The following is a 131,188-nucleotide window of genomic DNA, read 5'->3' on the forward strand; positions in this document are numbered from 1 at the left end:
CTGGAGTGCAGTGGCGCAATCTGTGCTCACTGCAAGCTCCGCCTCCCAGGTTCAGGCCATTCTTCTGCCTCAGCCTGCCTAGTAGCTGGGACTACAGGCGCCCGCCACCACGCCCAGCTAATTTTTTGTATTTTTTTTAAGCAGAGACGGGGTTTCACCGTGTTAGCCAGGATGGTCGTGATCTCCTGACCTCGTGATCCTCCCACCTCGGCCTCCCACAGTGCTGGGATTACAGGCGTGAGCCACCGCGCCTGGCCCCCCCTGGAGTTTTTTGATTCGCTACCCTCCTAGATTTGGCCCCTGGGGCCTGCGGGGATTTGACTTGTTACTTAATTCTGGAGAAAATGAGGGGTAGGGCTTATAAGGAGACTCCTTCGGGGCAGAGTCCTTACAGGATGTTACACAGGGAAGTGCTAGCGGCTGGCTAGCTCCTGCTCTTGAAAGGTTCTCCCTCCCTCAAGTGAAGTGGGGAAGGGGGAACCCCGGCCGACTGAGGTCCTGACATCTTTAGCACATGGCTTCTTAGGTCACCCAGGGCATCCAGGTGACCAGCTTGGGAAACAAGAGGTGTAGGTTGGAGGAAGAGGCTACAGCCCACCCTGGAATTAACTGCCATCTCTCCCACTGATATGGTTAGGCTTTATGTCCCCACCCAGATCTCATCTTGAATTATAATCCCCACGTGTTGAGGAATGGACCAGGTGGAGGTACTTGCATCATGGGGGCAGTTTCCCCCGTGCTGTTCTCACAAGATCTGATGGTTTTAAAGCATGGCAGTTCCTCTTTCTTGCGCTCACGTCCTCCTGACTGTCCTGTGGAGAAGGTGTCTGCTTCCCTTTCCTCCATGGTTGTAAGTTTCCTGAAGCCTCTCCAGCCGTGTGAAACTGTGAGTCAATTAAACATCTTTACTTTATAAGTTACTCAATCTCGGGTTTGTTTTTTTTTGAGATGGAGATTTGTTCTTGTTGCCCAGGTTGGAGTGCAATGGCGTGATCTTGGCTCTTTGCAACCTCTGCCTCTCGGGTTCAAGCGATTCTCCTGCCTCAGCCTCCCAAGTAACTGGGATTACAGGCGTGCACCACCACACCCAGCTAATTTTGTATTTTTAGTAGAGAGGGGGTTTTATTATGTTGGTCAGGCTGGTCTCAAACTCCCAACCTCAGGTGATCTACCCGCCTTGGCCTCCCAAAGTGTTGGGATTACAGGCATGAGCCACCACGCCCAACCTTGGATGTTTCTTTATAGCAGTGTGGAAACAGACTCACCTATTGCTGCAGGTCCTACCTCAGCTACATAGAACACCTAACTGCCCACAAGGGAGTTCCTGCCACTAGGATCTTCAGAGTGACAAAGAGGAAGCTTTGGCTGGCAAGGGTGGTTGGGAGGGGAGGGGAGGGGCTAGGTACCTAAGGCTTCCCTATCTTTCCACACAGCCTAATTTTCATAGCCTCTGGTGTCCACACTTCACTCTTTCACAAATAAAGACCTTTTAAGGTGTGGGTCCCCTTGGTCATTCTGTAACCATTGGATCAAGTTTTCAGTGTGTTTTTTCTGCTCTCTCAGCTGCAAAATAACACATTTGAGGGTTGGTTTTTTTTGTTTGTTTGTTTGTTTGTTTTTTCCGAGACAAAGTCTCACTCTGTCGCCCAAGCTGGAGTGCAGTGGTGCGATCTCGGCTCACTGTAATCTCCGCCTCCTGGATACAAGCGATTCTCCTGCCTCAGCCTCCTGAGTACCTGGGATTACAGGCACCCACCACCACACCTGGCTAATTTATGTATTTTTAGTGGAGATGGGGTTTCGCCATTTTGGCCAGGCACACTCAGGTTTTCTAACCATACCTTGAGCCAAGAATTTGGATTCTGAGCTTGTCTTTTCATTTAAGCTATGTGGCACTGTTAACATGACCACCCTGCCCAAGCAGATCTTGACTTCAGTGTAATCTTTATCCTCTTCTGTGGCAGGAGCTATTAGGTCCCCCAAAGCCTTGCCTTTGATGGGTACTTTGTTCCAGGGGATGATGGGATTAGCTGTCTTGCCAGGGCATGCCATGGGGCTGCTGTTGTCCTGTCCCTTAATACCGGCTGGATTTTCACTGTCCTCTGGCCACTTTCCCCCCTTCAATTCCTCCTATTTCCTTCAGGGCTTCTTGCTCTGTCCAGTCCTGGTCCTATTTTTGTGAGAATCAAGGCTCTTAGTTTTAAGCAACAGAAACTATTTCTGGCAACTCTAAGCAGAAAGGGAGTTTGTCAGAGGTACTGGCTAGTTCCCAGGAGCTCTGAAACAGTCAGAAAATCAAATAGAGAAGAGGCCATTGGGCAAAGCTGGCCGGGTGAAGACCCCACAGCCTCTGCTTGTACAGAAGCTACAATTGGCACCACCGAAGTGGGACAGAAGCTGCAACCTGTCAAAGCTGGATGTAGTTGCTGCCACTGTCACCATCAATTTTTGAGATGATGCTTCTTCCGGCCTGCCACTTTAATTCAAAGTGAAGGCCATGTGCAGTGGCTCATGCCTGTAATCCCAGCACTTTGGGAGGCCAAGGCAAGAGGATCGCTTGAGGATGGGAGTTTGAGATCAGCCTGGGCAACCGGGTGAGACCCCGTCTAGCCAAAAAATAAGAAAAAAATAGCTGGGCAGAAAGAAAGTGGCTTATGCCTGTAATTCCAGCACTTCGGGAGGCCGAGGCGGGTGGATCACCTGAGGTCAGAAGTTTGAGATTAGCCTGGCCAACACGGTGAAACCCTGTCTCTATTAAAACAAAAAATTAGTCGGGTGTGGTGGCACACGCCTGTAATCCCAGCTACTCAGGAGACTGAGGTAGGAGAATCGCTTGAACCTAGGAGGTGGAGGTTGCAGTGAGCCGAGATCGCACCACTGAACTCCCGCCTGGGCGACAGAGCAAGATTAGTCTCAAAAAAAAAAAAAAAAAAAAGGGGGGGGCCACGTCGATGGAAGGACAAGAATAAAGAAATTGAGGCCGGGCGTGGTGGCTCACGCCTGTAATCCCAGCACTTTGGGAGTCCGAGGTGGGTGGATCACCTGAGGTCGTCGGGAGTACGAGACCAGCCTGACCCACATAGAGAAACCCTGTCTCAGCCGGGCGCGGTGGCTCAAGCCTGTAATCCCAGCACTTTGGGAGGCTGAGGCGGGCGGATCACGAAGTCAGGAGATCGAGACCATCCTGGCTAACACGGTGAAACCCCGTCTCTACTAAAAACACAAAAAATTAGCCGGGCGTGTTGGCGGGCGCCTGTATTCCCAGCTACTCGGGAGGCTGAGGCAGGAGAATGGCGTGAACCCAGGAGGTGGAGGCTGCGGTGAGCCAAGATCGCACCACTGCACTCCAGCCTGGGGGACAGAGAGAGACTCCGTCTCAAAAAAAAAAAAAAAAAAAAAAAAAAAAGAGAGAGAAACCCTGTCTCTACTAAAAATACAAAAATTAGCCAGGCATGGTGGCACATGCCTGTAATCCCAGCTATTGGGGAGGCTGAGGCATGAGAATCACTTAAACCTGGGAGGAGGAGGTTGTGGTGAGCCGAGATCGCGCCATTGCACTCTAGTCTGGGCAACAAGAGTGAAACTGTCTCAAAAAAAAAAAAAAAAAAAAAGAATAAAGAAATTGGGCCAGGCACAGTGGCTCATACCTGTAATCCCAGCTCTTTGGAAGAATGAGGTGGTAGGATTGCTTGAGCCCAGGAGTCCGAGGGTGAAGTGAGCATGCCATTAAACTCCCACCTGGGTGACAGAATGAGGAGCTGTCTCCCCACCCCCACCCCCCAAAAAAGAAGGTAACTGGGCAAAGAAGTTATTTTTAGTAGAGACTGGCTTTCATCATATTGGCCAGGCTAGTCTTGAATTCCTGACCTCAGGTGATCCACCCACCTTGGCCTTCCAAAGCGTTGGGGATTACAGGTGTGAGCCACAGTGCCCAACCTCCTCTTGTCATTTAATCCTCAAAATCATCTCACAAAGCAGGTGCTATTAATACCTGAGTCTTACAGAACAGTTAACAGATGTGTCCAGGGCTGCGTGGAGAACGTGAGAGAGCAATGAGATCTCGTTCTCCTGCCTGGTGACCGATAATACTGTTCCAGGAAGTTAGATGACATCACAGATACTTAGGGAACCCAGCTGCAGGCACGCCCTGGTCCTGCCAGCTCCGGGCCTTGCTGCCTTCGCACAAGGCCGCTCTCTACCCATTTCACCCTGCATGGGTTGCAATGGTCAGTGAGGCCCTTGTCAGGACATGGGGCTGACAAAGCCAGCACTGTAGGCCGGGTCTCGGATCAGGTGGCCTTTTTTTTTTTTTTTTTTTTTTTTTTTTTTTTTTTTTTTTTTTGAGACGGAGTTTCACTCGTTTCCCAGGCTGGAGTGCAATGGCACCTTCTTGGCTCACTGCAACCTCCACTTCCTTGTTCAAGCAGTTCTCCTGTCTCAGCCTCCTGAGTAGCTGGTACTACAGGTGCCAGCCACCATGCCTGGCTAGTTTTTGTATTTTTAGTAGAGATGGGGTTTCATCACATTGGTCAGGCTGGTTTCGACCTCCTGACCTCAGGTGATCCACCCACCTTCACCTCCAAAAGTGCTGGGATTACAGGCATGAGCCACTGTGCCTGGCTGGCGTTTTTTGTTGTTGTTGTTGTTGTTGTTGTTGTTGAGGAGTGGCACTCTGTCATCCAAGCTGGAGTGCAATGATGTGATCTCCCACCATGCTAGTTTTTTGTTTGTTTAAAGTAGAGACGGGTTTTCACCATGTTGGTGAGGCTGGTCTTGAACTCCTGACCTCAGGTGATCCACCCACCTCGGCCTCCCAAAGTGCTGGGATTACAGGCGTGAGCCACCGTGCCTGGCCTCAATTTCTTGAAAGAAAGAAAAAAAAAAAAGACAGAGAAAAAGAAAAAGAAAATGAAAAAAGACAGAAAAAGAAAGAAAGAAAGCTCCATGGGTTTAAAGGCAAGAGTCAGCTTCAAGGAGGGCTGGGAAGTCAGGTGACGCTACCCCTGTGCTTCCCATGGCCAGATCACCTGGTGGAGGTACCATTGGTTTTGGGCCCCTCTCTCAGCATTCTCTACCAAAGAGGACAGCTCTACACGAGAGAGTGAGGGTGGGAACCTGCTCACTGCTGTCTGCTCAGGGCTGGGCATGAGGCAGGTGCTCAGTAAGGGTCTGGGGAATAAATGAATGAACCATCACGAGGCCAAGTGCCTGGAAGCGGGCTGGAGATGCTTACTCTGGACTCCTGGCTCAAGAGTGGACTCCCCAGGTGGACTTCCTCCTGCACTGCTACAGCTGAGTGCGTGGAGCACAGGTAGGGCAGCTATGAGCAGGGTCATCATGAATGACAGCAGATGACACCAGGACAGGGGAGGTCAGTAGCCAGATGGGAAGAAAGCAGAATGAAACAGAGGTCGGCAGTGGCTCATGCCTGTAATCCCAGCACTTTGGGAGGCCGAAGCGGGCGGATTACGAGGTCAGGAGATCAAGACCATCCTGGCTAACACAGTGAAACCCTCTCTACTAAAAATACAAAAAATTAGCCGGGCGTAGTGGCATGCACCTGTAGTCCCAGCTACTTGGGAGGCTGAGGCAGGAGAATGGCATGAACCCAGGAGGTGGAGCTTGCAGTGAGCCGAGATCACACCACTGCACTCCAGCCTGGGTGACAGAGCGAGACTGTCTCAAAAAGAAAAAAGAAAAAAGAAACTGGCGGAGAGTGCGGGTGAGCACTAGGGTATTGGAAAGATTCCATGCCTAGGAATCAAGCGTAGATTGATTACATTCCCACTTCTGGTAAAATGCTTCATGGCCTTGTGCAAGTTAACTTTGTTTCCCTGGTCCTCTGTTTACTCATCTGAGAAACGGGGTAAAGATATTTGTTCTTCTCAGGTCACAGGGTTCCTGTACAAAATGTGAAAGGACTTTGGAAAGTATCCTCTGATGTGCAAATTTCTCCGAGAAGTGCTGCAGATGTTTATCCTTAGACTGGAATGAGAAGGGGGAGATGTGACTTTCAGGGTGGGCCAGGTGTTGTAGGCAACAGAAAGGACAATCTCAGGCTGGTAGCAGTGGCTCATGCCTGTAATCCCAGTGCTTTGGGAGGCCGAGGTGGGTGAATCACTTGAGGTCAGGACTTTGAGACCAGCCTGGATAACATGTTAAACCCCGTCTCTACTAAAAATACAAAAATTAGCTGAGTGTGGTGGTGCGCGCCTGGAGTCCCAGCTACTCAGGAGGCTGAGGCAGGAGAATCCTTGAACCTGGGAGGCGGAGGTTGCAGTGAGCCAAGATTGCTCCACTGTACCCCAGCCTCAGCAACAGAGTGAAACTCCATCTCAAAAACAAAGACAATCTCAGATGTGGTGCAGTTCACACCCTGGGGCTCCCCGTGGGATCAGGCTGAGGGTCGCATTTCACTGAAATCCTCAGGAGTTCAGTGTTGGGGTGGATGTTCCCTGAGAAGCAGAGCAGCTGAGAGGTGAAGCTTCCTCCGGAAAGTACTCACTTGCTCCTCGTTGATTTCATGGGGTCCCAGGTTTCAGGAGGAAAGGAAAGATGAAAAGCCCTTGCTCTGGCATCTTGGAGGACTTCTGGGTGAGAGTCAGGAAGGGGAAAGCGTTTGGACTCATTGCCCTCCCAGTCCTGGAGTCTGATTTTCCTGCTCTGTCTGGTTTTGGAGGTGGAGGCTGCCCAGCTGAAGCAGCACTGGTCCTGCCAGCTCCTCCCTCACCCTCTGCTGCCCTGGCCTTGCACAGGGACAAGGATATCCAAAGAGCAGCTCTGTCCTGTCTCAGCCTGGGAGGGAAGAGGCAGATGGCCTGGTGGCACAGATGGTTCTGCAAACAGTTCAGTATGTGCCAAAGGAGGGCCTGGGAAGCCCCAGGTCAGGAGAGGGTGCCTGCCCTTCCAGTGAAGGCCAGGGCTGAGCTGCTTCCTGCCAGTGTCCAGTTTTGCTCAGAGCACCCAGAATGCCGTCTTGGAGGAACGGGGGAAGGTGCTGCCACAGAACCCTGGGGCTGTGTCTCCTGCCTCCAGGGCTGGCCGCAGCTGCAAAGACCAGGTGGCAGGAGGAGGACTCAGGAATACTCTCTCCCTGTGTTGGCCCTGCAGCCCCATGTCCCCTTCTCTGCTTCTCGGGAACAGGAGGCCTGCGTCCGCCTGTCCTGAGCATCTCAAAAGGAAAAGCTATTCTAGGGATGATGAGAGGGAATCGGGGCCTGAGGCGCTTGGAGGAACATTTGCTGAGCTCCACGTGCAACAGCCCATTCCAGGGCCGAGGTTGCAAAGGTGGCTTAGATGCTGTCCCTAAATGGCCATTGAGGTTTGGAGTCTGGCAGGAAGGGCTCAAGTGGTGGGGCCACAGCAGAGACAAGGCCAAGCAGCCTGATTCTTGGGGGTGGAGGTTAATGAGCAGCGTTTGCACTTGGCTTTCTATAGGGTCAGGCTGCAGCGCAGCATCCTGAGGTGCGTGGCTGCCCACAGGCGGTCAGCCAGCCCAGCCTCGGCCAAGGCAGACAGCGCCTGGGCTGGAAAGCGGGAGATCCCACTGCTTGGGGAGTCCCTTTTTCCTCCGCACAGTGGGGATGCCAGGAGCAGTGGACAAGCTCAGCAAAGAGTTCTCCAGCCCTACCCGAGGTTTCCTTCCTCCTGACTTTGTCACCTCACTGGGAGAATATACCCGTCTATCTGAAACAAGTTTCCTGTGGGGTGCCCTGAGCAGGGGAAGCTCGGGCAGCCCAACCTACCAGATAGAAGGGAAAGAGAGAGGCTGTGAGGTTCTTCTGGGTCTGTCCCCAGCCTCTTCTACCTGGCTGCCCTTTGTTCAGAGTAAAGGCTGCAGTTCCCAAGACATAAGCACTGCGGGCTTCAGAGCATGAAGGATCCTTCCAGGTCAGCCGCTTTGGGCAACTGGTGAGCAAGGTGGGTGTGCGGGGCCGGCTACATCATTTGTGGGGCCTGGTACAGAATAAAAATGTGGGGCCCTTATTCAGAAGTTACTAAGAATTTTTTTGAGATGGAGTCTCACTCTGTCACCCAGGCTGGAATGCAGTGGCACAATCTTGGCTCACTGCAACCTCTGCCTCCCAGGTTCAAGTGATTCTCCTGCCTCAGCCTCCCGAGTAGGTGGGATTCCAGGTGCCCGCCACCATGTCTGGGTAATTTTTGTATTTCTAGTAGAGACAGAGTTTTTCCACCTGGCTGGTCTCGAACTCCTGACCTCAGGTGATCTACCTGCCTCGGCCCCCCAAAGTGGTAGGATTACAGGCATGCGCTAAAAATTTCAAGATGAGGACAGCAGAGCATAAATGAAGCGCAGGGCCGTTGCAAGCGGGCCCATCTGGATGTGACTGCATTTGGGGAGAAGGGGATGGGGTCCTGCCTGTCCCTGCAGTCACAGCATACCATGAGTCCTGGGGCAGAGGAGCCTGGATTTGGGCCCTTGGTGCCCAGCGGTCCTGGCTCATGGACACCCCTCGTTCAGCAGCCAGGGGGTTCCTCACTCTGTCGCAGATGTGACTCTAAAGATTGCTGCAGAGACTCCTTCCCCAAATCATTCGAGGGACTCTGCCAGTTCCAATGACCAGCCAGCTGCCTTCAGGTCACAAAAGAATCCGGGGCTGGTCTGAGACCAGGTGTATCCCCAGACCCCATCTCTGTCCAGATCATGAGAGGGAGTCCAGGGTCCCCCACCTCCCACAGTTGGGCTTCACTGCACAGCTGGAACTCAGCCAGGCCTATTCCGGGAAGCAGGTCTGTGAGTGTGAGCTGTCCAGGTCCTTGGCATTTTGAACAAAGAATTGAACAAAACCCACAAAGTAACATGGGAATGAAGCACGGGAAGGAAGCAGTGAAAGCAGGAATTTATGAAACAGGGCAAGAGAGTGGGCCTGAGCTAGCAGCTCAAGAGCCTGGTTACAAAGTTTCCTGGGTGTTTTGTTTTTGTATTTTATTTTATTTTTTATTTTTTATTTTTGAGAAGTCTCTCACCCAGGCTGGAGCGCAGTGGCATGATCTTGGCTCACTGCAACCTCCGCCTCCTGAGTTCAAGTGATTCTCCGGGCTCAGCCTCCCAAGTAGCTGGGATTACAGGTAAGCACCCACCATGCCCGGCTAATTTTCATATTTTTTGTAGAGATGGGGTTTCACCGTGTTGGACAGGCTGGTCTTGAACTCCTGAGCTCGTTATCGGCCCACCTCAGCCCCCCAGAGTGCTGGGATTACAGGCACGAGCCATGGCACCTGGCCTCCTGGGTTTTAAGTACTCCTTTTGAGGTTCTATTGGCTACCCCTTATCTGGATGAAGGATTTGGTCTGTGGCTCATAAAAGGCTAATGTGAACTGGCGCCCTATGCAGATGAAGGGATGACCCATGCTTGGCCTGCGGCTAATCCAGGACACTCTCCCTTCCCATCTGAGACGTGGTGGAGACAGGAGGGTGATAGGGAGAGAAGCCTTTGATCCTTCGCTACTTGGGCATGCGGAGATGGGGTTTTCCTTTTTGATTTAGCTTTTGGAAATTGGTGTTAATTGGCCTCAGGTTCCCTAACCCCAGGCCCAGGCATTTTCTCTTTGATTTAACTTTAGGAGATTATGGATTGGCCTTAGATTCCCTGCCCCCAGACCTTGCTGTTTTCCCTTGATTCAGCTTTAAGAAGTCAGCACGGATTGGCCTTAAATTCTCTGCCTCCAGACCCTGTTCTCCTGCCTCAGCCCCACACATGTGCCTGGAAGCCTCCACCTGCCCTTCTAGATGCAGATGGGGCCTTTCAGGCAGTGAGGTAGGATTTTTCTTGGTCACTTGTCAGCCGGAGACTCCGGCCAGTGACGCCCTTGCCCCAGGCCTTGTGTGGGCCTGGGGTTGTTGGAGGAGATGACCTGTCCATTTGGCCCACTGGGCCACGCCTGGTCTGCTGTCCGGTGAGGATCTCGTGGCCACCGTAACTGTCCAGCCCCTGGTGGGAGGGGGTGTGTGAGTGAGTGAGTGTGGGGTCCAGCTGGCCATTCCAAGTGCTGGCACAGAAGCAGGCTTTGTGTGGTGCTTGTGGCTGGAGCCACAGGAGTGTCACAAGCCACTTCCACAGTGGACTCTGGCATCCAGACAAGGGGAACTTGATGGTGTCCAGGCAGGGGTGTCCATGACCCCAAAGCCCCAAAGGGGTGTTATAGCTAATTACTTTTTTTTGTTTTGGTTTGGTTTTTTTGTTTTTTTTGGTTTTTTTTGAGACAGTTTTGCTCTTGTTGCCCAGGCTGGAGTGCAATGGCGTGATCTTGCCTCACTGCAACCTCTGCCTCCTGGGTTTAAGTGATTCTTGTGCCTCAGCCTCCCGAGTAGCTGGGATTGCAGGTGCCTGCCACCACGCCCAGCTAATTTTTGTATTTTCAGTAGAGATGGGGTTTCACCACGTTGGCCAGGCTGGTCTGAAACTCCTGACCTCAGGTGATCTGCCGACTCGGCCTCCCAAAGTGTTGGGATTACAGGCGTGAGCCACTGTGCCCAGCCAGCTAATTAGCTCTTTTAGTCCCACTTTCCACAGCCTGATGGAACGCAGCATGTTAACAGCTCAGTCAGCCCCTTGCCCTGCTCTGGCCCATGGCTCTGGAGCTGGTTCTGCCCTGCTGCTGCTACTGTTGTGTGGGCGGCTGCCCTCAGCTGGTGGAGGACAGGGCCATGATGTTACAGCCTTCCCTGTACCCACATTTGGTGGGTCCTGAGTTCCTGTGCCATGTCCAAGAAGAACGAGGTCACACTGACAAAGAGTGAGGAAGGCAGAGAAGAATGTTATTGAGCAACAAAACAGCTCTCAGTGGAGAGGGGATGCGAGGGTGGTCAACCACCTGAAGTTAGGTGATTTCTTTTTTTTTTTTTTTTTTTTTTTTTTTTTTTTTGAGACGGAGTCTCGCTCTGTCACCAGGCTGGAGTGCAGTGGCGCGATCTCGGCTCACTGCAGGCTCCGCCCCCCGGGGTTCACGCCATTCTCCTGCCTCAGCCTCCCGCGTAGCTGGGACTACAGGCGCCTGCCACCTCGCCCGGCTAATTTTTTGTATTTTTAGTAGAGACGGGGTCTCACCGTGTTAGCCAGGATGGTCTCGATCTCCTGACCTTGTGATCCGCCCGCCTCGGCCTCCCAAAGTGCTGGGATTACAGGCGTGAGCCACCGCGCCCGGCCTGAAGTTAGGTGATTTCTATCATTGTGGCTGGGTCTGGAACTTTTATGGTCACAGAATGTGGCAGGGCAGGCAGTAGGTAGCATTGGAAAAGGTAACCTTTGATTGGTTCTTTCTGAATAGTGCTTTTTAACCAATCAGGAAAGAGTGGGCAAACAAGAATGGAAGTTCTCACTCTGGGTGCTGGGTTTCAGGCTCTTTTTTGCTTCATGGTGAGGTTTCACTGGGGACTCACCCCTATCTGCCTGGGATCTGTCTGCCTCGGATCTGTCTGCCTCCTGTCACTATCAGCAGCAGCACACAGAGCCAGTGTCATCAAAGCAGCAACTGTGGGACGATGGCCCTTGAGCCCTGCTTTGTGCTTCCTGGGGCCTGAGGAGTCCATTAAGAGCTGGATACAAGACCCCTTTGTTTTTTGGTTTTTATTTTTATTTATTTTTATCTACCCATGTACACACTGATAGAACTCCTTTGTATTTTCTTCTTAAAAATGCCTCCTGCTAACACTTAGCTGGCATGTTTCCTTGACAGCTATAATATTCCACCATACATGTTTTTTTTTTTTTTTTTTTTAATGGAGTTTTGCTCTTGTTGCCTAGGCTACAGTGCAATGGCACTATCTTGGTTTGCTGCAACCTCTGCCTCCCAGGTTCAAGAGGTTCTCCTGCCCCAGCCTCCCGAGTAGCTGGGATTACAGGCATGTGCCGCCACGCCTGCCTAATTTTGTATTTTTAGTAGAGATGGGGTTTCTCCATGTTAGGCTGGTCTCGAACTCCTGACCTCAAATGACCCTCCCACCTCAGCCTCCCAAAGTGCTGGGATTATAGATGTGAGCCAGCGTGCCTGGCCTACATTCCACCATAAATTTTTTAAAAAGTGAATCTGAGGCCGGGCACGGTGGCTCACGCCTTGTAATCCCAGCACTTTGGGAGGCCATGGCGGGCGGATCACGAGGTCAGGAGATCGAGACCATCCTGGCTAACGTGGTGAAACCCCGTCTCTACTAAAAATACAAAAAATTAGCCGGGCAAGGTGGCGGGCGCCTGTAGTCCCAGCTACGCGGGAGGCTGAGGCAGGAGAATGGCATGAACCCCCGGGACGTGGAGTCTGCAGTGAGCCGAGATCGTGCCACTGCACTCCAGCCTGGGTGAAAGAGAGAGACTCCTTCTCAAAAAAAAAAAAAAAAAAAAAAAGAATCTGAGTATGGTGACTAATGCCTATAATACCAGCACTTTGAGAGGCCGAGGCCAGAGGATTGCTTGAGGCCAGGAGTTCAAGACTAGTCTGGACAATATAGTGAGATCCCATCTCTACAGAGAAAATAATAGCCGGGCATGATGGTGCACACTTGTAGTCCCAGTTACAGATGTGAATCAGAAGGCTGATGTTAGAGAATTGTTTGAGCCTGGAAGGTCAAGGTTGCAATGAGCCATGATTGTGCCACTGCCCTCCAGCCTTGGCAACAGAGGGAGATTCTGTCTTCAAAAAAACGTGGGTGAGGCTGGGCATGGTGGCTCACACCTGTAATCCCAGCACTTTGGGAGGCCCAGGCGGGCAGATCTCGAGGTCAGGAGATCATGACCATCCTAGCTAACATGGTGAAACCCCGTCTCTATTTAAAAAAAAAAAAAAAAATACAAAAAATTAGCTGGGTATAGTGGCAGGCGCCTGTAGTCCCAGCTGCTCGGGAGGCTGAGGCAGGAAAATGGCGTGAACCTGTGAGGCACAGCTTGCAGTGAGCCAAGATTGCGCCAGCCTGGGCAACAGAGCGAGACTCTGTCTCAAAAAAAAAAAAAAAAAAAAAAAAAGTGGGTGAGAATTTTTTTTTTTTTTTCTTTGAGACAGTCTCACTCTATCCAGAGTAGATTGCAGTGGCGTGATCTCAGCTCATTGGAACTTCTGCCTCCCAGGTTCAAGCAATTCTCCTGTCTCAGCCTCCCAAGTAACTGGGGACTGCAGGCACACACCATTGTGCCTGGCTAATTTTTGTGTTTTTGTAGAGACAGGGTTTCACCATGTTGGCCAGGCTGGTCTCGAGCTCCTGAGCTCAAGCCATTTACCTGCCTTGGGCTCCCAAAGTGCTGGGGTTACAGGCTGTGCAAAGTGGGACCCCATGCCTGGCTCAGGGGTCATTTAATTTGCATTTCAAATCTGTTAAATTTAATAGGATTTCATAAAGCATTACTGACCTTTTTTTAAGCTGGGGTCTCACTCTGTTGCACAGACTGGAGTGCAGTGGTACAATTGCTGCTCATTGCAGCCTCGAGCTCCTGGGCTCATGTGATCCTCCCACCCCAGCCTCTCAGATAGCTAAGACTACAGGTGCACGATACCTACCACGCCTGGTTAATTTTTGTCTTTTTTTTTATTTTTAAATAGAGATGGGCATCTGTCTATGTTGCCCAGACTTGTCTTGAACTTCTGGGCTCAAATGATCCTCCTGCTTCGGCCTCCCAAAGTGCTGGGGTTACAGGCATGAGCCACCATCACTGGCCTTACTGGCCTCTCTAACCTGCCAACAATCGGGGCCACCTCTGCCAGGAGCACTTTCATATGAGTTCAGTCCAGAAGGAAAGCCCAGTGTCGCTCCTGCATCTTGTTGTGGGCACCTTGACTTCCTGTGATGCTTCTCTTTTGACTTCAAGGTAAATAATCCGGGTCTTGGATCTGGGAGGTTACCTGTCTGAGGGCAATGATTTGGTGAACTTTAAACTCTTTTTAAAACATTTTATGGGTGGGCGCAGTGGCTCATGCCTGTAGTCTCAGCACTTTGGGAGGCCGAGGCAGGCGGATCACCTGAGGTCAGGAGTTTGAGACCAGCCTGGCCAACATGGCAAAACCTCATCTAAACTAAAAGTACAAAAATTAGCTGGGCGTGGTGGCACACGCCTATAATCCCAGCTACTTGGGAGTCTGAGGTAGGAGAATCACTTGAACCTGGAAGGTGGAGGCTGCAGTGAGCCAAGATCATGCCACTGCACTCCAGCCTAGACAACAAGCGTGAAACTCCATCTCAGGAAAAAAAAAAAATTATATAATGTTTTTTCTTTTTGTATAGGGATGGGGGTCTCACTATGTTGGCCAGGTTGGTCTTGAACTCCTGGCCTCAAGCAGTCCTCTCACCTTGGCCTCCCGAAGTGCTGGGATTACAGGTGTGACTCACTGCACCCGGCTGAATGTTAAACTATTTTGTACAAAGTAGGCTGTGTGCAGTGACTCATGCCTGTATTCCCAACACTTTGGGAGGCTGAAGCAGGAGGACCACTTGAGGCCAGGAATTCTAGACTAGCTTTGGCAACATAATGAGACCCTCGTCTCTATTTAAATAATAAAAAAAGAAAAATAAGTGAAGAAAAAGTGCTGCTTTGCTTCTTCCTTGGAGCCTCGCTGGCCATGGCGGCAGCAGCCAGAGCCACCAGGGCTTAGCCTGGGCAGGTGTGGGACGGGGGCGGGCAGCTGGCGGGCTGCAGGGCAGAGGCTCTCTGCCCTGGGCGGGCAGCAGAGGACATTTGTGAACTAACCCAGATGAGGGCTGGGTATCTCCTCAGAGGACCCGAGGATCCCAGGCTTCCCCCTCCTGCCTTTGGACGGTAGCACCTGAAATTTCAGGGCCTGGGTGATGGGGTGGATCAGAGGGTCGGTTCGGGTCTGAAGGAAACAGTCGGGCACCCTCCCCCATCCTTGGGGCGGTTTTGTGTTGAAGCCATTTGTCTCTTTGTCTTGGGGAACCTCCTAGGATGACCCCTAAGCTCTGACCCCAGCTCTGGGTGGGGGGCCTGGGGCTGTGAGAGGCCAGGCTGCCTGTGTCCCTGGTGGGGAGGTGGCAGGGGGCACATGCTTTGCTGCTTTGCAGGGAAGACCCAGGCAGAAGCAAGAGGGGGCCCTGTGTGCTTTTGTAGCCCAGTCCTCCTGCACCCCGACCCCCTGTGCCCCTTCCCTTGCCTCTCACACCCTGCCCTGCTCTCTTGCTCCCGGTAGATCTAGACATGGCTCGGGATCCCAAGGCTGGCCCTGCCTGGCCAGGCCAGAAGAAGCAGTGCGGCACAGGTGTTTTCTGGTGAGTCTGTCGGGGTGGGCTGCTGGGGAGCGGGCTGATCACTGTTGAGCTTGTGTGGGGCTCTGGGTTCCCCTGGGACAGAACAGGGACCCCAGAAGCCCCAAGTGTGCGGCACACCCAGCGGCTCCGGGTGCTTGGGGCCTCCTCCCTGGGCCTTAGGTCTTCTCTGTCAACTGAGGGAGTTGACCCAGTGCGTTCCAAAGCCCCTTCTAGCTGGTCCACCAACTCCCCCATCCTGACCGAGGCAGCGCCCCTCCTTCTGCCTGGAGGAGCCTGAATCCCCCCAGGTGAGGGTCCCTAGGGGGCAGTGTCTGGGGGTAATTTCTGGGTCTAGACCTTTGGGAAGTAGAAAATGGGAAACTTTTAGTTGACATTGTCCCCCAAACTTGGGAAACTTAATTGTAAGGAAATCCTTTTTTTTTTTTTTTTTTTTTTAAAGACAAGGTCTTGCTCTGTCACCCAGGCTAGAGTACAGTGGTGTGGTCTCAGCTCACTGCAACCTCCTGCTGGGCTCAAGCAATCCTCCCACCTTAGCCTCCCAAGTAGCTGGGATCACAGGCTCGTGGCACCACGCTCGGCTAATTTTTGTTTTGTTTTGAGATGGACTCTCGCTCCCTTTTCACTCAGCTCCAGGTGCGATCTTGGCTCATTGCAACCTCTGCCTCCCTGGTTCAAGTGATTCTGCTGCCTCAGCCTCCCAAGTAGCTGGGATTACAGAGGCCTGTCACCACAACCAGCTAATTTTTATATTTTAGTAGAGACGGGGTTTCACCATATTGGCTGGGCTGGTCTCAAACTCCTCGCCTCAAGGGATCCTCTCACCTTGGCCACCCAAAGTGCTGGGATTAGGCCAGGCGCGATGGCTCACGCCTGTAATCTTAGCACTTCGGGAGGCCCAGGTGGGTGGATCACTTGAGGTCAGGAGTTTGAGACCAGCCTGGTCAACATGGTAAAACCCTATCTCTACTAAAAATACAAAAATTAGCCGGGCATGGTGATGGGTGCCTAGGATCCCAGCTACTTAGGAGGCTGAGACAGGAGAATTGCTTGAGCCCAGAGGCAGAGGTTGCAGTGAACCTACATTGTGCCCCTGCACTCCAGCCTGGGCAACAGAGTGAGACTTCTTTTTTTTTTTTTTTTTTTTTTTTTTTTTTTTTTAAGACGAAGTGCTGGGAATTATAAGTGTGAGCCACCACATCCAGCCAGGAAATCTTTAAACATGTTTGGAAAGGAGCTCACCAACTTCTGTGAGCAAACAAGTCCTCTTCACAGGCGTGGGTGTGAACCACATTGGCCTGTGTCTGCTCAGCTGGGCATGTGTAATGGCTGCATTAGCTCTTTTTTTTTTTTTTTTTTTTTTTTGAGACGGAGTCTCGCTCTGTCACCCAGGCTGGAGTGCAGTGGCGCGATCTCGGCTCACTGCAAGCTCCGCCTCCTGGGTTCACGCCATTCTCCTGCCTCAGCCTCTCCGAGTAGCTGGGACTACAGGCGCCCGCCACCACGCCCGGCTAATTTTTTTTGTATTTTTAGTAGAGACGGGGTTTCACTGTGGTCTCGATCTCCTGACCTCGTGATCCGCCCGCCTCGGCCTCCCAAAGTGCTGGGATTACAAGCGTGAGCCACCGCGCCCGGCCTGAATTAGCTCATTTGTAATGGCTTCTGCGCATCCGGGTGGTGGCGGGGGAAGTGGGAGGCAGGCAGAGAGGTGGCTGCTGTTAGGAGCAGTGCTGGAGTCAGTGCCCTGGTACCCGCAGCTCCAGTTTCTTTTGGTTTTTCCCCTCGTCTCCTCTCCCCGGAAGTGGGAGGCAGAGCTTGGGTGTGGGCTGCTCTGAGATGTCTCTGTGCCTCCACACTGACTTCTAGAGAGATTAGGCCAAGCTGCTTCCTGCCAGCAGCAGCCTGGGTCACTGCCACCCTGCAGTGTGCCAGTGTGGGTGGCTTCCGCACTGCTTTGATTTTGGACTGTTGAGCAGATGTGTCTTCATGGGTAATGCGTAGTGTTCTGTTGTTTGGTTTTAGAGACAGGACCTTGCTCTGTCACCCAGGCTGGAGTGCAGTGGTGCCATCGTGGCTCACTGCAGCCCTGAACTCCCGGGCTCAAGTGATCCTCTGACCTCAGCCTCCCGAGTAACTGGGACTACAGGCACATGCCACCATGCCTGGCTATTTTTTTTTTTTTTTTTTTTTAAAGAGAAGGGGGGGTTCTCACTGTGTTGCCCAGGTTGGTCTTGAACTCCTGGGCTCAAGTGATCCTCTTGCCTTGGCCTCCCAAAGTGCTGGAAGCCATTTTGCCCAACCCACATTTTTTTTAACATGGTCATTTCTGAGGCTAATCCTTCATTGGATTTCATATTTTCCATCCACCTCCTTACCCAGCAGGCTTGGATCCAGTCATCCAGCCCCCGCTGGGGAGTTTTGGGGCAGGGTTGATGTAGGGCGACCCAGAGGCAATGGGGAGTGATGCCGCCTGCCCCACAGGGACTGAAAGACAATTCAGAGGGGCCTGGCATTTGAGACCTGGGGCAGAGCTAGGCAGAGATGGCCTCCTTGAGACCCGATTGTCTTCAGGCGGCTCCAGTGAGGGAGGCCAAATGCTTCCCCAGCAGCACAGGTAGCAGTGGGTAGGGGGCTGTGGTGGTGGCTCTTTGCCCCCTTGGGGATGGTCCCCAGAGGAGGGACTGCTCAGGGCTGGGGCTGTGGCGGGCAGTGAGCTGCTGAATGACCTCTCCCTGAGGGCTGCTCAAGTCCAGCCATGTGATTTGGGTCTCAAAATGGAATGTGCGCCCACCGAGGTGGCTCATGCCTGTTATTCCGGCACTCTGGGAGGTTGAGGCGGCGGATAGCTTGAGCCCAGGGTTTAAGAAAAGTCTGGGCAAGACAGTGAGACTTCCATGTCTACAAGACATAAAATAAAAATAGGCCGGGCGCAGTGGCTCACGCCTGTAATCCCAGCACTTTGGGAGGTCGAGGTGGGTGGATCACCTGAGGTTAGGAGTTCAAGACCAGCCTGGCCAACATGGTGAAACCTTGTCTCTACTAAAAATACAAAAACTAGCTGGGTGTGGTGGCAGGAGGTGCCTGTAATCCCAGCTACTTGGAGGCTGAGGCAGGAGAATCACTTGAACCCATGAGGCAAAGGTTGCAGTGAGCTGAGATTGTGCCACTGCACTCCAGCTTGGGTGACAGAGCAAGACTCTCTCAAAAAAAAAAAAAAAAAAGAATAAAAAATTAGCTGGGTGTGGTGATGCGTGCCTGTAGTCCCAGCTACTCAAGAGGCTGACGTGGGAGGATCACTTAAACGCAGGAGGTTACGGTGGCAGTGAGCTAAGATCGTGCCACTTCCTGGGTGACAGAGTAAGACTCTGACACACACACACACACACGGAATTTGGCAACATGGAGGGAAAGGCATAGCAGAAGCATTGCCCACCCAGGTCCCCACCTCCTGCCCCACAATCCAGCCCTGAGGACACTTGAGGAGGTGGCTTGGCCTCTGCCCACAGAGCCATATTCGGAAGGTGCATTTTGTTTCTCTTTCTGTGGGAAGTTCCCAGATTGCAGGCTGTAACCATTACAGAGCAGGGAGCAGCTGCAGCCACTGCCCTGGTGCAACTAGGCCCTTCCCCTTGGGGAGAGAAGGGCAAGGCTGCCAACCCACCTGGACACAGGCCCTGGCCTCAGTGCTGGCAAAGGCAGGCCAGGGCAGGGAGGCCCCGTGAGGAAGACCCCCCGCCTGTAACAGGTGGCTGCAGGTGGGCATGCACCCTAGTGCAATCTCTCCCCGTTTATCTCAGCTTGGGTGGCGGTCAGCAGAATCCCCTTCCAGTACATGGTTCGTCTCTGGCTACTCACAAAAATACACTTAGGCCCAGGTTTGAGACCAGCCTGGACAAGATAGAGAACCTGTCTCTACAAAAAATAATTAGCTGGGCACACTAATTATTTTATTTTTGGCCTGTGGTCCCAGCTACTCGGGAGGCTGAGGCAGGAGGATCTCTTGAGCCCGGGAGGTTGAAGCTGCAGTGAGGATCATACCACTGCACTCCAGCCTGGGCGACAGTGCAAGATCTTCTTTTATTTATTTATTTTTTTTGAGACAGTTTCACTCTTGTTGCCCAGGCTAGAGTAGGGTGATGTGATCTCCGCTCACTGTAACTTCTACCTCCCGGGTTCAAGTCATTCTCCTGCTTCAGCCTCCTGAGGAGCTGGGATTACAAGCATCCACCACCATGCCTGGCTAGTTTTTTGCATTTTTAGTAGAGATAGGGTTTCACCATTTTGGCAAGGCTGGTCCCAAACTCCTGTCCTCAGGTAATTCACCCTCCTCAGCCTCCCAAAGTGCCAGGAGCACAGGTGTGAGCCACGGCGTCCAGCCAAAATCCTTTTTAAAAAAAAAAAAAAAAAAAAAATCTCACTCTGTTGCCCAGGTTGGAGTGTAATGGCATGATCTTGGCTCACTGCAACCTCCATTTCCCGGGTTCAAGCAATTCTCCTGCCTCAGCCTCCTGAGTAGCTGGGATTACAGGCGTGAGGCACTGTACCCGGTCCCAAGATCCTGTCTTTAAAAAACAACAACAACAAAAAACACTGAAAAATGGGCATTTTGGGGAACAGGAATGAGGTAAAGAACATGGGGAAGAAATAAAAAGCTCCCCCTGCATTGGCCAGGAATCAAACCCTGGCCTCCCGCGTGGCAGGCGAGAATTCTACCACTGAACCACCAATGCCTCAGTAAAGATGGTTTTGCCACCACTGCCCAGGTGGTCACAGGCCTGGACCTGCCTGCCCAGCCTGGTCTGGCCGCAGGGAAAGGGGCTGTCAGGCTGGGTCAAGGACACTTTCCAGGGTGGCCCTGCTCCTCAGAGGCCTTCACCTCCAATGCCGTCTTGGCCCCAGCCCTCACTGCTCAGTCCTTCCTGGCCATTGGGGGGTCCCTGTCCACCTACCCCCGCGGCTGGACCCGCCTTGCTGTGGAGAGCTGGCTCTCCTCCCTCTCCTTCCTGCTCCTCTGACCTGAATAGGAAGCTTCCTGGGCCACCCACCCAGACCTCCTGAAGCCAGAAAGCAGGGGTGGGAGTCGGGGGTGGCAGGAGATGGAGGGGATGGGCAGGCACACAGGATGTCCTCCATTCTGCCCCTCATGTGCTGGCCCTGAGCTGGGGGCAAGGGCAACAGGACTGGAAAGTTGTTTCAGAACCTTATACCACCCCCATCCATCACCACGCATCCCCTCCTTTTCCCCAACTCAGGGCCCTCCCCAGGCACAGGAAGGACCTGAAGCTCCTGCTGCAGGGCCCCCAGAGCTTCCCGCCCAGGTCGGGACCCAGCTGTCTCTTTGCATGCTCCCCGACCCCTCCCGACACAGGTGCCATGGGGTGCTTGGTGTGTGGTAAGTGGGGAGCCCCACTTCTGTGAGCCTGGGCCGTTGGGGCCCATCTTGTCTCTCAGGGCCTGGAGCAAAGGCCAAGGTGACCTGGCCGCTGCCCTGTCCCTAGTCCTGCCTGCTGGCCCTGGTGATTCTCAGGCAAGGATTGAAGGATCTCTCACGCCCTGCCGGAGCTTTGGCTCTGACACACCTCTTCCCTTTTATCCTTTGCCAGACGAAGGCTCAGGACATCAACAGTGCCTGGTTTCACAGAGCAGCCTTGGGGGCGGGGGCGGGCTCTGGCTGCCAGATGCCTGTGGGTGACTGTGTCTCCCCTGTCACCTGGAGGTGTCCCTTTTCAGAGGCCAAGTGGGGAGGCTGGTTTGCTGTGGTCTCCCAAAGTGACCTTGGGCAAGTCCCTAGGGTCTCTTCACTGAGGAAGGCTGGCATTCTAAGGAAGAGCTGTGAACTTCAGTTTTCCAAGTTCAACTGGGCACCGGGCAGAGCCCCTGGCTGTGTGCAGTGACCCCTTCTGTTTGTGTCCTTTGCAGCAGCAGTAGCTATGACCTAAACTACAAGCTATACAGAGATCATGTTCCCTACAGGTGGGCAGGGCCTCCCCGTGTCCTCCGAGTGAGCAGGTGGGGCTGGCTGGCCTGACTCCCTCTCTGTCCTGTCCCCAGGGACTATGAATACCAGAGGATCCCCCTGCTCATCAACCACATGCCTGTCAAGATCCGGAGGGCCCACATGGGCATGGGTGTCAGGAGTGGCTTCAGTCCCCAACGGGCCTCCAGGAACAGCTACCAGCCCTCTGGGCAGAAAAAGTGTGAATGGGGGCCACAGTGACACCTGCATTGCTAGGGAGGAGCTGGGTGGCCACACCAGCTGTCAGGGCAGGCCCCAGAGCTCAGCGTGGGCACCAACCCTGGTCCCTCTCCCCGCAGTCCCCACCGAGGAGCTACATGACATCCAGGGGGAGCTGCAGCAGATCAAAGCCCAGGTGGACAGCCTGCTGCAAAGTCTGGAGTGCATGGACCAGCAGCAGGTCCCACCCGCAGGTCTGATCACCACACTTCTGTGCAAGCCCAGCTTTCCCCACTCCTGAAGATGCCCAGTGCCTGGGGCCCTGCCTGTGCCTTTCCCCATCTTCAGGTTCCCCTCCCTGGAGTACATTCCCCACTCCCCATCCCTGGGCTGTTCTTGAGGCTCAAGAACTCTTGTGGCTTCTGGGTTGCCCCCACCCACTGAGCAACCACCTGGAGACAGAGCCCCATGTCCCAGCCCATCTGCTTCCTGCCCTCTTGAGTCTTATGGGCCCTAGGTCATCGCTGGGCATCAAGTGGCCTCTCTGGGGTCAGCTGTGGCCTCCAAACCCAGCCATTGACTGATGACTCTCTCTACACAACCACAAAGGACAGTGGCAAGAACAGGGGCCCTGGTAGCAAGGGCTCCTCATGCAGCTCTGAGCCCCTGCAGAAGCCCTAGAGTGAGGGGGCTGGTCCAGAGGCAGATGGCTACGAGGGTGGCACAGACACGGAGCGGACAGTGAGTGGCCTGGCCCTGCTTCCCTATCTCCACCCTCCCTGGGTTTGGTTCCTTGTGGCCTCCCTGTGAGCAAGGGAGGGCCTCTGGTCAGTCCAGGAGCCCGAGGTGGTGTGGAGGGGGAGGTGTATGCCCCCTGCCTAGGAGGCTGGGCCCTGCCCTGTGTTTTCTGCCTCCCAACCCTGGGCTTGGAGAGCTCAGCAGTGCCAGGGTCAGTTCTGGGCTGAAATACCTTCTCCCAGAAGGCAGTGGGGGGACGTGGTTGGAGCATTGTAGCGGGAATGTCACAGGTGTGCCCCATGGCCCCAGACCCCTTGCCCTGAGACCCAGCTGGTAAGCTTGTTAAAACCCAGGTTTTGGCTGGGCGCAGTGGCTCAGACCTGTAATCCCAGCACTCTGGGAGGCCGAGGCAGGTGGATCACCTGAGGTTGGGAGTTTGAGACCAACCTGACCAACATGGAAAAACCCTGTCTCTACTAAAAATACATAAAATTGGCTGGGCACGGTGGCAGGCGCCTATAATCCCAGCTACTTGGGAGGCTGAGGCAGGAGAATCGCTTGAACCCATAAGGCAGAGGTTGCAGTGAGCCGAGACCATGCTGCTGTGCCCTAGCCTGGGTGACAGAGTGAGACTCCATCTCAAAAAATAATAAATTAGCCGGGCGTGGTGGCGCATGCCTGTACTCCCAGCTACTCCGGAGGCTGGGACAGGAGAATTGCTTGTACCCGGGAGGTGGAGGTTGTGGTGAGCTGAGATCGCACCATTGCACTCCAGCCTGGGCAACGAGCAAAATTCCGTCTCCAAAAAAAAAAAAAACACCCAGGTTTCTGCCATCTTCCTGCTGCTGCAGGGTCTCTGGCTGTCACATGGGCTATGCCCCCACCGGGGAAGCTGTGGTACACTGACCTTCCTGGAATTGCTAACATGCCCTATGTGTGGCATTAGAGGGCCTGAATATTCCGTCCTACCACCACCACCACTGCTTCCACTCTCGGTGGTCTGAGGCAGGCCGTGCCCAGTCCACACTGGGGCTGGAGCCCTCAGCTATCTACCTACCCAGCTCTGCTGGCCTGCTGGGCTCGGGAGGGCTCTCACTGCTGCCTAGGGCCTGAGTCACACCTGTAACATCTGGAAAAGGAATGGCTACATGTAGACGAATGCTTTCTTTTGCCTGGTGGTTCTGGGATTCTAGGTCTTAGGTAGAATCCAGAGAAGCCCTGAGCTGCCAAAGCTCTGGGGAGGAAATGGAAAGTGGGATGTGGCGGAGACTAGATGTTGTGAGCAGGTGGTCTCCCTTTCCTAGCCTCCCATGCCTCCAGCCCCTCCCACACTGCCCTGCTTCTGTTTTCCTTACAGGTGGAGAACCACGCAGACGACCAGGACAGCCAGGAAGCAGCAGGAACCCCTCCAGGCTCATCAGCTCCAGGCATTCTGGGATAGATGGCTCCTTGTCTGGCGTAGTAGGTTTTGAAGGCCACCTTAGCACCCATGCAAACTGACATGCCTCACCTGGAGCTGGGGCAATGGAAGTAGATGCGGGGCTTGGCCAGACAAGCAGAAGGCCAACCTGTAGTGGTGGGTTTAGCTTCTTTAGAGGTTGCATTTCGAGATGATGGTCCTGGGACCGACAGGGTTAGGGAGGTGGCCTGGGACTGCACCAGGTTGCCATCCTCATGAAGCTGAGGTTGTCTTGCAAAGGGGCAGATGACAGCCCATTCCAACCCCACCCCAGGGCTCAGAGGGCACCCTCAGCCTTGTTTGAATGCAGACAGGGCTGCTCTTCACTCCCCTCCCGATGCACCACCAGCCAACAGCTGGCCAACATATCTCCCTGAGTTCCCATTCTCCCTGAAACTGCTGGAGTACTCTCAGTCTGCACGCCCCCCACAGCCCTCTTTGGGCTCCAGACTCCCCATCTACTCTACAAAGCCATCCTTCAGAATTACATTCTGTCTTATTTCCACTGGTGTGATACTATTATCAGACCTGCTCTAGAAAGACATGTCAGAAGGGAAAAAATAAAATTTGTATTTCTTTTTCCTGGTCAGGGGTTCTCGGTGTGGCCCCAAAAGCTCATTCTTGTCCTTAGACTGCCCCAGGCTGGCACTTCCTACAGAAGCTGAGCCCACCCTTGAACACACCAAGGCGAGTGCAGAGAGGGGACCTGGCTGCCCTGCCTTCCAAACGGCAGTTCACCTGGCTTCCTCCACTGCAGTCTTGAGACCAAACCAGCAGAGCTAGGAGCCACATAGGAAAGACCCAACGCTCGTGGTGAGTCAGTCAGGCTGTACCTGGCTTTCCTGGCAGTGCACCTGCCCTCTACGGTGCTGATCAGGGTCTTCCTTGTAGGACCAGGGCACCACGTGATGAAGACGGCCAGGGACCCCACTTCTCACCCACAGTGGAGGTTCGCGTTGTGCCGCTCTGCACATGGCCAAGGACAGATCTTGCTTCTACCCAGAGCAAAACCCTTTTCAGCTACCCAGCACCAAAACAGGTTGAGGCCTGAGGTGCACTCAGCGCCCTTCTGGGGCCATACTCCCTCCCCACGTCGAGAGGGAGTCTTGCTCCTGTTGCCCAGGCTGGAGTGCAATGGCGCGATCTCCGCTCACCGCAACCTCCACCTCCCGGGTTCCAACGATTCTCCTCCCTCAGCCTCCCGAGTAGCTAGGATTACAGGCGTGTGCCACCCCGCCTTTTGTATTTTTAGTAGAGATGGGGTTTCTCCATGTTGGTCAGGCTGGTCTCGGACTTCCGACCTTAGGTGATCCTCCCGCCTTGGCCTCCCAAAGTGCTGGGACTGCAGGCGTGAGCCACCGCGCCCGGCCAACTCTCCCTCCTCTTGTCGCATCTCAGCAGTTGCCCTGACTCTGGTTCGTGTGGGGGCAGCTGCTTCTCCAAATCACAGCACTCCCATCAAGCTCTGCAGCTCTTTTCAGCCGTCTCTCCTGTTCACATTGGCCTAAGAAACAGAACCCATTTAAGGCAGCGCCGTCGCGACCCCTCGACACCTGGAATGCAAGAACAAAGGAGCCTTGCTCTTTTAAATCCTGGACCAAGAAGAACAAGACCAGAAGACGTTTTTCAGATATAAAAGGGTCTTTCTTTTGGCTCAGACACAGTAGTGAGAAGGCACAGTCTTCTTGTCCATCCTCTCAAAAGTCGCCCAATTATATCGGACGGAGTCACTGGCTGGCCTGAATGATAGTAGCTCCAGGTACCAGCTTCCAGGTAAGTCCAGCTAAAGTCGTTTCCAACTTGGGAGTCAGGATGCGCTCACAGGTTTCCTCAACTGGGTCGCAGCTGAGAGCCGGCTCAAGTTCCTTTAATGAGATTTGTAAAAAGCCCTTCCACCACCACAGCTGTCCGGCGCCTTGGCCCTGCTCGCGCCTCCCCAGGTGCTCTCCGGGGCTCCGGCTGCTTATCTCGACGCAGACTGGAGGCCGATGGCGCAGGTCTTTTCGGGAACGGCGGCAGCACAGTCCTCGGCTTTCGTCCGTCGTTGCTCAGGCTTCTGGTTCAGGGCTGGGCGGCGGCGCCCCTGCGGCGGGCGGCCCGCACCAGACTCTGCTGCAGCACGGGGTAGAGGCGCTGGCAGCCCTCGAGGCCCAGGCGTACGGCCTCCGCCCAGCTCTCGGTCAGGCCGCCCTCGCCGCTGCCCAGCAGCCCAGCCACCTGATTCAGCACGGGCATGAGCGCCACGGTGAGGCCGGCGGCGGCGCGCTCTTCCTCGAGCCGCGTGGGGTCCAGCAACCAGGTGGGCGCGGGCCCAGGCGCGAGGCTCAGGCCGCAGCCCACCACCAGGTCGTACATCTCCACGCCCGCGTCAGCCAAGGCGAGCGCGGCGGCGGTGAGCGCGGCGGCCAGGGCCGAGCCACCGTCCTCCAGCAGCAGCGCCGACACCTCCAGCTGCGCGCGCGGGTAGCGGCCCAGGCGCACAGCCGGCTCCAGCGCCTCCTGCAGCGCCAGCGCCAGCTCACGCTCCTCGCAGCCGCCCGGGGGAGCGCGGCGCCGGCGGCCCGCGAAGGGCGCGCGGCGGAAGTCGCAGAGCAGGCGACCGCGCAGCGCGGCCGGGGCCTCGCCGCCTGCTCCGGCCGGGCCGCCGCCGCGCTCGCCGCCCTCGGCCTGTCGCGGGCCCGACACGGCACACAGCACCTTAGTACCTCCCGCCTCCAGGTAGGCCGAGCCCTTGGCCTGGCTCAGCAGCCCGGCGCGCGCGTACACGGGCCGCAGCCGCGTTGGGTCGCGGGCGGCGGGGGCCTCCTCCTCCTCGTCGGCCGCGTACAGCTGCGGCGACTGCGATTCTTCAGGGCCGCGGATGCGGCGGTGGTCCCCCGGCATGGCGGCTCCTGGCGTGCGAACCGCTTCCGCCCAACGCCCAGCCGCACCCAGTGCTTCTTTCGTGGCTTAAGGACGCGCGCCTGCGCGAGGGCTGTCGGGAGAGCGGCGGGCGGCGCTACAGCGCCCCTGGAGGCCCGGAGGGAGAACGGCCGGCGTCCCCGACACCCAGGTTCCACTTGGGCAGGGTAGCCGGATCCATCCAGCCTGCTGGAAGGGAGCGGGGAGAGCAGCTCCAAGAAAAGCTTCTCTGCTTCCACTACCCCCACCCCTCATCTGCTAAATTATGAACGCCTTGCTCCATGTCACCCCACCTATTTGGCCTCCACCTCCACAGACGTTTGAGGCAACCCTAGGGGCTATTCCAAAATTTTGGGTTCTGGGGCTGGACTAGGTGAACACTACAGCAGCCAGCAGGAGCCACAGCATTTATTCTACAGCCACCAGGGGCCCAAAGGCTGTCAAAAGAGCGAGCCCCTATTGCGAAGAGGGATAGAGATCATGCGGCCTTAAGTATTGCATGTGGTCCTTTATTCTCTGCAGCAAAAATGATTCCTACTTGCTGACGCAGAAAGCTCAGGTCTGGAGAGCCGTTATCTATAGATGCGAGCGTGACGATCAACAGCAATGCGTGGGTAGTGGTTCTAGACCGATGGCACTGACGTGGAAGGCTCAGGGCAAAAATTTAAGGGGCACTGAGACACGGGAGTGCTCCCAGGTGTGTTCCAGTTACTGCTGAGTTAGGACGGGCTCTTTAAAGGTCCCAAGATTGAAATGTTCTTGTAGCAGATGAAGAGCTCCGGGCTAGATAAATGGATCCAGTGGGAGCCGCCTCCTCCCTCACTCAGTTCTTTACATCTCCGAGGTGCAGCTGGGCGAAGGAAGTGGCCAGCTGCAGTGCCTCCTGCAGGCAGCCAACGTTCTTGCCTGTGGCCTGTGCAGACACATCCTTGCCACCACCTTTACCATCCATCAGGCCTGACACCTGCTGCACCCACTCGCTGGCTTTTAAGCCCCGATTGGCTGCATTCTAGAATACAGGAAGGGAAGGGGGAGTTAGGACAGAAGATGGGATTGAGGGAGGAATGGAGGGAAAGAAAGGATGCAGGAGCCATCACCGACTCCTTGCTGGAGGCCGAGACAGACTTTACGGCTGGTACAGGGGGCAGTCATGGCCACTGCCAGGACAGGACAGTGGCAAAGCCAGGTATCAACGAGACGTCTTCACCAATGAGGAGGCCTGGGTAAGGGGTACTGGCAAAGGTGACCAACAGGTGGGCAGGAGAAGGGCTGTTTTAAATGCAGGTTGTACACACACAGACCTCAGCAAACAACCTTAAGACCTAACACTTCCCACTGCTGTGAGGTGGTTCTGACCTGGGGGACTTGACACAGGCACGTGATCTTCCCAGCCTCGTTGTCCACCGTGAAAAGCATGGCAGATGTCTGAGGGGAGTACGTCTTGAAGAGCTTCAAGGCTTCATTCAGGGCCTGTGGGGAGGACCTGGCTCAGGCCACGGTGCTGGAGCAGGGCCCCTCACTAGTGTGAGCATTTGCAGCCCTCAGAAGGCCTGCCACCCACCCCTACCCCTTCCCAGGGCAGGGGCTGTGCCCAGGTATGCCTCCCAGATGCAGGGAGCTGCTGTTCCTCCCAATCTCCGAGACAGTGAGCCCTTGGGCAACCACTTGGCTCAGAGCCACAGAGGCCACATGTCAACCACCAGAGGGCTGATGAGCCCTAGGGGAGGGGACGCTGGCCCCTGGGTTGCCTTGGCTGAGGCGCCGCTCTCCATCTCCAGGATGACGAGGGGCTGGTTGGGGTTGCTGTCGATGAGCTGCTTTGTCTTCTCTAACACCTGCAAGAAAAAAGTCCAGAAAAGCAGCTCAGACCAAAAGCCCAGACCCCCAACCCCTGGCAGTACCCTGCCAGCCTTTGCCTAGGAAACACTGTGGCCATTGGTGCTGCCAGGACTCACTCGTTTCTGGACATCGGCTTTGCTGGCTCGGTCCAGGTCATCCATGACCTTCTTTAGGGATTTGAGAGTCTCCCGCAATTCATCCTTCTGCCACTGGGGGATGACTGCAGTGGCCAGGGCCTGGAACCAAAAGACGACCATCTGAATCTAGGCCACAACTTGCTGGGATGTCAGGGTCCAACCCACCCCACCCGAACCCAAGTCCTCCCTGACTAGTGTCCTGGAAAAGAAAGCAAGGAAAGCTTTGAGACCAGTCCCTTCAGGAGCAGCAGAAAGCTGGGCTCCCAAGTCAGGCCCGGTCCTTACCAGGCTGGGAACAGCCTGTGATGAGCTTCCTGGCAGCTTGAAATACAAATAAATGCCAGGCAGGCTTGTAAGCAAGGGCTAGCCTTAGCCCCTGCCCCAAATCCCTCCACCCCAATGCCCACACATGCTTGGGAAGAGCTCTCCTGCTAGCAGCACCGGGAGCAGCAGGGAAAGTCCAGCGTCCAAGGCCAGGATCCATGGGGTCCCTGCTATAAGGCTGCAGAACAACAGAAGTCAGCCCGAAGACCCATTCCACCAAGAACCAAGGGCCTGACTGACTACAGATTTCCTGAAGATGGGGCATGTCGCATGCATCAGGCCCTGAGGACGGAGGGAGGGAAGCCGTCCCTACCTCTCCAAGGTCAGCGATCTCCCGCTGCACATCCTTGTTGGGAGCAGTCTGGCCCTTCACTTTGCCTTCCATTACAGAGAGAGATTTCTTCAAGCTCTCTGCTTTCCTGAGGGCCTGGGAGGGGACACCGGGTCAACCCCAGGCAGGAGGCCTGAGTCAGCCTCACTATCCTGTGTCTGAGCAGCTGCAGAAGCCCCGGTGGCAGGTCCTGCAGCAACACACCCCAGCACCCCAAAAGTGTCTGTGGGGAGCAGGTGCTGGCCCCAGCAAGGAGCACAGTGCTCACAGGCTCACTGGCAAAGGCTGCACCCAACTCAGACTCAGGGGTGATCAAGCTCTAGAATCAGGGGCCCCGTCCTCCAGCAAGTGGCCACCCCTGGTGCTTCAGCACAAGTCAGACACACCAGTTCCCATGACAGAGCACCCATCCTCTACTGCACCGCCTCAGATTAAGCACGCCCCTAGGAGTACATGGATCCGTGCTGGGGGCCCCGAAGCCACAGCGAATCTATGTCTTACCCTCTTCCACATGGAGACAGGAGGGGGTAGATGGCTAGATTTACATAGATATATATCTTTTTTTTTTTTTTTTGAGACAGAGTCTCACCCCGTGGCCCAGGCTGGAATGCAGTGGTGCAATCTCCGCTCACTGCAAACTCTGCCTCCCAGGTTCAAGTGATTCTCCTGCCCCAGCCTCCCAAGTAGCTGGGATTACAGACGCGTGCCACTACGCCCAGCTAATTTTTGTATTTTTAGTAGAGATGGGGTTTCAGTATGTTGGTGAGGCTGGTCTCGAACTCTTGACCTAGTGATCCGCCCACCTCGGCCCCCCAAAGTGCTGGGATGACAGGAGTGAGCCACTGCGCCCGGCCTGATTCACGTATGTTTTAAAAAACTAAACATAGGAAAGCTAGGAGATCTTGTGTGGTGGCAGGTTTCTTCTGCCACACAAGGGTAGGACACTGGGGCGGGGGGAGTGGCCCAGCCTCTACTTTGACTCTGACTGCAGCAGCCACGCGGAGCAGTGTTTGCTCTATGGATTCGCAGACTGGGCTCCTCTTGCCTTCTTCAAATAAGCCACAAACCAGCCTGACCTGCTCACCTTCTGGGCTTCGGCACCTGTGACAGCCACAATCCTCCGGATGCCCTTGGCAATGGCTTCTTCCGTCACGATCACAAAAGCTCCTGCGTGACTCGAGTTCCGCAGGTGCCTGATGGCAGAACACAAAGTCCATAGTGAAAGAGGCCCTGGCAGCCCTTGGCTGGAGGTCACACTAGCAGACAAGAGAAGCAGGAATGGGTTGACAGTGAGGGAAAGCCTGGGCTTAAGAGTGTTCTGACACCGAGCGGGACACTGGCTTGCTGAGCCTGAGTGTTCTCAGATCTCAAATGGGGATGATTCTCCCCACATAATTGCTGTGAAAATCAAATGAGGTAAACATCAAAGTGCTTTGTGGTCCCTAATATCCAACACAGTCTTACCCTTAGGCTCTATGTGACAGTTTTGGTCTTGTGGTGGAACTTAAGCTCTATTTTTGTACTCTGCTCACTAGGTGACAATTTTGGAGGATTACTTTTAAAATCTTACCGCAACCCCTTAAACAAATAGGCTTTATTTCTCAGTTCAGAGAAACTCAAAGGCTCATTAATTCATCCTCATTCTTTGAAGATAGTATAAAATTTTTTTTGTTTGTTTTGAGACAGAGTCCTGTTCTGTTGCCCAGGCTGGAGTGCAATGGTGTGTTCTTGGCTCACCACAACCTCTGCCTCCCACATTCAAATGATTCTCTTGCCTCAGCCTCCCAAGTAGCTGGGATACAGGCGCCCGCCACCACTCCTAATTTTTGTATTTTTAGTAGAGACAGGTTTTCATCATGTTGCACCGGCTGGTCTTGAACTCCTGACCTCAAGTGATCTGCCTGCCTCAGCCTCCCTAAGTGCTGAGATTAACGGCATGAGTCAATGCACCCAGCCCTTGGTATAAAGTTTTTGAAAGCTGTTTCCTGTAGTCTAAAGGGTGTGAGCAAACAGGTCATCAGGCAGAGTGGGACTCGTCTGAAGGCCCAATTCAGCTGGGCAGAAAAGCCTTGAACTCAATCCCTCAGGCCCCTACCCTACTCTCTGCACATCTTGCTTGCTCCCTGCCTGCCAGAGGCCTGCAGGAGACCCTGGAGGGTCTCAACCATGACATTAAGAATGTTCTTTTCGGCCGGGTGCGGTGGCTCACACCTGTAATCTCAGCACTTTGGGAGGCTGAGGCGGGTGGGTCACCTGAGATTGGGAGTTCAAGACCAGCCTGACCAACGTGGAGAAACCCGTCTCTACTAAAAATACAAAATTTGGCCAGGCACAGTGGCTCACACCTGTAATCCCAGCACTTTGGGAGGCTGAGGTGGGTGGATCACCAGGTCAGGAGATGGAGACCATCCTGGCTAACAGGGTGAAACCCCATCTCTACTAAAAATACAAAAAATTAGCTGGGTGTGGTGATGCGTGCCTATAGTCCCAGCTACTCAGGAGGCTGAGGTAGGAGAATAGCTTGAAAACCCGGGAGGCAGAGCTTACAGTGAATCGTGATGACGCCATTGCACTCCAGCCTGGGCAATGAAACTCCGTCTCAAACCAAAAAAAAAAAGAGCCGGGCGTGGTGGCTCACGCCTGTAATCTCAGCACTTTGGGAGGCCGAGGCTGGCGGATCACGAGGTCAGGAGATCGAGACCATCCTGGCTAACACAGTGAAGAAACCCCGTCTTCTATGGAAAATACAAAAAATTAGCCGGGCATGGTGGTGGGTGCCTGTAGTCCCAGCTACTCGGGAGGCTGAGGCAGGAGAATGGCATGAACCCAGGAGGCAGAGCTTGCAGTGAGCCAAGATTGCGCTACTGCACTCCAGCCTGGGCAACAGAGCAAGACTCCATCTCAAAAAAACAAAAAAAAAAACAAAAAAAATTCTTCTCTTCATGGCTGGGCATGGGGGCACATGCCTATAGTCCCAGCTACTCGGGAGGCTAAGGCATGAGAATCGAAGCCAGGAGACAGAGGTTGCAATGAGCCGAGATTGTGCCACTACACTCCACCCTGCGGGACAGAGCAAGACTCCACCTCAAAAAAACAAACAAAAAAACACAATTCTTTTCACAACGGTTCCTTTGGAAGCAGGAACTTTCCAGGCCACCATGACCTCCCCAAAAAGCCCCAGAGAGCTACAGAGGAATCCAAATTGGCAGAAGTGGCTATCCCAAGCCAAACTGAGCTGAGTCAACCACGTGGCCTGCTCAGGGGCTCTGAGACAATGGAGCTACATTTCCCAGATGCCGCCCAAGCTGTCAAAGGAAATTAGATGAGATACCAGGAATGGGAAGGGCTAGGCCTACATCAGGAGCTCAACGAGCACTCCAGGCCTTGCTGAATCCCAAATTCACACAAGCCTTCTTGTTAGTTTCAGCCCAGCAAACAACAGCAAGCAGTTGTGTGGTAAGTGTGAATACAACGTTTTGCCCCTTATCCTCCTGGGAATGTTTCATCAGGAAATGTTACCATCAGATACGGGGGGTCTACTGAGCATGCTAGGATGCTGAGATTCTCGGGAACACAATTTAGCAACTTCATTTCTGAGGACTTCACTTCAACCTTAGAAAGACAAGAGTTGGTCTAGCCTAAGACCTACATCCTCAGAGGGTGAAGGCAGATGACCCGTCTTACTCTGCCCCTCTGCAGTACTCACGTTCCCCCACAGAACTCAACAGAAGTCAGGGAGCCAGCAGGCCCAGAGGGGTCATCCAGCAGCTCAGACACCGGAACCCCAATGGAGACGACTCGCACAGGGTCAGGATAGGTCTCATCAAACACAGCCCGTAGGCCTTGGATGCCTTTCGCTGCCGCCAGGGGGCAATCCTGGGTATAGACGGGCTGCCAGACAAAGAAGACAGAAAAGAGCCGGAAGAGATCCCTGGAGGTGCCGTACGATGAGGCAGGAAAGCATGGTCCTGCAAGCAGGACTCGGGTTCCAACCTCGCTCGGCCTGGCACGTGCCATGAGCTTCCTGAATCACACGCCACGTGCAAAGTCAAGGGCATCAATATGCGAATTTCCAACTATTTTGTTAAACTGTGGACGAAATCTCTTATGTGAACAGACTTAACTAGAACAGCTCTGGTTCTCCTAAGGTGGGGGTGGGACAAATGCCTCTCCCTCTCTCCTCCACCAACCACCACCACTGCCCTCTAGAAAAGCACAGGTGGAGGAGAATCACTGCTTTAAGCAAATTTATTATTATTTTTTTTTTTGAGACAGAGTCTCACTCTGTCTCCCAGGCCGGAGTGCAGTGGTGCGATCTCGGCTCACTGCAAGCTCCGCCTCCCGGGTTCACGCCATTCTCCTGCCTCAGCCTCCCGAGTAGCTGGGACTACAGGCACCCACCACCACGCCCAGCTAATTTTTTGTGTTTTTAGTAGAGACGGGGTTTCACCATGTTATCCAGGATGGTCTCGATCTCCTGACCTCGTGATCCAACCACCTCGGCCTCCCAAAGTGCTGGGATTACAGGCGTGAGCCACCGCGCCCGGCCTGCTTTAAGCAAATCTACCTGAGGGACTAATCTGGTACAACGGAGTGAGAGCACTGCACTGCTAAGACTGTGGACAGACAGTGACGGTGTGGGGAGGGGGGGCGTTCAGCCGTCGCCCATCCTACCTTGGCTGCCTCAATCATCTCATTAGCAATCTCTTCAGCCTTCTTGATCTGTTGGGTGGACATGGCTCCCTTGGCAGTAAAGTCAAATCTAAGGCGGTCAGGAGCAACCAACGAGCCTTTCTGGTCAGCTTCCCTAAGCACTGAGCGCAGGGCGAAGTTCAGAATGTGCGTAGCTGTGTGATTGCTCATGATGGGTCTTCGTCGGGGCTGGAAAGGGCAGAGGGGCTCATGCAGAGGTCTGTAATAGACTACTAGTTATCTCCTGGTTATCTGCTCCCCCGAGTGCTACAATTTTTAGTTGGAAATATGGCTGTGCAGAATAAAGGTTACATTTCCCTGCTTCCCTATGGCTAAGTGTGCCCATGTGACTAAGTTCGGGTCAATAGGTTTTGAGCAGAAGTGATGTCTACCATTAAAGGGATGGGGCAGGTCCTCCCATTTCTTTTCTACCGCCTAGAACAGGAATTGCCAAACGATGGCCAATGGCTAAATCTAGCCTATCATCTGTCTTTTCGTTTTTAGAGACAGGGTCTTGCTCTGTCACCCAGGATGGAGTGCAGCAGTGCAATCATAGCTCAGTGCCACCTCAAACTCCTGGGCTCAAGTGATCCTCTTGCCTCAGCCTCCCAAGTAGCTGGGACTACAGGCACACACCACTACCCCCAACTAATATTTTTTATTTTTTTTGTAGAGATGGGGTCTCATGTTGTTGCCCGGGCTGGTCTCAAACTCTTGGCCTCAAGCAATCCTCCTGCCTCAGCCTCCCCAAATGTGTGTGTTTATAAATTTTTAAAACTTTTTTTTTTTTTTTGATAAGGAGTTTCGCTCTTGTTGCCCAGTCTGGAGTGCTATGGCGTGATCGCGGCTCACTGCAGCCTCCACCTCCCAAGTTCAAGCGATTCTCCTGCCTCAGCCTCCTGAGTAGCTGGGATTACAGGCATGCGCCACCACACCTGGCTAATTTTGTATTTTTAGTAGAGACAGGGTTTCTCCATGTTGGTCAGGCTGGTCTCGAACTCCCAAACTCAGGTGATCTGCTCGCCTCAGCCTCCCAAAGTGCTAGGATTACAGGCATGAGCCACTGTGCCCAGCCATAAACAGGTTTATTGGAACACAGCCACACCTGTTTGTTTACATATGGTCAATGGCTGCTTGAACACTCCAACTATAGAGTTGAGTAGTCATGACCAGGAACATGTGGTCAGCAAAGCCAAAAATATTTAGTATCCAGTTATTTACACAAAGTTTGCCAACCCCTGGCCTACACAGTGGATCTGATAGCTATCCTCTGAACCAGGAAATCAAAGGCAACGCCCCAGGAAAGAAGAAGGTGGAGCGACAGGTGAGGAGAAACCAGGCCCTCTGACTGTGGGGCAGAGCCTCCGTATCAGCTTGAGCTTTTTAGAACATACACTGCTATCCTGTTTTAAGCTACTCTTACTCTGGAGCTCTGTCACATGCCAGAGCCTACCTCTTCATTCTTCAGTATCTTTGGCTCCCAAAGAAGTAGGTGACATTAGAAAAGCAATCCGTGAAAACAAGTCCACAGGATCTTAACTGAAATCACTGGTGAAATCACTGACTTGGGAACATAAGATTAACTCTTAGTTGCATCCCTCACAATCCACCAAATGCACCTAAATTAACCCCTGCGGTCTACTTACAATGTCACTAAGGAGTGATAACAGTGACAGGACAATTTTTTTTTTTTTTTTTTTTGAGGCGGAGTCTTGCTCTGTCACCCAGGCTGGTGTGCAGTGGCAGGATCTTGGCTCACTGCAAGCTCCCCCTCCCGGGTTCATGCCATTCTCCTGCCTCAGCCTCCCAAGTAGCTGGGACTACAAGTGCCTGCCACCACACCCAGCTAATTTTTTATATTTTTAGTACAGACGGGGTTTCACCATGTTAGCCAGGATGGTCTCAATCTCCTGACCTCGTGATCCGCCAGCCTCGGCCTCCCAAAGTGCTGGGATTACAGGCGTGAGCCACCGCACCTGGCCTAACAGTGACAGGACAATGTAAAGCCAGAGGAGAAGATGATTACTAACCAGATCCAATGGGGGCTACAGTAACCCAACTCACCTCATCAATAAACAGCCGGACCTGATCTCCCACTTTCAGGTCACCGTAGATCGTTCCAATGTGTAGCACATACCCTCCTCGGACCTGAGCATTCTTCACTGTAAACTCTGTTTTCTAAGAGCGGTCAAGGAAGAGACCAATAAATAAACCCTTAAAAATATATAAATTTTCTTCTATTTTCAATATAAACTCATGTATATAACTTCTCTTTACATATATAAATTGCACACACACACATATTCCATTATTATTAAATATAATTAAATAGGCCAGGTGCAGTGGCTCATGCCTGTAATCCCAGCACTTTGGGAGGCTGAGGCGAGAAGATCACCTGAGGCCAGGAGTTCGAGACCAGCTTGGCCAACATGTTGAAATTTCATCTCTACTAAAAAAAAAATACAAAAATTAGCCAGGCATGATGGCGAGTGCCTATAATTCCACCTGCTCAGGAGGCTGAGGCAGCAGAACCGCTTGAATCTGGGAGGCAGAGGTTGCAGTGAGCCAAGATCGTGCCACTGCACTCCAGCCTGGGCTACAGAGCGAGACTCCATCTCAAAAAAAAAAAAAAAAAAAAAAAAAAAAGGCCAGGCGTGGTGGCTCACACCTGTAATCCCAACACTTTGGGAGGCCGAGGCGGGTGGATCACAAGGTCAGGAGATCCAGACCATCCTGGCTAACACAGTGAAACCTTGTCTCTACTAAACATATAAAAAAATCAGCCGGGCGTGGTGGCAGGTGCCTGTAGTCCCAGCTGCTGGGGAGGCTGAGGCAGGAGAATGGCATGAACCCAGGAGGCGGAGCTTGCAGTGAGCTGAGATCATGCCACTGCACTCCAGCCTGGACAACAGACCAAGACTCGTCTCAAAAAAAAAAATTAAATATATTTGTGCACACACACAGACACAAACAATATTAAGGAGCATCTTGGAATTCTTTTTTTTTTTTGAGACAGAGTCTCGCTCAGCCACCCAGGCTGGAGTGCAGTGGCGCAATCTTGGCTCGCTGCAACCATCGCCTCCTGGGTTCAAGCGATTCTCCCCTCAGCCTCCGAGCAGCTGGGATTACAGGCGTTCACCACCATGCCCGGCTAATTTTTGTATTTCAGTAGAGACAGGGTTTCACCATGTTGGTCAGGCTGGTCTTGAACTCCTGACCTCAGGTGATCCACCCGCCTCGGCCTCCCAAAGTGCTAGGATTACAGGCATGAGCCACCGCACCCAGCCGCATCTCAGAATATTTAAAAGCCTCCGTAAGGAACCTGAAGCCTAGGGAGACAGAGTAACTCATTCAGCAGCAGCAGAGCTCGAGGCTGAGTTTTCTACAAGGACATCTCCGCTTCAGAGAGCTGCCTCTCCTTCTTAATGTGCAAAGCTTGTAGGAAACTTGTACCCTCGCTGCAAAAATACTCCTACGAGGGTACCCGATGACCAGGAAAGCAACAGGTACAAGCAGCAGCTCCCTTGGCTTCAGAAACACCATGTAACCCAACCCAAAAGTGTGTCAGGTCTGCTCCCAAGGCCTGGAGCACTGTGGGGCAAAAGCAGCTCCCTGGCTCCACGCCTGGCCCTCCTCGGCTAACAAGGAAGAAGAACTGCTGGCTCACATCCTCACTGCTGTCATCCACCTTCACCAAGTAGCCTTCGTCATAGATCTGCCCCCCTTGCTCAGCATAGAAACAGGTCTTGTCCAGCACCACTCCACACTCCTGGCCTGTGGACACCTCTTCCACGAACATCTTCTCCCTGCGCAGAGCCATCACCGTAGCCACTGTGTTCTCAAATACTGCTCAAGGGAAATGCATAGAAAGGGGACAGTGGGTCAATGACCTTTTCACGCCTTTTTTTTTTTTTTTTTGAGACAGAGTCTCGCTCTGTCACCCAGGCTGGAGTGCACTGGCGCGATCTCGGCTCACTGCAAGCTCCGCCTCCCAGGTTCACGCCATTCTCCTGCCTCAGCCTCTCCGAGTAGCTGGGACTACAGGCGCCCACCACCACGCCCGGCTAATTTTTTGTATTTTTAGTAGAGACGGGGTTTCACTGTGGTCTCGATCTCCTGACCTCGTGATCCGCCCACCTCGACCTCCCAAAGTGCTGGGATTACAAGCGTGAGCCAGCGCGCCCGGCCTTTTTCACGCCTTCTTAGCTGACTTTTGCTGGATTCTCTTTCTCAAACTCTTCGTAGTTCCTAATTGTCCAACTGTATTTTGGAAGCAAACTCATTAGACTCTATGAAAGGGCTTCACGGCCGGGCGCGGTGGCTCCCCCTGTAATCCCAGCACTTTGGAAGGCCGAGGCGGGCGGATCATGAGGTCAGGAGATCGAGACCATCCCGACTAACATGCTGAAACCCTGTCTCTACCAAAAATACAAAACATTAGCCAGGCGTGGTGGTGGGCGCCTGTAGTCCCAGCTACTCAGGAGGCTGAGGCAGGAGAATGGCGTGAACCCAGGAGGCGGAGATTGCAGTGAGCCTAGACTGTGCCACTGCACTCCAGCCTGGGCGACAATGCAAGACTGTGTCTCAAAAAAAAAATAAAATAAGAAAGGGCTTTGCATGCTGGCTTTCCATCAAAGAATGCAACACTCTGTCAGGTGACCAACTGTCCCAATTTTTAGGGCTGAGGGGTTTCCTGGGATGCAGGCTTCAGTGTTAAAACTGGGACAATGGGTTACCCTAACTGAGCTACTGAGCAGAAACTTGGTGCATCAGATTAGTAGATCTTTAGAGTAGTAATAAATTCCCTAGTCCAAGGTCAACTCACAAAGAATGTACTCATTTTGTAGGCTTGCTTGAATAGATTTAGGTTTAAGATTGTTCTCAGCCAGGCACGGTGGCTCACACCTGTCATCCTGGCACTTTGGGAGGCCGAGACGGGTGGATAACCTGAGCTCAGGAGTTTGAGACCAGCCTGGCCAACATGGTGAAACCCCGTATCTACTACAATACAAAAATTAGCCGGGTGTGGTGGCACATGCCTGTAATCCCAGCTAATTGGGAGGCTGAGGCAGGAGAATCGCTTGAAGCTGGGAGGCAGAAGTTGCAGTGAGCCGAGATTGCGCCACTGCACTCCAGCCTGGTGACAGAGCGAGACGCCATCTCAGGAAAAAAAAAAAAAAAAAAAAAAGAATGCTATTAGGATAATAGCATTCTAATAGCATTACGATAAGAGAATCCTAATAGCATTCTTTTTTTTTTTTCGAGACGGAGTTTCACTCTTGTTGTCCAGACTAGAGTGCAATGGCATGATCTTGGCTCACTGCAACCTCTGCCTCCCAGGTTCAGGCAATTCTCCTGCCTCAGCCTCCCGAGTAGCTGGGATTACAGAGGCGCGCCACCACGCCTGGCTAATTTCCATATTTTTAGTAGAGACAGGGTTTCATCATATTGGTCAAGCTGGTCTCAAACTCCTGACCTTAGGTGATCCACCTGTCCCAGCCTCCCAAAGTGTTGGGATTACAGATGTGAGCCAGTGCCAGGCCCCAACAGCATTCTGATAGTCACGGTGCATTGTATCAATGTCAACTGCCCGGTTTCCTGCATGATGTTACAGTTAGGGGAAACTGGACAAAGGGTGTGAGACCCTTCCTACAATTTTGTTTTGTTTTTTTTTTTTGTTTTTTTTTTACAACTTCCTGTGTTGATAATTATTTCAAAATAGAGTAAAGAAAACCTCCAGCCAAGGGTGCCTACGTGTATAAAAGTGCACAGCGTGACTGTATGGCACTCCAGGAGAGGCTGTCAGCAGTCTGTTGGATAGCTAATCTTGAGCAACAATCTTTCAAATACCCCCCAGATACAGGGCAGAATGCTCAGATGTGGAAGGAGCACAGCAACATACCGTAGCTACCACTAGAGTCCAAATGGTAATTGTACTTTGGGGAATCATCTGTGACCTCCAGACCCCGTGCCCGGAGCTCTTCGATAGCGTAAATGTCCAGCATAATGAGGTCCTCCCCACCAGCTCCCTTGCCCTGTGATTTCAGCTGTCAGCAAGAGAAACAAGCATAAGTTACCACAAAGTAGGAGAAAAGGGACTCCAAAGGACTGGAACTTGCTAAACTATGCCCAGCGTAAACTGCCAGAACAGGGTTTTTCAATCCTGGCACTATTGACATTTGGGGCCAGATCATTCTCTGTTGTGGAAGCTTCTCTTGCAGTGTGGGATTCTGAGCGGCACCCTGGCCTCTACCAAGTACACGACAGCAGGATCTTCCCCTGGTTGTGAAAATCAAAAATGTCTTCCGACATTATTGCCAATTGCCCCCTGGAAGGCAGACTCGCCCCCACTTGAGAACCACTGGTCTAAGGGAAAAAGCACTTCAAAGACTTTAATGGAAGGAAACTCATACTCAGTCTGCAGCCAAGTGGTGTTGGGTTGGAAGGTGTTGGGTTTCCTGCTCACTCTCCAAGTTCTTTACCTGGGCTAGTTTCCTCTCCTCTTCAAAGCCATCCATGTCTACCACCAGGCCCTTCTCTTCAGCAATCAGTCCAGTCAGATCCACTGGAAACCCGTAGGTGTCATAGAGGAGCCAAGCAGTGTCTCCTACACAGCACAAAGCAGGTGTGTCAAAAAACACAGACGGCCCCTTTTCCATGCCAACCCCTCCAAAAGGATGCTGGGATTGGCAGAAGGAATTAAAGAGACAAGACCAGTCAGTATTGGCCCTGTGTGCCCATCAGAAAATCCAGCACATCTTTTCCAGTTAACCTTGGGGAAGCACAATGGATGTCCTGATACAATTCTGTTTTTTTTTTTTTAAACCTCACCTGGGCCGGGCACAGTAGCTCATGCTTGTAATCCCAGCACTTTGAGAGGCCGAGGCAGGTGGATCATGAGGTCAGGAGATTGAGACCATCCTGAATAACACAGTGAAACCTCGTCTCTACTAAAAATACAAAAAATTTGGCCAGGTGCGGTGGCTCACGCCTGTAATCCCAGCACTTTGGGAGGCCGAGGCGGGTGGATCACGAGGTCAGGAGATCAAGACCATCTTGGCCAACACGGTGAAACCCTGTCTCTACTAAAAATACAAAAAAAATTAGCCGGGCGTGGTGGCAGGCGCCTGTAGTCCCAGCTACTCGTGAGGCTGAGGCAGGAGAATGGCGTGAACCCGGGAGGCGGAGCTTGCAGTGAGCCGAGATTGCGCCACTGCACTCCAGCCTGGGTGACACAGCAAGACTCTGTCTCAAAAAAAAAAAAAAAAAAAAATTTGCCAGGGGCAGTGGTGGGGACCTGTAGTCCCAGCTACTAGGGAGGCTGAGGCAGGAGAATTGCGTGACCCTGGGAGGCAGAGCTTGCAGTGAGCTGAGATCATGCCACTGCACTCCAGCCTGGGCAACAGAGCAAGACTCCGTCTCAAAAACAAAAACAAAAACAACCTCACCTGGACAATTTTCTATTTCTTTTTTTTTTTTGAGAGTCTCACTCTGTCGCCTAGGCTGGAGTGCAGTGGTGTGATCTCAGTTCATTGCACTCTCCACCTCCAGGGTTCAAGCGATTCTCATGCTTCAGCCTCCCAAGTAGCTGGGATTATGGGTGCCCGCCATAATGCATGACTAATTTTTGTATTTTTAGTAGAGACAGGGTTTCACCATGTTGGCCAGGCTGGTCTCGAATTCCTGACCTCAGGTGATCTGCCTGCATCAGCCTCCTAAAGTGCTAGGATTACAGGTGTGAGCCACTGTGCCCGGCCTTACAAATTTATTTCTTTTTCTTTTTTTTTTTTGAGATGGTGTTTCGCTCTTGTTGCCCAGGCTGGAGTGCAGTGGCGTGATTTGGCTCACTGCAACCTCTGCCTCCCCGGTTCAAGCGATTTTCCTGTCTCAGCCTCCCAAGTAGCTGGGATTACAGGCGCATGCCACCACACCCAGCTAATTTTTTGTATTTTTAGTAGAGACAGGGTTTTGCCATGTTGGGCAGGCTGGTCTTGAACTCGTGACCTCGTGATCCGCCTGCCTCGGCCTCCCAAAGTGCTAGGATTACAGGTGTGAGCCACCACAGCTGGCTGACAAATCTATTTCTTTTTTTAGAGACGGAGTCTTGCTCTGTTTCCCAGGCTGAAGTGCAGTGGCACGATCTCGGCTCACTGCAAGCTCCGCCTCCCGGGTTTACGCCATTCTCCTGCCTCAGCCTCTCAAATAGCTGGGACTGCAGGCGCCCGCCACCATGCCCTGCTAATTTTTGTATTTTTTTTTAGTAGAGACGGGGTTTCACCGCGTTAGCCAGGATGGTCTCGATCTCCTGACCTCGTGATCCACCTGCCTCAGCCTCCCAAAGCGCTGGGATTACAGGCGTGAGCCACCGCGCCCGGCCAAACCTATTTCTTGATCTGAACATAAGTGTGTTCAATTTGTGAAAATTCATCAAGCTTTTCCCTTGTTCATTATACTTCAATAAAAAGGGGGAAAAAATCTTTGGAATTAATTTTCCCCAAATTGCAAAACAGTATATACCAAATATTCCCACTTTTGCTTGAAAAATACACACACACAAATACCTACATGTATTTGCATGCAAACAGAGAAGAATCCTGAAGAGTTATACAACAAACCATTAAGAGTTGTTCCCTCTGAGAAATGAGTCTGGAAAAGACGATTTTCATTTTCTGAACACTTTTGTATTCTGTATCGTTTGAATACTTTGCCACGAGGATGCATTACTTTTACCATTTTACTATAAATTCCAGTTTGCACCAAAAGCAGTTCAATCAAGCTATGTTCAGCCTCAGAGACATGGGAGCCCACAGTCTGTCAGAAAGGGCTTGTCTTTCCCAGAAAGATCAAACGGCCAGGATGGAGAAGGGCAAAAACTGGTCCCTACCGGGAATGTTCTTGCTGTCTCCGAGGCTCTGAATTTTCCTGTCCAGGATACGACGCCCTCTGCTGAGAGTCTTGAGGAACTGCACCTCTTCTTCATTAATGATGTCCTTCACCATATCTGGGTCCTTCTTCAGCTCAGGAAACGCATCTCCCTGAGAAAGGGGAAGCAAGATGAGGGGCTGGATGAAGCCAGAGATTATTCCCTGCCCCCTCTTAAAAAAGCTCCTTAGCTGGGTGCAGTGGCTCATGCCTGTAATCCTACCGCTTTGGGAAGCTGAGGCAGGTGGACTGCCTGAGCTCAGGAGTTCAAGACCAGCCTGGGCAACACAGTGTAACCCTGTCTCTACTAAAATAGAAAAAATTAGCCAGGCGTGGCAGTGTGCACCTGTAATCCCAGCTACTCGGGAGGCTGAGACAGGAGAATCGCTTGAACCCAGGAGGCAGAGGTTGCAGTGAGCCGAGATCACGCTATTGCACTCCAGCCTGGGTGACAGAGTGAGACTCCGTCTCAAAAAACAGCAACAAAAAGCTGCGTAACAGTATGCCCTCTCCCACCCCATCCTTCTTAATGGATTGCTTTAGCACAGAAGGGTAAGCAGAGAAATAAACCTACCAGGGACTGGACGACAACATCCACTAACGTAGCAAAGAAGCCCCTGCTGGCATTGAGCTTTTCATGGGCGTATCGGACAGCTCGGCGGAGAATCCGTCTCAACACATATCTGTAAGAGGCAGAAACTAGTCCCCAACATTCGCAGCTGAGGGTTTTGTCTTGAGTCCCTTGGAATCCTACCCAAAACACCTCTTTCAGGAACTTTCTTCTCTCCTAAGCCTGCTTCTTTTGCATTCCCCAAAGTCATTAATTGTAGCATAAGACTCAGTAACATACCCACAAATACCCCTCAAGGCTTGCCTAGGGTAAACACTGGTTTGTTTTCCTTTCACATTCAGTTACCCATAGAGGTAGGCAACACAGACAGACCAGATGTGTATTTGATGCCCGTGATCCCAGGTCCTGCCTGTCAGTAACGGAGCTTCCCAGGGCTGGTCAATACCTCCCCCCACCCTGCCCCTGCCAATCTCCTATCAGGCAACTTTTTTTTTTTTTTTTTTTTTTTGAGACGGAGTCTCGCTCTGTCACCCAGGCTGGAGTGCAGTGGCGCAATCTCGGCTCACTGCAAGCTCTGCCTCCTGGGTTCACGCCATTCTCCTGCCTCAGCCTCTCCAAGCAGCTGGGACTACAGGCGCCCGCCACCACGCCCGGCTAATTTTTTTGTATTTTTTAGTAGAGACGGGGTTTCACCGTGGTCTTGATCTCCTGACCTCGTGATCCGCCCGCCTCGGCCTCCCAAAGTGCCGGGATTACAAGCGTGAGCCACCGCGCCCGGCCTCCTATCAGGCAACTTTAAACACAATCCTTATCATCTGTACTCAGCAGCAGAGATTTAATATAGTGGCAACTCTGTGACACTAGCTGAAACTCCCTTCATCCCTTACAAAAGGGGTGAGGGATTCTTCCACCTGCCCAAGACAAGGACACAATAACGAAAGATGGCTTTAAGTTTCATAAAGAGGCCGGGCATGGTGGCCCACACTTGTAATCCCACCACTTCGGGAGGCCATGGCGGGTGGATCATCTGAGGTCAGGAGTTCAAGACCAGCCTGGCAAAACCCCATCTCTGCCCGGGCACGGTGGCTCACGCCTGTAATCCCAGCACTTTGGGAGGCCAAGGCGGGCGGATCACCTGAGGTTGGGAGTTTGAGACCAGCCTGACCAACATGGAGAAACCCCATCTTTACTAAAAATACAAAATTAGGCATGGTGGCTCATGCCTATAATCCCAACTACTCAGGAGGCTGAGGGAAAAGAATCGCTTGAACCCAGGAGGCAGAGGTTGCAGTGAGCCGAGATCACAACATTGCACTCTAGCCCGGGCAACAAAAGCAAAACTCTGACTCAAAAAAAAAAAAAAAAAACCATCTCTACTAAAAATACAAAAATTAGCCAGGCGTGGTGGTGTGCACCTGTAATCCCAGCTACTTGGAGGCTGAGGCAGAATCACTTGAACCCAGGAGGCAGAGGCTGCAGTGAGGCAAGATCATGCCATTGTACTCCAGCCTGGGCGACAGAGCAACACTTAATCTCACACACAAAGAAAAGTTTCATAAAGAGTCATACACGGCATACGTGGTGCCGGTCCAAACACCACCCAGTGTACAGCATACTTACCCGCGCCCCGTGTTGTCAGGCCGGCCACCATCAGCCAGTGCCACAGTGATGGTCCGAGCATGGTCAGCCAGCACCCGGTAGGCCATGTCAATCCCATCAGCATCCTCAGCACCAACTTTCCCAGTGTACGGTCGGGCACCTGTGCCCTATAGATAAGAATCAGGAGGCAGCCCTTTAGGAAGCAGCCTTTCTAGTGCTACCTCGCCCAAGGAGGTTCCTAGAGGATTGAGGAGCATTAGCAGAAAGGATGCTGGTCTTGCCAGATCCTATAACCCCAAGGACGTGACACTGGGGAAGCAGAGAGACTCCAGCCAGCCCCTACAGTCAAAAATTACACTGTCAGGCCGGGCGCGGTGGCTCAAGCCTGTAATCCCAGCACTTTGGGAGGCCGAGGCGGGCGGATCACGAGGTCAGGAGATCGAGACCATCCTGGCTAACACGGTGAAACCCCGTCTCTACTAAAAATACAAAAAAAAATTAGCCGGGCGTGTTGGCGGGCGCCTGTAGTCCCAGCTACTCGGGAGGCTGAGGCAGGAGAATGGCGTGAACCCGGGAGGCGGAGCTTGCAGTGAGCCGAGATCGCGCCACTGCACTCTAGCCTGGGCGACAGAGCGAGACTCCGTCTCCAAAAAAAAAAAAAAAAAATTACACTGTCTCAGGTCTAGAGCCTCACATTATTAACAACGAAGTAAGGCCGGGCGCGGTGGCTCACGCTTGTAATCCCAGCACTTTGGGAGGCCGAGGCGGGTGGATCACGAGGTCAGGAGATCGAGACCACGGTGAAACCCCGTCTCTACTAAAAATACAAAAAAATTAGCCGGGCGTGGTGGCGGGCGCCTGTAGTCCCAGCTACTCGGAGAGGCTGAGGCAGGAGAATGGCGTGAACCCGGGAGGCGGAGCTTGCAGTGAGCTGAGATTGCGCCACTGCACTCCAGAGCGAGACTCCGTCTCAAAAAAAAAAAAAAAAAAAAAAAAGTCAAATTAACAATGAAGTAGGCAGATGGAAATGGGTACCCTTGGCTAGCAAAGCATATAGTCATTTTTTCTTTGACAGCACTGTTAAGAGTCCAGCCTGGAAAACTCCACAGAAGTTTACAATGTTTGCAATAGGACCAGTACCTTCTGAATGGCTTCAAAGTAAGGGACAAAAAGGTCAGTGTCATAGTTGGACATCTTATTCTGCAGCACAGATACCAGTCGCTCCAGGCCCATCCCTGTGTCAATGCTTTTCTTGGGAAGAGGTTTCAGTATGCCATCAGCTTCCCTGTATGATCCAGAAGAAGAGGAGGTTGAAGCAGAGACTCAAGCTGCCACCTCTCCAGGCCCTGCTGGTTAAAATTCATTTACAGAGCAGTTTGCAGGCTGTGACCATCTGCAATTTGCCCAGTTTGGTGGGAAGAGGGAAATGGAGAGAGAAAGGAAGGAGAAGTACTCTGGGGTTCGTTTAAGAGTGAGGCAAGGCCAGGCACAGTGGCTCATGCCTGTAATCCTAGCACTTTGGGAGGCTGAAGTGGAGGACCATCTGAGGTCAGGAGTTCAAGACCAGCCTGACCAACATGGAGAAACCCCGTCTCTACTAAAAATACAAAATTAGCCAGGCATGGTGGCGCATGCCTGTAATCCCAGCTACTTGGGAGGCTGAAGCAGGAGAATCACTTGAACCCAGGAGGCAGAGGTTGTGGTGAGCCGAGATTTCGCCATTGCACTACAGCCTGGGCAACAAGAGCAAAACTCCATCTCAAAAAAAAAAAAAAAAAAAAAAAGACTGGGCCTGGGCATGGTGGCTTACGCCTGTAATACCAGCATTTTTGGAGGCAGAGGCGGGCGGATCACTTGAGGTCAAGAGTTTGAGACCAGCCTGGCCAACACGATGAAACCCCATCCCTGCCAAAAATATTTTAAAAATTAGCCTGGCATGGCGGCATGCACCTGTAATCCCAGCTACTCAGGAGGCTGAGGCAGGAGAATTGCTTGAACCCAGCAGGCAAAGGTTGCAGAGGGCTGAGATCTTGTCACTGCACTTCAGCCTGGGTGACAGAGCAAAACTCCATCTTCAAAACAAAAACAAAAACAAAAACAAAACAAAACTGAGGCAAGCTTCAAGGAAATAGGCTTTAAAACAGCAGTCCAGTTGCCGGGCATGGTGGCTCACACCTATAATCCCAGCATTTTGGGAGGCTGAGGTGGGCGGATCACCTGAGGTCGGGAGTTCGAGACCAGCCTGACCAACATGGAGAAACCCTGTCTCTACTAAAAATACAAAATTAGCCAGGCATGGTGGCACATGCCTGTAATCCCAGCTACTCAGAAGGCTGAGGCAGGAGAATCGCTTGAACCCGGGGCACAGAGGTTGCAGTAAGCCAAGATCGCACCATTGCACTCCAGCCTGGGCAACAAGAGCAAAACTCTGTCTCAAAAAAACAAAAACAGCAGCCCAAAGTACGGCAAGCATGACATTATAGGAATAGCTCGTGAGAAGCTATTACGTGCGATAAGACTTAGTTCATGAAAGAATAGGCCCATCCTCGTTCCAGAGATCAGGTGGGTAATTTGAGAAATAAAGAAATGAGCTTTTAGCTGAGAAGACAGCCACAAAGCTCCGAGTTCCTCCTCCCCTGCTCAGCTCAAGGAAAGGAATGGAGTAGGACCCCAAGGCCACCTGTTATACTGGATGAAGACAAGGTTCCAGATCTCCAGCACATTAGGGTCATCCTGGTTGACAAGGTGTGCGGCGTCCCGACCACCAATCCGGTCGTAGTGGATCTCACTGCAAGGACCACAGGGGCCCGTGTCACCCATCTCCCAGAAGTTATCCTTCATGTTGCCTGGGAGGATTTTGGTGTCATCCAGCCTGACAAAGGAGTAAAGATAAGCCCAGTTACAGCCCCTGACAAGAGTTCTGCCCAGACTTGCAACCACCACAAAAGAAATCCTTAGGATTGGCCAGGCACAGTGGCTCATGTCACTGCACTCCAGCCTAGGTGACAGAGCGAGACTCTGTCTCAAAAAGGAAAAAAAAAAAAGAAATTCTTAGAATTTTTGATGTAGAAGTTCCAACCTTCAGCAAGTACTAATGCTAAGCCTGCACATAAAACCTGCTAAAGAAGCCGGGCGTGGTGGTTCATGCCTGTAATCCCAGCATTTTGGGAGGCTGAGGCGGGCGGATCACCTGAGGTTGGGAGTTTGAGACCAGCCATATCAACATGGAGAAACCCTGTCTCTACTAAAAATACAAAAAATTAGCCGGGCATGGTGGCGCATGCCTGTAATCCCAGCTACTCGGGAGGCTGAGGCAGGAGAATCACTAGAACCCAGGAGGCGGAGGCTGCAGTGAGCCGGGATCGCGCCACTGCATTCCAGCCTGGGCAACAAGAGCAAAACTCCATCTCAAAAAAAAAAACCCCCCCGCTAAAGAAACAACATGACTCTTCTCAACAGTGCCTACAATAGAAGAGAATACAAAATATACACATGCTATGATCGAAACTCAACAAAAATACACAAGGACATGGGTAAGGCCTAGAAAGGAACACATAATAACGAAAACTTGCTGGCCACGCGCATTGCTTGAGCTCAGGAGTTCGAGACCAGCCTGGGCAACATTGTGAAACCCCGTCTCTCTAAAAAATACAAAAAAAAATTAGCTGGGTGGGGTGATGCATGCCTGTAGTTCCAGCTACTCGGGAGAGGATCACTTGAGCCCAGGAAGTTGAGGCTGCAGTGAGCTGTGATCATGCCACTGCACTCCAGCCTGGGTGACACATACACATCACACACACACACACACACACACACAAACACACACGATTGTGCTTAATAAAGTGTAGATATACAGTACATGAAGTAAAAGAGGATTTTAAAAACCAGGGTCAAGATTAATATTTAATTTTTACATGTGTTACTACCCAAAATCCCAACTACACTTAGACTACAGAGTCAACCAGGTAGGAGTTTTAGATCAGGTAAAAGGGGAAGTTGGGTTGGAATAATATATCTAGAGTAAAAGTAATTAAAAAAACAGAGAAGCAGCCTTGTTTCCAAGTATAGTAAAAAGCTATGCACTAAAGGACAAAAGAATTAAGTAAAAAGAACAAGAAAATGAGGCAAACACATCATGGGCAGCACAGCTATCTACAGAGGGCACACACCCCATGTTCAGATTCTCCTTGATGTAGCACTTCACAAATTCTACCAAGTTCACAGCACAGAACACATATAGCTCACGTACTGTCTTAGCTTTTACATTATGTGATTATACTTTAGAATTACATTATGTCAAAAAAGCTGGCTAGGCACAGTGGCTCATGTCTGTAATCCCAGCAATTTGAAAGGCCAAGGCTGGCAGATCACTTGAGCTCAGTTCAAGATCAGCCTGGGCAACACAGCAAAACCCTGTCCCTACAAAAAACACAAAAATCAGCCAGGCAGGGCCGGGCGTGGTGGCTCACGCCTGTAATCCCAGCACTTTGGGAGGCCGAGGTAGACCGATCATGAGGTCAGGAGATCGAAACCATCCTGGCTAACATGGTGAAACCCCGTCTCTACTAAAAAATACAAATTAGCGGGACGTGGTGGTGGGCGCCTGTAGTCCCAGCTACTCAGGAGGCTGAGGTAGGAGAATGGCATGAACCTGGGAGGCGGAGCTTGCAGTGAGCCGAGATCGCTCCACTGCACTCCAGGATGGGCAACACAGTGGGACTCCATCTCAAAAAAAAAAAAAAAATTAGCCAGGCAGGTGGTGCATGCTTCTAGTCCTAGTTACTCGGGAGGTTGAGGTGGGACGATTGCCTGAGCTCAGGCAGTAAACTATGATTATGCCACTGTACTCCAGCCTGGGTGAGAGTGAGACCCTGTCTCAAAAAACAAAACAAAAAAATTCCTTTTTCCAGCTGGATGCGGTGGCTCCCAGCACTTTGGGAGGCCAAGGTGGTCGAATCACCTGAGGTCAGGAGTTCGAGACCAGCCTGACCAACACGGAAAAACTCGTCTCTACTAAGAAAAAAAAAAAAAATTAGCTGGGCGTGGTGGCACATGCCTATAATCCCAGCTACTCGGGAGGCTGAGACAGGAGAATTGCTTGAACCCGGGAGGCAGAGGTTGCGGTGAGCCGAGATCGCGCCATCGCACTCCAGCCTGGGCAACAAGAGGGAAACTCCATCACAAAAAAAAAAAAAAAAAAATTTCCTTTCTCCTAGTCTGTTTCATTTCCATAAGAAACAAACTGTTTCATATGAAGAATACAACTCGGATGAAAAAGACACACACGGCCGGGCACGGTGGCTCATGCCTGTAATTCAGCACTTTGCGAGGCCGAGACGGGCAGATCACCAGGTCAGGAGTTCAAGACCAGCCTGGCCAACATAGTGAAACCCCATCTCTACTAAAAATACAAAAATTAGCCAGGCATGGTAGTGCGTGCCTGTAATCCCAGGTACTTGGGAGGCTGCGGCAGGAGAATTTCTTGAACCCAGGAGGCAGAGGTTGCAGTGAGCTGAGATCGCGCCATTGCACTCCAGCTCTGGGCAACAGAGGAAGACTCCATCTTGGCAGGGGCGTGGCGGGGGGGTGGGGGTGGGAAAGGAAAAGACACACACATACACACAAGGTTACAGAACTATGAACAAGGCCAGGAAGACTATATATGGGATATTAAACTATTAATGATGATTGAGGGAACTTCCACTTTCTATTTTCTACATTTCTATAAGGTTTAAATTTTTACAACACACGCATAACTTTTAAAACTGTATATATAAAAAGCAAAAAAATAAAAGACTTGTTTTGGCTTTCAACAACAGAATGATTGGCTGGGAACGGTGGCTCACACCTATAATCCTAGCACTTTGGGAGGCCAAAGCGGGTGGATCACCTGCCGTCAGGAGGTTGAGACTAACCTGGCTAACATGGTGAAACCCCATCTCTACTAAAAATACAAAAATTAGCCAGGTGTGGTGGTGCGCACCTGTAGTCCCAGCTACTCAGGAGGCTGAGGTAGGAGAATCGCCTCAACCCGGGAGGCAGAGGTTACAGTGAGCCAAGATCGCACCACTGCACTCCAGCCTAGGTGACAGACCGAGAGTCTGTCTCAAAAACAAACAAACAAACATAAACAACAGAATTATTGAACATATTAAGAAGCAACGAATGGATCTAAAGATATGGGCCGTGCGTGGTGACTCATGCCTGTAATCCCATTATTTTGGGAGGCCGAAGTGGACAGATCACGAGGTCAGGAGATCGAGATCATCCTGGCTAACACAGTGAAACCCAGTCTCTATTAAAAAAGTATATATATAAAAACAAAAATTGGCTGGGTGTGGTGGCTCATGCCTGTAATCCCAGCACTTTGGGAGGCCGAGGCAGGCGTATCACGAGGTCAGGAGATTGAGACCATCCTGGCTAACATGGTGAAACCCCGTCTCTACTAAAAAATACAAAAAATTAGCCGGGCGTGGTGGTGGGCGCCTGCAGTCCCAGCTACTCAGGAGGCTGAGGCAGGAGAATGGCATGAACCCGGGAGGCAGAGCTTGCAGTGAACTGAGATCATGTCACTGCACTCCGGTCTGGGAGACAGAGCAAGATTCCATCTCAAAAAAAAAAATATATATATATATATATATGAATGTGGGCGGGCACGGTAGATTACCTGAGGTCAGGAGTTCAAGACCAGCCTGGCCAACATGGTGAAACCCCGTCTCTACTAAAAAAATACAAAAGTTAGCTGGGTGTGGTGGCACACGCCTGTAATCCCAGCTACTTGGGAGGCTAAGGCAGGAGAATTGCTTGAGCCCAGGAGACAGAGGCTGCAGTGAGCCGAGGTTGTGCCGCTGCACTCCAGCCTAGCTGACAGAGCAAGACTCTGTCTGAAAAAAAAAAATAAAAATAAAAAAAGATAGAAATGCATCTAAAGATAATTACTCTGTCGCCCAGGCTGGAGTGCAGTGAAGTGATCTCAGGTCATTGCAACCTCCACCTCCCGGGTTCAAGCGATTCTCTAGCCTCACTCCTCCCCATGTGCATCTCTAAATGAACGCTGAGATGCGAAATGACCATGTATTCCAGGTCATAAAACCCTACTCTGGCACTGAGTGTCATTTCACTCCTCCATATTCTCAAGAAGTGATCTGCATTCTTACCCCAAATTTTGCCAGATCTGTTTGCATTCCAGATCTGGTTCTAAGCCAGCTGCTTCATCCCCACCAAAGTAAGTGACATAAAGTCTTTCAACAGGAATGCCGAACTCTTGGGTGAGGAGTTCCAGAGCCATCTTACATGCCAATTCCTACAAAAAGAACAGAGAGAAAGATAGGAACATTGCCAAACCAAAATCTATTTAGTATGAGACCAGATGCTAGGAACACAGATACAAAATCACAACACGTTCACTCTAAACTCAAATTCAAGATCAGTTTATGTAAGAAATCCAAATATATACTGAAATCATCAAATTACAGGTACTACTTCCAGGAAGTCTTATAATTAATAAATGCCATTCATTCCTGAATCAGCTAGATGATATTTCATAATTTAAAACATGCAAAATTAGAACCCAGTTCCCAGTGTGGAAAAGACCATTTTCCTCAAAACCCTAGTGGTTCTCCTGCTCTAAACTTACCTTAAAGTAATCTCCAAAAGACCAAGAGCCCAACATCTCGAAGAAGGTGTGATGATAGACATCCTTGCCCACATCGTCCAGGTCATTATGTTTGCCCCCAGCCCGGATGCATTTCTGGGTATTGGCAGCTCTGCTCAGCTTTGCCATGGGGTGAGATGGGTCAATTGTGTTCAGGAAGATGGGTTTAAACTAAAAGAGAAGGAGAGCAGTTCAACTTTTAAAGGGTGCAGGTGATGTCAGGTGGCCACACACTGGCAGGAATAGATCACCACACACTAACTGTGCAGTTCATGATTAACATGCCTGGAATATAGACACTTGTCAAAACAGGTGGCCTGGTGGAGCTAAAGCAGAGGGTAGCCTCTAGTGAAGCAGTTTCTCCTTGAACCTAGCTCCCTAACAGTCCCCACCACCACGAGGGACACCACCTGCAGAGGGGAAAGACCTGCCAGATCTAACAGCCACAGGTTGATGTGGTAAAACCTGGGCTTCTTCACAAGTCTCTGATGTTCAGGGCTTATAACATCTTTCTGGAAGAACTTATCCTGAAAATTGGTATGTTCACTTGGCAGTAAATGTGAGGAAGAAGAAAAAAAAACTGACAACATATTAAGGGAATAAAATCGGCACATTGATGAATGATTGGATGTATCAGTCGTCTAGCTGGGACGGACTTGCTCTAAGGATGTATCAGGTCATGCGGTGATGTATCATTGTTATTTGTTAACTTTGCTTTATTTTTCCCACTAGATCTGTTCAATTCACTGCTATCCAATTTGGTAACCACTAGACACTTTTTTTTTTTTTTTTTGGAGATGAGTCACTGTGGCCCAGGCTGGAGTACAGTGGAGCAATCTCACATCACTGCAACCTCCAGTTTCCGGGTTCAAGCGATTCTCTTGCCTCAGCCTCCCAAGTAGCTGAGATTACAGGCACGTACAGGTACACCTGGCTAATTTTTGTATTTTTAGTAGAGACAGGGTTTCGTCATGTTGGCCAGGCTAGTCTCGAACACCTAACCCCAAGTGATTTGCCCGCCTCAGCCTCCTCAAGTGCTGGGATTACAGGCATGAATCACTGCGCCAGGTCTTACCATTAGACACTTGTGACCATGTAAAACTGAATTTAAAATGAGGCTGGGCAAGGTGGCTCACATCTGTAATCCCACCACTTTGGGAGGCCAAGAAGGGAGGATTCCTTCGAGCCCAGAGTTCAAGACCAGCCTGGGAAACATAGGGAGATCCCTTCTCTATTTTTATAAAAATAAAAGATTAATTAGTAATTAATATTTTAAAACATTAGAAATTCTCAGCTGGGTGCAGTGGCTCATGCCTATAATCCCCAGCACTTCAGGAGGCTGAGGTGGGCGGATCACCTGAGGTCGGGAGTTTGAGACCAGCCTGACCAACATGGAGAACCCGTCTCCAGTAAAAATGCAAAATTAGCCAGGCGTGGTGGTACATGCCTGTAATCCCAGCTGCTCAGAAGGCTGAGGCAAGAGAATCACTTGAACCCGGGAGGCAGAGGTTGCAGTGAGACAAGATCGTGCCACTGTACTCCAGCCTGGGCTACAGAGCGAGACTCTGTCTCCAGAAAAAAAAAAAAAAAAGAGAGAAAGAAAAAAATTAGAAATTCTGTTCCTCAGTCACACTACCTCAATAATCACACATGACTGATGGCTGCCATGTTGAGTAGAACATTTCTGTCACTGCAAAAATTCTACTGGACAGTCCTGTGCTAGATCACGAACTCCTTGAAAGCAAACACTCTCTCATTCATCTCTGTATCTTTGGCACCTAGCTGGGTGCCTAATATCATTACGAACTGGGGAAAAAAAAAAGGCAGAGTATTTGCTGATCAAGAGGCAATACGGCACAAAGGTTAAGGAAATGACTATCTGGGTTCAGGTCCACACTGGCACTTACCGACTATGTGAGCATGGGCAACTGACTTGAGCTCTCAGTGCCTCAGTAGGGATGGCAACAGAGTTGGGCGTAAATGAGTTATTATACGCAAAGGACACAGAGCAGCACCTGGCACACAGTAAGTGCTGCATGCAGGCTGACAGCTACTGTCAATAAGAAAATGTTTACAAGGCCGGGCGTGGTGGCTCACGCCTGTAATCCCAGCACTCTGGGGGGCCGAACCAGGCGGATCACAAGGTCAGGAGTTCGAGACCAGCCTGGCCAAGATGGTGAAACCCCATCTCTACTAAAAATATAAAAATTAGCCAGGCGTGGTGGGGGGTGCCTGTAGTCCCAGCTACTTGGGAGGCTGAGGCAGGAGAACTGCTTGAACCTGGGAGGCAGAGGTTGCAGTGAGCTGAGATTGCACCACTGAATTCCAGCTTGGGCGACAGGGCGAAACTATCTCAAAAAAAAAAAAAAAAGGGCCAGGTGTGGTGGCTCATGCCTGTAATCCCAGCACTTTGGAAGGCCGAGACGTGCGGATCACCTGAGGCCAGGAGTTCAAGACCAGCCTGGCCAACATGGCGAAACCCTGTCTCTACTAAAAATATAAAAATTAGCCAGGTGTGGTGGCAGATACCTATAATCCTAGCCACAAGGGAGGGTGAAGCAGGAGAATCACTTGAACCCAGGAGGCAGAGGCTGCAGTGAGCCGAGATTTCACCATTGCACTCCAGCCTGGGCAACAAGAACAAAACTATGTCTCAAAAAAAAAAAAAAAAAAAAAAGAAAAGTTTACAAACATTGGACTCCCTGGTTCTTGTTCAGGTGGCTCATGTGGGAGGTGACAAAGCTTGCACCCAGGTATGTCTGAATAGAAACAGAAGCTTTCCAGTGTTCCAAAAGCCTATTCCGTTGAATGAGACCACCTAAAATTAGTGCCTCCAATTCTAGGTATACGCATAGGACTCACACATAACTGAAAATATTTTTTCTTTTTCTTCCATTTTGAGATAGGGTCTTGCTCTGTCACCCTGCCTGGAGTCCAGTGGCATGATCACGGCTCACCTCAACTCCTGGGCTCAAACAATCCTCCCACCTCAGCCTCCCAAGAGGCTGGAACTACAGGTGTGAGCCACCACCAGCTAATTTTTCAATTTTTCTTTTGTTTTAATTTTTCTTTAATTTTTTTCTTTTCCTTTCAGACAGGGTCTTCCTATGTTGCCCAGGCTCCTCTCCAACTCCTGGGCTCAAGCAATCCTCTTACCTTGGCCCCCCAAAATGCTAGAATTACAGGCATGAACCACTGTACCTGGCCCATAATTTTTTTTTATTTTTTATTTTTTTGAGACAGAGTCTCATTCTGTCGCCCAGGCTGGAGTGCAGTGGCGCAATCTCGGCTCACTGCAAGCCCCGCCTCCCAGGTTCACGCCATTCTCCTGCCTCAGCCTCTCCTAGTAGCTGGGACTACAGGCGCCCGCCACCACGCCCGGCTAATTTTTTTTTGTATTTTTTAGTAGAGATGGGGTTTCACTGTGGTCTCGATCTCCTGACCTCGTGATCCGCCCGCCTCGGCCTCCCAAAGTGCTGGGATTACAAGCGTGAGCCACCGCGCCTGGCCAATTTTTTTTTTTTTTTTGAGATGGAGTCTCACTCTGTTGCCCAGGTTGGAGTGCAGTGGCATGATCTTGGCTCACTGCAACCTCTGCCTCCCATGTTCCAGCGATTCTCCTGCCTTGGCCTCCCAAGTAACACAATTTTTTTGTGAGACCAGTCTCACTGTGTTGCCCAAGCTGGTTTGTAATTCCCAGGCTCAAGTGATCCTCCCGTCTCAGCCTCCTGAGTAGATGTAATTACAGAGCCACTGTGCCCCGTTTTTCATAACTTTATAGTTAATATTTATTATAAGAGGTAGAATATGTTCCCACTGTTTCTAACTTTCCATGCCAGAAAAGACACCTAAGAGAAAAGAAAATGTCAACTCATCCCAGAGTGAGAAGCATCCTAAGGGCTGCAGATGCACTGGGAAGCCCTGAGAGCACCATCTAACCTGAACCCCCTTCAGCCACGACCAGCCTGGGAAGTATTGTTTAGTGTCACAGACATGCTGACAAACTCCTCTTAAACTCCTTTATAAACTTGTCATGCTTTCATCATTTCAAGAGTTAACTCTTTTCTCTCACGATAAACCTTTCAAATGTCTTTTTCTTTTCTTTCCTTTTTTGAGACAGGGTCTCACTCTGTTGCGCAGGCTGAAGTGCAGTGGTATGATTAGGGATCACCATAGCCTTGACCTCCCAGGCTCAAGCAATCGATCCGCCTCAGCCTCCCCAGAAGTTGGGACTACAGGCATGCACCACCACACCTGGCTAATTTTTTGTATTTTTAGTAAGAGACAGGGTTTCACCATGTTGCCTAGGCTGGTCTCAAACTTCTGGATTCAAGTGACCGATCTGCCTCAGCCTCCCAAAGTGTTGGGATTACAGGCGTGAGCCACTGCGCCCAGCCTCGAATATATTTTTAATTCAACTTCCCCAAATAAACCATACTAATAAATTTTCTTCAGTAATGGATCCAGAATGGCACTGGTGGCAACAGTCTCAAGAAAGGCGTTAGGTGGGCTGGGCGTGGTAGCTCACATCTGTAATCACAGCACTTTGGGCAGCTAAGGCAGGAGGATTACTTGACGCCATGAGTTCGAGACCAGCCTGAACAACTTGGTGAGACCCCATCTCTGCATATAAATAAATAAAGTAATTTAGGCCAGGCAAGGTGGCTCACGTCTATAATCCCAGCACTTTGGGAGGCTGAGGCGGGTGGATCACCTGAGGTCAGGAGTTCGAGAACAGCCTGGCCAACATGGTGAAACCCCGTCCCTACTAAAAATACAACAATTAGCCAGGCGTGGTGGCACATGCCTGTAGTTCCAGCTACTTGGGAGGCCAAGGCAGGAGAATCACTTGAACTCGGGAGGCGGAGATTGCAGTGAGCCAAGATTGCGCCACTGCACTCCAGTCTGGATGACAGCGAGACTCGGTCTCAAAACAATAAATAAATTAAAAAATAAATAAATAAAATAATTTTAAAAGCTGACATGGTACAGCATGCCTGTAGTCCTAGCTATTTGGGAGGCTGACATAAAAGGATCACTTAAGCCCAGGAGTCTGAGGCTACAGCATGCTAGGATCATGCCACTGCACTCCAGCCAGGGTGACAGAGTGAGACCCTCTCTCTAAAAAATAATAATAGCTGGCTGGGCGTAGTGGCTCATGCCTGTAATCCCAGCACTTTGAGAGGCCGAGGTGGGCGGATCACAAGGTCAGGAGATCGAGACCATCCTGGCGAACACGGTGAAACCCCGTCTCTACTAAAAATACAAAAAAATTAGCCGGGCGTGGTGGTGGGCACCTGTAGTCCCAGCTACTCGGGAGGCTGAGGCAGGAGAATGGCATGAACCTGGGGGGCGGAGCTTGCAGTGAGCGGAGATCATGCCACTGCACTCCCTCCTGGGCGACAGGGCGAGACTCCGTCTCAAAAAAAATAATAATAATACAAAAAAATTAGTTGGGCATGGTGGCGGGCACCTACAGTCGCAGCTACTCGGGAGGCTGGGGCAGGAGAATGGCGTGAACCCAGAAGGCAGAACTTGCAGTGAGCCGAGATTGTGCAACTGCACTCCAGCCTGGGTGACAGAGCGAGACTCCATCTCAGAAAAAAAAAAGAAAGCTCATGTTTGAGTACCTACTATGTGCGAAATACTGTGCTAAACATTTTGTATGCGTTATCTTATTCGCTTCTCACTAATACCTACAGGCAGGCAATGTTATTCCTCATTTCGCAAACAAACTGAGGTCCACCACATAAAGTTCCACAAGATCACACAGGGAGTGACAGAACCGGAATCGGTCTGACCCCAGGGCTGTGCTTTTATCTGGGCTCTGCTGCCTCTTATGTGAACCAAAAGCCAAGAAAAAAGGAAAAACCCTTACCTGGTTCATGCCTGCATTGGCAAAGAGCAAAGTGGGGTCATCCAATGGGATGGTGGCAGACGAGTGAACATAGGTATGCTCATTCCTCTTGAAGAAATCTATAAATCGCTGCCGGATTTCACTTGCTGTTAGAGTAGAGTCCATCTTGAAAGTCACCCCAAAGAACTAACCAAAGAAAAAAAAAATGAAGGAAAATTAAGGGAATTGAAAGTCAAAGAACGCATTACACAAGACTTCCGGCTGCTCAAGCCAAGTCAAAGCAAGACTCAGGTGAGCTGTTTGATCCTAAAACCTCTATGTTGTAATGTCCAAGGCTAAAATCATCATCGAAGCAACACCAGAGCACCAGCAGATAGCAGCCCCATCCGTTCTTCCTTCCCATGCCAACCTCAAGAGGTTCAACACCCCAGCACACCAAGCACAGTGCTGCTGGATGTTTGTTCATTAAACAAATATGTATCGAGCATCTGCTCTGTGCCAGGCCCGAGACTAGGAATTAGAAGAAAAGGGGGACAGCCAGGCACAATGATTCACACCTGTAATCCCAGCATTTGGGGAGGGCGAGGCAGGCAGATCACAAGGTCAGGAGTTCAAGACCAGCCTGGCCAACATGGTGAAACCCCATCTCTACTAAAAATTCAAAAAGTAACTGGGCATGGTGGCGCGTGCCTGTAATCCCATCTACTTGGGAGACTGAGGGAAGAGCATCGCTTGAACCCAGGAGGCGGAGGTTGCAGTGAGCCAAGACCGTGCCACTGCATTGCACTCCAGCCTGGCGACAGAGACTCCGTCTCAAAAAAACAAAAAAAGAAGAAAAAAAGGGGGACAAAAACCCTCAGTTTAGTCCAACTGGGGAAGAGGGAGAGAGGCTCAGGAGACCGGGGTTTGAGTTCTAGCTCCAAGTCCTGAGGGAGTCACTTCACCCACAAAAGGGGGGGTCCATATGAGATTATCTCTAAAGATCCCTTCAGCTCTGTGTTAATGTACACGCCTAGAACTGCAAAGTTCCACTAGCCCCAAAGCCAGGGTCTCTAGGTTTGGCCTGATGTCTTGGTGAGGCTGCTGTCAGCAGCAATAGTCCTGGGGATGGGCCTATCTGTACAAGGGACCACCTGTATGTAGTAGGAATGTACCTACCTCTATGTAGCCTACATCCCCCAAGAACCCTAATAGGAAACGGCTGCCTTCCAGCCATTAGATTACTAGGGAGTGGGGATGTTGTAGCCCCACTTTGGAGGCACAGCTTACTGAAAGTGAAAGTACAAGGGAACTGGTGGAGAGAGAAACAACTTTACGACTTCAAAGCTCTTTCACAAGTTGAGCGTGGTGGCTCATGCCTGTAATCCCAGCACTTTGGGAGATCGAGGTGGCAGAATTGCTTGAGCCCGGGAGTTTGAGATCACCCTGGGCAACATAGCAAGATCTTGTCAGTACAAATAGGAAAAAAATTAGCCAGGTGGGCAGATCACGAGGTCAGGAGATCGAGACCATCCTGGCTAACATGGTGAAACTCCGTCTCTACTAGAAAAAAATACAAAAAATTAGACGGGCGTGGTGGCAGGCACCTGTAGTCCCAGCTACTCGGAGAGGCTGAGGCAGGAGAATGGCACAAACCTCGGAGGCGGAGGTTGCAGTGTGCCGAGATCACGCCACCGCAGCACTCCAGTCTGGGTGACAGAGCAAGACTCCATCTCAAAAAAAACAAAAATGGCCAGGCGCAGTGGCTCACACCTGTAATCCCAGCACTTTGAGAGGCCGAGGCAGGCGGATCACGAGGTCAGGAGATCAAGACTATCTTGGCTAACACGGTGAAACCCCATCTCTACTAAAAATACAAAAAATAAGCCGGGCGTGGTGGCAGGCGCCTGTAGTTCCAGCTACTCGGGAGGCTGAGGCAGGAGAATGGCGTGAACCCGGGAGGCGGAGCTTGCAGTGAGCCAAGATCGTGCCACTGCACTCCAGCCTGGGCGACACAGCGAGACCTTGTGTCAACAAACAAACAAAAACAAAAATAGCTCTTTCACAGATATTACGATTTCCCTGAGAGGTAGGCTGGGGAGAAGTGACAGGCTTTGGTGAGAGTGCTGATCCCTGGCATGGTGCTGTACTGCCACACAGTGCTGTGTCTAGAAAAATGAGAACCATCTTATTCACAATATTATCATTATTATCAAAAAAATCTCTGGAATTCCAGACCCAACCGTAACCGTAATTCACTTTTGCCTGAGTTCAGTTCCTTTCCTGTAAAAAAGCAGTATCTACCCTCCCTACTCAACTGAGGTGTTGTGAGGATCAAAAGCTATACTGTATTTGGAAGCAATCTGTAAAATGGAAAACCAGGTTCGGTGGCTCACGCCTGTAATCCCAGCACTTTGGGAGGCCAAGGTGGGTGGATCACCTGATGTCAGGAGTTGAACACCAGCCTGGCCAACATGGTGAAACCCCATCTCTACTAAAATACAAAAATTAGCTGGGCATGATGGCGAGTGCCTATAATCCCAGCTACTCAGAAGGCTGAGACGGGAGAATCACTTGAACCCGGGAGATGGTGGTTGCAGTAAGCCGAGATCGCGCCACTGCACTCCAGCCTGGGTGGCTGAAGGAGACTCTGTCTAAAAAAAAAAAAAAAAGGAAAACCTTGAAGGAACAGAATGGATAATATTACTTTTAAGTTGTTTAGCTGAAAGTTTTCTTCTTTTCTGGTTCTGTCCAGACTGGAGCACAATGGGACAATCACTTAAGCAGCCTTAAACTCCAAGGCTCAAGTGATCCTCCTGCCTCAGCCTCCCAAGTAACTGGGACTACAGTTGCACACCACCATGCCCAGTTAATTTTTTTTTCTTGTTTTTTTGAGACAGAGTCTCACTCTGTTGCCCAGCCTGGAGCACTGTGGCACAATCTCAGCTCACTGCAGCTTCCACCTCCCGAGTTCCTGCGATTCTCCTGCCTCAGCCTCCCGGGTAACTTGGATTACAGGTAAGTGTCACCATACCCAGCTAATGTTTGTATTTTTAATAGACACAGGGTTTCACCGTGTTCCTCAGCCTGGTCTCGAACTCCTGACCTCAGGTGATCTGCCAGCCTCACCCTCCCAAAGTGCTAGGATTACAGGCGTGAGCCACCACGCCCAGCTAATTTGTTTTTGTTATAGATGGAGTAGGCTATGCTGCCCGTGCTGGTCTCGAACTCCTGGCCTCAATCTCCCAAGGTGTTGGGATGGCATGAGCCACCATGCCCAGCCAAAGTTTTCTTCTTATGAGGAAGATACAATAGAGATGTACAAAGTGAACAGGAGATCCTGACTCCAGCTATTTTCCAAAAGACACATTAATTTCCCATTTTTGCTTACTCATTCACCATAATGAATGCATACTATGTGCCAAGAATCAAACTGAATGACAGCCTATGTCCTTCCTGGGGAGACTATCATATACAGAATTAACTGCAGTATTGTGTAAAAGGACTGAATATATTAACTATGAGCCTACAAAGGCTGGAACTATTAAAAGCTGTATCCCCACATTCATTCGTTTACCCCCATTTATTTATTCAATATAAATTTTTATGTATTCAATATAAATTCAATATATTTATTCAACATAAACTCATTGATTTATTCACTGGAAGGCTATATGGTATACAGAGGTAGCACAAAGGCAGAACCTCAGGTTTCACTTAGTAACAGGAGCTGTAAAGGTCTTGGGTGCCTTAAATTATGCTGTGGCTCCAGCCACTCCACAGGAAATCTTTTTTTTTTTTTTTTTTTTGAAACAGGGTCTCCCTCTCTCTGTCACCCAGGCTGGAGCACAGGCAACAGTGCAATCACTTGGCCTTCCAGGCTCAGGTGTTCCTCTCACCTCAGCCTCCGGAGTAGCTAGGACTACAGGCATGTGCCACCAAACCCGGCTAATTTTTTGTATTTAAAAAAAATTTTTGAGGCCGGGTACGGTGGCTCACGCCTATAATCCCAGTACTTTGGGAGGTCGAGGCAGGAGGATCACAAGGTCAGGAGATCCAGACCATCCTGGCTAACACGATGAAACCCTGTCTCTACTAAAAATACAACAACAACAAAAAATTAGTGGGGTGTGGTGGCACGCACCTGTAATCCCACCTACTTGGGAGGCTGAGGCAGGAAAATCACTTGAACCTGGGAGGCAGAGGTTGCAGTGAGCTGAGATCATGCCACTGCGCTCCAGCCTGGGCAATAGAAAATTTTCGGCTGGGTGCAGTGGCTCATGCCTGTAATCCCAGCACTTTGAGAGCCCGAGATGGGTGGATCACCTGAGGTCAGGAGTTCAAGAACAGCCTGGCCAACATGGTGAAACCCCATCTCTACTAAAAATACAAAAATTAGCTAGGCATGGTGGTGGGCGCCTGTAATCCCAGCTACTTGGGAGGCTGAGGCAGGAGAAATGCTTGAACCTGGGAGGCAGAGGTTGCAGCGAGCCGAGATCATGCCATTGCACTCCAGCCTGGGTGACAGAGCGAGACCTGTTTCAACTTTTTTTTTTTTTGAGATAGGTCTCGCTCTGTCACCCAGGCTGGAGGGCAGCGGCACAATCACAACTCACTGCCACGTCCGCCTCCCGGGCTCAGGTGATCCTCCTACCTCAGACCCTCAAGGAGCTGGGACCACAGGTGTTCACCATCACGACTGGCTAATTTTTTTGTAGAGACAGGCTGGTCTCAAATTCGTGGGCTCAACCGATGGGCCCACCTCAGCCTCCCAAAGTGCTGGCATTACAGGTATGAGCCACTGCACTGGGCTGCCACAGACCTTTTATCACGCTCTTCATGTGCCACGTAAGCTGTCTGCCCCACTCCTTTCCCTTTTCCTAGTAAATTTCTCACTTTTATCAATTCCAAAGAAACTTATTTGCTAGGCACAGTGACTCATGCCTGTAATCCCAGCACTTTGGGAGGCTGAAACAGGAGGAGCGCTTGAGGCCAGGAATTCAAGACCAGCCTGGGCAACATGGGAACACCTGAGCCTGGGAGGTCAATTTTTTTTTTTTAATTGGCCAGGTGTGGTGGTGTGCACCTGCAGACCCAGCTACTTGGGAGGCTGAGTCCAAAGGGTCGCTTGAGCACATAAGTTTGAGGCTGCAGTGAGCTATGGTCACACCAAAACATTCCAGCCTAGGTAACAGGGTAAGACCCTGACTCAAACAACAACAAACGTAAAGACACTTTTTTTTTTTTTTTTTTTGAGACGGAGTTTTGCTCTTGCAGCCCAGGCTGGAGTGCAATGGTGTGCAACCTCAGCTCACTGCAAGCTCCGCCTCCTGGCTTCAAGCGATTCTCCTGCCTCAGCCCCTGGAGTAGCTGGGAATACAGGCATGTGCCACCACACCTGGCTAATTTTGTATTTTTAGTAGAGACGGGGTTTCTCCATGTTGATCAGGCTGGTCTCGAACTCCTGACCTCAGGTGATCTGCCCACCTCGGCCTCCCAAAGTGCTGGGATTACAGGCGTGAGCCACCGCGCCCGGCCTTGGGCTATTACAGCACATCCTCAGCATCTAGTACAGTGGCTACTAAATACATATTTGGTGATCAGGTATACTAATCCTTTAACAGCAAGTTCGGAATTAACTCACGTGCTTCAAAGCACACCGAGAAATACAAACTGTTTTACAGAACAGCTGAAGATGACGGTCACAAACTGTTTTACAGAACAGCTGAAGATGACGGTCTAGGTGGGCCTGGACCGGCATCAGCTGTTTAGTTAATTTTAAGAAATCAGAGAATGGCTGGCTCACAGCAGGACTGCACCCAGCTGGCCCATCCTTCCTCCCGTGCCCCCACCCGCCCCTAGGGGATTAAAACCAAGGGAGCTAAAACCTCAGGTTGGCAACCGTGAGGTCTTGGTGCTCAGCAAATCCACCCGGGGCCGCGGCACCTGCAGCGCTCCGGGGGCGAACGCAAGGCCACACTGTCCAGCTCCCGCTCCAGCCCAGACTGGGCTTCTCCAGGCCACGCGAGGCCTGACCCTGCGGCCCACTGCGGCTGCCGAGCTTTCCCCTCAGGCTGCGGGCCCAGCCGCTCTCCTAGCACCGCGGAGCTCTCCGAGGGCCGCCTACCTCTCCTACGGTCGCCGTCCCCAGCTCCTCCCTCAGAGTCCCCGGCCAAGGGCCCGCTGTACCTATTCCCGCAGACGCGCAGCAGTACCGGCCCCAGACCACGGCCTGCCACAACCCGCCGCTTCCTGTCCAATCAGAGCGCGCCGACGGAAAGCGCCCCGCCGCGTCTTACCTCATGAGATATTATTGGTCAACCGACATGCCAGTCAAACTGAGGACGAATCCGTTCATTAGCGGATTCCTGGGAAGGCGGCTCTAAATTGGCTGATGCAACTGAGAGAAAAGGTGGAATGGGGTGCGTCACGTGATCGAGTTAGACGCCCGCTCCCGGAGGTCGACATTTTGGTTTCCATAGGCAAACTCCTAACACCACAATTGACATAGTTAATAAAGGGAGACGGTAACGTGTTTGGTAGAGGTCACAGATCTTGGTATAGGTGTTTATTTTAGTTGCTGAGTGATACGCAGCCCTCAAAGATTCTGACATTGTGCCCATGGTTACACTTGTCCTGGGGAGACCTTGAATTTGGTGTGGAAGAAATAACATCAGTAGTTGAGGTACAATTGGATCGGCATCTGGTCCTCGATTTGCCTTTGGAAAAAAAAGTTAATATTTATAGGCCTGGGGGAGGAGGGTGAATATATATATACATATACATATATACACGCCAGGTGCGGTGGCTCATGCCTATAATTGTAACACTTTGGGAGGCTAAGGTGGGAAGATCACCTGAACCCAGGAGTTGGAGACCAGCCTGGTCAACATAACTAGACCGTGTCTCTACGAAAAGTTTTTTAAAAGGCCGGGCGCGGTGGCCCACACCTGTAATCCCAGCACTTTGGGAGGCTGAGGCCAGTAGATGACGAGGTCAGGAGACCGAGACCATCCTGGCCAACATGGTGAAACCCCGTCTCTACTAAAAACACAAAATTAGCCGGGCGCGCGCCTGTAGTCCTAGCCACTCGGGAGGCTGAGGCAAGGGAATATAGCCTGAACTCGGGAGGCGGAGGTTGCAGTGAGCCGAGATGGCGCCACTGCACTCCAGCCTGGCGACAGAGCAACACTACGTCTCAAAAAAAAAAAAAAAATTAGCCAGGCATAGTGGCGCATGCTTGTAGTTCCAGCTACTTGGGAGGTTGAAGTGGGAGGATCACTTGAGCCTAGGAAGTTGAGGCTGCAGTGAGCCCTGATCGTGACACTGCATTCCTTGGGCGACAGAGTGAGGCCCTGTCTCAAAAATATGTATGTATTTATATGTGAGGCATTGTATCAAACATTTCACATGCTTATTTCATTTGATTTTTAATTTTTTAATTTTTTTTTTTTTTTTTGAGATGGAGTCTTGCTCTGTTGCCCAAGCTGGAGTGCAGTGGTGCAATCTGGGCTCACTGCAAGCTCCGCCTTCCAGGTTCACGCCATTCTCCTGCCTCAGCCTCTCCGAGTAGCTGGGACTACAGGCGCCCGCCACCATGCCTGGCTAATTTTTTGTATTTTTTAGTAGAGACGGGGTTTCACCGTGGTCTCCATCTCCTGACCAAGGGATCCGCCCGCCTCGGCCTCCCAAAGTGCTGGGATTACAAGCGTGAGCCACCGTGCCCGGCCTGATTTTTAAACTGTGTATGAGGTCAGCTGGAGTCCCCTTTTTACAAATGGGGTAATTACCTTGCACAAGTTCACACCCAATAGTAAGTTGCAGAGACAGGATCCAAACCTTTGTCTATTTAACTCCAAAGCCCATGCTCTTAACCACTGCACTATTACCTACATCATCTGATATATCCAAATACACGATTAATAAATTGTGCTGCTGATCACAACTCAGTTACAGACATTACAGAAAAATACTACTTTTTATGCAAAAAGAGCATCCTACACAAAAGGAAGGTCAAGCCCAAAAGCCAGTAAAAACATAAATCATTTGATTTACCTTCCTACTTCATAGCAGCTCACAAATAGTAATCATCGAACCTAACATTTGTTGAGCACTTAGTATACAGCAGGCACCAATCTAAGCTTTTAATCCTCACAACTTTATCATGAGTTACTACTACTATCTGCTTTTAATAGAGTAAAATAAGGCAGAGAGAGACGTTAAGTAACACAGCTGAGGGCAAAACCAGGAGACACAAGTGTTTATTCTGATCCACAGTGCCCTAAATAGCATATATTTAGCCTAAACAATCTGGGAAATGAGTCAAACTTCTGTGCCACCACACTTAAAATAGAAAGCCAAAAGGTATGTATGAATTGTACTTTCAAAATAAAATAATACAGGATGTAATCTCAATAATTTAGTTCTGCTGCTAGAGTTATTGTTACTAGGATAGTACCTTCAATAATAAAATAATTACAAACAGATTAAAAGAACTTTTTGGCCTAGCGCGGTGGCTCATGCCTGTAATCCCAGCACTTTTGGGAGGCCTAGGCAGGCAGATCACGAGGTCAGGAGATCAAGACCATCCTGGCTAACACAAGGAAACCCCGTCTCTACTAAAAAATACAAAAATGTAGACGGGCGTGGTGGCGGGCGCCTGTAGTCCCAGCTATTCTGGAGGCTGAGGCAGGAGAATGGCATGAACCCGGGAGGCGGAGCTAGCAGTGAGCCGAAATCAGGCCACTGCACTCCAGCCTGGGCCACAGAGCGAGACTGTCTCAAAATAAATAAATAAATAAGAATTTTTTATTCACCCATTAAGAGAGATTATAGACCAGCACAGACTCACACCTGTAATCCCAACACTTTAGGAGGCCAAGGCAGGAGGATCAATGGAGCCCAAGGGTTTGAGATCAGCCTAGGCAACATAGTGAGACTCTGTTAAAAAAAAAAAAAAAAAAAAAAATTCTTTTTAATTAGCTAGGCGTGGTGGCATTCACCTGTAGTCCTAGCTACTTAAGAGGCTGAGGAAGGAGAATCACTTGGAGCCCAGAAGCTGAAGGCTGCAGTGAGCTAAGATCTCACAACTGCACTCCAGCCTGGGCAACAAAGCAAGACCCTTGTCTCTCTCTCTCTCTCTCTTTTTTTTTTTATTATTTTTATTTTTTTGCACACAAAACAATAAACATTTTCTTAAAGTACATACAAACAAAAAGATGCATATCAAACATATTAGGAAGGTTGCACATGAGAAGACGCGGAATAGAAATGGGGGGTGGGAATTAAAGAAAATAAATGAGAGAGGGACTTTGTATGGATCAATGATAATAACTCAATCCTCTATTTGACAAAGAAGAAGGAGAAGGAAGAAGAAGAAAAAGAAAGTGGGATAAAGGATCAGAAAGGGAGGAAAATAGAAAAAATTAGAGTATGACTCCAGGGTAGACCTGTTTTGTTGTCGCTTGGTTGGTTGGTTGGTTTGTCAGTTGTATTTTTCATATGTTTCGCCATGTTGGCCAGGCTGGTCTCGAACTCCCAGCCTCAAGTGATCAACCCGCCTCGGCCTCCCAGAGTACTGGGACTACAGGCGTGAGCCACCACGTCCAGCCCCCACATTGCTTCTGGCCTCTGTGGTAGACCTCCCAGATGGGGCGGCCAGGCAGAGGCGCTCCTCGCTTCCCAGAAGGGGCGGCCGGGCAGGGGCCCTCCTCACATCCCAGAAGGGGCGGCCGGGCAGAGGCGCTCCTCACTTCCCAGACGGGGCGGCCGGGCAGAGGTGCTCCTCACATCCGAGAAGGGGCAGCCGGGCAGAGGCGCTCCTCACTTCTCAGACGGGGCGGCCGCGCAGAGGCGCTCCTCACATCCCAGAAGGGGCAGCCGGGCAGAGGCGCTCCTCACTTCCCAGACGGGGCGGCCGGGCAGAGGCGCTCCTCACTTCCCAGACGGGGTGGCCGCGCAGAGGCGCTCCTCACTTCCCAGACGGGGCGGCCGGGCAGAGGCGCTCCTCACTTCCCAGACGGGGAGGCCGGGCAGAGGCGCTCTTCACTTCTTCCCAGACGGGGCGGCCGGGCAGAGGCGCTCCTCACTTCCCAGACGGGGCGGCCGGGCAGAGGCGCCCCTCACTTCCCAGACGGGGCGGCCGGGCAGAGGCGATCCTCACTTCTTCCCAGACGGGGCGGCGGGGCAGAGGCGCTCCTCACTTCCCAGACGGGGCGGCAGGGCAGATGCGCTCCTCACTTCCCAGACGGGGTGGCGGCCGGGCAGAGTCGCTCCTCACATCCCAGACGATGGGCGGCCGGGCAAAGGCGCTCCTCACATCCCACACGATGGGCGGCCAGGCAGAGACGCTCCTCACTTCCTAGACGGGGTGGCGGCTGGGCAGAGGCGCTCCTCATCTCCCAGACGGGGCGGCCGGGCAGAGGAGCTCCTCAAAACCCAGAGGATGGGCGGCCAGGCAGAGACGCTCCCCACCTCCCAGACGGGGCGGCGGCCGGGCAGAGGCTGCAATCCCAGCACCCTGAGAGGCCAAGGCAGGCGGCTGGGAGGCGGAGGCTGCAGCGAGCCAAGACCACGCCACTGCACTGCAGCCTGGGCAACACCGAGCACTGGGTGAGCGAGCCTCCGTCTGCAGTCCCAGCACCTCTAGAGGCCGAGGCGGGCAGACCACCGGAGGTCAAGAGCTGGAGACCAGCCTGGCCGACATGGCGAAACCGCGCCTCCAGCCAAAGGAGAAAAACCAGGGAGGGGTGGTGGCGCGCGCCGGCAATCCCAGGCAGCACGCAGGCCAGGGCAGGAGAATCACGGGAGCCGGACGTAGGGAGTCTGCAGCGAGCCGAGTGTACTCCAGCCTGGGCCACAGAGGGAAGAACAGAAAAAGAAAGAGAGAAAGAGAGAGAGAGAGAGAGAGAGAGCCGGCAGGCAGGCAGGCAGGCTGGCTTTTTTTCTTTTTTTGAGGCAGAGTTTCACTCTTGTTGCCCAGGCTGGAATGCAATGGCATGATCTCAGCTCATGTCAACATCTGCTTCTTGCCTCAGCTTCCCGAGTAGCTGAGATTACAGGCGCCCACCACCACGCCCAGTTATTTTTTTTTCTTATATTTCCAGTAGAGATGGGGGTTTCACCATGTTGGCCAGGCTGGTCTTGAACTCCCGACCTCAGGTGATTCACCTGCCTTGGCCTCCCAAAGTGTTGGGATTTCAGGCGTGAGCCATCGCGTCCAGCCCCCTTGTCTCTTAGAACAAAAAAAAGAGAGAAATTGTAATTGAGGCCCAAAAGTCTCATTCTTCTATAATTATCTAATGATATTTTTCTGTGATATTTTTCTCGTGTAGATAATGTCAAGTACATGCTAGAAAGAAAGCTATCTTAATGCAATGTGCAAATTATGTATTTTAGGAAACTACTGGCAAGTTCTTTATTTATTCTAGGCTAAGCAAATAGGCCTGTAGGTGGGAGTGAGCGATATGCACATGGCTTGCTCTCCAGTAGAACATTTGTTGAACTCCATCTTGGAGCATGAGAAAGATAACCAAAGGACTCAAATAGTACAACAGCTGTGACTGCCCCACTACACTCCAGCCTGGGCCGCAGAGTGAAACCCCATCTTAAAAAGAACAACAGGCCGGGCGCAGCGGCTCATGCCTGTAATCCCAACACTTTGGGAGGCCGAGGCGGGCAGATCACCTGAGGTTGGGAGTTCAAAATCAGCCTGGCCAACCTGGTGAAACCCCATCTCTACTAAAAATACAAAAATTAGCTGGGTGTGGTGGCAGCCACCCGTAATCCCAGCTACTGAGAAGGCTGAGGCAGAGGCTGCAGTGAGTCAAGATTGTGCCACTGCACTCCAGCCTGGGCGACAAGAGCGAAACTCTGTCTCAAAAAAATTAAATTATGAAACCCCTTCTCTACTAAAAATACAAAAAATTAGCCGGGTGTGGTGGCAGGCGCCTGTAGTCCCAGCTACTAGGGAGGCTGAGGCAGGAGAATGGCGTGAATCCGGGAGGCGGAGCCTCAGTGAGCTGAGATCGTGCCACTGCACTCCAGCCTGGGTGACAGAGCGAGACTCCGTCTCAAAAAAAAAAAAAAAAATTAAATTAAAAAATAATAAAAACAACACACAGAAACAGGCCGGCATGACGGCGTATGCCTTTAATCACCATACTTTGGGATTCTGTGGTGGGTGGATGGCTTGAGCCCAGGAGTTTGAGACTAGCCTGAGCAACATGACAAAACTCAATCTCTACAAAAAAATACAAAAATTAGATGGGCGTGGTGGCATGCATCTGTAGTCCCAGCTATTCGGGAGGCTGAGGTGGGAGGATAGCTTGAGCCAGGGAAGTAGAGGATGCAGTAAGCCATGATCGTGCCACTACACTCCAGCCTGGGTGACAGAATGAGACAGTGTCTCAATTTAAAAAAAAAAAAAAAAAGAAAGAAAAAGAAAGAAATGGAAACAAGTGAAAAAAAAAAACTAAGATAGCTTTGGAAGGATGTAGCTCTAGACTCTTCACTCTCCCATGGCATCTTAGCTACTTTCAGCATCTATAAAATGGGTTTACAATGCTCACTTTACTTACTCGGTACTAAGTCAAATGGGGATGGCTGAATTTTTTTTTTTTTTTTTTTTTTTTTTTTTAGACGGAGTCTGGCTCTTTCACCCAGGCTGGAGTGCAGTGGCGCGATTTCGGCTCACTGCAGGCTCCGCCTCCCGGGTTCACGCCATTCTCCTGCCTCAGCCTCCCGAGTAACTGGGACTACAGGCGCCCACCACCTCGCCTGGCTAATTTTTTTTTTTTGAGACGGAGTCTTGCTCTGTTGCCCAGGCTGGAGTGCAGTGGCGTGATCTCGGCTCACTGCAAGCTCCGCCTCCCGGGTTCACGCCATTCTCCTGCCTCAGCCTCCCGAGTAGCTGGGACTACAGGCGCCCGCCAACACGCCTGGCTAATTTTTTTGTATTTTTAGTAGAGACGGGGTTTCACCATGTTAGCCAGGATGGTCTCGATCTCCTGACCACGTGATCCGCCCGCCTCGGCCTCCCAAAGTGCTGGGATCACAGGCGTGAGCCACCGCGCCCGGCCTTGATGGCTGAATTTTTAAGAACCTCTAAAGGAATAGTTCAATTGAGCATATTATCTTTTTTTGCCGAATGTACTTTTCAGACCATAAAACGCTAAAGGAATCACCTAGGATCTTAAAATACTGCTAAATTGAATAGGTCTGGGGTAGGGCCTGAGAGCCTGAATTTTTGTTTTTTTTTTTTTTTTTTTTGAGACGGAGTCTCGCTCTGTCGCCCAGGCTGGCGTGCAGTGGCGCGATTTTGGCTCACTGCAAGCTCCGCCTCCCGAGTTCACGCCATGCTCCTGCCTCAGCCTCGCGAGTAGCTGGGACTACAGGCGCCCGCTACCACGCCCAGCTAATTTTTTTGTATTTTTAGTAGAGACGGGGTTTCACAGTGTTAGCCAGAATGGCCTCGATCTCCTGACCTCGTGATCCACCCGCCTCGCCTCCCAAAGTGCTCGGATTACAGGCGTGAGCCACCGCGCCCGGCCAAGAGCCTGCATTTTTAACAAGCTTTAGGCGATATCTATGCTACTGAGAGATTATACTTGGAATACCAAGGGTCTAGATTAGAGGATGTGCATCTGCACCTATTTGTTCAGATGCAAAATTTTTAAAAAGTTTGACCCACGGGGGGCGATGCTAATGGCTCACCATTCACCAAATGAGTGACCACTATGTGCTAGTCACTGAGGATGAAGATCAAAGATATTGCCCTGCCCTCATGGGGTTCCCAGTCTCACCAGGAAGCCAGACATTTAGCAGGAAACAAAGCCCTCTGCGGGAGGCTTGCGCTGGTCTTTGGCCCCCAGAGTTCCTGGGGCGCATGCCCAAGCGCTGTACCGTCCCCTCAGCTGATTGGCTGACAGGATTTCCAGGCCTCAGCCAATGAGGCTCTGGCTTGGCCAGTGCCAAGAGCGGCGGTTGTTGGAGTGTAACTGCCATGCTCAGCCGCGATGGCTGGGGCTGCCAGCCGCGTCCGAGGTGGCACCCTGCGGCGGTTTCCCATCACCCTGCCTGTGGGCGACGTGAGTATCTGCAAGGGTAGAAGCCAGACCCTTTCCCCACACGTTTAGGTGCCTTCCTCGCCCCTACGCCTGGGTAGAGGAATAACAATATTTCTCGGGGCTTCGGCCCAAGGTCTTAGCCTTGTGATCTAGAATCCTCCAGCTGTGAGGTGGGTACTTCCTGTGATTTCAAGGGAAACAGACTGGCTAGGCTCACATGGGAGTAAATGCAGGAGGCTGAATTCCAATCCAGATGCTCTTATTCCCCGAATACTCTTCTCTCCACGCCCACTTTGGAAACCAGGTTCCTTCTTAGCCAGAGTCTCACAATGCGCAGGTGTATTAGGGGTGAATTTAGGAGAGTCTGAAACCCCGATGCTATTTTTAAGTTTTTTTGTTTTTTGTTTTATTTTGAGACAGGCTGGAGTGCAGTGGCATGATCACGACTCACTGCAGCCTTGAACTCCTGGGATCAAGTGATCCTCCCACCTCAGCCTCAGGAATAGCTGGGACTACAGGCTAGCGCCACCACCGCCCAGCTACTTAAATTTTTTTTTTTTTTGGTAGAGACAGGATCTCCCTATATTGCCCAGGCTTGCGTATTTATTTAGTAGAAGAAAAAACACATGCTAAAATCGTGTACAGGAAGGATAAACACCAAATTTAGGACAGCTGCTGTCTTCCTGGGATGAGTATATGGAGATTATCAGTTGGACCTTAGTAATTTTATTTATTAAGTTTTGAGGTGGGAATCTAAGTATTTGTTATATTATACCCTTTCTTGTTTATCTGAAATACATTTTTAAAAGGGAAACAGGGAGCCAAGCACAGCTGCACACACCTATAGTCCCAGCTACTTGGGAAGCAGAGGCAGGTGAACCTCTTGAGCTCAGGAGTTCAAGGATATAGTGTGTGCTGTAATTGTGCCTGTGAATAGCCACTGCACTCCAGCCTGGGCAACATAGCAAGACCCTGTCTCTAATTAAAAAAAAATGCATATGGAAAATAATTTCAGAGGATAAAGCATACTCGATCCACCCCCACCCTTCTAGAGGCCCTCACCAGGGGCAGCCACGGTTATCAGTTTTGTGTGTATCTTAAGCATTTTTTTTTTTTTTTGAGACGGAGGCTCTCTCTGTTACCCAGGCTGGAGTGCAGTGGCATGATCTCAGCTCACTGCAACCTCTGCCTCCTGGGTTCAAGCAATTCTCTGCCTCAGCCTCCCAAGTAGTCGGGATTACAGGCACCCACCACCACACTCAGCTGATTTTTGTATTTTTAGTAGAGACGGAGTGTCACCATCTTGACCAGGCTGGTCTTGAACTCCTGACCTTGTGATCCACCACCTTGGCCTCCCAAAGTGCTGGGATTACAGGCCTGAGCCACCGCACCTGGCCACACTTTTTTTTTTTTTTTTTTTTTTAAGAGTAGATGGTTTCACTATGTTGCCCAGGCTGGCTTTGCACTTCTGAGCTCAGGCGATCCTCCAACCTCAGCTTCAGGAGTAGCTGGGACTGCAGACACAGGCTACTGCTCCTGTCTTCTTAGGCATTTTCTATAGTGTATACAAGCATATATGGGAGCTTGGGGGCTTTTGGGGTGGGGGTTCCTGTTTGTTTTGTACAAATGAACCTACTATATATGGTCCTGTACCTTGGGTGATGTAATTTTTAACCTCATTAAAATGTTTTGCAAATTTCATTAACCTCTAGCCCTGTGAAACAATATAATTTATCTGGGAAAATATCCCCAGGGTTGCTTCTGAATTGATGAGTTGTAGGTTATGGCTACCAAGGTGGTGTTTGCCTTTTTCTTTTTAGCACATCCTCATCCTCATGTGTAAGGTCAAAAACAAAAAACAAAAACGTCTTCTCCAGTTAACCCTGTGAGCGTGCAGGAAAAAATAATCATAGCAAGTAGAGTGTTCTCTGGAACTGCTTTACTCTTGCTCAAAATGTTTTACTCCTACAGTACGGGTAAAATTCCACAGAGAACCCACCATGGCTTGATTTTTATTTGTTTGTTATTTATGTATTTATTTGAGACAGAGTCTTGCTCTGTCGCCCAGGCTGGAGTGCAGTGGCATGATCTTGGCTCACTGCAACCTCCAACTCCTGGGTTCCAGCGATTCTCCTGCCTCAGCCTCCTGAGTAGGTGGGACTACAGGCGCCCGCCACCATGCCCAGCTAATTTTTTTTTGTATTTTTAGTAGAGACGGGGTTTCACCATGTTAGCAAGGATGTTCTCGATCTCCTTACCTCGTGATCCACCCACCTCAGCCTCCCAAAGTGCTGGGATTAGAGGTGTGAGCCACCGCGCCTGGCCTTTATTTATTTATTTATTTTTTTATTTTTGAGATGGAGTTTCACTCTGTCGCCAGGCTGGAGTGCAGTGGCACCATCTCAGCTCACTGCAACCTTCACCTCCCAGGTTCAAGCGATTCTCCTGCCTCAGCCTCCCAAGTAGCTGGGACTACAGATGCATGCCACCACACCCAGCTAATTTTTGTATTTTCAGTAGAGACAGGGTTTCACCATGTTGGCCAGGATGGTCTCAATCTCCTGACCTCGTGATCTGCCTGCCTTGGCCTCCCAAAGTGCTGGGATTACAGGTGCGAGCCACCGTGCCCAGTTTATTTATTTTTTTGAGACAGAGTTTCACTCTTGTCGCCCAGGCTGCAGTATGATGGCATGATCTCGGCTCACTGCAACCTTTGCCTCCTGGGCTCAAGTGATTCTCCTGTCTCAGCCTTCCAGGTAGCTGGGATTACAGGTGTGCACCACCATGCTTGGCTAATTTTTGTATTTTTAGTAGAGATAGGGTTTCACCATGTTGGCCAAACTGGTCTTGAAATCCTGACCTCAGGTGATCCACCCACCTCGGCCTCCCAAAGTGCTGGGATTACAGGTGTGAGCCATTGTGCCCGGCGTCATGGCTTGAAATTAACTTATTGTTGTATAATATTGGCAAAATGAAAGAGGTTGGGATTCATTTTTTTCAGATTGTAGGAAAATGCCTAGTTTCTTTCTAGGGAAGTAACAAGGGTAGAGAAGCTTCTTTGATTCTAGTTAGGAGAAAGCAGTTCTTTCATTTAATCCTTATTTTACAACTACTAAAAGCCCAAGATATTTCTTCCTATTTATTTGTTTGTTTATGAGGCATGAGCCACCGCACCTGTCTGTTTTCTTCCTTTTTAACATTCTCCTGATTATACAACCCTTACATAGGAGAGCTGCAATTCCTCTTCTTGGGGTACACATTTATGAGTGCAGGTGCAGTTTTGTTACATGCATAATAAGATTGCATAGTGGTCAAGTGGACTTTTAACCAAATGGGTTGACAGGGCTGATTGCCAACACTTGGACATTTTAAATTACCAACCTGAAAAGGGAAACAGCTCTCTGCTTGTTTTGCATTTTGGTGACTATTGGTAATGGTTTTCTGTTTTGATATATTCAATCTGTTCAATCTGTATTAGTGCCTTCTCTGCCACTGTGTTGGGTGGGAATCTGATTTTGTTCTTTGGTTGGAGAGCCAAGTTGACCAGAGCTTAGGCATTTTAAGATAACTACCTCAGCTTGATAGGAAAGCTTGCTCTGCCCGGGGTTGAGGGGTACGGGTCTGAGGGTGACAGAATCGACAGCCTCAAGTGGGCAAAGGGTGCCCAAACAGGAGTGGCCTCCGACGTCACTGTGGCGCGCCGCTTCCGGTCTGCAGCCTTGTAGTCGGGCTGGCGCAGAGCCTGCCGCGAACCCCCGGAGCCCACGATCCCTCGTGCCATCCCTCGAATCCGCCAGCACGAGCGTCCCACCCGCGCCTGGGACCATGGCCACTGACTCATGGGCCCTGGCGGTGGACGAGCAGGAAGCGGCGGCCGAGTCGGTGAGTTGGCTTCAGCCCTAAAGGGTCAGCGGATTAGTTCTGGCCGGAGACTTGGTCCCTGGGAAAGAACGCTTCCCAGGTTGATTAGTGACTGGATGGGGTGGCGGGGAGGATAGGGATGGAACCCGGACCCTGAGCTGGCTTTGTTTACGCAGCCGCCTCCACGTTACGTAAGCGCAGGTGAGTGCTCCTATCGGTAAAGCGCTCAGCCGCCTGTCTGTCTTCCTGGAACCAGGAAGAATCATAGATTGCACCCATCATCCTAGATTGTGTTTTGTTTGTTTTTAATTGAAATAGAGACATGGTCTTGCTAGGTTGCCCAGGCTGGTCTGGAACTCCTGGCCTCAAGCAATCTTCCTGCCTTGGCCTTTCAAAGCACCAGGATTACAGGCTGAGCCATTGTTCCTGGCCGCCCCGGTTTGTAATAGTTATTTTAGGTGTCATTCTCCACCTTTACATTTAGAGCTTCTTTGGCTCAGGGACCGTGTCTTTGCTCATATTTGTGTGCTTACTCAGTGATAAATGATGGACCCAGTAGGTGTGGCAGTCAGCAAATCCTTTCCTCATCGGCTTCACTTTGTTCTTTTTTTCTGGGCCTGACACATGGTAAGCAAGATATGTGTTAAACACTACTGTGTAGAATTAATTTCTCCCACCGAAACACTTTAAATTCTAGTAGGCTTTGAACCTACTTCTGTTAGTACTTATTGCTATGACTTCCTCAAGAATAAGAACCTTGTCTTTTATTTTTTATAGCTGATAAAAAATAAGTTGTATATACACATTGTTTAAAGAGTGAGGTTATTTTAAAAACAACGGTTCCCGCCAATTTTTTTCCTCCCCAGAGGCAATTCCTTTTTTTTTTTTTTTGGAGACAGGGTCACACTCTGTTGCTCGGGCTGGGGTGCAGTGGAGTGATCTTGGCTCACTGCAGTCTGCCTCCCGGGCTCAAGCCGTCCTCCCACCTCAGCCTCCTGAGTAACTGGGACTGTAGTCATGTGCCACTATGCCCAACTAATTTTTGTATTTTTTTTGTAGAGATGGGGACTTGCCATGTTGCCCAGGCTGGTCTCGAACTCCTGGGTGCAAGTGATCCACCTGCCTCAGCCTCCCAAAGTGCTGGGATTACAGGTGTCAGCCACTGCATCCAGCCTCTTTTTTCTGTTTCTTTCTTTCTTTACATATATTTTTTGAGAGAGGGTCTTGCCCTGTCACCCAGGCTGGAGTGCATTGGCACCATCTCTTGCCAACTACAACCTCCCCCTCCCAGGCTCAAGTGATCCTCCCACCTCAGCTTCCTGAATAGCCGGGACTACAAGCATGTGCCAACATGTGCAGCTAACTTTTTAATTTTTTGTGAAGACGAGGTCTCACTATATTACCCAGGTTGGTCTTGACCTGCTGGGCTCAAGCCATCCTCCCACCTCGGCCTCCCAAAGTGTTGGAATTATAGGCCTGAGCCACTTTGCCTGGCCCTTTACTTTTCTATAAAATTTATTTTACTTGGAATTCTTAATTGCCTTATGTTTTTGCTTCATTTTATTTTCTTAATTATCAATTCAACCCCAAACTCTCTTCCAGTTGTCTAAGTTTATCTCAGGATGCTTAGACTCATCAAGTATTCTATCAATTCGATTTCTCCCAGGCTTTTAAGTCTGCTTCAAATTGGACTAGTTACTCCTGTCTTTAGAGCACAGTTCATATTGGGGGATAGAGGGAACATGGCAAACTTCCCTTCAGCCTCATTGTTCAGATTCCTTCCTTCTTTCTCTTGTCTTTTGGATCTCTTGGATCCCTTCGTTTCTGTACCCCTACTCTTCCGTCCTTCTTGATTTATTCCTTATTTTAGTGCAGCCATCTGTCAGCTTTCTGGAGGTGTGTGGGAAGTAAATTACTTTAAGAATATTCCATGTCTTAAAAAATCTAATTTTGCTGTGTAATTTGGATAATAGTTTGGCTGGGTATAGAATTGTAGGTTGAAAATTATTTTCCTGCCAAATTTTAAAGGTATTGTTCCATTGCCTTCTAGATTTCTGTATTTGTTGTTGAAATCTTTGAGACCATCCTGATTCTTGATGTGACTTGCTTTCCCCTTTCTAAGCTTGGAGAATCTTCTGTTTGTCTTTAATATTCAGAAAATTTATGGTAATATGTCTTGGTATGGGTGTATTTTCATCCATATTACTGGCCCCTGGGTGTGGGTACTTTCAATCTGAAAAACTCTTGTTCTTCGGTTATGAGAACTTTTCTTGAATAATTTCATTGCTGATTTCTTCTCCTTTGTTTTTTCTTAATTCCCTCTTTTCCAGAACTCTCTCTCTTTCTTTCTCTCTCTCTCTCTTTTTTTTTTTTAAGACAGGGTCTGTCTATGTTGCCCAGTAGCATAGCTACTGCAGTAGCTATTCACAGGCAGAATCATAGTGTACTACAACCTTGAACTCCTGGGCTCAAGCGATCCTCCTCCTCAGCCTGCCTCGTAGCTGGGACTACAGGTGCGCACCACTGCATAGCTTTTCCCAGAACTCTTATTAGATGAATGTTGGATCTGTTGGACTGGCCCTTTAATTTTTTTTTTTTTTTTTTTTTTTTTGAGATGAAGTTTCGCTCTTGTCCCCCAGGCTGGAGTGCAATGGCACGATCTTGGCTCACTGCAACCTCTGCTTCTTGAGTTCAAGTGATTCTCCTGCCTCAGCCTCCTGAGTAGCTGGGATTACAGGCATGTGCTACCACACCTGGCTACTTTTTGTATTTTTAGTAGAGGTGGGGTTTCACCATGTTGGCTAGGCTGGTCTTGAACTCCTTACCTCAAGTGATCCACCTGCCTCAGCCTCCCAAAGTTCTAGAATTACAGGCGTGAGCCACTGCACGTGGCCAGCCCTTTAATTTTTTTTAAAAGTCAGGTTTATGGAGGTATAATTTACATAGAGTAAAATTAAACTTTGTTAGTGTACAGTTCTATGAATTTTTGACAAAAGCATACGGTTCTGTAACTACCACCACAGTCAACACATAAACCCTCTCTACAAAGAACTACAACTTCTTGTAGTTCACTCCCTCTCCTCACCCTTCTCTGGCAACTGCTGATATGTTTTCTGTCATTATAGTTTTGTCTTTTCCAACATGTCATTAAATGGAATTATATATATAATATGTAACCTTTTGAGAAGTCTGGCTTCTTCCACTTAGTATTATGCATTTAGAATTCAACCAAGTTGCATGTATCAGTAGTTCATTCCTTTTTATTGCTGAGTAGAATTCCACTGTGGATATACACAGTTTGCTTATTCTTCTATTGATGGACACTTGAGTAATTTTCAGTCTGAGACAATATGAAGAAAGCTACTCTATACATTAATGTACAGATTTTTGTATGGACATATGTTTGCATTTCTCTTGGGTAAAGTCAATATCGAAGAGTAGGATTTACTGTGTTATGTGATATGTGTTTATTTAACTTTATAAGTTATATGCCAAACTGTTTTCCAAAGTGTATCATTCTGCTTTTCCAACAACAATGGATGAGAGCTTCAACTGCCCCACATCCTTCCCTGCACAGTATTGTCAGTTTCCTTCATTCTAATAGGTACATGCTGGTGTCTCATTGTGGTTTTAACTTATATATCTCCCTAATGACTAATGATGTTGAAAATCTTTTCATGTGCTTATTTGCCATGTATGTAACTTCTTTGAAGTGGCTTTTCAAACCTTTTGCCCATTTTTAAAGTTTTAGTTGGGAAGGTTCTTTATATATTCTGGATAGAAGTTCCGGTTTTTTTTTTTTTTGAGACAGGGTCTCGCTCTGTCACCCACGCTAGAGTCAGGCTAGAGTGCAGTGGCACGATCTTGGCTCACTGAAACCTCCACCTCCTGGGCTCAAGGGATTCTCCCACCCTGTCTCCAGAGTAGCTGGGACCACAGGCATGCGCCACCACATCTGGCTAATGTTTGTGTTTTTTGTAGAGACGGGGTTTTGCCATGTTCCCCAGGCTGGTCTTGGAACACCTGGGTTCAAGCAATCCGCCCACCTGGGCCTCCCAGAGTGCTGGAATGGATTACAGGCATGATAAGTCCTTTATTGGATATGTTTTGCATATATCGGATATGTTTTGCATATATTCTCCCAAATTACAACTTGTCTTTTTTCAGCAGTACTTTTCAAATAATAGACATTTTCAACTTTGATTAATCTAATTTATCAACTTTTTGTTTGTTTGTTTTTGAGACGGAGTCTTGCTCTGTCGCCTGGGCTGGAGTGCAGTGGTGCGATCTCAGCTCACTGCAAGCTCTGCCTCCCGGGCTCACGCCATTCTCCTGGCTTACCCCCGCCAGTAGCTGGGACTACAGGCGTCCGCCACCACGCCAGGTTAATTTTTTTTGTATTTTTAGTAGAGATGGGGTTTCACCATGTTAGCCAGGATGGTCTCAACCTCCTGACCTTGTGATCTGCCCACCTCGGCCTCCCAAAGTGCTGGGATTACAGGTGTGAGCCGCCGTGCCCGGCCTAATTTATCAATTTTTAAATGATTAGTTCTATTTAGATTTTCTCCTGTGTTCTCTAGAAGTCTTATAGTTATAAATTTTACAATTATGTCTGTGATCCATTTTCCATTTTGAGTTAAATTTTTTCTAATAAGAGGTATGGATTGAGGTTCATCTTTTTTTTTTTTTTTTTTTGAGGCGGAGTCTCGCTCTGTCTCCCAGGCTGCAGTGCAGTGATGCTATCTCAGCTCACTGCAACCCCCCGCCTCCCGGGTTCAAGCAATTCTCCTGCCTCAGCCTCCCTAGTAGCTGGGATTACAGGCGCCCGCCACTATGCCCAGCTAATTTTTGTATTTTTAGTAGAGACAGGTTTCACCATATTGGCCAGGCTGGTCTCAAACTCCTGACCTCGTGATCTGCCCGCCTCGGCCTCCCAAAGTGCCTGATTACAGGTGTTAGCCACCGTGCCTGGCTGAGGTTCATCTGTTCATCTTTTTCACATAGAGATGTCTTTTTTTTTTTTTTTTGAGACACAGTCTGGCTCTTGTCCCCCAGGTTGGAGTGCAGTGGCGCGATCTTGGCTCACTGCAACCTCCGCCTCCCAGGTTCAAGCAATTCTCCTGCCTTAGTCCCCCGAGTAGCTGGGATTACAGGCGCCTGCCACCAAGCCTGGCTTGTTTTGGTATTTTTAGTAGAGACAGGGTTTCACCATGTTGGCCAGGCTGGTCTCAAACCCCTGACCTCAGGTGATCCACCCGCCTTGGCCTCCCAAAGTGCTGGGATTACAGGCGTGAGCCACCGCACCTGGCCAGAGCTGTCTTAATTGTTCCAGCACCATTCGTTGAAAAGTCCTTTGGTTTTCTTTTTTCTTCTGTTTTTCATCTTTGTCTTTTTTTTTCTTTCTTTCTTTCTTTCTATATTTCCTGGGAGATTTTCTCAAGTCCTGCCTAGTATATTTCATTTTCACTTCTACTTTCTTATTTTTAATTTCAGGAACTTTTTTTTTTTTTTTTAAACGGAGTCTTGCTCTGTCATGCAGGCTGGAGTGCAGTGGCGTGATCTCGGCTCACTGCAAGCTCCACCTCCCAGGTTCAAGCAACTCTCCTGCCTCAGCCTCCCAAGTAGCTGGGACTACAGGCGCCCGCCACCTCGCCCGGCTAATATTTTGTATTTTTAGTAGAGACAGGGTTTCACCGTGTTAGCCAGGATGGTCTCGATCTCCTAACCTCGCAATCCGCCCGCCTCGGCCTCCCAAAGTGCTGGGATTACAGGTGTGAGCCACGGTGCCTGGCCTCTTCAGGAACTTTTTTCTTCTTCCTTTACTGTTCATTTTTTACAGACAATACCCTGTACTGCTTTCATGGTCATAATATCCTCATCATTTGGAGGATATTTTTCTTCTTCTCTCTGCTCAGTCTCTGTTTCATGTGAGGCGTGTTTTATCTATATATTTCAGTGTCTACTTTTTCATGATGACTATTTCTCAGATGTCTGTAATCCTTGCCTGGCCACTCATACTTAAGAGTGAGTGACTGAAAAGTTGAGTGGAAGCTGTAAACACATGAGTGGGGCTTGTCTATTCTGACCTTAACTATATATCTTTAGTGGTCTAGGTCAGCATCCTGAGAACTTTCCTCCCAGTCTGGCCAGATTTTGCAGAGAGGGATCCTCTAAACTCCTGCCTAGATGGTGGAGGTCTGAGTCAGTGTTCTGGAATCTAGGTGGAGGAAAGGGTGAGGGAGGTCTCAGGACCCAGAATACCTGCTTCCACTTAATGCTCCTGTTTTCATTATGGCATCCCCTCCCTTAACTGTGGCCCTTATCCATTTGAGCATTTCTCATGCCTAACCTGGCAGGCATTGTTAACTGAGTAAATGAACTGTGTAGTTTGTTATTTGTTGCAAAGAAACTTTTGAGCATTCACTCTCAATATGTACATATCTGTTTAGAAATTGCATACTTTACTGTTTTATTAAATATATTATGTACATTGTAAAGCAAATACAAAAGTAATAAAGGCTGAGATAAAAATGAAATAATGCTTTCCTGTGCTTCTGTGTGCTGGCTTCATATTTTTATTAGCCAATATCTCAAGGCACAATATACACTTAGAAAAAAACCACATCATTAGTCAACATAGAGATAAATATGTATTTCAAGTAGTTCTGAGAGGTTTTTTGTTTTTTGAATTATTATTTTTTAAATTTTTATGTATTTATTTTTTGAGACAGAGTCTCACTCTGTCACCCAGGCTGGAGTGCAGTGGCGCAATCTCGGCTCACTGCAAGCTCCGCCTCCTGGATTCACGCCATTCTCCTGCCTCAGCCTCCCGAGTTGCTGGGACTACAGGCACCCACCACCATGCCCGGCTAATTTTTTTGTATTTTTTTGGTAGAGATGAGGTTTCACCGTGTTAGCTAGGATGGTCTTGATCTCCTGACCTTATGATCCACCCACCTTGGCCTGCCAAAGTGCTGGAATTACAGGCGTGACCCACCGCACCTGGCCTGTTTTTTTTATTTTTTAGTTCTGAGAGTTTTGACTATTTTAACTAACTTCTTTTTAGGTCAGTTTTTTGTTGTTGTTGTTTGTTGTTGTTTTTTTTTTTTTTTTGGAAATAGGGTCTTACTTTGTCACCCAGGCTGGAATGCAGTGGTAAGTATATGGCTCACTGCACCCTTGACCTCCCAGGCTCATGCAGTCCTCCCACCTCAGCCCCGCAAGTAGCTTGGACTACAGGTGTGCACCACCACACCTGGCAAATTTTTGTATGTTTTGTAGACATAGGGTTTCACCATGGTGCTCAGGGCAGTCTCAAATTCCTGAGCTCAAGCAGTCACCTGCCTTGGCCTCCCAAAGCGCTGGGATTACAGGCATGAGCTACCGCACCCGGCCATTCAGGTCAGGTTAAATTGTCATTGTTTTAACCTATTAATGTGCCTAAGAGGGTTTGTTAGGAGTAGGTAGCTTTGACATTTTCTTTTTGGCTTGAGTTTGCATCATAGAGTTATCTTTCAGATAGAACAGAAACTCATAATAATGAATCCAGTGATAATAAAAACTCAGGTATAAAATGATTAACTCTTGCTGTTTTTAGCAGGCCCAAACTAGCCATTTTGTTAAACTTAACAAATTCCTGCATTTTATGAAACAGAATCTTGAGACCCTATTATTACGACATTACGGTGAGATTAAAGTGTACAGTTCACTGATGGTTGGTGTATTCAGAAGTGTGTAGTTTATATCACAGTCAATTTTAGAACATTTTCATCACCCCAAAAGGAAACTCTGTACACATTAGCAGTCACTCCCTGTTTCCCCACAAACTCCCCAGCTCTAGGCAATCACTAATCTACTTTCTGTCTCTTTAGATTTGCCTCTTTTAAACATTTCATATAAATGGAAACATACGGTATGTGATCCTTTGTGACTGGCTTCTTTTATTTAGTATAATGAACTAAGGTTCATTAGTCATAGCATGTATCAGTACTTTATTCCTTATTGTTGCCAAATAATATTCCGTTGTGTGGATATACCACATTTTATTTATCCACTTGCCAATTTCTGGACATTTGGATTATTTCTACTTTTTAGCTACTATGAGTAATATTTCTTTTGATTGATTAATGTACAAGTTTTTGTGTGGACACATAGTTTCAATACTCGGGTATATATCTAGAAGTGGGGCTGCTGGATTATATAGTAATTCTGTGTTTAACTTTTGAGAAAGTGCCAGGATGTTTTCCAAAGCAGCTGCATCATTATCTTTAAGATTAATATTGTCTATGAAATAATATGTCTATTATTTTTTATTTTTTGGAGACAAGAGTCTCTCACTGTCTCCCAGGCTGGAGTGCAGTGGCACCATCTCGGCTCACTGCAACCTCTGCCTCCTGGGTTCAAGCGATTCTCATGCCTCAGCTTCCTAAGTAGGTGGGACTACAAGCACATGCCACCATGCCCAGCTAATTTTTCATATTTCAGTAGAGATAGGGTTTAATCATGTTGCCCACAGTGGTCTCGAACTCCTGAGCTTAGGCAATCCACCCATCTCGGCCTCCCAAAGTACTAGGATTACAGGCGTGAGCCACCACATCTGGCCATATGTGTGTGTGTGTGTGTGTGTGTGTGTGTGTGTGTGTGTGTGCACGCGCGTGTATGTATATGTGTGTGTGTGTATATATGTGTGTATTTTTTTTAATAGAGATGGGGTCTCACTGTCACCCAGGCTGGAATGCAGTGGCAAGATCATAGCACATTGTAACCTGGAACTCCTGGGCTCAAGCAATCCTCCCACCTCAGCCTCCCTGGTAGCTGGGACTATAGGCACATACCACCACACCCAGCTAATATTTTTATTTATTTTATTTTAAAATTCATTTAAATTTATTATTTATTTTATTTATGTATTTATTTTTATTTTTATTTTTTGAGATGGAGTCTCACTCTGTTGCCAAGGCTGGAGTGCAGTGGCACCGTGTCGGCTCACTGCAACCTCTGTCTCCTGGGTTCAGGTAATTCTCCTGCCTCAGCCTCCCGAGTAGCTGGGATTACAGGCACCCACCACCATGCCCAGCTAGTTTTTATATTTTTAGTAGAGACGGGGTTTCACCATGTTGGCCAGTCTGGTCTCGAACTCCTGGCCTTCAGGTGATCCACCTGCCTTGGCCTCCCAAAGTGCTGGGATTACAGGCGTGAGCCACCACACCCGGTCTATTTTTTTATTTATTTTTAAGACAGAGTCTCGCTCTGTTGCCCAGGCTGGAGTGCAATGGTGCAATCTCGGCTTACTGCAACCTCTGCCTCCCGGGTTCAAGTGATTCTCCCATCTCAGCCTCCTGAGCAGCTAGGATTACAGGCATGCACCACCACGCCTGGCTAATTTTTTGGGTTTTTTTTAGTAGAGATGGGTTTTACCATGTTGGTCAGGCTGGTCTTGAACTCCTGACCTCAGATGATCAGCCTGCCTTGGCCTCCCAAAGCTCTGGGATTACAGGAATGAGCCACCATGCCCAGCCTATTTATTTATTTTTTAGGGGATGGGGTCTCACTATGTTGCCCAGGCTTGTCTCAAACTCCATGAGTTCAAAGGATCCTCCCTCCTCAACCTCCAGAAGTGCTGGGATTAAAGGCACAAGCCACCATGCCCTGTCAATATTTTTATTTTTAATCTTTGCAGAGGTGGAGTCTCACTATGTTGCCCAGGCTTGTCTCAAACTCCTGGCCTCAAGAGATCCTCCCACTTCAGCCTCCCAAAGTGCTGGGATTATAGGCATGAGCCACTGCACCTGGCTCTCTTTTTCAATTTAGAGGGCAAAGGGATTGAAAAACTTATGAGAAGGAATTTTTTTTTTTTTTTTTTTTTCTGAGACGGAGCCTCGCTTTTTTTTTTTTTTTTTTTTGAGACGGAGTCTTGCTCTGTTACCCAGGCTGGAGTGCAGTGGCGCGATCTCGGCTCACGTAGAGATGGGGTTTCACCGTGGTCTCGATCTCATGACCTCATGATCTGCCCGCCTCGGTCTTCCAAAGTGCTGGGATTACAAGCGTGAGCCACCGCGCCCGGCTGGAGCCTCGCTCTTTTACCCAGGCTGGAGTACAGTGGTGCGATCTCCGCTCACTGTAAGCTCCGCCTCCCGGGTTCACGCCATTCTCCTGCCTCAGCCTCTGGAGTAGCTGGGACTACAGGCACCCGCCACCACACCCGGCTAATTTTTTGTATTTTCAGTGGAGACGTGGTTTCACCGTGTTAGCCAGGATGGTCTCGATCTCCTGACCTCGTGATCCGCCCGCCTCGGCCTCCCAAAGTGCTGGGATTACAGGCGTGAGCCACCGCGCCCGGCGAAAAATTTTTTTTTGAGACAGGATCTTGCTGTGATCCAGGCTGGAGTGCAGTGGCATCTTGGCTCACTTCAGCCTTGACTTCCCAGGCTCCAGCAATTCTCCCACCTCAGCCACCCGAGTAGCTGGGACCACAGACATGTGCCATCATGCCTGGGTAATTTTTGTATTTTTGTAGAGATGGAGTTTTGCCATGTTGCCCAGGCTGGTCTCAAACTCCTGAGCTCAAGCAATCTACCCACCTCAGCTCCCTAAGTGCTGAGATTACCCACATGAACCACGGCACCCAGCCTCTCTTTCTCTTAACAGCCCTGAGTACTAAACTAGGTTAATTGGTAGGATGTGGGGAGTGCTTTATTTATTTATTTAGAGATGGAGTTTCGCTCTTGTTGCCCAGGCTGGAGTGCAGTGCCACGATCTCAGCTCACTGCAACCTCCTCCTCCCGGGTTCAAGCGATTCTCCTGCCTTAGCCTCCTGAGAAGCTGGGATTATAGGCGCATGCCACCACGCCTGGCTAGTTTTTGTATTTTTAGTAGATACGGTGTTTCGCCATGTCAGCCAGGCTGGTCTTGAACTTCTGGCCTCAAGTGATCTGCCCACCTCAGTCTCACAGGCATGAGCCACTGTGTCCAGCTGTTTTTGTTTTTAAATTCTAGGGTACAAGTGCAGGATGTGCAGGTTTGTTACATAGGTAAACGTACCATGGTGGTTTGCTGCACCTATCAACCCATCACCTAAGTATGAAGTCCCACATGCATTAGCTCTTTTTCCTAATGCTGTCCCCCCCTGCCCTCCCCCATTAGTGTGTTCTTTATCCTTCAGAATTAGTGAAGGATTTTTACTGCTTTATAATGATTTCTTTTTTTGGTTTTTCAGTCGGCTTTCTCCAGTTGAATGGTTTCCTTTTTGTTAATTTCCTTTTTTCTAATCTCTTTAATGTGTTCCCTTTCTTCTTCCTCTTTCCCAATACCAAAGCAGAAAGACACCAGAAACTTCTTGTCCATTTCCATGAATAGAAATGGGACGCTGGGCACGGTGGCTCACGCCTGTAGTCCCAGCACTTTGGGAGGCCGAGGCGGGCAGATAACGAAGTCAGGAGATCGAGACCATCCTGGCTAACAAGTTGAAAGCCCGTCTCTACTAAAAATATAAAAAGTTAGTCGGGCATGGTGGCAGGCGCCTGTAGTCCCAGCTACTCTGGAGGCTGAGGCAGGAGAATGGCGTGAACCTGGGAGGCGGAGCTTGCAGTGAGCCAAGATCACGCTGCTGCACTTCAGCCTGGGCGACAGAGCGAGACTCCATCTCAAAAAAAAAAAAAAAAAAAGAAAGAAAAGAAAAGAAATGGGGCTCCTGGCTGGGTGCGGTGGCTCACGCCTGTAATCCCAGCACTTTGGGAGGCTGAGGCGGGCGGATCACGAGGTCAAGAGTTCAAGACCAGCCTGACTAACATAGGGAAACCCCGTCTCTACTAAAAATACAAAAATTAGCTGGCTGTAGTGGCACACGCCTGTAATCCCAGCTACTTGGGAGGCTGGGGCAGGAGAATTGCTTGAACCCAGGAGGTGGAGGTTGCAGTGAGCCAAGATCGCACCACTGCATTCCAGCTTGGGCGACAGGGCGAGACTCCATTTCAAAAAGAAAAAAAAAAGAAATAGAAATGGGGCTCCTCCATTCTCAACAAACCACCAATTAAAACATTTTTTTTTGTTCTCTCCTTCCCCTTTCTCCTGTTCTTGGACTTAGAGGGACAACAGAAATGCGGCCTAATGTGGTGGTTCACGCTTATAATCCCAGCACTTTGGGAGGCTGAGGCAGGAGGATCACTTGAGCCCAGGAGCTCAAGACCAGCCTGAGCAACACAGTAAGATCCCAACTCTACAGTAAAAGATTAGCCGGGCAGGCCGGGCGCAGTGGCTCCTGCCTGTAATCCCAGCACTTTAGGAGGCCAAGGTGGGCAGATCATGAGGTCAAGAGATTGAGACCATCCTGGCCAACGTGGTGGAACCCCATCTTTACTAAAAATACAAAAATTAGCTGGGCATAGTGGTGCACGCCTGTAGTCTCAGCTACTTGGGAGGCTGAAGCAGGAGAGTCGTTTGAACCCAGGAGGCAGAGGTTGCAGTGATTTGAGATAGCACCACTGCACTCCATCCTGGCAACAGAGCAAGACTCTGCCTCAAAAAAAAAAAAAAAATTAGCCGGGCATGGTGGTGAGCGCCTGTAGCCTCAGCTACTTGGGAGGCTGAGGCAGGGAGATTGCCTGAGCCTTAGGAGGTTGAGGCTTCATTGAGCCATGATCATGCCACTGCACCACTCCAGCCTGGGCAACAGAATGAGACCCTGTCTGCAGAAAAAAAAGAAAGAACCATTAGGTTGTGATTTTCATTTTCCTTTTACCAGATGATGTCTTAGGCCCTGCTTGATATTTTATGATTAGAGTTGGCTTTAGCTTGAAGGGTTACTTACTCACGCCAGACTTTCCATCTATCTAATCCCTGTGCTGGGGTCCAAGACTTACAGATGCTTTCTGACCTTTAAAAAACTCTTTTTTGGCCGGGTGCGGTGGCTCATGCTTGTAATCCCAGCACTTTGGGAGGCCGAGGCAGGGAGATCACGAGGTCAGGAGATCGAGAACATCCTGGCTAGCATGATGAAACCCTGCCTCTACTAAAAATACAAAAAAATTAGCTGGGGATGGTAGCGGGCGCCTGTAGTCCCAGCTACTCGGGAGGCTGAGGCAGGAGAATGGCATGAACCCAGGAGGTGGAGCTTGCAGTGAGCTGAGATCACGCCACTGCACTCCAGCCTGGGTGACAGAGCGAGACTCTGTCTCAAAAAAAAAAAAAAAAAAAAAAGTCTTTTTTGTTTAGTTTTGTTTTGTTTTGTTTTTAATAAAAATGTACGACTAGAAAGGCCGGGCACGGCGGCTCACGTCTGTTATCCCAGCAGTTTGGGAGGCCGAGGCAGGCGGATCACGAGGTCAGGAGATCAAGACCATCCTGGGTAACGCGGTGAAACCCCGTCTCTAAAAAAAAAAAAAAAATACAAAAAATTAGCCGGGCGTGGTGGCGGGCGCCTGTAGTCCCAGCTACTCGGAGGCTTAGGCAGTAGAGTGGCGTGAACCCGGGAGGCAGAGCTTGCAGTGAGCCGAGATCGCGCCACTACACTCCAGTCTGGGCGACAGAACAAGACTCCATCTCGAAAAAAAAAAAAAAAAAAATTACGACTAGAGCACTTACTTTGCTCTGTACTACATCCAAAGACCAAAAATAGAAATATCGGCTACTGGCCGGGCACGGTGGCTCACGCCTGTAATCCCAGCACTTTGGGAGTCCGAGGCGGGCGGATCACGAGGTCAGGAGATCGAGACCATCATGGCTAACACAGTGAAACCCCGTCTCTACTAAAAATACAAAAAATTAGCCGGGCGAGGTGGCGGGCGCCTGTAGTCCCAGCTACTCGGGAGGCTGAGGCAGAAGAATGGCGTGAACCCCGGGGGGCGGAGCCTGCAGTGAGCCGAGATCCGGCCACTGCACTCCAGGCTGGGCGACGGCAAGACTCTGTCTCAAAAAAAAAAAAAAAAAAGAAAATATCGGCTACTCTGGGCACATTTCCTGTGGGGTAGCCCTGCTCCTCAAAGAGCAGTAGAAAACGAAATAGTCCCTGTCAGGAAGGTATTTGCATTCTAATAGGGGAGATAAGACCTGCTAGGATATCCCTAATATACAGTATTTGATCAAAGTCTTAGTAATTCATTCTTTGAAATGTCTCTTTCCTTTCTATTTCCACTTCAGCCCAGTAAGTATTTTAATTACACAGTGTGCCACAATGCTCCAGGCTGTTCCCAACTGCAGTATCAGACACCAGCAAAAGGTGACTTGAATGTGAGGCTGCACATCAGCATACTGTGGTCTTACGGCTCTAACATCCTGCAGCATGACTGATTCCTACCCACAGATGCTTTTCTTTTCTTTTCTTTTGTGAGATGGAGTTTCACTCTGTTGCCAGCCTGGGGTGTAGCGGTGTGATCTTGACTCACTTCAACCTCCGCCTCCCGGGTTCAAGCGATTCTCCTGCTTCAGCCTCCCAAGTAGCTGGGACTACAGGCATATGCCGCCATGCCCAGCTAGTTTTTGTATTTTTAGTAGAGACGGGGTTTCACCATGTCGGCCAGGATGGTCTCGATCTCTTGACCTCGTGATCCGCCTGCCTGAGCCTCCCAAAGTGGTGGGATTACAGGCGCGAGCCACCGCACCCGGCTTTACAGATGCTTTTCATCACAGTCCTCCCTTCCCAGTGTTCTCCAAAGTATGACTGCATTTTTCAAAATCTCTTTAAATTTCCTCTTGTTTGCAGTATGATTTGGAATGGAGTGATTCCCCCACACACACAAAAGAAATATGAGAGAATGACAACTCTAATGATATTCTACAAAGAGAGAAAGTTTATAATCACGGCATTAAGCAAACTCACAAATTACAATTCTCTCACAGAATTTTAACTAGAAGGTACAGATTTGGAGCATTTTTTTCCACTGATGTATTTATGGGAAATTTTGTTTATTCTCATCAGACATTTAGTAAACGGAAAAACCCAATGAATTGGTCCTAATGAATATACCTTGAGAATGGCTGTTTTATCCCCAGCTTCATTAGGGAGGCTCTGTTGATTCCAAATCCTTCTAAGTGCTTTTCCTGACACTTTACCCCTCCCCCATATTCTCCATTTAGTTGAGCAACTTGCATCTTAAGGAAGAGAAAATCAAACCAGATACCCATGGTAAGTAACTAATAGCTAGTTTGAAAACAAATGTGATTTCCTTCAGCATTTTTGTTTTGGCATAACAACTGTCTGGAAAAAAAATTGTATTTGTACCAGGCAGGGCATTGGCAGATACTGGTACTATTTGATTTGTAAATCGACAAACTGGATTGTATGACCAAAGTGTTTTTATTTATTTACTTTTTGTTTACTTTTTAAGAGACAGGGTCTTGCTCTGTTGCCCAGGCTGGAGTGCAGTGGTTCAGTCATGGTTCACTGAAGCCTCAACCTCCCAGACTCAAGTGATCCTCCACCTCAGCCTCCTGAGTAGCTGGGACTACAGGCACAACCCACTACGCCCAACTAATTTTTATTTTTTATTTTTTTGAGACAGAGTCTTGCTCTGTTGCCCAGGCTGGAGTGCAGTGGCTCAATCTTGGCTCACTGCAAGCTCCATCTCCCGGCTTCACACCATTCTCCTGCCTCAGCCTCTCGAGTAACTAGGACTACAGGCGCCCGCCACCACACCTGGCTAATTTTTTGTATTTTTAGTAGAGATGGGGTTTCACCGTGTTAGCCAGGATGGTCTCGATCTCCTGACCTCGTGATCCACCAGCCTTGGCCTCCCAAAGTGCTGGGATTAGAGGTGTGAGCCACCGCGACCAGCTATTTTTGTTTTTTTTAATAGAGATGAGGTCTCCCTGCATTGCCCAGATTGGTTTCTAACTCTTAGAGGCTCAAGCAGTCCTCCCGCCTCAGCCTCCCAAAGTGCGGGGATTACAGGAGTGAGATACTGCACCTGGTTTCAAAGTGTTTTTGATACAAGAATGAGGACTGCACACTGATAGCAAGGGGCAGGGGGAACAAAGAATGAGGCTACTTAAGTGGGACTAATTACTAACCATGGGACTACATTGACAAAGACTAATTTTTTTCTTAATGTTCTCAATTTGGGATGAGATAGACAAAGTGTGAGTAATCTGACAGTTTACCTATTCTAATTATTCTGAAATCATATTTATCCAAAGTTAAGATTTCCATTAAATTATTGTTGATGTACTTAATATTACAGGAAGGAAATGTAACATTTGCTTTTCTCAAAATTCACTTACAGTCTTTTTTGTATGATTTTATATAACCACAGTATCATTTGACTATAAATTTATATTTTAATCAATTTATAGGCCGGGTGTGGTGGCTCACACCTGTAATCCCAGCACTTTGGGAAGCCAAGGCTGGTGGATAAGCTGAGGTCAGGAGTTCGAAACCAGCCTAACATGGTGAAACCCCATCTCTACTAAAAATACAAACATTTGCCAGGTGTGGTGGTGCATGCCCGTAATCCCAGCTACTCAGGATACTGAAACAGTGGAATCTCTTGAACCTGGGAGGCAGAAGTTGCAGTGAGCCGAGATCGCACCAGTGCACTCCAGGCTGGGCAAGAGTGAGACTGCATCTCAAAAAAAGAAAAAAAAAATTTATATGCATGAATTTTTTTTGTTGGTCTTACTGCTCATTTGTTATATATATGAATTTTGATGGCATTATTGTGTTCACATATTGATAAAATACGATTTGCATAGATATTCCTCTGTTGAGCATCAAGGTGGTTTCTGATCACTAATTGCTGTAATCTTTCTATATTTCAGAAGTATTGATTCAATGAGGGAAATAATAGTTTTTGAGGTACGGAGAGGAGACCTAGAATAGGAAAGAATATGAGCAACAGAGGCCGGGCGCGGTAGCTCACGCCTGTAATCCCAGCACTTTGGGAGGCCAAGGCAGGCAGATCACAAGGTCAGGAGATCAAGACCAGCCTGGCTAACACGGTGAAACCCCGTCTCTACAAATACAAAAAAAATTAGCCAGGTGTAGTGGCGCATGCCTGTAGTCCCACCTACTTGGGAGGCTGAGGCAAGAGAATGGTGTGAACCTAGGAGGCGGAGCTTGTAGTGAGCCGAGATTGCACCACTGCACTCCAGCCTGGGCGACAGAGCGAGACTCCGTCTCAAAAATAAATAAATAATAAAATAAATATCTATCTATCTATATATGTGAACGACTGTTTTACACCTTTGTTTATTTAGGGACAATAAAATGTTTTTATCAGCGGCTCGGTTTCCTCATTTATTTTTTGCTCCCCAGGTCTTTACAAAAACTTCTAGTGTCATAGAATTTGAATTGTCCCAACTGTTGGGTATGGGATGTGATTTTGAATGATGGCCACTTTTGTCTATAAAGGTGCTGTTGTCAAGACCAATGCCAATGCAGAGAAGACAGATGAAGAAGAGAAAGGTAACACAGCCGTGGAGCTTTATATAATAACAAGCTTCTACATTCTAAGGAAGTGGATTGTTATGAGGCTTCATTTTTATACCCAGTTTGGCTTGACTTTAATAGACGATACAGTGCCAGCATAAAAGTTCAATATAGGGGCTGGGCGCAGTGGCTCACACCTGTAATCCCAGCACTTTGGGAGACCAAGGCGGGCGGATCACGTGGTCAGGAGATTGAGACCATCCTGGCTAACACGGTGAAACCCCGTCTCCACTAAAAATACAAAAAAAAAAAAAAAAAAATTAGCCGGGCATGGTGGCGGACTCCTGTAGTCCCAGCTACTTGGGATGCTGAGGCAGGAGAATGGTGTGAACCCGGGAGGCGGAGCTTGCCATGAGCCGAGATCGAGCCACTGCACTCTAGCCTGGGTGAAAGAGCGAGACTCTGTCTCAAAAAAAAAAAAAAAAAAAGTTCAATGTAAATAGTCAATAGGTGAAGGAGTTCTAATGGTTTATGTTTATAGAGAAATTTTACATTTAATAACTGAACAGTTGAACAGGGCATTATAAAAAATTTTAAGTTGCATCTCTATTGTCCAATAAAATTAAGCTTAATGTTATTTTGACACATTTGACATGGATGACAAGACCAACTTGTCCAATATTAAGGTACAGACTTTGTTAATTCCTGGTTTTTTTTTTTCATTTTTGTGATTGTTACATGAATTACTTTAGGTTTATATATAGTACAAATTGGGGAGTAAATATGTGGGTCTGGATAGGAGGAATAGATAACTGCAGGAAAAGAGGGCTGTTTAGAATAGAGTCTGGAGAAGAATATGAGGCCTAAATGGGTGATGTATCATAACTTTTTTCTTTAATAAAACTATTTTAATTTATAAGTCAAAACTATGATGTACCTTGAATTTGAATGTTCAGTACATTATTATTTAAAATACAAATGGCAGTTGAATTAGAGTAAACACCTGGTAGGTTTCAAGGACTTTTTACAATTCTTTGCTTTCTTTTTCCTGACAGAGGACAGAGCTGCCCAGTCCTTACTCAACAAGCTGATCAGAAGCAACCTTGTTGATAACACAAACCAAGTGGAAGTCCTGCAGCGGGATCCAAACTCCCCTCTGTACTCGGTGAAGTCTTTTGAAGAGCTTCGGCTGTGAGTATTTATTCACCTTCTGACTCTTCCCCTTTGCACTGAAATAGAGATCCTAGGTCTGTTATAGATATCTTTTTACCACAACAGAACAGTTTTAGCTAACCAAGGTTTTGTTTTTTTTTTTTTTGAGACACAGTCTCACTCTGTTGCCCAGGCTGGAGTGCAGTAGCGCGATCTTGGCTCACTGCAACTTCCGCCTCCCGGGTTCAAGTGATTCTCCTGCCTCAGCCTCCCAAGTAGCTGAGATTACAGGTGCGCACCACCACGCCTGGCTACTTTTTGTATTTTTAGTAGAGATGCGGTTACACTATGTTGGCCAGGCTGATCTCGATCTCCTGAACTCATGATCCACTTGCCTCGGCCTCCCAAAGCGCTGAGATTACAGGCATGAGCCACCGCATCCAGCCGGTAACCAAGTTTTACAAAAGAATTTAGCTGGGTGCAGTGGTGCACACCTGTAATCCCAGCACTTTTGGAGGCCAAGGTGAGAGGATCACTTGAGGCCAGGAGTTGCAGACCAGCCTGGGCAACATAGCGAGACCAGGCTCCATCTAAAAAATATATATAAATACTGTAGATGCTTTGGGATATTTAGTAGAATTTCCAGATGATGGATAAAAGCTTTAGCTTGTACTAACATGTATTCAGTTCAGCACAACTCAATTATTGTTTATTACAAACTATGTGTAGGCCAGGCATAGTGGCTCATGCCTATAATCCCAGCACTTTGAGAGGCTAAGGCAGGCAGACCACTTGAGGTCAGGAGTTCGAGACCAGCGTGGCCAACATGGTGAAACCCTGTCTCTACTGAAAATACAAAAATTAGGCCAGGCACGGTGGCTCATGCCTGTAATCCCAGGACTTTGGGAGGCTGAGGCAGGCAGATCACGAGGTCCAGAGATCGAGATCATCCTGGCTAACATGGTGAAACCCCATCTCTACTAAAAATACAAAAAAAATTAGCAGGACATGTTGGCGGGCGCTGTAGTCCCAGCTACTCAGGAGGCTGAGGTAGGAGAATGGCGTGAACCTGGGAGTCGGAGGTTGCAGTGAGCCGAGATCGCGCCACTGCACTCCAGCCTGGGCGACAAGAGCGAGACTCTGTCTCAAAAAAAAAAAAAAAAAAAAATTAGGGGGTTATGGTGCCATGTACCTGTAATCCCAGCTATTCGGGAGGCTGAGGCACGAGAATTGCTTGAACCCGGAAGGTGGATGTTGCAGTGAGCTGAGACTGCACCTTTGCACTGCAGCCTGGGCAATGGATCGAGACTCTGTCTCAAAAACAAAAAACTATGTGTAAACAGTAAAAGAGAAAAATCCTCCAGATATTTTGCTGCTTTCCTCAACCAAAGAGACTGTGACTTTCATCTTTAACTGTTTTTCTAGGAAACCACAGCTTCTCCAAGGAGTCTATGCCATGGGTTTCAATCGTCCATCCAAGATACAAGAGAACGCATTGCCACTGATGCTTGCTGAGCCGTATGTGTCCTATTACAAACTCCATTTCATTTTAGATTTTCCATTTTTGAAAACTTTTATTATTTTCACAGGCCAGCAAGGTGCCTTGTGCCTATAATCCCAGCAACTTGAGAGGCAAGGCAGGAGGATCGTTTTAGGCCAGGAGTTCAAGACCAGCCTGGGCAATGTAGCAAGACCCTGTCTCAACAAAAAAAAACGTTGTAAACTTGTCCAGGCATGGTGGCATGCAGCTGTAGTCCCAGCTACTCGGGAGGCTGAGGCAGGAGGATCACTTGAGCCCAGGAGTTTGAGGCTGCATTGAACCGTGATCACACCATTGTACTCCATTCTGGGCAACAAAGCAAGACCCTGTCTCGAAAGAGAAGAAGAGGAGGCTGAGGCACAAGATTTGCTTGAAGCCGGGAGGCAGAGGTTGCAGTGAGCCGAGATCATGTCACTGCACTTCAGCCTGGGTGACAGAGTAAGACTTTGTCTCAAAAAAAAAAAAAAAAAAGTTGAGGGGGCCAGGTGCAGTGGCTTATGCCTGTAATCCCAACACTTTGGGAGGCCAAGGCAGGAGGATCTCTTGAGGTCAAGTGTTCGAGACCAGCCTGGCCAACATGATGAAACCCAACTCTACTTAAAAAAATACAAAAATTGGCCAGGTGTCATGGTGTGCTTCTGTAGTCCCAGCTGCTCAGGAAGCTGAGGCACGAGAATCGCTTGAACCCAGGAGGTGGAGGGTACAGTGAGCCGAGATCACACCAGTGCACTCCAGCCTGGGCAACAGAGTGAGACTCCATCTCAAAAAAACAAAAAAAAAAAAAAAAGAAAAAAGAAAAAATCATCTGTAATCTCCCTCTCCCCACATTATTAACATTTTGGAGTGGAGACTTCTAGACTTTTCTCTATGTAAACGTATATGTATAACTTTTTAAAAAGTTGACATATATGACCGGCATGGTGGCTCATGCCTATAATCCCAGCACTTTGGGAGGCCAAGGCAGGTGGATCACCTGACGTCAGGAGTTCGAGACCAGGCTGGCCAACATGGCAAAACCCTGTCTCTACTAAAAAATTAGCTGGGCATGGTGGTGGGCACCTGTAATCCCAGCTACTTGGGACGCTGAGGCAGGAGAATCACTTGAACCAGGGAGGCAGGGGTTACAGTGAGCTGAGATCATGCCACTGCATTCCAGCCTGAGCAACAAAAGCAAAACTCCGTCTCAAAAAAAAAAAAAAAAAAGTTGACATATGGCCAGGAACAGTGGCTGATGCCTGTAATCCCAGCACTTTGGGAGGCCTAGGCAGGTGGATCACAGGCTCCGGAAATCGAGACCATCCTGGCTAACACGGTGAAACCCCGTCTCTACTAAAAATACAAAAAATTAGCTGGGCGTGGTGGCGGGCGCCTGTGGTCCCAGCTACCCGGGAGGCTGAGGCAGAAGAATGGTGTGAACCTGGGAGGCGGAGCTTGCAGTGAGCCAAGATCATGCCACTGCACTCCAGCCTGGGCAGCAGAGCGAGACTCCATCTCAAACAAACAAACAAAAAAAGTTGACATATAAATAATGTTTTACATGCTGTGTTTTTTAATTATATGATCATCTTCCTATGTTGGTAAATATACATTTATATCGTATATGCACCATGATTTCATTGTATTGATATATAAAACTTATTGTGTCAAATATAATAGAAGCCAAACAGCTCTAGGGGACCTGAATAATACAGTTACTAAGGTGGTTTCCTGGTGCAGGGCATCTCCCACTTTCATAAGCATATGAATCTCATAGACATTTATTAAAATGCAGGGTCTGAATTTAGTAGGTCTAAGTGGGGACTGAGGGTCAACATTTCTAATGAGCTGGCAGGTGATGCTGATGCTGCTGGTTTCAGATCACATTCTGAGTAACAAGATTCTAGAGCATGATGGAATTTTAATAGAGATTGATCCTATATTTTATATGATTATATACAATTCTGCATATAATGCTAAATTCTGAATCTCTTTTTTTTGTGTCTAAAAATAGGTATTTTAGGGCAAGTGTGGTGGCTCATGCCTGCAATCCCAATACTTTGAGAGGCCGAGGCAGGCGGATCGCTTGAGCCCAGGAGTTCGAGACCAGCCTGGGCAACATGGTGAGACCCCGTCTCTACTAAAAATATAAAAAAGTAGCCAAGTACAGTGGCATGTGCCTGTAGTCCTAGCTACTAGGGAGGCTGAAGTAGGAGGATAACCTGAGCCCAGGAGATTGAGGCTACAGTGAGCAAAGATTGTGCCATTGCACTCCAGCCTGAGCAAGAGAGTGAGACCCTGTCTCAAAAAATCATAAATAAAAATAAAAATAGCTGGGCGCGGTGGCTCACGCCTGTAATCCCAGCACTTTGGGAGGCCGAGGCGGGTGGATCACGAGGTCAGGAGATCGAGACCATCCTGGCTAACACAGTGAAACCCCGTCTGTACTAAAAATACAAAAAGTTAGCCGGGCGTGGTGGTGGGCGCCTGTAGTCCCAGCTACTTGGGAGGCTGAGACAGGAGAATGGCTTGAACCCGGGAGGCGGAGCTTGCAGTGAGCTGAGATTGCGCCACTGCACTCCAGCCTGGGTGACAGAGCGAGACTCTGTCTCAAAAAAAAAAAAAAAAAAAAAGATAGATATTTTAGGTCTATATTTTCTCAAAGTTTTTTGTTCTGTGTCATAACAGTGACAATTTCTCCAGATGGATAGTGTCTTTTTTTAGCTTGGGACTTTGAGCATGCTTAGGGTGAATAAATGGAGTATTTATTACATGGTTTCATACTGATCATTTATATTTGTGGATCTAATATTTTTGTAGATGCTTTTTTTTTTCTGTGAGATAAGGTCTCACTCTGTCACCTAGGCAGGAGTACAGCAGTGTAGTCATAGCTCACTGCACCCTGAGCACCTGGACCTAAGCAATCCTCCTGCCTCAGCCCCCCAGGTAGCTAGGACTACAGGCACATACTGCCATGCCTGGCTAAGTTTCTTTACTTGAGATGGGGTCTTGCTATGTTGCCCAGACTGGTCTTAATCTCGTGGCCTCAAGCAATCCTCCCACCTTGGCCTCCTTTTTTTTGAGACAGGGTCTCACTGTGTTATCCAGGCTAGGTGTGTTATCCAGGCTGGCGCCATATTGGCTCACTGCAACCTCTGCCTCCTGGGTGCAAGCAATCCTCCCACCTCGGCCTCCCACCCTGGCCTCCCACCCAAGTAGCTGGGGCCACAGGTGCAAGCCACCGTGCCTGGCTAATTTTTATAAATTTTTTTTTTTTTTTTTTTTTTTGAGATGGAATCTCGCTCTGTAGCCCAGGCTGGAGTGCAGTGGTGTGATCTCGGCTCACTGTAACCACCACCTCCCAGGTCCCGGTTCAAGTAATTCTCCTGCCTCAGCCTCCGGAGTAGCTGGGATTACAGGCATGCTCCACCATGCCCAGCTAATTTTTTTGTATTTTTAGTAGAGACGGGGTTTCACCATGTTGGCCAGGCTGGTCTTGAACTCCTGACTTTGTGATCCGCCCGCCTCGGCCTCCCAAAGTGCTGAGATTACAGGCGTGAGCCACCGTGCCCGGCCTAATTTTTATATTTTTATCAGAGACAGAGTTGTGCTATGTTGCCCAGGCTGGTCTCAAACCCCCCAGAGTGTTGGGATTACAAGTATGAGGCACCACACCAGGCCTTTTTTTTTTTTTTTTTTTTAAAAAGACGGAGTTTCGCTCTTGTTGCCCAGGCTGGAGTGCAGTGGCATGATCTCGGCTCACCACAACCTCTGCCTTCTAGGTTCAAGCGATTCTCCTGCCTCCACCTCCCAAGTAGCTGGGATTACAGGCATGTGCCACCATGCCTGGCTAATTTTGTAGTTTTAGTAGAGATGGGGTTTCTCCATGTTAATCAGGCTGGTCTCGAACTCCCGACCTCAGGTGATCCGCCCGCCTCGGCCTCCCAAAGTGCTGGGATTATAGGCATGAGCCACTGTGCCTGGCCTTCAGGCTTTGTTTTGTTTTGGGGTTTTTTTTTGGTGGAGATGGGGTCTTACTTTGTTGCCCAGACTTGTCTTGAACTCCTACGCTCAAGCACGCTTCCCACCTTGCCTTCCCAAAGTGCTAGGGTTACAGGCATGAGCCATTGGGCCTAGCCAAGAAGCTCATTTTTAGATTGACAGTATTAGAAGAGACCAGCATTATTATTAGAATTATCTACTACCTTTCATCATCTACAAATATTTATTGAGTGCCTGTTATATAACAGATACTATGCTAGGCACTTGGATACATTAGTCAACAATGCAGACCAAAATTCCTGCCCACAAGGAGCTTACATTCTAGTTTGAAATATAGCTAATTCATTTTTATTAAAATATAACAGGTGATAAATTACAAATGTTAATGCCACTGAATAGTACACTTAAAAGTGGGTAAAAGGAGGCCGGGCGCGGTGGCTCATGCTTGTAATCCCAGCACTTTGGGAGGCCGAGGCGGGCGGATCACGAGGTCAGGAGATGAGACCATCCTGGCTAATACAGTGAAACCCGTCTCTACTAAAAATACAAAAAAATTAGCCGGGCATGGTGGCAGGCGCCTGTAGTCCCAGCTCCTCGGGAGGCTGAGGCAGGAGAATGGCGTGAACCCGGGAGGCAGAGCTTGCAGTGAGCCAAGATCGCGTGCCACTGCACTCCAGCCTGGGCAACAGAACGAGACTCCGTCTCAAAAAAAATAATAATAATCATAATAATAAATTTTGGCCAGGTGCGGTGGCTCACGCCTGTAATCCCAGCACTTTGGGAGGCTGAGGCAGGCAGATCATTTGAGGTCAGGAGTTCGAGACCAGGCTGGCCAACATGGTGAAACCCCATCTCTACTAAAAATACAAAAAATTAGCTGGGCATGGTGGCATGTGCCTGTAGTCCCAGCTACTCGGGAGGCTGAGGCAAAAGAATCGCTTGAATCCGGGAGGTAGAGGTTGCAGTGAGCTGAGATCGCGCCATTGGACTCCAACCTGGGCGACAGAGTGAGACTCCGCCTCAAAAAAAAAAAAAATTAATAATTAATTTTAGCCAGGCATAGTGGCTCATGCCTGTTATCCCAGCAATTTGGGAGGCCAAGGCAGGCAGATGGCTTGAGCCCAGGAGTTTGAGACCAGCCTGGGCAGCAAAGTAAGACCTCATCTGTATTAAAGGGCAAAAATAAAAAAGAAATTAAATGTACAACACTTTATTCTAACTACAAGGGGCAACAGTTGTTTTGACAGGGAATCTAGATGTTTAAACAGAAATAGAATCAAGAGTTACCAGTGTGGCGGCTGGGCGCAGTGGCTCACACCTGTAATCCCAGGACTCTGGGAGGCTGAAGTGGGCGGATAACTTGAGGTCAGGAGTTCGAGACCAGCCTGGCCAACATGGCGAAACCCATCTCTACAAAAAAAAAATACAAAAATAGCCAGGCATGGTGGTGCATACCAGTCCCAGCTACTCAGGAGGCTGAGGCACCAGAATTGCTTGGAACCTGCATAGTGGCGGTTGCAGTGAACTGAGATTGTGCCACTGCACTCCAGCCTGGGCGACAAAGTGAGACCTCGTCTCAAAAAAAAAAAAAAAGCCGGGCGTGGTGGCTCATGCCTATAATCCCAACACTTTGGGAGGCCCAAGGCAGGTGGATCACCTGACGTCAGCAGTTCGAGACCAGCGTGGCCAACATGGTGAAACCCCATCTCTACTAAAAATACAAAAATTAGCCAGGCGTGGTGGCGGGCATCTGTAATCCCAGCTACTCGGGAGGCTGGGGCAGAAGAATTGCTTGAACCCGGGAGGCAGAGGCTGCAGTAAGCTGAGATCACGCCTTTGCACTCCAGCTCGGTGACAAGAATGAAACTCTGCTGCAAAAAAAAAAAAAAACAAAAGTCCCCACAAGGAACAGCTTACTTTTGCCAGATTAAAAAATTCCACCTGTGGCCGGGGGCCCTCCCTACAGCTTCACTTTTAGTTCATGTTTCTTCTGTTTTTTGTTTTGTTTTGTTTTTTTTCCCTGCTGGAAGACCTCATTTTCCTTGTCCATCTCTTCGGCCTGCTGCGGCTGCTCTGTTTTTGTTTTTTGTTTTTAGAGACAGGGTCTTGCTCTCTCACCAGGGTTGGAGTACAGTGGCGCAGTCTCAGCTCACTGCAGCCTGCAACCTCCACCCTCCACCTCCTGGGCTCAAGAGATCCTCACATGTCAGCCTCCTGGGTAGCTGGGACTACAGGTATATACCATCATGTCCAACTAATGTTTGTATCTTTTATAAAGAAAGGGTTTCGGTATTTTGCCCAGGCTGGTCTCAAACTCCTAGGCTCAAGAAATCACTCACCTCAACCTCCTGAAGTGCTGAGATTGTAGGCATGAGCCACTGCACCTGACCTTGCCTGCTTTTTTTTTTTCTTTTTTTTTTTTTTTTTTGAGACTGAGTCTCGCTCTATAGCCCAGGCTGGAGTACAGTGGCGTGATCTTGGCTCACTGCAACCTCTGCCTCGTGGGTTCAAGCGATTCTCCTGCCTCAGCCTCCCAAGGAGCTGGGACTACAGGCACCCACCACCATGCCTGGCTAATTTTTGTATTTTTACTAGAGGCAGGGTTTTACCATGTTGGCCAGGCTGGTCTCAAATTCCAGACCTCGAATGATCCACCCACCTCAGCCTCCCAAAGTTCTGGGATTGCAGGCGTGAGCCACCGCGCCTGGCCTCGCCTGCTTCTTGAGCTGCTTCAGAGGCTGCTTCTTGCCACCTTCGAGGCCAGATTTGGTTCTTCCCACTCTTACCGCCTACCCTGCTACCAAAACCTACATCTTGTTTTTTTTAGGCATTTCAAAGTAGATTACACTTTTAAATCACGTGGTTAAGGTAGAATGTCCTGAAGTAGATATCTGGGCAAAGACTTGAAGGAGAGAAGGGAGTTAGCATGTTATGTGGGGAAAGTTGTCCCAAGCAGAGCACAGCCAATGCAGAAACCCTAAGACAAGAGCATGACTGGCATATTCTCTGAGCAGTACTGGGGCCCTGTGGTGAAACGAATTAAGGGAGAGAGAGGAGTAGGAAATGAGAGCTGAGGTGTAATGGGGAGCAGATCATGCAGGACCCTGTATGCCATCATGAGGGTTTCAACTTGTACTCTGAATGAAACGAGGAATTATTGGAAGGTTTTTGGGCAGAGAAGTAATGTGAGCTGACTCACATTTTAAAAGAATCAGTAGGCCAACTGCAGTGACTCACACCTATAATCCTAGCACTTTGGGAGGCTGAGGCAGGAGGATCACTTGAGCCCAGGAGGTTGAGGCTGCAGTGAGCCAAGATTGTGCTACTGCACTCCAGCCTGGTCAACAGAGTGAGACCTAATCTCAAAAAAAAAAAAAAAAAAGAAGATGATGTGGAGTGCTTCAAATCCCACCAGAAAATCTCATTTCTATAGTGCTCTGTTCTTGTGAAGCTAGCTTATGTAACTCTGCTACATAATCCAAGGTCTCCTGTAAATGAATTTTTAATACTCATTTTTTTAAACTTTGTTAACTAAAAGGTTACTTGAGATTTAAGCTCCTAACCAGTTTGTTTTCTTGTGCAGCCCACAGAACTTAATTGCCCAATCTCAGTCTGGTACTGGTAAAACAGCTGCCTTCGTGCTGGCCATGCTTAGCCAAGTAGAACCTGCAAACAAATACCCCCAGGTAAGGATTTATGAATTTAGGTTTTCTACTAATGCACAGATAGAAGGAGATTTCCATTTGATGGATTAAAAGACAAGCTATGGGCTGGGTGCAGTGGCTCATGCCTGTAATCCTAGCACTTTGAGAAGCCGAGGTGGGCGGATCACCTGAGGTCAGGAGTTCTGGACCAGCCTGGCCAACATGGTGGAACCCTGTCTCTACTAAAAATAAAAAATTAGCCGGGCCTGGTGGCGTGTGCCTGTAATCCCAGCTACTTGGGAGACTGAGGCAAGAATCTTTTGAACCCGGGAGGCGGAGGTTGCAGTGAGCTGAGATCGCACCATTGCACTCCAGCCTGGACAAAAAGAACGAAACTCTGTCTCAAAAAAATAAAATAAAAGCCAAGCTATGCAAATACTTTTTACACAAACTGAAACTCCTTAAATTGAGCACAAATAATATGGGATATCTTCCAATGGCGATAAAAATCCTGTTTCCTTTTTCCATGGTGTGCCGGTTCTGGGATGCTTCTTACAGGCTTGGCTCATTTACTTGCAGGAAAACCTGCTTCATCAGCAACTGTCATCCATTAGAAAGTTCTGAGAGCTTTCTGAGTAAATGAAAAGCAAGCTAATGCCAACTGGAACTTTAGATCCTTGCTCATAGGTGGGTTTTTGTATTGCAATAGCCAGTATCTGTTTTCAAGTGTCTTTACCCAGCCAGAGTTCTGACCCCTAAGAATTCTAGCTTATGACTCTGTAGCTTAAAGAATCAAATGGTGTACATTTTAATGTACATATTCTTTCCTTCAGCTTCAGCTGGAGGAGTGGCTAAGTCCTAATGGTAATTCCCCTTTGCAAAAGAGCTATTGTCTTGAATCTGCACTCTGCACTCTTTCCCTGCCAGTGTCTATGCCTCTCCCCAACGTATGAGCTCGCCCTCCAAACAGGAAAAGTGATTGAACAAATGGGCAAATTTTACCCTGAACTGAAGCTAGCTTATGCTGTTCGAGGCAATAAATGTGAGTATGTGAATGTGGTCCTAAATCATCAACCTAATTCTTTTTATTTTGAAATATTTCAAAACATACCCAATAGTTGAAATAATACAACAAACACATGTATTTTCTCCGGCTAGATTAAAAAACTTACCATTTTTGCCATAGTCGCTTTACATAAATGTATACATTTTTGTCAAACCATTTGAAAGTAAACTGCAGACATGCACCTCATGAGGACATTCTTTGCCATACCTGTGGATACCCTTTTATCACAACCAGGAAAATTAACAGATTTCCTAGAATAACTAATATCCAGTCCATTTTTATTCCTCCCCAGCTGTCCCCAAAGTCTTCCTTTATAGCTGTTTGGTTTTTGAACCAAGATCAACTTAGTGTTTATACGTTGTGTTTTGTTGTTGTACTTGTTTCTTTCAATCTAGAATTGTCCCCCTACCTTTTTCTCTCCCTATTGTATTTAACATTTTGCACAGAACAGACTAGTTACTTTTCAAATATTCTACATTCTGGCCGGGCACGGTGGCTCACGCCTGTAATCCCAGCCCTTTGGGAGGCCGAGGTGGGCGGCGGATCATGAGCTCAGGAGATGGAGACCATCCTAGCTATCATGGTGAAACCCCGTCTCTAATAAAAATACAAAAAAATTAGCCAGGCGTGGTGGCGGGCACCTGTAGTCCCAGCTACTTGAGAGGCTGAGGCAGGAGAATTGCTTGAACCCGGGAGGCAGAGCTTGCAGTGAGCCGAAATAGCGCCACTGCATTCGAGCCTGGGCGACACAGCGAGACTCCATCTCAAAACAAACAAACAAAAAACAAACAAAAATTCTACATTCTAGATTTGTTTATTTTTATTTATTTATTTTAGAAACAGGGTCTTGCTCTGTCACTCAGGCTGGAGTACAGTGGCATGATCTTGGCTCACTGCAACCTCTGTCTTCCGGGTTCAAGTGATTCTCCTGCCTCAGCCTCCCAAGTAGCTGGGATTACAGGTGCCTGCCACCATGGCTGGCTAATTTTGTATTTTTAGTAGAGATGGGGTTTCACCATGTTGGTCAGGCCGGTCTCAAACTCTTGACCTCAGGTGATCCACCCGCCTCGGCCTCCCAAAGTGCTAAGATTATAGGTGTGAGCCACCGCGACCAGACTTCTTTCTTTTTTTTTTTGAGACAGAGTCTCGCCTTGTCACCCAGCCTGGAGTGCAGTGGCACAGTCTTGGCTCACTGCAAGCTCTGCCTCTGGGGTTCACACCATTCTCCTGCCTCAGCCTCCCAAGTAGCTGGGACTACAGGTGCCCACCACCATGCCCAGCTAATTTTTTGTATTTTTAGTAGAGACGGGGTTTCACTGTGTTAGCCAGGATGGTCTCGATCTCCTGACCTCGTGATCCACCCACCTTGGCCTCCCAAAGTGCTGCGATTACAGGCGTGAGCCACCGCGCCTGGCCGCCTTCTTTTTTTTTATTTTGAAACAGTTTCACTAGATCGCCTAGGCTGGAGTTCTGACTCCAGGCACAAGCCACCGTGCCTGGCCACACCCAGCTGATTTTCTAAAAATATTTTTTGTAGGCCGAACATGGTGGCTCATGCCTGTAATCCCAGCACTTTGGGAGGCCGAGGTGGGTGGATCACGAGGTCAGGCGATAGAGACCATCCTGGCCAACATGGTGAAACCCCATCTCTACTAAAAATAGAAAAATTAGCCAGGTGTGGTGGCATGTGCCTGTAGTCCCAGCTACGCAGGAGGCTGAGGCAGGAGAATCACTTGAACCCGGAAGGTGGAGGTTGCAGTGAGCCAAGATCGTGCCACTGCACTCCAGCCTGGGCAACAGAGCAACTCTGTCTCAAAACAAAAAAAAAAATTTTTTTTTTTTTTTTTTTAAAGACAGTGTCTTGCTATGTTGCCCAAGTTGGTCTAGAACTCCAAGTCTCAAGCAATCCTTCTGCCTCGGCCCCTCAAAGTGATGGGATTACAGGTGTGAGCCACTAGGCCAGGACTGAATTTGTTTAATTGCCTAATTTATTTATCTTCATTAGCAGAATAAATACCCAGAATGTTTATGGCTATTGACTCTGGGCTTATTCTTTTAATTATTTTTTGTTACTAATTTTTTCTACACTAGTTTGTTTTACAACTAATATTATTTAAGTAATTTTAAAGGTGTTGTTGGCCGGGCGTGATGGCTCATACCTATAATCTCAGCATTTTGGGAGCTCAAGGTGGGTGGATCATTATAAGGTTAGGAGTTTGAGACCAGCCTGACCAACATGATGAAACCCTGTATCTACTAAAAATACAAAACTATTAGCTGGGTGTGGTGGTGCGCACTTGTAATCCCAGCTACTCAGGAGGCTGAGGCAGGAGAATTGCTTGAACCCAGGAGGGGGAAGTTGCAGTGAGCCGAGATCGCACCACTATACTCCAGCCTGGGCGACAGAATGAGATTCTGTCTCAAAAAAAAAAAAGTGTTAGAGGTTTGGTTGACTTTTATGGATCTCTGAAACAAATGTGACTTTATGAAAATCAAGTCTGCATATAATGTCCTAATGCCAACTTGAGGCCAGTTCTGAAAAGTAAATAATATAATGAAACTTATTGGGAGATAATCATTTAAAATTTTGCAATTTGTATTCGAATTAGAAGGGTAGAGAATTCTGAATTTTTTTTTTTTTTTTTTTGAGACAGAGTCTCACTCTGTCGCCAGGCTGCAGTGCAGTGGCGTGATCTCGGCTCACTGCAACCTCCACCTCCCGGGTTCAAGCGATTCTCCTGCCCCAGCCTCCCAAGTAGCTGAGATTACATGAGCCCACCACCATACCCAGCTAATTTTTGTATTTTTAGTAGAGATAGGGTTTCGCCATGTTGGCCAGGCTGGTCTCGAACTCCTGACCTCAGGTGATCTGCCTGCCTCAGCCTTCCAAAATGCTAGGATTACAGGCATGAGCCACCGTGCCTGGCCCTTTTAGTTATTTTTAAATGTACAATAAATTGTTGACTGTATTCACCACATTGTGCTATCAAATGCTAGAGCTTACTTATTTTAATTGTATTTTTGTACCCATTACCTTTTCAGCATTTTTGTCTGTTTTTATGTCCATTAAATACTACAGTAATATCTTAACCTTTCCTTAATATATTAATGCAAACAGCAAAACATTTGCATTAAAATACATAATAGGTTTAGAATTTCTCAGAGAGAAGAGCTGGCTTTGCCTTTGAAATACCCATGGAGGCTGGGCACGGTGGCTCACGCCTGTAATCCCATCACTTTGGGAGGCCGAGGCAGGTGGATCACCAAGTCCGGAGTTCAAGACCAGCCTGGCCAAGATGGTGAAACCCACCTCTACTAAAAATACAAAAAAAAATTAGCCAGGTGCAGTGGCAGGTGCCTGTAATCCTAGCTACTTGGGAGGCTGAGGCAGGAGAACTGCTTGAACCTGGGTGGCAGAGGTTGCAGTGAGTCAAGATCACGCTATTGCACTCCAGCCTGGGCGACAGAGTGAGACTCCGTCTCAAAAGAAAAAAAAAAAAAGAAAGAAAGAAATACCCATGCATGGAAAACATCTTGGGTCTCCACAGTGGAAAGAGGCCAGAAGATCAGTGAGCAGATTGTCATTGGCACCCCTGGGACCGTGCTGGACTGGTGCTCCAAGCTCAAGTTCATTGATCCCAAGAAAATCAAGGTGTTTGTTCTGGATGAGGCTGATGTCATGATAGCCACTCAGGGCCACCAAGATCAGAGCATCCGCATCCAGAGGTAGGGATCTCGAGGGTGGGGGACTCCTCAGACTCCCCATCTGCAGTGTCTTCTCCCTTCACTTCAGACGCCTCCTCTGGCTTCTGCCTGGGTCTTGGCTCTCATACTCTCTGCAGCATTTGTTTGAGGGGCCATTTCCGTGTCAGCGCTGACCACTCCCTCCCAGCCTGGGTTAAGAAAGGAGACCTAGGGACTCTTCCCCAACCCCTGTCCCCAACCCAGGCCTGCTGCTCCTCCTCCCCAAGATGTTCCTCCCCTATCAGCCTTCCTGGGCATCTAGACCCTCCCAGCTGGGGAGGCTGTGCTTCTGTCGCTTCCCGGGGCCACCTGGGGCCACCTACCAGGGCCTTCCCTTGCAGGATGCTGCCCAGGAACTGCCAGATGCTGCTTTTCTCCGCCACCTTTGAAGACTCTGTGTGGAAGTTTGCCCAGAAAGTGGTCCCAGACCCAAATGTTATCAAACTGAAGCGTGAGGAAGAGACCCTGGACACCATCAAGCAGTACTATGTCCTGTGCAGCAGCAGAGACGAGAAGTTCCAGGCCTTGTGTAACCTCTACGGGGCCATCACCATTGCTCAAGCCATGATCTTCTGCCATGTGAGTAGCAGCGGCAGTGGCAGGCCTGGCCCTTCCCTCTCAGCCAGCTCCCCACAGGGCTCAGGAGGACTGGATGCCCCGGGTGCCATGGGAAGAAAGGAAGTGGTTTGTTCTCCTAAAGTTTTAGTGAGTTGTAAAAGGGAGACTTTGATTCTACTTCTTAGTGATTACTTGGAAAAAAACCCAAGTAACAGCCAATGAAATAATTTTTAGATTTTTAAGAATATAAGCTGGGCGGCTGGCACGGTGGCTTATGCCTGTAATCCCTGCATTTTGGGAGGCCAAGGCGGGTGGATCACCTGAGATCAGGAGATCAAGACCAGCCTGGCCAGCATGGTGAAACCCCATCTCTACTAAAAATACAAAAAATTAGCCGTGTGTGGTGGTGTGCACCTGTAATCCCAGCTACTCAGGAGGCTGAAGCAGGAGAATCGCTTGAACCCGGGAGGCGGAGGTTGCAGTGAGCTGTGATTACTCCATTGCACTCCAGCCTGGGTAACAAGAACGAAACTCTGTCTCAATACAAAAACAAACAAACAAACAAAAAACACCAACAAAAAATATAAGCTGGGCAAGTACCTGTAGTCCCGGCTACTCAGGAGGATGAAGTTGGAGGATCGCTTGAGCCCAGGAGTTCAGACCAGCATGGGCAACATAGTGAGACCACATCATTAAAAATATATACATGGCTGGGCACAGTGGCTCACGCCTGTAATCCCAGCCCTTTGGGAGGCTGAGGTGGGGGGGATCTTCTTGAGCCCAGGAGTTCAAGACCAGCTTGCACAACATAGCAAGACCCCAACTCTACAAAAATTTTAAAAATTAAGGCCAGGCACGATGGCTCACACCTGTAATCCCAACACTTTGGGAGGCCGAGGCGGGCGGATCACGAGGTCAGGAGATCGAGAACCATCCTAGCTAACATGGTGAAACCCCGTCTCTACTAAAAATACAAAAAATTAGCCAGGCGTGGTGGCGGGCGCCTATAGTCCCAGCTACTCGGGAGGCTGAGGCAGGAGAATGGCGTGAACCTGGGAGGTGGAGCTTGCGGTGAGCCGAGATCGCGCCACTGTACTCCAGCCTGGGCGACAGAGCAAGACTCTGTCTCAAAAAAAAAAAAAAAAAAATTTTTAAAAATTAGCCAGGCATGGTGGTGCATGCCTGTGGTCCCAGCTGCTTGGGAGGCTCTGATGGGAGGATTGATTGAGCCCAGGAGGTTGAGACTGCAGTGAGCTGTGATTGTGCCACTGTACTCCAGAGTGGGCAACAGAATGAGATCCTGTCTCAAAAAATTTAAATTTAAAATAAAATTTTAAAATATATATGTTTTTGTTTGTTTGTTTTTGAGAGAAGGTCTTGCTCTATCATTCAGGCCAGAATACAGTGGCATGGTCATAGCTCACTGCAGCCTTGGCTCTTGTTGCTAGGGCTACAGGTGTGTGCCCCATGCATGTCAGGCTAATTTTTATTTTTATTTTTGTAGAGGTGGGGTCTTGCTGTGTTGTCCAGGCTGGTCTCAAACTCCTGGCCTCAAGCGATCTTCCAGCCTCAGCCTCCCAAAGCCTAAGACTACAGACATGAGCCACCATATCTGGCAAGAACATAGATTTAGGAATGAAGATCTTTGGCTAAAGCCACTCTTCCTAGATAAAAAACTAACAGAGTTACATAACTTATCTAAAAAGAAAGAAATCATATGACTAAAATTCTATTTGAAAAAAAATTTTTTTTTAGATGGGTTCTTGCCATGTTGTGCAGGCCAGCCTTGAACTCCTGGGCTCAAGTGTGTAGCTTGGACTACAGGTGTGTACCACCATGCTTCATTGAGAAATTTTAAGCCTAACCTCCTAACTGGATTTGGCAGGGCCTTCATGTATTTTAATCGTGGCAAGCCACTTTTTAGCAGTTGTCTTCCTTTTATTTTTAACAGGTCTCTTCATAAAAAATAATTCTTTTCACTACAGACTCGCAAAACAGCTAGTTGGCTGGCAGCAGAGCTCTCAAAAGAAGGCCACCAGGTGGCTCTGCTGAGTGGGGAGATGATGGTGGAACAGAGGGCTGCGGTGATTGAGCGCTTCCGAGAGGGCAAAGAGAAGGTTTTGGTGACCACCAACGTGTGTGCCCGCGGTGAGCAGAGGACGTGTCCCACCTGGACTGCCAGGCTTGGGGTCCCAGGCCCAGTTAGAGCCAGAAATCCTTGTACACAGGGAAGTCAGATGGTCTCAGGGAGATCGGTGGGGCTGGTGACACTATTCCTTTCTCTTTTTTTTTTTTTTTTTTTTTGAGACGGAGTCTTGCTCTGTCCCCCAGCTGGAGTGCAGTGGCGCGATCTCGGCTCACTGCAAGCTCCGCCTCCCGGGTTCACGCCATTCTCCTGCCTCAGCCTCCCGAGTAGCTGGGACTACAGGCGCCCACCAACATGCCCGGCTAATTTTTTTGTATTTTTAGTAGAGACGGGGTTTCACCGTGTTAGCCAGGATGGTCTCGATCTCCTGACCTCGTGATCCGCCCGCCTCGGCCTCCCAAAGTGCTGGGATTACAGGCTTGAGCCACTGCACCCGGCCGACACTATTCCTTTCTAGGAGAGACTGTTTGGATTTCCCTCAGGTGGTAAGAACTCCCACAGAAGCCAGGAGTCCTGACTTGGTGGAAGGAAATGTACAGGCATCTGACTGGTAGAGAATGGAGCCTGCTCTTCCAGGGGTGCCCATCTCCAGAACATTGTATCTCCCAGAGGCTTACTGACTGATTTCATAATTTTCTTGGCACCTACCAAAGTTTTGTTCTTTTCCTCCAGGTTCTGCTGTATGCCTGTATGTGCCCTCTCTTGTACCCAATTCCCAGAGTTGGCTTGTCCCAAATTTATCTATTTATTTATTTTGAGACAGAGTCTCACTCCATGGCCCAGGCTGGAGTGCAGTGGCACAATCTCAGCTCACTGTAACCTCCACCTCTTAGGTTTAGGTGATTCTCCCGCCTCAGCCTCCCGAGTAGCTGGGATTACAGGTGCCTGCCACCAAGCCCAGCTAATTTTTGTATTTTTAGTACAGATGGGGTTTTGCAGCGTTGGCCAGGCTAGTCTCGAACTCTTGACCTCAGATGATCTGCCTGCCTCGGCCTCCCAAAGTGCTAGGATTACCGGTATGAGCCACTGCACTCGGCCCCCCAAATTCTTTCCCTCTACCCAAAGTTGGTATGCATTGACTTACCTGTGGACAACAGTGATTTTTGTCTCCTGTCCTTACTTCTGTCTCCAACTCTCAGGGACTCATTCATCACCTCTCCCTGCACCCCACCCCCTGACCCCTGCTAGTTTGGTTTCTATGCCTGTAGCTTTGCTTTGGGGCATCATCTGAATCTCGTACTGCACGGACTTTCGGATCTGGCTTCCTGCACTCAACGTCATGCACATCTATTAGTGCCGTGTTCCCTTAATGCTGAGTCATGCTCCATTATGGATGGACCACATGACTGATTTGCCTCCTGTCCTTAGTCCTCTCAGCCTCCAACTCTCCTTCCTACAGGCATCGATGTTGAACAAGTGTCTGTCGTCATCAACTTTGATCTTCCCGTGGACAAGGACGGGAACCCTGACAACGAGACCTACCTGCACCGGATCGGGCGCACGGGCCGCTTTGGCAAGAGGGGCCTGGCAGTGAACATGGTGGACAGCAAGCACAGCATGAACATCCTGAACAGAATCCAGGAGCATTTTAGTGAGTCCCGGGGAGGTTCCTGTGCCTGGCACCCTTTGCTAAGGGGGGCGGGGTGGGGAAAGGGGTAGGATCTTCTGTAGCCCCGAGAGGGGCTCTGTCCCTGGCACACTCCCCACCTTTCTGACCATATGGCAGTTCTCAGGGAGCACACCTGGAGACTTCAGGACCCAGGGACTCCAAGGACAGCTCCCCTGTGAGAGGGCTTTGGGGCGTGGGGCTCTGACTGTTGCTGTCAGTGACTAGGGGCCCTGCTGCCCCCTGCTCAGGCACCCGGAGCCTTTGGGGCTGAATGAATGATTGCTGTGGCCCGAGGTGGGGCACATTCCTGGGCAGGGTAGAGACTTGTGTATTTTTCCCCCAGATAAGAAGATAGAAAGATTGGACACGGATGATTTGGACGAGATTGAGAAAATAGCCAACTGAGAAGCTCCACCAGCCACTGGTGCCAGCCCTGGCACTGCCCCTGCACAGGAGACAAGTGTGTTCAGGGCACAGGCCACAACAAGGACAACGGCACAAGTAGAGAGAAACTACCTACCTCACTTCAAATTATGTTTGGACTTGACAAAAATGTATGCAAATGATGAGGGATGGTAGAAAAAAATTATTTACACAACCTTGGAAGATTAGGCATGAATACACAGAGATTTACCTTTTGGAAGTTTCATCTTTTAATTTGGCCAGCGTTTCCTTCATTGCTAATCTAGATGCTGTGACTGATTACTTGCCCAGGATCTCCTGTGGCAGCCTCTGCTTGTTCTCTGGCTTTGAGTGGACGGGGCAGCCTCCAGCTCCTGTGGAAGTAATGGAATAGCGGTGAAAAGGGAACACAGAGAGGGAGGCCTCCAGTAAGATAGGTGTGTAAGCCCGGCCATCATGTTTGCAATGGCATGAGGCAGCAGAGGAGGCCTGAGAGCTGCTACTTTGGACTTGGGGGTAAGACAGCTCATCTGAGTATTGCCAGCCCCCTGTCCTAGTGCCCACAGCAGAAGGGGATTTGTTAAATAAGCATGGACCAAAATGCCAACCTCTCGGTTGTGTATATGGGTTTGTGTCACAGGACTGTGACCTGTTTTCGGTGGGTGCAGTCTGTGTAGAGTGCACATCTGATTATGGGTGGGTCCTGTGCCTGTGCTTAAGCAAGTCCTGTGGAGAAGTCATCATGGAGAATTAGTGGTGGCCCTAGCGTGCCACAAAACCTGGTCTCATGAGCATTTGCAACATCCTTTTTACATCCTTAATATCCCCTTAACCCACAGTAGCCCCAAACAAATGTGATCTGAGGTTTAGATCCTCAGTGAAAGTTGTGGTTTCAAGTCTCTCATGGCCAGCCTCAAGGCAGTTCTAGACGTGATCAGCAGTAGTCACAAATTCTTGTTTTGTCTCCACACCCAGAAGGTAAGTTTTGTCAGAGCTGGGGAACAATTTCAGATATTTGACATCTTGATTATAAAGGGCTTCTGAACATCTGTGTTTACTGCCTTTGGAATACAGGTGCAACTGAGGGACTAGCTACACTACCACCATTTATCTGTCCAAGGCAAGAGTATCACCAAGGCCTTTGCTCCAGCCTTACTTGGCATCTGTGTGCAAGACAGTCAGAGCAAACAATAGTAATGGACACTTCTCATACCTGGCCAAGGCTGTTGGTACACACAAAATGACAGCAAAGATGAGAGGAAACTGAATTGCAAGAGCAATATGAAACCCCAACCGAGAGGAGTACTCTGCAGTTCTTTGGCTTTGGTATAGAGTGGCCACTTTCTCTAGGACCTGGAAGAAGAGTTTGATGTGCTAAGAACGATTGTGATCCTAGGTCTTCCTTGTAGGCATCTCTGTATTTAGGCCAGATCTGCCTCCTGGGAAGGGAAGGGGGCCAATGTCAGCCTTCAGGTGATTTCTTTAATCTGACATTACAAAGAGACCAACAGACTGCCAATTCTACCACATTCCCCTGGTGGGTACTTGACTATGTAGTCTTCTCTATGCTTCCGGTCAACTCTGACACATCTTGGAATTCTTGTAATAAGAAAAGAAATTTTTATAATTTTTTCTCCTTCCCTGAGTCCTGTGGACCAACCCTGAAATACTAAAAACAAGGGCAATAATTAAAGAAGTATAGACTCTTTAGTAGGCCACAGGCAGAGCAGACTCCCACCTTCTCACAGCACATACGACCTCTCTACTGGTGTAGCCCCAAGTCTGAGAAGGAAAGTGGGAAACAGAGTGCTGCAGACTCTTTGACAGCAGGAGGAATGGGAATCTGGTAGAAGTATAAGTCAACAGTTCTTTCTTTTTTTTTGGAGACAGAGTCTCACTCTGTTGCTCAGGCTGGAGTGCCATGGCACGACCTCAGCTCACTGTAACCTCTGCCTCCCAGGTTCAAGTGATTCTCCTGCCTTAGCCTCCTAGGACTACAGGTGCACACCTCCGCACCCAGCTAATTTTTGTATTTTTAGTAGAGATGGGGTTTTACCATGTTGGCCAGGCTGGTCTTGAACTCCTGACCTCAAGTGATCCACCCACCTTGGCCTCCCAAAGTGCCAGAATTATAGGCGTGAGCCACCGCACCCAGCCAACAGTTATTAATCAGGGGTCTTGGACCTCTAAGAATTCACTGGATGGGTTTCATGGAGTCTATGAAGTATATATGCAGTAGTTTGAGTTTAAATGTATTTTCCTGGCCGGGTGCAGTGGCTCATGTCTGTAATCCCAGCACTTTGGTAGGCCTAGGTGGGTGGATCACCTGAGATCGGGAGTTCGAGACCAGCCTGACCCACATGGAGAAACCCTATCTCTACTAAAAATACAAAATTAGCTGGGCTTGGTGGTGCGTGCCTATAATCCCAGTTACTTTGGAAGGCCGAGGCAGGAGAATCGCTTGAACCTGGGAGGCGGAGGTTGCGGTGAGCTGAAATTGTGCCAGTGCACTCCAGCCTGGGCAACAAGAGCAATACTGTCTCAAAAAACAAAACAAAACAAAACAAAAAGGCCAGGCTTGATGGCTCACGCCTGTAATCCTAGCACTTTGGGAGGCCGAGGTGGGCGGATCATGAGGTCAGGGGATCAAGACCATCCTGGCTAACACAGTGAAACCCCGTCTCTACTAAAAATACAAAAAATTAGCTGGGCGTGGTAGCAGGCGCCTGTAGTCCCAGCTACTTGGGAGGCTGAGGCAGGAGAATGGCCAGAACCCAGGAGGCGGAGCTTGCAGTGAGCTGAGATCGCGCCACTGCACTCCAGCCTGGGCAACAGAGCAAGACTCCGTCTCAAAAAACAACAACAAAAAATGTATTTTCCTGGGGAGACTCCCAAAAGAGTATGTGTCTTTTAAAAAGGTAAGTCCCACTGTTGCGGATGGTTCTGGAATGTCACCCCAGCGTTATTACAGCTCATATTTCTTCCTTATTCCTTCCATATTAATTCGTGCCAGTGCCTAGCTCCCAGGGCCATAGGTGCCTCTGTGACCCTGTGTAGCCTAGAGCCAACAGTGATGTAAATCTGCATTGAGCTTGGTGAGCTTTGGTCCCCAGGGATTCTTCTACTGATTTTAGTAAGCACCTATATATGAAATGATAGCTGGGTGGGTTGACTCATGCCTGTAATCTCAGCACTTTGGGAGGCTGAGGCAGGAGGACTGCTTGAGCCCAAGAGTTCAAGACCAGCCTAGGTAACAAAGTGAGACCCTGTCTCCACAAAATAATTTTTTAAAAAATTAGCCATGCATGGTAGTTCATGCCTGGGAGTCCCAGCTACTGGGGAGGCTGAGGCAGGCGGATTGCCTGAGCCCAGGAGTTCAAGGCTGCAGTGAGTTACAATTGTGCCGTTGCACTCCAGCCTGGATGACAGAGCAAGACTCTGACTCAAAAAAAGAGAAAAAAACACCAGGTGCAGTGGCTCATGCCTGTAATCCCAGCACTTTGGGATGCCAAGGTGGGTGAATCACCGGAGGTCAGGAGTTTGAGACCAGCTTGGCCAACATGGTGAAACTCCATCTCTACTAAAAATACAAAAATTAGCTGGGTGTGGTGGTGCATGCCTGTAATCCCAGCTACTTGGGAGGCTGAGGCAGGAGAGTTGCTTGAACCTGGGAGGCAGAGGTTGCAGTGAGCCGAGACCTTGCCACTGTACTCCAGCCTGGGCGACAGAGTGAGACTTCATCTCAAAAAAAAAAAAAGAAAAAATAAATGATAAACTGCTCTAGAACAGAGAAACTTGGGAAAAGGAATGTTTGGCCCAATGGAAAATTCTGGATATATTCATTATCTATAAGTAATGCATTTTATTATTTTTCTTGAGTGTCATTCACTGGCTGTATGCATAAGAACTAATTGTTGATATATTATTTTAATTGAAGATTAACCTGAATTGAGGATTAACATGAAGATTAATAATAATTCATGTTAATTGAACTTAATTATGAAGTTTTCATATTACCAAGAAATCATTAATGAGTATAAGAAGGAAACAGCTGGGTGCAGAGTGTCACACCTATAATCCCAGCTACTTGGGAGGCTGAGGCATGAGGATCACTGGAAGCCAGGAGTTCCAGACCATTCTGGGCAAATAGCGATATCTTGTTTCTTAAAAAGTTTAAAAAAGAAAATTAAGCCAGGCACAGTGGCTCACTCCTGTAATCCCAGCACTCTGAGAGGCCAGGGCAGATGGACTGCTTGAGGCCAAGGGTTTGAGAACAGCCTGGGCAACACAGTGAGACCCCATCTATAAAAAATAAAAAATTATAAAAAAATTAGCCAAGTGTGCTGACACATGCCTACAGTCCCAGCTACCCGGGAGGCTGAGGTGGGAGGATCGCCTGAGCCTGGGGGGTTGAGGCTGCAGTGAGACATCATCCATGCCACTGCACTCCAGCCTGGGCAACAGAGCAAGACCCCATCTCCTGAAAAAGAAGGTAGGAGAAACAGCAGCATGTTTTTGATTGCTGGTATTTGGGTATTTTTGTTTTAACAAGACTAATGTTGTAAAGTTTAGCATTCTGTGCTTTGGGATTGCCCATGGCTGAGCTCTACAGTCATTCTGAACTGGTGTGGTGGAGGTGCTCACGGTCACACTGGTTGAAGTTTTCTTGAAATATCTCAAGTTTGGTGTCAAGCACTTTGTATTTTTGTTGTTGTTGAGATGGAGTCTTGTTCTGTTGCCCAGGCTGTAGTGCAGTGGCGCCATCTCAGCTCTCTGCAACCTCTGCCTCCCAGGCTTAAGCAATTCTTGTGCCTCAGCCTCCTGAGTTACTGGACCACAGGTGCCACCATGCCCGGGTAATTTTTGTATTTTTAGTAGAGATGGGGTTTCACCATGTTGGCTAAGGTCTTGAACTTCTGACCTCAGGTGAGCTGCCTGCCTCGGCCTCCCAAAGCACTGGGATTATAGGCGTGAGCCACCATATACGGCTAATTTTTATATTTTTAGTAGAGACGGGGATTCACCACGTTGACCAGACCGGTCTTGAACTCCTGGCCTCAAGCGAGCAACTCACCTCAGCCTCCCAAAGTGCTGGGATTACAAGTGTGAGCCACCATGCCTGGCCAGGTTTGTTAATTTCTATAGCAAGTAGGATTATGCCAGAGGAACAAATTAAATATTTTATTCATTCGATTTTTTTTTAACTTTCCCTGCCTTCGAAAAACTCTGACTTTATATTTAACATCAATGGAAGGGACAACTTCAGAAAAAGCTGCAGTACCTCTAGTCTCATGGACCGTTCTGCTTAACTCCCCCACACTTCACTCACCATTTCAACACTTTTATTCACCTCATAATTCCAACCCTATCATCCCCCTTATTTGTCAGCAAATAAGCTCCTTACTCTAAGAAAATGGCTAAAATACAGAAACTCCCTCAACCTTCTGCCACCAGAACTTCCTCCATGAGCACCAGCCCTTCCCTCTCCCTCCTGTTCCAGTGAGACATGTATCCCTGTTGTCTAAATTTCTCAGCTGAGTGAAATTACTCACACCTAATCTCAGCAACTTTGGGAGGCCAAGGCAGGAGGATCCCTTGAGCCCAAGAGTTTGACACCAGCCTGGGTGACACAGGGAGACCTCATCTTTACAAAAAAAAAATTAAAAATTAGCCAGGCGTGGTGGCTCATGCCTGTAGTCTCAGCTACTTGGGAGGCTGAGGCAGGAGGATCACTTGACCCCAGGAGTTTGAGGCTGCAGTAAGCCGTGATTGCACCATTGCACTCCAGCTTGGGTAACAAAATGAGACCCTGCCTTAAAAAAAATATATATATATATATATGTATGTATGTCCATATACACATTTTTCTGCCAATCCACCAACTTCCCTCTCCTGGCTTTTAAAAACTTGCTCTGTCAACTCTCCCCTCATATTTGCTACCTCTCCCACCCCATCAGCTCTTTCTCATTGATATTTTAACATGTTCATACTTGACCGCTCTTTACAATTCAACCCTCTATTCCTCATCTTTCAGCCTAATATGTCGCCTAATGGCAGAAAGTCTTGTAAGGTTGCTTGTATGCAGAGTCTCATTCCTCATCCCTCTGCAGTCTTGCCTTCTGCTCCACCACTCTCCTGAAATAGTCTTCATGAAAGACACTGATGACTTACAGGTCCCAAATCTGAAAACCACTTTTTTTTGAGATGGGGGGTCTCACTTTGTTGCCCAGGCTGGAGTGCAGTGGCATAGTCACAGCTTACTGCAGCCTTGAACTCCAAGCTCAAGTGATCCTCCTGCCTCAGCCTCCCTAGTAGCTGTGGTTACAGATGCATGCAACCACACTCAGCTTAAAAGCTACATTTTAATCCCTGTTGTATTTGCCTTCTCAGCAGCATTTAACTCTATCAACAGTCTCTTCCTCTGGCCACTCTTCTGGGGAGGAAAGTGACGCACACTTTGCTTCCTGGTCTTCTCTCTAACACTTCAGTCTTCTTGGCAGACCTCTCCTTTATTCACCTCCTAAATGGGCCTGTTCCTCATGGCTCTATTCTGGGTTCTCTTTCCCTGCCAGAAGCAACATTGTTCATTCCTATGGCATTATTTGTCTGCTAGTGACACCCAAATCTACACCAAGACCTGATCCTTGAGCTCCAGGGTCATGAAAACAAAAGCACACATGGCACTTGCACTTGGGGTATCTTCTGAGTCCCGTCCTTGTGTCCAACATTGAACATATGCCACTACCAAGCACCACCACTCAAAAAACCCAGGCTCTGCTCTCAGCTCTTCCTCTAACTTCCCCTCACAAGATGGTACTGCAATTGCCTGTTACTCAAGCCAGAAGCCTGGGGTTCATCATGAATCTTCCTGCCCTGCCCTGCTGTCCTTTTATATCAGTTATCCACTGCTGTGTTGCAAATTGCCCCAAAACAATGGCTTAAGACAACAGCCTTTCTCACAGTTCTGAGTTGTCTGGAAAGCTCTGCTGGTCTCTCCCAGGCTGGCTGAAGCAGCTGTCTTCCCCCCAGCTAGTATCTGGACTCAGCTAGGGCTGCTAGGCCTCTCCACGTGGCTTTCATCTTCACAGGATGGTTGATGGTCTCTGGGCTCCTTCTCTCTTTTTTTTTTTTCAGACAGAGTCTCGCTCTGTCACCCAGGCTGGAGTGCAGTGGCACGATCTCGGCTCACTGCAACCTCCGCCTCCCCAGTTCAAGTGTTTCTCCTGCCTCAGCCTCCCTAGTAGCTGGGATTACAGGTGCCCACCACCATGCCCAGCTATTTTTTTTTTTTTGTATTTTTAGTAGAGATGGGGTTTCATCATGTTGGTCAGGGTGGTCTTGAACTCCTGACCTTGTGATCTGGTCTCTGGGCTCTTTCTAAGAGGAAAGAGCAGAAGCTGCAAGGTCTGTTGAGGCCTGGGGTCAGAACTCTCCCAGTGCCACTTCTGTCACATTTTTGGGTGAAGGCTAACTACAGGGCCAGCCCAGATCCCACTGGTGGGGAAAGAAACCTCATCTCCTGGTGGGGAAAGCTATGAAGTATCTGTGGCCAGCCTTCATCCTTCATGCCTATAATTCTACCATCTATTTGGTAAAACCAAATGAAATTGCCCCGTTTGGCAATTTTTGGCCTAAGCAGCAGCACTTTTATATGGCTCAATCTAATACTTTTGGCTGGGCGCAGTGGCTCATGCCTGTAATCCCAGCACTTTGGAAGGCCAAGGCGGGTGGATCACCTGAAGTCCGGTTCAAGACCAGCCTAGCCAACATAGTGAAACCCCGTCTCTACGAAAAATACAAAAATTAGCTGGGCATGATGGCACATGCCTGTAATCCCAGCTACTCGGGGGTGCTGAGGCACAAGAATTGCTTGAACCCGGGAGGTGGAGGTTGCAGTGAGCCGAGATCACACCACTGCACTCCAGCCTGGGCGACAGAGCAAGACTCTGTCTGAAAAAAAAAAAAAAAAAAATTTAATACTTTGGTGTTCGTTTTTTATAGTTTTTTATAGAGACAGGGGTCTCACTATGTTGCCCAGGGTGGTCTCAAACTCCTGGCCTCAAGTGATCTTTCTGCCTTGGCCTCCCAAAGTGCTAGGATTACACGTGTCAGCCACCCTGTGTAGCCTCAATCTAATACTTCCTGAATTCACCCTGGTCTGCATTGCTGTGGTTATCTGGTCTACTACACTAACTTCCTAGCAGGTGCCTATGCCACCACTGAGGTTTTCCTGCAGTTCCTTTGTCTCACAGCAGCCAGTAAGATCTCTGCCACCTTTGAGCGTGATTACCCCACTCCTGCTGAAGACTCCCAACTCATTTACATTTTTCCTAAGTGGCATGTGAGGCCCTCCAGATCAGGCACCTACTTAACTCACCTGCTCCATTTGCTTCCCAGATCATAGCCTCTGCTCCACCTCCACTATTGCAGGACTTTCCTCGGATGCTGGGCTATGTCATAGAGAAGTTGGTGGTCCTGTGACTTTTCCCCTCCAGTTTCTCAGAACTTGAGGACCGTATTTTCTCCCCCACTCCACTCTAAAGCAGAAACAAAAATTCAAAGAAACTGCCAGGACTTAAGGGTGAGGTGAAAAGTGTTCACCTCTAGGAGTCCTGCTAACATGGGTGTGAGGGAAGAGAGAAGAGGCTAAAAATAGAGTCCTCTGATGCTGCAGAGGACACTCCCCTCCTCCACCCAGTGGCAAATCATCTGTGGCCAGTCTTGTCCCCTTAAGTCCTTCTCCCGCAAAGAGCTCCAGAGACCTGGACACCCTGTGTGGGAAGAGGAGCCTGGAGAGGGAGTCTTGTCGCTCCACCAAGTTGCCCCCAAACAACCTGTGAGCAGAAGCATCCCCGACCCTTTGTGAGTAAAGTCCTCGTTCCGCCTCTGCTCTTCCATCACTGGGCTGCGAGTTCCGGGCTCTCAACGGAACTCTTTCCTCTTCACTCAGTCCTTCCCTTCCATCTCATTTTTCCTAATCCTTCCTGTTCCCATGGTAACAATCACTTCTTCGGGAAGGGTTTTTTTTTTGTTTTTTTTTTTTGAGTCTGAGTCTCGCTGTTGCCCAGGCTGGAGTGTAGCAGCATGATCCTGACTCGCTGCAACCTCCGCCTCCTGGGTTCAAACGATTCTCCTGCCTCAGCCTCCCGAGTAGCTGGGATTACAGGCGCCTGCCACCACACCTGGCTAATTTCTGTATTTTTAGTAGAGACAGGGGTTTCACCATGTTGGCCAGGCTGGTCTCGAACTCCTGACCTCAGGTGATCTCCCCCGCCCCCCGCCCCGGCCCACCTTGGCCTCTCAAGGTGCTAGGATTACAGGTGTGAGCTACCATGCCAGGCAGGTTCCTCCATCACAATCTCCCACAGTGCCCTGTACTTCCTGAATCAGCATTATCTCAGGCAACCTCTGAAGGTCTACATAGATTCTCTCATTCACTCCTTATAACAAAGGTGTTGATTCCTATTTTACAGATAAGCAGGCACAGAGAGGTCTAATAATTTGGCCTAGTCTGGCTCCAAGGCCCACACTCTTAACCACAAGGGTGTATTTGCCTCATGCTGCTTTTGGGACTCTTGGTTAAACGTATGTCCTCACTTGTATTTAAGTCCAGTAAGGGTAGTGAGTATATCTAACTTAATCACCACTGAATTCCTAGCTGGCAGCAGGAAGGTACTGCAGAGAAAGCTGCCCTGTTAACGTGTGTTAAGAACCAGGTATAGTGGCTCACACCTATAATCCCAGTGCTTTTGGGAGGCCAAGGCAAGAGGATTGCTTGAGGCCAGGAGTTTGAAGTTACAGTGAGCTATGATCACATCACTGTACTCCAGCATGGGTGACAGGGCAAGGGCCTGTCTCTGTAACAACAACAACAAAAAAAACAGAAGTGGGCCTGGCTCAGTGGCTCACACCTGTAATCCCAGCACTTTGGGAGGCCAAGGTGGGAGGATGTCTTGAGCCTGGGAGTTTGAGGCTGCAGTGAGCTGTGTTTGTGCCACTGCACTCCAGCTTGAGTGACAGAGCAAGACCCTGTCTCCCCCAACAACAACAACAAAATCCTCACAACCTCCTTTTTAACGGTACAAATAAATTTATTACCACTTGAATTTTTTAAGTTGGTTTTTTTCATTACATTGCTTTGTCTATTACCTATACTTTACATAGAGTACAATGCAAAGATAGTAGGTATAAAATTTCATGAGTTTTGATAATTGTATACACGTATACTCACTGCTTCAATCAAGATATAGAGCATTTTTGGCTGGTGTGGTGGCTCACACCTGTAATCCCAGCACTTCAGGAGACCAATGCGGGTGGATCACTTGAGGTCAGGAGTTTGAAACCAATGTGGCCAATGTGGTGAAACCCTGTGTCTACTAAAAATGCAAAAAATTAGCCAGGCCTGGTAGTGGGCGCCTATAGTCCCAGCTACTCAGGAGGCTGAGACAGGAGAATCGCTTGAACTCGGGAAGTGGAGGTTGCAATGAGCTGAGATTGCGCCACTGCACTCCAGCTTTGGAAACAGAGCAACACTCCATCTCAAAAAAAAAAAAAGATACAGAGCATCTTCCTCACCCCTGAAGTTCCCTTGTACCCCTTTCCAGTCAATCCTACTCACCCTATCTCATCCCCAGGCAACCACTGTTCTGATTTCTATCTCTATAGATTAGACATACCTGTTTTGGGCTTATATGAATGGAATCATGCAATATGTACTCTTTTTGTACCTGGGTTCTTTCATGCAATATAATGTCTATAAGATGTCAAATCTCTCCACTTGATGTTGGCCAAGAGAGCGAGATGCGATGAGATGTCAAATCTCTCATCCATGTTATTGCATGTATTTCATTTCATTATTATTATTTTTTGAGACAGAGTCTTGCTGTCACCCAGGCTGGAGTGCAGTGGGGCAGTCTTCGCTCCTGCAACCTCTGCCTACCGAGTTCAAGTGATTTTCCTACCTCAGCCTCTCCCGAGTAGCTGGGATTACAGACGCACCCCACCTTGCCCGGCTCATTTTTTTTTTTTTTTGAGACACGGCCTCCCTCTGTTGCCCAGGCTGAAGTGCAGTGGCGCGATCTCAGCTCACTGCAAGCTCCGCCTCCTGGATTCACGCCATTCTCCTGCCTCAGCCTCGCGAGTAGCTGGGACTACAGGCACCCGCCACCACGCTCAGCTAATTTTGTTTTTGTATTTCTAGTCGAGATGGGGTTTCACCGTGTTAGCCAGGCTGGTCTCGATCTCCTGACCTCAGGTGATCCACCTGCCTTGGCCTCCCAAAGTGCTGGGGTTATAGGCATGAGCCACCGCGCCTGGCCCTTTTTTTTGATTTTTAATCAACATTATTGAAAGGTATAATTTATATACCATGATATTTTAGATACACAAGTTCTCATACAAAAATTAGCCAGGGGTGGTGGCATACTGCTATAGTCCCAGCTACCAGGGAGCTGAGGTGGGAGGATCACTTGAGTCTGGGAGATCAAGGCTGCAATGAGCTGTGAACGTGCCACTGCATTCCAGCCTAGGTGACAGAGCAAGACCCTGTCTCAAAAAACAAACAAAAATAGTTATTCTTCCTTGGGAACTGCTTATAAAAAAGAAAAAGCAGGCCAGCACTGTGGCTCACACCTGTAATCCCAGCACTTTGGGCGGCCCAGGCAGGCAGATCCTTGAGCTCAGAAGTTCAAGGCCAGCCTAGTCAACGTGGTGAAACTCCATCTCTACTAAAAATACAAACGTTATCCGGGCGTGGTGGTGTGTGCCTGTAATTCCAGCTACTTGGGAGGCTGAGGCAGGAGAACCGCTTGAATCCAGGAAGCAGAGGTTGCATTGAGCCAAGACCCAGCCACTGCACTCCAGCCTGGGTGACATCTGTAAATAATGGTTCCATGAGTTTAGAAATACAAAGTAGCATGACTTAACAAATTTACACATCTATGTAACCAGGCCCCAATCAAGATACAGAATAATTCTATCACCCAGGAAGTTCCCTTGTGTCTGGACCAAACATCCTTCTCCACAGGTAAGTTCTGTTAGTTTTTATCACCATAGATTTTATTTGTCCTATTCTTGAATCTCATATAAAATAGATTATACATTATGTATTTGGTGGTCCTTCAACATAATGGCCAGGTGTGGTGGCTCATGCCTGTAATCCCAACACTTTGAGAGGCCAAGGCAGGAGCATCTCTGGAGTTCAGGAGTTCCAGAGCAGCCTGAGCAATATGATGAAAACCTCCGTCTCCGCAAAAAGCTTAAAAATTAGCCAGGCGTGGTGGTGCAGGCCTGTGGGCCCAGCTACCTGGGAGGCTGAGGTGGGAGGTCAAGGCTGCAGTGAGCCGAGATCACACCACTGCATTCCAGCCTGGGCGACACAATGAGACCCTGACTCAAAAAAAAAAAAAAAAAAAAAAGAAAAGAAAAGAGAAAACGCATTGTGTGTTGTGTTTATTGGATGGTGGAATTATGGGGTTTACGGGCCTTCTGTTGCGTTTTGGTTTTTGTTTTCTTACCTGTTATGGCGTTCCTAACAGTAGAAATTGGCATCATATAGTATTCTCATGGAACTTTCCTTTGTTTAAAGCCCTACAGTTCACAGACTTACACATTTAATGTGAGATATGACAGGCTTAAAAATGAACGCTGGGGGCCGGGCGTGGTGGCTCACGCCTGTAATCCCAGCACTTTGGGAGGCTGAGGCGGGAGGATCAGGAGGAGTTCGAGACCAGCCTGGCCAACATGGTGAAACCCCATCTCTACTAAAATTACAAAACTTAGCCGGGCGTGGTGGCGGGCACCTGTAATCCCAGCTACTCGGGAGGCTGAGATAGGAGAATAGCTTGAACACCGAGGCGGAGGTTGCAGTGAGCCGAGATCTCGCCACGGCACTCCAGCCTGGGACATAGCAAGACTACCGTCTCAAAAAAAATAAATAAATAAAATAAAATAAAATAAACGTTGACTTATTTCAGTGTGAAGTAAGGCAATAAACGGAGGGCTAACAGTTCCACTTCGTAGAGCTCAGCAGTTTTAAGAAGCGAAGAGGCCGCGTCCTGGAAGGGTGAGCAAAAAGCGCGAGCTTTGCTCACGAACGGAGAGGCGAGGCCGGAGGAGAGACATGGCGCCGCGCAGAATGATGATGTCGCACGCTGGGTGGGAACTGACGTCACCTGTGCTCACCGCCGCTTCCGGTCCGCGTGAGGTGCATTCTCGCGCCGGTGGCGGGCTTAGGGCTGGCGTTGCGACGTGGTGCGGTGCTTATTTTCAGAAGTGGGTCTCCCTTGTCCGGGACTATGGCCACCGACTCGTGGGCCTTGGCGGTGGACGAGCAGGAAGCGGCTGTCAAGTCGGTCAGTAGCTCAGCTCCTGGCGGGGAGGACGTAGCAGGGGCCCAAGCGAAACCTCCCAAAAACACAGAGAGCTCCCCGGGTTGGGGAGGCCCCTGGGCAACGCGCTCCTGGAGTTTGCTGGGGCAGTCACTTGCCCTTGATTTGCTCTTAGAGCTAAAGAGACCAATGCCGAGCTTTTTATCTCCATCTGGGCTGGTTAAGGACTTCATCCTTTGGTAAATCCGCCCCACTATGCATGCTGTCATTCCTGTATTGACCTCCTCGGTGACGATTATAAGGAAAGCCAAGTTTAGATTCTGATTCTCTTTTTCATTACGGGACTGTTCGCATGTTTCTGTGCTACTCTGTATTTAACATTTCTTAGATTCATGCTTAACGTGGTTGGCAGTTTGTAGCTCTTTGCAGAATAACAGATTCACTTTTGGATTTAATACTTCAGTCTACTGCAGATGTTGGAAGAAGGCACTACAAATTGTTTCACTGATGTTTAAAGTGACGGTTTCATGTACTTGTTCTTTCAGTAATGAATATTCATTCAACTGGAATGTAATTACAGCATACACTGTGGCTTTCTGTTCTTATATCTAAGACCTAAACTTTAGATTTGTTTAGTGATAATGGACTGTTTTTTTGTTGTTGTAGTTGTTTCTGTTTTGAGGCGGAGTTTCGCTCTTGTTGCCCAGGCTGGAGTGCAGTGGCGCCATCTCGGCTCACCGCAACCTCCGCCTCCCAGGTTCAAGCGATTCTCCTGCCTCAGTCTCCTGAGTAGCTGGGATTACAGGCATGCGCCACCACGCCCGGCTAATTTTGTATTTTTAGTAGAGACGGGGTTTCTCCATGTTGGTCAGGCTGATCTCGAACTCCCGACCTCAAGTGATCCGCCCACCTCGGCCTCCCAAAGTGCTGGGATTACAGCCGTGAGCCACCGCGCCCAGCCGGTATGGGGATTTTTGAGAGGGCTATTGACAGAATTAAACAAGGCTGGCAAGGATTTATTGAACTACAGAGAACAGAATATGTTAGAAGTGTTGGCTAATAGAAATATCAGTGCAGAAGTTATTCTGATAGCCCCGAGATAGAGGGCCTATGTTGGGCAGTGGAAGTGAAAATGAAGGGATGGATATAAGATATGAAGGTAGAATGGGTAGGAATTGCTAACATAATAAAGGAGAGAAGGGAGATAAAGCCAAAGTTTTCTGTTTTCAACCTGGATCCTTTGGTGTTACTAACGTCCCAATAACAGGAATAGGAAAGTGGGAGGAAGGGCAGATTTGATAGAATGGTGAAGGCAGCCGGGCGTGATGGCACCCACCTGTTATCCCAGCACTTTGGGAGGCCGAGGTGGGCAGATCACTCGAGGTCAAGAGTTTGATTCCAGCCTGGCCAACATAGTGAAACCCTGTCTCTACTAAAAATACAAAAGTTAGCCAGGTGTGGTAGTGGTCACCTGTTAATCCCAGCTACTCAGGAGGCTGAGGCATGAGAATTGCTTGAACCTGGGAGGTGGAGGTTGCAGTGAGCCAAGATCACGCCACTGCACTCCAGCCTGGGCTACTGAGTGAGACTCTGTCTCAAAAAAAAAAAAAAAAAAAAAAAGAATGGTGAAGGCTGGGCACGGTGGCTCACACCTGTAATCCTAGCACTTTGAGAGACTGAGGCAGGCAGATCAGTTGAACCCAGAAGTTCAAGACCAGTGTGGGCAACATGGCGAAACCCCATTTCTACAAAAATACAAAAAAATTAGCTGGGTGGGGTGGTGGTACTGTCTTGTAGTCCCAGTTACTCAGGATGCTGAGGTGGGAGGATCACCTGAGTCTAGCGAGGTTGAGGTTGCAGTGAGCTGTGATCACACCACTGCACTCCAGCATGGGTGACAGTGAGACCCTGTTTCAAAAAAAGAAAAAAGGGAGTGGTGAGTTCAGGTTTGGCTGTTCTGAATTTAAAATAAGGAAACATCTTGGTAAGTACCTGTTGTGGGAGTCCTCAAGAGATGGCAGGTTTGACGATTTGTTAGGAGAACTCACAGGCTCAGTATGTAGTTGTATTCACAGCTATGATTTATTATAGTGAAAAGATACAAAGCAAAATTAGTGGAGGAAAAAGGCTCATGGGCTAAGTCCAGAGGAAACCAGGCAAGCTTCCAAGTTATCTCCCAATGGAGTCCACAGAGTGTGCTTAATTCTTCCAGTAGCAAATTGTAACAGCACATATGAAGTGGTGTCAGGGAAGCTTGTTAGAGACTCTACTTGAGGCTTTTATTGGGGGCCTGTCGTATAGTCACCCTGTGCCTAGCATGTACCAGAATTCCAGACTTCCAGAAGGAATGCTGGTGTTTAGCATAAATTACATGTTTTTACAAACAGTTGAGGCAGACTGACCCCCTCTTATCAGTTGTAGGAATGATGGGAACCTTCCCAAAGTCCAAGTTCCCAGGTGACAGCCTAGGGCCAGCCTTGCAAATAGGCTTTCCCAAGGAGAGCGGTCAGGCCTGCTGTGTTCTCTTCTGCACGGTAGCTATCAGACATTTGGAAATACAACACTGGAGTTCAGGGGAAGGAGCAGGTCAGAGGTACAAAACTGGCAGTTTCCACAAAGAAATTACAAAGCATTATGAAGGGCATGGTCCTTGCCCTCTGGAGTTTAAAATCTGGTGTTTAGCATCAGATTTTCTCTGAAAGAGTTACTGAGAATTGGTTTCAAACTTTGTGAAATCTGTGATCCTAACCTAGCTGTGACATGAATATCACAAATATAGGCCTAAACATACTTGGTATCTGGTTCTAAGCATTCAGCTTATCAGAAGGCTGGTATAAATAAAGTCTTCCTAATAGTTGGAGAAGACCTTTTTTTTTTTCCCCACCACGTAGACTTGTGTACCTTCACTTAATAAATTATTCATGGTCTTAGGTTATCAGGTGGTTCTGCTCTCTAGTGTAGAGATAAGCAATGAAAGTGACAGAAGAAGGCTGGGTGCAGTGACTCACACCTGTAATCCCAGTGCTTTGGGAGGCCAAGGTGGGAGGATTGCTTGAGCCCAGGAGTTCGAGTTTGAGTTCGAGTAGGCATGGTGGTCCACACCTGTGTTCCCAGCTACTAGGGAGGCTGAGGTGGGAGGATCGCTAGAACCCAGGAGGTTGAGGCCGCAGTGAGCCATGATCGTGCTGCTGCACTCCAGCCTAGGTGACAGAGTGAGACCTTGTCTCAGAAAATAAATAGAAAGAACTTGAGTTGGGAGATAAGCAGAGGTTGAGGTTTTCTGAAACTTTCCCCCCAAGCATTATATTTAGTCCACCCCTCCCCTTGTTTTAAGGCTGTTGAAGATATTTGAAATGATGGTTTCACCCAGACTTTCAGCAATTCTACTTTGAGGGAACAAACCAACTCCCTGAACACTGGTGCTGAAAGTTTCAGACTAGACTTTTACTAGAAAGTTTTTCTTTTCTTAGAGACCTTCCTTTTATTGGGTCCTTTGCTTAACGCTGTTTTCTTTTATTCCTATTCAGATGACCAATTTGCAGATCAAGGAAGAGAAAGTCAAAGCAGATACCAATGGTGAGTCACTGGTAACTACAAGCTAGAAAAGAGTTCCATGTGGGCCACTGCTTTGCACTCATAGCTGCATTGTACAAAGAGCTGTCATTTCGTGTAAACTTCAGCTGTTTACAAGCCAGTGAATTAGATTTTGTTACTGAAGGGATATGTCAGTTTTCCACATTTTATCCTTTGACTTCTTAAAATTAAGAGTCTCTCTGTTGGATTGTACTGCTACTGTTCATTTGATAATATTTTGGCAACTTATTTATTTATTTATTTATTTATTTATTTATTTTGAGACGGAGTCTCGCTCTGTTGCCCAGGCTGGAGTGCAGTGGCACAATCTCGGCTGACTGCAAGCGCTGCCTCCTGGGTTCGTACCATTCTCCTGCCTCAGCCTCCCGAATAGCTGGGACTACAGGTGCTCGCCACCACGCACGGCTAGTTTTTTTTTTTGTGTATTTTTAGTAGACATAGGGTTTCACCATGTTAGCCAGGATGGTCTTGATCTCCTGTCCTTGTGATCCACCCGCCTCAGCCTCCCAAAGTGCTGGGATTACAGGTGTGAGCTGCTGTGCCCAGCCTAAATTTTTTATTTTTTATATTAGATTTTTAAAATTTTATTTGAGACAGGGTCTCATTCTGTCGTGCAGGCTAGAGTGGAGTGGCGTGATCTTGGCTCACTGCAATCTCTGCCACCCAGACTCAAGAGATCCTCCCACCTCAGCCTCTTAGGTAATTGAGACTACAGGCATCCACCACCACACCCGGCTAATTTT

At 49.2% G+C, this 131,188-nt stretch overlaps 5 protein-coding genes, 1 long non-coding RNA gene and 1 other non-coding gene across 21 annotated transcripts in view; 4 read left to right on the plus strand and 3 right to left on the minus strand.

The window, feature by feature from the left end:
• The first annotated feature begins 10,432 nt into the window (after window positions 1-10,432).
• Window positions 10,433-11,244, plus strand: LOC115838596. The gene is made up of 2 exons (XR_004033630.1): window positions 10,433-10,846; window positions 11,178-11,244. It is a non-coding gene; the product is annotated as an uncharacterized LOC115838596 (long non-coding RNA).
• A 2,338-nt stretch (window positions 11,245-13,582) lies between these two features.
• On the plus strand, window positions 13,583-24,177 carry LOC115838598. 6 transcript variants are annotated; one of them, XM_030829347.1, is made up of 7 exons: window positions 13,583-13,811; window positions 15,145-15,223; window positions 20,473-20,612; window positions 21,272-21,415; window positions 21,536-21,649; window positions 22,010-22,136; window positions 23,491-24,177. In XM_030829347.1, exons 2-7 carry the CDS (start codon window positions 15,153-15,155, stop codon window positions 23,603-23,605), a joined length of 711 nt encoding a protein of 236 aa, XP_030685207.1. In that variant the 5' UTR covers window positions 13,583-13,811; window positions 15,145-15,152; the 3' UTR covers window positions 23,606-24,177. The 6 variants fall into 6 exon arrangements, 4 of the variants coding, with proteins under 4 accessions (XP_030685207.1, XP_030685186.1, XP_030685199.1 ...); XR_004033643.1 differs by having other exon boundaries at window positions 21,272-21,649; window positions 22,005-22,136; XM_030829326.1 differs by having other exon boundaries at window positions 21,272-21,649.
• TRNAG-GCC lies at window positions 19,880-19,950 on the minus strand. The gene has a single exon. It is a non-coding gene; the product is annotated as a tRNA-Gly (tRNA).
• A 1,375-nt stretch (window positions 24,178-25,552) lies between the features above and the next one.
• EXOSC6 (exosome component 6) lies at window positions 25,553-26,570 on the minus strand. The gene has a single exon (XM_030829371.1). It carries the CDS (start codon window positions 26,473-26,475, stop codon window positions 25,654-25,656), a length of 822 nt encoding a protein of 273 aa, XP_030685231.1. The 5' UTR covers window positions 26,476-26,570; the 3' UTR covers window positions 25,553-25,653.
• Window positions 26,571-26,885: 315 nt separating this feature from the next.
• On the minus strand, window positions 26,886-64,654 carry AARS1 (alanyl-tRNA synthetase 1). 2 transcript variants are annotated; one of them, XM_030829353.1, is made up of 21 exons: window positions 64,526-64,654; window positions 58,441-58,605; window positions 52,545-52,733; window positions 52,066-52,211; window positions 47,589-47,780; window positions 46,049-46,193; window positions 44,930-45,075; window positions 43,313-43,421; window positions 42,701-42,851; window positions 40,299-40,423; window positions 39,719-39,863; window positions 37,484-37,662; window positions 35,881-35,994; window positions 33,799-34,005; window positions 32,831-33,015; window positions 30,209-30,317; window positions 29,107-29,220; window positions 28,449-28,568; window positions 28,242-28,328; window positions 27,850-27,963; window positions 26,886-27,502 (listed from the first exon to the last, which is right to left on the minus strand). In XM_030829353.1, exons 2-21 carry the CDS (start codon window positions 58,582-58,584, stop codon window positions 27,317-27,319), a joined length of 2,907 nt encoding a protein of 968 aa, XP_030685213.1. In that variant the 5' UTR covers window positions 58,585-58,605; window positions 64,526-64,654; the 3' UTR covers window positions 26,886-27,316. The 2 variants fall into 2 exon arrangements, with proteins under 2 accessions (XP_030685213.1, XP_030685219.1); XM_030829359.1 differs by having other exon boundaries at window positions 64,588-64,651.
• Window positions 64,655-76,044: 11,390 nt separating this feature from the next.
• Window positions 76,045-115,216, plus strand: LOC100581804 (ATP-dependent RNA helicase DDX19B). Of its 6 annotated transcripts, none has more exons than XR_004033650.1 (12): window positions 76,170-76,346; window positions 93,667-93,720; window positions 94,740-94,875; window positions 96,262-96,354; window positions 103,938-104,040; window positions 104,926-105,040; window positions 108,613-108,790; window positions 109,150-109,387; window positions 111,352-111,514; window positions 112,912-113,103; window positions 113,465-113,675; window positions 114,598-115,216. XR_004033650.1 is itself a non-coding variant. In XM_030829417.1 (12 exons), the coding sequence occupies exons 6-12, from the start codon at window positions 104,002-104,004 to the stop codon at window positions 113,524-113,526; spliced, it is 987 nt and encodes a 328-aa protein (XP_030685277.1). In that variant the 5' UTR covers window positions 76,180-76,346; window positions 93,667-93,720; window positions 94,740-94,875; window positions 96,262-96,354; window positions 98,367-98,475; window positions 103,938-104,001; the 3' UTR covers window positions 113,527-115,150. The 6 variants fall into 6 exon arrangements, 4 of the variants coding, with proteins under 4 accessions (XP_030685269.1, XP_030685264.1, XP_030685277.1 ...); XR_004033649.1 differs by having other exon boundaries at window positions 113,465-114,501; window positions 114,598-115,156; XM_030829417.1 differs by adding an exon at window positions 98,367-98,475 and having other exon boundaries at window positions 76,180-76,346; window positions 113,465-115,150.
• Window positions 115,217-125,326: 10,110 nt separating this feature from the next.
• LOC100605756 (ATP-dependent RNA helicase DDX19A) overlaps window positions 125,327-131,188 on the plus strand; it is a 28,207-nt gene continuing 22,345 nt past the window's right edge. The window contains exons 1-3 of one of the 4 annotated variants that reach the window (XM_030829387.1): window positions 125,327-125,548; window positions 126,498-126,727; window positions 130,379-130,427. In XM_030829387.1, coding sequence (XP_030685247.1) covers window positions 126,644-126,727; window positions 130,379-130,427 — 133 coding nt within the window. In that variant the 5' untranslated portion in view covers window positions 125,327-125,548; window positions 126,498-126,643. Of the gene's footprint in view, window positions 125,549-126,456; window positions 126,876-130,378; window positions 130,428-131,188 lie in introns of those variants that run through there. The other 3 variants (XM_030829390.1, XM_030829381.1, XM_030829395.1) reach the window with 3 other exon arrangements.

The sequence above is a fragment of the Nomascus leucogenys genome, chromosome 2 (assembly GCF_006542625.1).
Source record: "Nomascus leucogenys isolate Asia chromosome 2, Asia_NLE_v1, whole genome shotgun sequence".
Taxonomy (NCBI): domain Eukaryota; kingdom Metazoa; phylum Chordata; class Mammalia; order Primates; family Hylobatidae; genus Nomascus; species Nomascus leucogenys.

Excerpts from the sequence above, each read along its gene's own strand:
- LOC115838598 (XM_030829326.1), top strand. The coding sequence starts at position 15,153 with ATGGCTCGGGATCCCAAGGCTGGCCCTGCCTGGCCAGGCCAGAAGAAG. Across the intron at positions 20,613-21,271 it reads CATGGGGTGCTTGGTGTGTG|GGACTATGAATACCAGAGGA; the intron begins GTAAGTGGGGAG and ends TCCTGTCCCCAG. Across the intron at positions 22,137-23,490 it reads GCACAGACACGGAGCGGACA|GTGGAGAACCACGCAGACGA; the intron begins GTGAGTGGCCTG and ends TTTTCCTTACAG.
- AARS1 (XM_030829353.1), bottom strand. The coding sequence starts at position 58,584 with ATGGACTCTACTCTAACAGCAAGTGAAATCCGGCAGCGATTTATAGAT. Across the intron at positions 52,212-52,544 it reads CTTTTGGAGATTACTTTAAG|GAATTGGCATGTAAGATGGC; the intron begins GTAAGTTTAGAG and ends TTCTTTTTGTAG. Across the intron at positions 34,006-35,880 it reads TCCGGCTGTTTATTGATGAG|CCCCGACGAAGACCCATCAT; the intron begins GTGAGTTGGGTT and ends TGCCCTTTCCAG.
- EXOSC6 (XM_030829371.1), bottom strand. The coding sequence starts at position 26,475 with ATGCCGGGGGACCACCGCCGCATCCGCGGCCCTGAAGAATCGCAGTCG.
- LOC100581804 (XM_030829425.1), top strand. The coding sequence starts at position 76,290 with ATGGCCACTGACTCATGGGCCCTGGCGGTGGACGAGCAGGAAGCGGCG. Across the intron at positions 104,041-104,925 it reads CTGCAAACAAATACCCCCAG|TGTCTATGCCTCTCCCCAAC; the intron begins GTAAGGATTTAT and ends TTTCCCTGCCAG. Across the intron at positions 109,388-111,351 it reads AAGCCATGATCTTCTGCCAT|ACTCGCAAAACAGCTAGTTG; the intron begins GTGAGTAGCAGC and ends TTTTCACTACAG.